At 39.9% G+C, this 131,847-nt stretch overlaps 3 protein-coding genes across 3 annotated transcripts; 2 read left to right on the top strand and 1 right to left on the bottom strand.

The window, feature by feature from the left end:
• Nucleotides 1-13,568: 13,568 nt before the first annotated feature.
• On the top strand, nucleotides 13,569-75,592 carry LOC131978118 (adenylate cyclase type 1-like). Its single transcript, XM_059341637.1, has 20 exons — nucleotides 13,569-14,421; nucleotides 16,274-16,423; nucleotides 21,667-21,785; nucleotides 27,294-27,405; nucleotides 32,118-32,245; nucleotides 35,389-35,547; nucleotides 38,330-38,471; nucleotides 42,324-42,479; nucleotides 48,780-48,974; nucleotides 52,682-52,779; nucleotides 52,956-53,040; nucleotides 54,453-54,542; nucleotides 57,268-57,524; nucleotides 58,940-59,066; nucleotides 60,616-60,732; nucleotides 67,616-67,762; nucleotides 68,230-68,328; nucleotides 68,824-68,938; nucleotides 70,434-70,558; nucleotides 73,014-75,592. The coding sequence occupies exons 1-20, from the start codon at nucleotides 13,807-13,809 to the stop codon at nucleotides 73,341-73,343; spliced, it is 3,366 nt and encodes a 1,121-aa protein (XP_059197620.1). The 5' UTR covers nucleotides 13,569-13,806; the 3' UTR covers nucleotides 73,344-75,592.
• A 15,857-nt stretch (nucleotides 75,593-91,449) lies between these two features.
• igfbp1a (insulin-like growth factor binding protein 1a) lies at nucleotides 91,450-94,053 on the top strand. The gene is made up of 4 exons (XM_059341281.1): nucleotides 91,450-91,989; nucleotides 92,123-92,295; nucleotides 92,582-92,710; nucleotides 92,948-94,053. The coding sequence occupies exons 1-4, from the start codon at nucleotides 91,608-91,610 to the stop codon at nucleotides 93,056-93,058; spliced, it is 795 nt and encodes a 264-aa protein (XP_059197264.1). The 5' UTR covers nucleotides 91,450-91,607; the 3' UTR covers nucleotides 93,059-94,053.
• Nucleotides 94,054-98,629: 4,576 nt separating this feature from the next.
• igfbp3 (insulin-like growth factor binding protein 3) lies at nucleotides 98,630-117,946 on the bottom strand. The gene is made up of 4 exons (XM_059341370.1): nucleotides 117,583-117,946; nucleotides 113,375-113,625; nucleotides 111,171-111,290; nucleotides 98,630-98,755 (listed from the first exon to the last, which is right to left on the bottom strand). Exons 1-4 carry the CDS (start codon nucleotides 117,944-117,946, stop codon nucleotides 98,630-98,632), a joined length of 861 nt encoding a protein of 286 aa, XP_059197353.1.
• Nucleotides 117,947-131,847: the final 13,901 nt, after the last annotated feature.

Below are 131,847 nucleotides of genomic sequence, written 5' to 3'. Positions count from 1 at the left end.
ATACACTTTAATATTTAAATAAGCTACATCTCAAATTAATCTTCAAGTTCCCAGCTTTCAGAGAACCTGGTCTCACAGGAATCCGTGGAATAGCCACGGAATCACTCAAATTTCCGTGAAACTGACACGGATTTCGCTACAATGCAAGTTAATGACAGTCATATCCCGTGACTATTCCATGGATATTTTTTCTATTGGTTTGTTCCAAGTCACGTGACTTTCAAGATCCCAGCGGTCAGAACAAAAAACATGGCGGACAGTTATCTCATTTTTAGTGAAAAAAAACAATATTTTGACCACATTTCTAGCGAGAATTTGAGTTAAGCAAATCCGTGGCTATTTCACGGATTCCTGTGAGACCATGTTGCTTTCAGATGATGTACACCACTTCTATGTGGCATCTACTGTTGACCTGCTGTCTTCTCATGAAGATCCACTGCCCACTGCTTCTATGTACTCTAAGGGGGTTAACCACAATATTTTCCTAAACATAAACCACCAATGAAAAGACAGCTCCTGGGGAAAAAAGGCATCTGCAGCGAAGTTCCTTGAAAAGCCAGTTAGTTAGTTGAGATATAGGCTGAATTTTGTATTAGACTTTTGGCTTGTAAGAGTGGTTCTGAATTGGGTTATTTCATTTGGAAGACAGTGGTGTTTTGTGGAAAAGCTTTGAGGATTTGAAAAAAGAAAGAATTGCAAGCTCTCACAAATATTGCAGGGATGGGTAAATTTGGGTTCATTCTTAGAAAATGTGAAGTAAATCTGATGCTGCTCAGCTTTAAAACACATGAGTTTTCTCGTTGAGTTAATCATCTGAACCTCTGTACAGCAGGAGTGTATCTGCGGCTCCACAGAGCTGCTTATCTATCCATTTAGCCTCCACTCATTAGCTCCTCCTCTGCAAGCTGAGAGCTCTGATCTGCAAACATTGATTCGGATCAATAATTCACACCGCCGCTTTAATATTTCATGTGTGGAGCTATAATCTGTCGCAGGGATAAGTGCTAGTGTTAAGTGTGAAACACACACCAACACCGAGTTCCTGGTGATTTGTGATGATGTCCCTGGCTTTTCGCTCGTCTCTGTCTCGAGTGTGAGCGGTTTCAGAGTGTCACCGAAGCCGCTGCTGAATATTTGATGTGTCAGGTTGATTGTGAAGTCGACCCCAGACCGCGGTCATCGAGGGTTTCTCTGTCTCGCGGCCCGACTCCTGCATTGATCCAGTCTGGCCACCTGCTACTCGCCTCATCTGAAAATAATGAAACTATTGAACCACACTCACAGAACAGGTAGAACAAGAGAAATCGCTTTTAACTCGTGCTAATAACAGGACGTTGAGAGAGGAAAACCTTCATTACAGCCTTCTCTGTTTTATTCATTCCTCTGAGCCTCGTTGCAGAGACACATTTTTGGGGTTATTTTAAAGTTAGAATCAAACTGGCAAATTTATTCTCTCTACACCACGACTCTCGGTCATCCAGGTCAGAGGAGATCTTAAAGTTAAATGTAGAAAGGAGATGCCAAATAATCTCTACTTCACAAATACAGGTATCAAAAAACACAGCAGCTCTTTGGATCCAAGGGCAAATCATAGGACCAAAAAAGGATGATGCACTTTAGTGTCACTAAGTCATAACCAAAATTATACCAAGACACACTGCTTTGGAAAAATAAAAAGCCTTTAAAAATGGGCTTATGTGGGAGCGGGGGGTATATACTCAGGTTGCCTGAGACTTAAAATTCTGACCGGAGTCATTCACTGACAGGACTGGGTCATTTACGGTTAGGAGAGGTCAGAGTTCAGGGAAAGGTATGCATGGGGGAGCACAGGATGTGACACATAAACATAAAGTTTGAAAGATCAGTGAGATGTTCACTCCCCAGATGCTTGGTTAATGGGTGGTAACCAGTGCATATCGTTTCCAAATTGACCAATTGCGTTAAAGAGCCCACCCATTGTCCGGGATTTCGCCAAAATCCAAGAAGCTGTGTGTAACATCAGGGTTTTTGTAATCACTCTGTCCTGTGGTGCCATCGGGGTCACATGGCCGAGTCCAGCGCTGAGCATTGCATTTGGCTATGATTCCTTCAATAAATGGTCGACTTTATTCATTTGTCCTGAGTGTTTTATAAGACCAAGTTTAGGAAAAAGAACCCGGGTGAGAGGTAGAAGCTGGAAAAGCTTTACGCTCTAACACTTAGTTCCTATGCGCTAGGCCCATTTGTTTTTATTACATTAGGGGAACTTGCAAGTTTTTTGGTATTCTAGATGGTCTCTTAACATGGTCTCTGTATCCCAAAGGTTGTGGCATCTTGTCTTTTACTTCTAATTCTAGTTCTGAACATATTAGCCAAAGATTGGAGGGAGAGGTTCTCTGTGTGCAAAACGTTCGACACACTCACTCGTCATGTTTTCATTCAATTGTCAAGCGAAATTTTAAGCAAATGTTTGAAATCTTGCAAAAAATAAATACTAATTTTTTTTCTCCATTCAATAGTTTGAAAAATCTAGGCTTGAGTATAGTCTCATCAAAAGTTGGCGACATAGTCTACGCATGGCTGTAATCAGCTAGTAAAAAGAGTAGAAGAAGCCATTTGTGACCATGTTTGGACATGAGGGTGAAGCTATCAGCCAGTTCTTGTGCTAGCTCGATTAGCAAGGTGAAAAATAGGACAGGTAACTCCTTAGCGTGTCTTTTAGTATAACCAAATACTAAATAATGCAATTTCACGCGACCAAAATGTTCCAATTAACTTTGAATTAAAAACACACTTTGGTGGCGACCTGTCAATCACAAGGTGGCCCCGCCCTAAAGCACCCCATGCATTATCCTCTATTTTACTCTAAATGGGACCATAATTTATATATATATATATATCATGCTGTATTGAAGAAGAAGACTTGAAAGCAATGTTAGAGACCATAAACTTAGGACAATATTTACTGAGAAAATAAATCAGATTTCCTTTTGCAACCAGTGGAGTTGCCTCCTGTTAAGTTAAACTAAATGCATTATTTAATACTTTAGACTGAAATATAGTTTGTGTATTCTGCAACTCAGCACACCTGAAGTACATATTTACCTTCTCAGATAATTAATTTCTGCGAAACCATTTGAAGATTAATTTTATTCTTCCTGTTATCCATCCCAAATGTAAATAATGACAAAAAAGACAGAAACATAAATAATCACAAAAATACCTAAATAAATAATAAAATAAAGGTAACCCCTCCCCCCTCAAATTTCAATGTATTTTCCATTTATTTATACAATTCTATATTTATTTATCTATGTATTTATTCATTCATTCATTCATTTATTTCAACTTGTGTAATTTTTCGTCCTTCATAAAATGTAACAGCCATGACAAGAAAAATGTGCAGGTGCATGAATGGAGGCCTGAAGAGATATTACTTATCTGCATTTGTGCAGAGTTTCTGTCATGTCTGGATAGACAGCAATAGTAATAGAAAGAAAAGTATTTTTCACGCTGAGGGCAGTAAAATAAACCCGTGTGCACCCTGCTGCGTGACGTGTGATTGAGACAATTGTGTTTGTTCACAAGCTTCACTGAGAATAAGAGTGTGAGCAAAATCCATTTACCTTTTTACTTGAAAGAAATCCTGCGCCGTATTCCACCAGGATGACTTTAATCCTACTTTGCAGTCCATGGTGACTTTACACGCTCCTAAAAGCAATGGCATAGAAGAAAGTCATTAGGTCGACGACTGCTGCTCCACAGGGAATTATTATTGTCATTATCTACCTTATGGTGAAGTATTATTCAGTCACTGTGGCTTGAAGGTGTCGGGAGAATTAAAAGCCTCTTTTTTCTTTCAAACACCACAAGTTGTTTATTTCCTCTCATAAGCGGTGAGGAATTATTCTTTTTTTTTTATAAAATCCTTTTGTCACCTTTGTGGGTTTTTTTGTGGCTTGACAGGAAGATTTTATCCTTCATTTGGATTCATCTGGAATTGTATCTGTTCAGGATCACATTCATATTTTAATCGCGTTCATGTAAAATTCCCTCACAAGCACTCCGAGGGAAATTCATAAAAAACGCCGACAATCTGGCAGGCTTTTTTTAACTTTCAAAGACGCAACTGGTGCCATATGAAAGAGTTCTGAAACTGTGTGTGTTTTGCACAAGGGTGTGTGTGTGTGTGTGTGTGCGGCTGTGTGTGTGCAAGCAGACATGTGTGTATGTGTGTGTGTATTTAAATGATAGTTGCATTGGAAATGTTTTTCAGCTTCCCTCCGACATCTCTTGCTGTGGGAGATGAGAGGAGCTGACACACAGAATTAAAAATATCTCTCAATAGCACTCCCACACACACACTGCAACCCAAGAGGCCACACACACACATTTAGACACGCCAACACACACACACACACACACACACACACACACACACAAACAAACACACAGCCTACTGCTGAAGACTCCCTTTTTGTGTCTCTCTCATCTTTCTCCTCTTCTCCTCTTTTGCATATGGATACATACATACAAACTGCTGGCTGCTGTGCCACTTTAAAAATACATTAAAGCAAAATTGTAGGAGTGTCAAACGCAGCCTCATATGTATTTTTTCCCCCGTTCAATTTCCCTTTTGACCTCATGTTTTAGCATTTTTATACATGCAAACATCATGTATCAACGTAAGGTTAAATCTATTTAGTTTTGCACAATGATTATGCAGACAATGCGGATCAGGAGGTCTTTAAGCGGCTGTATGGATAGTGTTTATGCATGAGAGCTGGTTTCTGTGTTCATCTATTCCTGTCTTCCACAGAAGAAGCATGGAGCTAATTGTGTTTGTATGAATGGCAGCAAGCAGGTTTATTCATGAATGCAAACAACACTGCACCAGCAGCAGCAGCAGCAGCAGCAGCAGCGGCAGCAGCAGCTTCCTTAGCCCCGGTGGAGAGCTCCTATTCATGAATGTGCTGAAGATCCCAGTCTGCTAAGGTCCCATTTATCTGTCTCTGTGTTTCCCTGCCAACTGGCTGCCATCTCACACACACACACACACACACACACACATACACACACACACTGAACAGGAAATCACCTGGCTGTGATTACGGAAGCGGGGTGCCTGACAAATCAAAGCTACAATCTTAGGGTCACCTGTTTTGAGGCAGTGCTCGACTTGGTGTGACATTTTCAAAGTTTATTATAAATTTATGGATTTACTCACTGCACACACACACACACATACATGCACGCATGCGCGCACACACACACGTTTTTTTTTTGCATGGTTGGTGGGAAGGTTTTTGTGTTGTTTCGATCACCTCTGAAGCTTTCATCTGCACCACCCTGTCCTTGATGTCAGAGCCTCAATTTGGAGAAATGTCAGCGAGCACAATGAGCCGGCAGGGCAGGGCGCTGTGTCACTGCGGCGCAGACGGATACAAACACCATCAGCTGCACTCATCTCATCTCAAACCACCTGAAAGAAAGAGAGAGAGAGAGAGAGGGAGGGAGAGAGAGAGAGAGAGAGAGAGAGAGGAAGCTGGGGTGTCAGATTGGGAAACACCTCAGCAGCATATCAGTCACAACTGCTAGCCTTACTGCCTCTGTTGCCATGGCAACGGGGGGACTGTCAAGGCATCCTGGAGGGAGGGATGGTCCGAAAAAATCTGCCGTTGTCACTTACTTCAGGAGAGGGAGAAATGGAGCCAGTTGTATTTGTGTTGCTGTATCACCTCACCTCACTTCACTTCACTTCACTTCACTTCACTTCACGGGTAAAAATGCTAAACAGGACAGATGAGACACTTTTATTTGGGCCAGTGAGGAGATAGGGCACCACAGGAATAAATTCTTACACCCGGAAGTAAGTTAGCATTTTATCTCCCTTTTTGCAGGTCTATCCTCTCAAACTCATTGAGGATTTTGAATGGATTGATGGTTAGAAGCGTGAAATAGGGTCTGTGGTTAACACAAGCTGAAGTGTAAATTAGACTACAGTGCACTGCAAAAAAAGAAAAGTTGGGTGAACTCAAAATTTCAAGGCAACAAACTTCGATGACATTTTAAGTTGGACAAGTAAACTAAATATTTTAAGTTTTGTTTTTGAGTTTGCTCAACTCTGAATTTCTCTGGCACGATTGTAACGCCGCTATGAATGTCAGCTAATGTTGTGACCACAATTTTGAGTTAGCTTTGATACGCTAATGGCTACTCTTGTAGCTGTAACAAGCAGAGTCGCTAGCATCAGTTAGCCGCTAGCATCAGTTAGCCGCTAGCTTTCGCTAATGACCAAATTTCATAACAAAGAATTAAGAGTTAGCAGAACTATTGTCCCTTGTTTTGAACCCCAACTTAAAGATATAAGTAACAACAACTCACCAACTTGTTTTTGAGCAGACAACTGGCTTCCTTTGTTGTGCTAACTTACATTATTGCCCTAAATGTCAGTAATTTATATTTCCAAGTTTTACCAAATTAAATAACTGTTTTAGGCCAAAAAATACAAGTTGGCTTTTTTGCAGTGTGGTTGTTCTTAAACATCCATGTCAAGCATGGATAGAAACTCTCTCACTAACCTCTAGTCGTGTTTTTCAGTGTACTTGCAAACTCTTGCAGATTGTAGATTAGGTTAATAAACATTTTATTAGGCTACAGTTTCGCTAAATTGTCAAAACCACTGGTTGGCTTGTTGGAGAGCGTCTGAAGCATAATGGTAGTGAAGTTGAAGTCTGTGGTGTAGTTCTTTATGGCATAATGTTAGCTTTTTAGTTTTGTGGGCTGCATTAACACTTCAAACATCATAAAAGTGGTACAAAACACGTAAGCAAAAGAAACGCGTGTTTGCCACAGAGTTTATTTTCTGCCATGATCCATAATCCAATGCAAAAATCCCATAGACTAATTCTCAATAGACTCCATGGAGATGCTAACCTGTTGTTTACTCTCTATGAGATGGAAAAGTAATGCTGCTTTTGCTGTTTTAAAACAACTTCAAGCTGTTTAAGGGTAATATATTCAACACCAACACACAAGACATGTTTCACATTAAGAGAAAAATTATTACAGAGAGAGGACAAAAGAAAGAAAACTTCTGAAGTAGCTCTGAATTCAAAGCTCTCCCTTGTCCTGATTCCCTCCCACCAGACGAGCAAGGGCTTCACCTTTTTAAAGTGTAGATAAAAAATGCCTTCCTTACCCATTTAGATCATATCCCAGGTCATATTGTGCACCTGTTTAAAAATCTATGCCAAAAGATAGATCAATCATGTTTTCATCCAGTAAAACAAAATATAACAAGTCCTAATGTAAGCCAGCACAAATCCAGTTCAACCAATAGTATTAGAACATCCATCCGACTGGATGTTGTGACTGGACTTCTAGCAGCAGACAGCTACAATTCATAAGTAAACTACTTAGCTTTCCACAGACAGACAAACACCTGGAAAAGTATTCAAAACTGCCTTGAAGTAAACATGGCTGTGGTCCAAGTCACTCAGTGGAAGCTTGAATGGTTTGATTGAAATCTCTCTTTTCTATGTGCAATACTCAATATTTATTGGTCCAACAGCAAAAAGACCAGCTCTGTATCTGTTTGCAGCCGTTGATTTCACAAAAGTCTCAAGATCATGCATTTTTTCATATTCATTTCCTCTTCAAGCCTGTAAAGCCACTTCACAACATGGTCTCACAGGAATCTTTGAAATAGCCACGGATTTGCTTAACTCAAAATCCGTGGAATAGCCACGGAATCACTCAAATTTCCGTGAAACTGACACGGATTTCGCTACAATGCAAGTTAATGACAGTCATATCCCGTGGCTATTCCAACATACAAAGTGATTATGTACATTCACTGAGTGGATATTTAGAAAATAAAACATATATTTCTCAAGTGTGATCAAAATCCATTTTTATGCAGAAACTAAGTCAAAATATTGATTTTTTCACTAAAAATGAGAGAACTGTCCGCCATGTTTTTTGTTCTGACCACCGGGACCTTAAAAGTCACGTGACTTGGAACAAACCAATAGGAAAAAATATCCATGGAATAGCCACGGGATATGACTGTCATTAACTTGCATTGTAGCGAAATCCGTGTCAGTTTCACGGAAATTTTAGTTATTCCGTGGCTATTCCACGGATTTTGAGTTAAGCGAATCCGTGGCTATTTCACGGATTCCTGTGAGACCAGGTTCCACTTCTTGTGGCAGTCAGTTTGCACCTTATGTAGAGGAAAAACAGGCATTTGGGGCACAACATGGGAGAGACATCATTCTCCCTAATACCCGTCAGTATAATAGTAAAATGAGTTTGTAGTTGTCTAATTTACAGGTAAACTTAAAATAACACCCTTGACTTTTACTTTTAAAAGAGGTCAAAGTCCTGTGTTTGTTTGACCAATCAATCGCCGCTGCCACCCATTCTGAACTGCCTTTCTCCTTTCTTCATACTGCTCATTTCATGCTTTTCTCCCATCCTGTCATAACTACTATGGCCACTAGAGGTCGCCATCTAACAACAAAACATCAATATAGGTCGTTTTTAGCTGCACTTTTTGGATATCTATGAATGTCCATTTATGAAAGGTGAAAGTTATGAAAGGTGCATTATTTTTCATAGGTATACCAACAAATAATGAAACCTGAAATGGGTAAAATTTAAGGTAAAATAGGCTGGTAATTTTGCTCTAATTTACAGGTAAACTTAAAATATCCTTGACTTTTACTTTCAAACAAGGTCAAAGTCCTGTTTTTTTTTTTTGACCAATCAATCACCGCTGCCACCTGCTCCAAACGGCCTTTGTTGTTCTTTGTACTGCTCATTACCTACTTTACTCCCGTCCTGTCATAATAACTAACGACACTAGGGGTCCCCATCTCACAATATTAATATAGATCTATGAATAAAAGTACATTCATTTTTTGTAGATATAACAACAAACAGTGAGACCTGAAATAATGGGCCTAAAATTAATTGTTGCCATTAATTAATCTCTATTCCTTACGGATTACATTACATTACATTACGGATAACAGTTTATCTTCCCTGCTTACTGGAATTTTAAACCTTTGTTTTGTTGGCTTTATTGGATAGTGGTAGAGATACAGAGTGAAAGGGGGAGACATGCAGGAAAGGACTGCAAGCCGGATTCAAACCCGATAACGATGAACCACCGGGAAGCCGCAAATTTTAAACCTTTGAAAATGTTTCCAAAGAGCACAAATGAACATTTTCTCACAAATTGTTTCATTCCCATTCTGTTTTGGTACAGTGGGCAGCTGAGGAAGGGCTTAATAATATATTTATAGCCAAGTAAGTCCATCAAAGGATTTACACAAAACTTTGGAGCTTTAAATCTTCAGACTAACTGTAAGACATCACAGGGACTACTAGACAAAATGGTATTAGCGTCCGCGCAGTTGGGGGTCAGATTGTCTTTCTTCTTACTGATGTGATCTCGTCTCTGCAGCCTATTGATCGGAAACACGTTGGACGATAGTGGATATTGACCACATCGTAATTGACTGTGCTCATGGAGAGACTTTTTGTTTGGAGGACTCAAAGTGCTTCTCATTGATGTGAGAGAAAATTCTTCTTCTAACAGAAGTACAGACACGGTGTGATGAATAAAGAATCCTTTAGATGGAGAGAAGACCGCAGCATGGTTGTTCTCTGTTGAACATGGAGTTGTGTCGACTTACATAACATGAGATGCTACCATGAACATGAACAACAGAAGTAAAAACACTTGAGGGCAGTCACAAAACCAAAACTGCTCCAGTCATCTATCTATGAAAGCAAGAAGCGATTTTTTAATTCATTTTTCAAAATATCATCATTATTTAAGTAGGACGTGTTGCGGCATTGCACTGTTTCCGATCGGACGCCTTTTAGGGGAGCTCCGCCCCATTGTGTGATAGGCCTACACCTGGTCAGTAACACAATTCACTCTGGATTTCCACCCTGACTCATCTCATCTGTAAGTCTATTTAGCCTACCTATCTTTTAGAGTTTAAAAGTGCGCTACAAGGTTCGATTTTCCAATATATTCGAATAGTTTCCAGTGAATATCAATGTTCAATGCAGAGCCTAATAAAACTAAAAAAAACTAAAAGGCATAAGCGAACTAAGCGACTGCTTAGGGCCCCGTGGCCACTAGGGGGCGCCCAAGAGCAATTAAAATATTTTGTATTATTCCTCTCAGATTTAGACAGGACTGAGCAGGTGATCAGAGGGCCACTGCCTATTAAAGAGAACTTTTCATTCCCGAAAAGGCATGTCACTATTTCTATAGACAGTTAGTCAGTGGGGCTTATTAAAGGAGTAAAGATGTTATATGATATACATATAGATATTTCTAAGTGATTTTATTTGCTGTTGCACTTTATTGTTGTTCTTGCACTACAATCTATTTTCGCATATTGCTGTTATAGTTTTTCGAAACCAAAGATAATAAACCAGATGCCACTTTTACTAAAAATATACATCATATGGGTTTTTTATATAATGTTTTACCATTTGGAACAATGGGTAAATCAACCCTAGCTCGCTCTTCTAGTTGAATGTGCTACATCTGGTTAAAAACCATATGTGACACCCTGGACATCATTCATTCATTGGTTTTATTTGTATTATTATTGCATTGGTATTATTTATGTTATTAACTGGGCCACCCCCATAAATCTGTAAAAACAGGCTGACAATAGGATAATGTAAACAACACTGCCAGAGCGGCAATGAGTTTATAGCAGGTGTGTGAATGATCAACAATCAATATTATTGGCAGAAATAGAGGGCCCCAAAATTGAATTTTGCTTAGGGCCCCATGGAGGCTTGGGCCGGCTCTGGTTCCATGTGTACTTGCTGGATGGTGTGGTACCTTATGAAAAGTAAGTGTTTTACGGAGTTGCAGACTTTGTAGTGGTCTGCATGTAATGTACAAATTCTGTTATTCGCGATTAGCATGCTAAGTGGAGATTTATCTTTATTCACTTCTTATGTTGCATTACTATGTAATTCAGAGATGACATTCATTTGGCCATAATTGAAAAATCTACTTAATCTCCCACTATATGAATACATACTTCCTACAGGCACTGCACTAGTTCAAATAAATTGACAACTATCAGCTGTTCCTTCACTGACACACAGACATCACAGCCACCTCACCAAAAGCAATACACTCTAGAAGATTTTCCATTTTCTACATTGACTTCTTCATTGATGAGCCGGTCCTTTGACTTCCTCAAAGATCTTAGCGATCAGAGATCACACATGACAACAAAAAGCAAGGTCATCAGTCGGGCCATAGAAACACGTTGTGACATATGTTCAGTAAAGAGGAGCTGTTTTAGATCTTAAAAGCCCGTTATTTATACTGATACAGGATTTTGTTATAATGTGAAGCCTTGATTATTTTTCCCTTTTCACCACAACTGACCGATCTATATATCCTTCCCTTTAACCATCTTTAGAAAACAATATTTACAAATTGAGTAAAGGAGCTCCACTTTTATTGTAGTTTTATCTGGAATATCCAAATATAAACTACAAAAACTCAATAAAAGCTTAGGTTTACTTGTGAATTTTATAGGATCCCTGTTAGCTTAAGCCATAGCAGTTGTTTTCCAGATAAAACATTCATAAAATAATAAAACTAAAAAAGACAAAACCAAAAGTAATAATGGTGGTGAGAGACTGGACAAGCTCCACTTCAGAAGTACAGAAACTTTGCACGATTTCTATTCCGATAACGTCACATGCCTGATCTTTCAATAATAGTGTTATCGTTACCAGTATTTATCAATTAGTATTTTACTCAAAATGCCAATCCCTAGTCAATGGCTATGATCATGGGGAACAAATCGAATTATTTTTTCTCATGAACTGATTGGAAATTGTTCACGGCTCCAGCTGATAATTCATGTTTCCAAATTGTATTAAATGAAAACCCCGGGGCTGTGTGACATTCTAGCAGAGGAATACTGCACATGATCCACAGAGATGAGGAGAAATGAGGGGTTAATGGGGGTCCAGCAATGCCCCGGGCCCCCAAAGAGGTTAATCTGGCTAAGCATATAGTATGATTCACCATGGAGGTATTTTTTTATGTTATTTTTGTTTTTACACACCCTTACTCCATCTGTAGATTTGATATTTAATAACATGAATTTTAAACTTTCTCTTTTCTGCATGGACACTAAACCCTTACGGGGACTGTTGGAATAAAATGCACATGTATGCACGTAAATTTACATTTACATTGACATTAACATTTATCTTTCCATATTGCATGTTTATATTTCTTTCTATGATAATATAAGCTGTATTTTGACTGAATTTTATTCTTACTATTTTTCCTGCAGCTAATTTTCACTTTAGGTAAAAGCTCAAATTTAATACATAGCCTACACAATAGGTATGCAAAAAAGTACTGCACATAAACACGACCTATATTTTGAATGACTCATCTCTTTTTCGATACTAGCACATTTTGGGATATCCTGAATATCTCTGCTCATTATATTGTTATGTAACTTTTTTTCCCCAGCATGTCAATTGCTGCATTTTGCGGCTGCAGCTGCTATTTTGCCTTCCATTTATCCCTCCCTCATTTCAATTCACAGTTCTACTAAATGACCTTAGTTCAAATTGCATATTTTTATGTCCTTATCTGGTTTCATTTTACACAAATGTGCCTTTTTTTCTTCCAGTGTTTGTTTTGCAGCGAGCTGATTTATCCTTCTGGGTGTTTAAGTTTCTAGTTAAAGAAAAACATAAATTAAACTCACATTCAATAACCTGCAGCATAAAACAAAGAAATGCGCAAAATGTGCTTAAATGCATGAACAAAACATGCAAATATGCACAAAACATGCTCTCAACCATAATAATGGTGCATCACATTTTAAGATGCGCGTCATCATTCTTACATTTTCCCTGTTAATTCGGGAGGAGAGAGCTATTTTTAGCCTCCCTGCACGACTATTACCTTCTCCTCTCTAACGTTTCCCCCCCGTTAAATCTCTGCGTGAATTGAGCACTTGATTCTACAACAAAATATATGATAGGAAGAGATGCGGGAAAGACCAAATTGTTGCTATATTGGACCATCCACCGGTGCAGCTGGGCTATTTTTAGCTGGGAACTACATCAGCTCTGACTGCAGACACTGCGAGGGGAAATCACCAGCGCTGTTTTGCTGCTGTCTTCACCCAACCACTGACATTTCACTGAGGCAAATTAAAGCAGGAGGACTCACACTCACACATACACGGGAGGATATAACATTCACTGTGAGTGTGTTTGTGCGTGTTTGTGTGTGTGTGTGTGTGTGTGTGTGTGTCTCAGACGGAGAGACAAAGTCCAGGGGAAATGTTTTGGGTTTTTTTAGGTGACAAGGAGCGATCACTGAGCCTCGTGGTGAACTGTTTTGAGCACCATCGTAGGAAAGCGTGATCCTTCCTCTGAGTCCGGTTGTAGCGTAGGATCACCGGTAACCCTGCGCGAGGAGGCACCGCAGGTGGTCCACGAGAGAGAGAGAGAGAGAGAGAGAGAGAGAGAGAGAGAGAGAGAGAGAGAGAGAGGCGTGCTGCACATTGGTCGGGCTACTTTTCTGACGACACACCAACAATCGCCAACCTGTGGATAGGGCGCGCGCCGTGCTCCGTTGTCTCCACTGCCACCCTCTCCCCTCTTGACACCGAGCCCGACCCCTAGGAAATCCAGGACGCATGAACTGGGAGAGGGTGCCGGTTCGATTCCCGCACGGAGGAGAGGAACCGAAAGAAAGTTGAGGGGGTCGTGCGCCACCTCCGCTTCATGAATGGCCGGAACATGGAGGAGATGCCATTCGAAAGAGTCAAGACCCGGCGGAGGAAGGGTCACTGCCCGGCCGGTGCACCCCTGGGCGCCATCGCCTGCGAGGACGAGTTCAACAGCCAGGAGCTGGAGGCTCTCTTCCAGAACTACAACCTGAAGCTGGAGCAGACCGCCACCCTCAAAGCGCTGGCGGTGCTCATCGTGGCCACGTCGTCGCTGTCCCTGGTGGAGCTGCTGTCCAGCCCGCGTCTCACCTTGTCCAAGGGCTCCTACCCCGTGCACTGCGTGGTGTTCCTGTCGCTGTTCATCGTCACCAACGTCAAATACCTGCAGGTGACGCAGCTGCAGCAGATCGCGAAGCTGGCGCTGCTGTTCAGCTTCACCTTCGCGCTGCTCTGCTGTCCGTTCCCGCTGGCGCTCGGCACGTCGGAGCTGTTGAGCGCCGCTGCCCCTGAGCAAGGCGTGTGGCAGCTCATGCTGGTCACCCTCGTGGCTTACGTGCTGCTGCCGGTGCGGACGCTGCTGGCGGTGCTGTTCGGGGTGATGCTGGCCGCATCCCACTTCATTGTCATAGCGACGTCGTTCCCGGGAAGGAAACAGAAGCTGTGGAGACCGGTAAGTGCTGCACCTGCACCCAGGTCGGCTCTCCAGTCACTCAACCAACTCCACCGCCTTATTTAACAGTTCACTTAAGCCATCATCATATCAAACAGGTAGCGGGGTTGTTTCCCCTTTAAGTCAAAAAGTACAGCCCAAGTACCCTTGAGCATCTGCTCCAGTAGGCGGCTGTACTGGGGATCTCCCAGTGAACTAACTGTATGAGTGTAACGTGGTGCCTGCTTACTCATCCGGCTTTCCCTGGATCACATACGGTTAAAAAAAAAAAAGCACACCCTCAGATATCGATTTTAGCTCCAGGATACTGTAGGTGTGGAGCAGAAAGTTTTAACTTTTCCGCACCTCAGTAATGAAGCAGACGAGGAGCTGTCCAGCTGCCTGGTCCTGAAACAGCATCCTGCAGAGTTCATGTGCTCCAGGTTGTAGGTAGAAGTCATAGTTTTAGTATTCAGGATGTGTTTTTTTTTAAATGGTTTCTGGGTTATGTAACATTTCTATTTCACAATGTTTTTGGCTTGTGATCCCTAAAATGAAGCTTGCAACCCCCAGTTTACAAAATGTCATTGTTCAACCCAAAAACTATTCTTCCTTCTTAAACGGTTTTGTTTGCTTTTTTAATGTCATATAACAATTATAGTTAATATGCTACTACTAATATCTTTGTTTTGATTATTTTCCTTTTTTTTTTGGTCAGTCTAGGAAATATCAAGGAAACTGCTGTTGGGTTGTTTTGATAATATATCTGAAAGTTTTTTCATTTAGCTAAATAATGTATTTTTTTATTGTGCACTCAATGGATATCTATTCAATGGAGCTGGTTTATTATTATTTTTTAAATGGTTTTTATCTGTTTTTGTTTTGTCTTTTGCATCAGAAATATTTTTTTCTGCTTTTCAACTCTGTTTACTCCCAATCCAACTGATTTATCTTGACCCCCAGATGGGGAGCAACTTCTTAAAGACACAAATGTCCCTGTGATTCATTTGAGTTTGACAAACTTACTTAATTGGTAGAAATGTTCCTCAATTAATGGGAAAAAAATGACACCATGATAATTTTCATATACGTCTCAATGATGCAAAAATGATTGTTGCCTTCAAAATCATGCATCATATAACAATTGCAATATCTGTCAAAATAATCAAATTAGATTTATTTTTCCAAATTGTGCAACCCTGGCCAGATGAAACCAGCACAACCAAAGTGTAATCTTTTTCTAGATTTTATAATTGAAGGATTGAGGATGTAATTTACTAGAAAAAGTGCAACAATTAGAGAAAAGTCCAAAATAAACATACTCCTCACGACCCCGCAGGTTTATTTTGTGGTCCCTTTTTGGGGTCCAGACTCCTATATTGAAAACCTCTGCACTACATCCGCTCATTAGTTTGAGTGTGAACTGGTGAAGTCGTATTTTGTTAAGGTTGTGTTTTGCGTCATCCATCTTGCTGTGCTGGATTAGAGTGTTTCCTTGACCTTTCACCTCTGACCTTTATATACGTCAACAGCACAAAGTGACCACTGAGTTCATACTCTAAATGAAGTGTTTGGCACGATCAATAGTCTGTGATCATTAATCCATAATGCACTTTATCCGCCAGCCATTCAACTGTATGTTCTTTCAGTCACACCTACAATACGACACATGCTGTAATCAATGTTCTGACCTGGATGTCTGCTATTTAATCCATCCTATGGATTAATCAAGGATTGTGAAAGTCTAATCCAGCAAGGATGTATGATTGCACACAGAAATGTCCATATGTGCTCCCTGAGGCTCACATGCATGTACAGTATGCAGTTTCTGCCAGCTTTTATTCATGGCATGTCTGTTCTTGTTTGTGTGCAGCTGGTGGCCAACGCCGTGCTCTTCACCAGCGTCAACTTGTCCGGGGTGTTTGTGAGGATTCTCACCGAGCGCACCCAGAGGAAAGTCTTCCTGCAAGCCCGCAACTGCATCGAGGAGCGGCTGAGGCTGGAGGATGAGAACGAGAAGCAGGTGAATTTGCACACACGATAAAATTAAAAAGAGGGCGAGACGATGGCGATGCATCAACACGTTTCACCTCTTTGTATGTTCGTGCAATCTCCACAGTCTCTCGAGAAGTTTTTTTTTTTTTTTAAAGGTTTCAGGTGCCAATGTATTCTAACAACCTGCCCACAGGCACGCAGTAACTATGACAGCAGCTATTTAAGGAAAGAACAATTACTGTGGCACATGCACAAGCGCCACACGTTCCACCCCCTCTGCGCACACCTACATGGAGCGACTTCACAAAGGAACAATCAGGCAACTTTAACACACAGAAACACTTTGTTATGCGCCCTTTGTTAGGCTCCCTTCTGACAGGTAATTACACAAGCAGATTGCTTTCATGGCCTCCCTACTCCAGTAAAGGTCACAGTTTATCTGGGTGGGTGAAACACACACAGACCCCTGATTGTGATCTATCAACAGCCAGCTTGCCAACAGGCTGCTGCTGCTGCTGCTTATGTGCCCACGAACAAACGTCTCAGATTTGAACTTCATCCATCAAACAGGTCTCTGGTTATCACTCGGGGGTTTGCTTGGGTTTGTGCTTTGAGCCGAATCCATAGGCTGATTGATTTCTGAACATATGTCGTCTATGTGTCTTGGGGGTTAAAATTGACTTTTCAGGTCAATAGTAATCTCAGGGCACAGAGGCAATACATAGTCTCCTCTTGACTTGCGTTGAGGAAAACAACAACCCCTGTTCCAAATGTGACATGACTCAAAAGGTGATTTAGTCATCTTAAATTCTCAGACTTAAACAGAACAGGTGGGCCAATATGACGGCAACTAGTCTCAATGTCCTCAGTTCAGTATCCATAGCACTTCCAAAACTCATCTGTATTTTATTTAAATTTCCTTTAAAGTTCCTTCTTGACTTCAGGAAATCGTAGTTTCCACACAAAAAAAGTCCCATCTGAAAGTCCACTGTCTTTAAACCATTTCAGGTCATCTATTGACATGATTGATCAGGGATACAAATACAAGAAGACCCCGGTGACTCTACACTGCAAAAACTGAAATCTGAGTAAGATAAAATATCTTAGATCAAGGGGATATAGGCTTATTTTTTGTTTGATAAGATCGTTCTTCTTAGTAAGCATCTTTTATGTTTTACTGTCTCACTTGTTTTAAGTGTTTTGGTCCTTAATTATCTAGATATGACATTACAGCTTGTTACTGAGATTTTAAGACATAAACTAAGTAAACACATGCTTGAAACTAGAATATCAATAGTTCCAAAGCTGTTTCATCAACACTTACAAGTATAAAACTGCTTTTACAAAGTAATCATTTCTTATTTCAAGCATAACTAACAAAATCATAATTTTATCTCTTCATATACTTAAAACAAGCAGCCAGTTGGAATCAGTTGTTTTATTATCAATTAAACAATAGAAGTATGTATTGTTGTGTAATATGTATGTAATTAACTAGTACATTGGCACAGAGCTGTAAATTGACACTTGATATGTACACATTTAACATGTGACATTTAAAACAATTTGAAATAGTTTGTCATTATACATTCAGAAAATTCCCTGTATTGTATGTTTTCATCTGCTACAGACTTTCCATAATTTGATCAGCTTGTCATATCTTGATCATAAAATGAGTTATTTTGTCACTGTTGTACAATTCTATTACATCCCCAAGATAGTATTTTATCAGTACAAAAGTTTGGCCTTTGCTGCTAGTTATGTAATAAGGGGTAACCTTTACGTACTATAATAAAGTCCACAAACATAGGAGGTCAGTGTGGATGTTTGGGTCAAACAAAATTAAGACTTTTACCCAGGAGGCTGCTGTTTATGCCTCACATGAAACCAAAAGTCATTGTTGGTTTATCTTAACTGAATTATGTCTTATGTCTAAGTTGCTGTACATAACATACTTAATTTACAAGACATTAAATTATGTAGCTTACCCACACCATTAAGAACGACAACAAAAATCAAAGTGAAATACGAAACTGCGACCGTTTCATGTTGGATGTGCATCTTTGGGTCTACTTGTAGGTGCAGCTGACCCTATAAAGCAGTGGTTCCCAACCTTTTTCTTGAGGGACCCACATTTTTACCTTAAACTTTGGCGACCCCCCCATTGTCCCAACTCAGTGTGACTTTCATGGTACCCTCTCTTTTTCTTTTTGAGATATTCAGCATTTTCCCATTTTTCCATTAGCTCTGTGTTTCTGTTGTTAGGCGAGGTTACCGCTAGGTGAGGTTACCTGTGTATACTGCAGGAGGGATGTTACATATGTCCTTATTCTTGCAATATAGCCTTTATTTTTAAACGTTTCTATAGTGATTGTTTTATTTAAATAAATGAATCAATGTTTAATGTAGCCCGAATTTAGTTGTTTTTGTCCCGCTAATGAAATAAATGCTGACTCATCTATATTTAACACATTAGATTTATCACATAGATAACTGATAACAGCCATTAAATGCATTTGCCTTTTTCTTAGTGATATCATTCGTTCCTGGTTTTTAAGAGACCACGGTGCAGTTTTCGGCAATTTTTTGCCAAGAGACTCAACTACACCATCCGACCATTGTTTACTGGGTTCAGTTCAGTGTTTGTTTTAAAGATGCAAAGTTTTTGTGGGATATCCCCTTTCTTGTTAATCCGGACGACAGGGGATCTGAATTTTTAATGTGAGAAAAAGTGAGCCAGCGGTTCATTAATAAACCATATGAGGAGAGCCGTACTCAAACATAGTGAGCTAAGCCGAGGACAGATGGGAGAAATGGAAATATAACACATTCAGGGAGGAGGAGTTGAAGTGCTTAATAAATCAGGTATGAAATATTTTGTGAAAGCAACCACACCTTCACACTTCACACCACACCTTCACACTTCACACACACACACACACGTGTGCTTAAGTGAAAGCACATATGGACAAACACGCTTTCACAAACACAGCCTCTGTCAGTAAGTGTGGTGGCTGTTTTTAAAACGCCGCTCTCCACTTTGGTTTTCATTCACAGGTGAGCAGCAGTTGTGTGAATGGATGTGTAATGTGAAACAGTGTTGGAGGGAGACACAGGAGAGCCCTGGCTTCTTTTATAACCTGCCTCTCAACAGCTATTCAGCACAGCCGCCTGATGATTCATTGAGCATTCACAACCGTTTGACATCCTGCGAGAGTTTCAAGAGTACTTTATGCTGCTGTAACTGAGAGGATTCACACACACAAAAACAAATATGCTGATCTGTGTAGACAGGCTGCTGCTGAATGGATTAGCTGATTAATTGATTTGATTTAAACGCTTTGAGTTATTCTTCAAAGACAGTGCCAAACATTTTCCAGTTTGAGCTCCTCAAATGTGAAGATTCAGTCCAGTATCCCCAAGAATGAAGTCCATGAATCTTTTATGAAGTTGCGTTAGTGGATGGGCATCTAATTTTAATGCACCTGTTAGCTCTTTATTTTCCCAATTTCACTGTAGTCAGACTATTGAATGGGCCTGTCAGCGCTTATCAGCCTATAACTATGAACCATAGACTGTATATAAATAAAGGACGTAGTGACCGTGACGTCACCCATTGGTTTGTGGACTGCCCGTTGGAATCATCGATTTCAGCGTTACACTCGTCGCCATCTCGTTTCCGATACGGGGAGCAGACCATATTTGGACTGTGGAGGAGGAGAGGGATCTGATCACTGACTACAGCCTCTCTACACCTCAACCTGACTGAACGAAGTCGCTGCTAATTCATGTTAGCATTAACTGGAGCATTAACTGGGATGTTAGTTTTGGCTAGCAAAAAACAAAAACAAATTGTATGTTACTGACCTCAGAAAAATGAGAAGCGACTCCTTGGAGTGTCTGTTTGTCCAACCAAACGCTGAACAAGACATTTTTAATTAACAAAACGTCAAAATAAACTGTCATTAAGTGAAAATACAGTGTGAAAGGGTCAAAGTTATGAGACCAAACTGGTAAACGTACTTTTTTTTATCTATATAACGTTATATATAACTTCATTGACACGTTGCCGTGGATACGCATTGTTCTGCTTCTCTCCTGATGACGGCTCGCCTTGTTAGTAACCTGTCAATCAAAGGTAGCCACGCCCCAAATCATACGATTCTTTATCTTCTATTTTCTTCTAAATGGGGCCATTATTTGAACTATTAATATTAAATTGTCTTGAAGAAGATTTTTAACTAGCGATTGAGACCATAGTGTTGTCCTAAAAAAAAATACTGAGGTAGTACTGAAGTTTTCTCATTTTGCATTGAAATGAATGGACAGAAATGTTTTCGCAGCCAAACTTAGCACCCTGCTGGAATTTTCAGTAGAATGCAGCTTAAGGCACTTCCTGGTTTGCCTCCCTGCTCAGACCCGGAAGTTGCCGCCTGCTATGAACAAGTAGAGACCTGCCCCACCTGCTGGGAGGCCAGCAGGTCGTCATCAGCACATAGAATATCCGGCTATATTAGTGTCTGTTGTTTAGCAGCTCTGTAGAAGCTATGAACGAGATCGGCAAGGCGGAAGAACTCATCACGTCATTACCATTGTGAGAGTCTGAGGTCTTCAAATTTATTGTTTTCTTTCCATCAGTATGAAACCTAAAGGCTGTGATAAGTTGAGCACTACAATGAAAAAAATATTCTGTTAATTGAAAATAAAATAAAATAATTTTTTACAATGAAATGTCAAAAAATTCACCCTAAGTGACAAGTTGGCATCTTCAAATTGTTTGTTTTGTCCAGCCAACAGTCAGAAACCTGAAAGATATTCAGTTCACGATAAAGGAAGAACTGCACATCTTCACTATTGAACAGCAGGTAATTATTTAAATTTGAGCTTGAGAAATCATCCAATTGATTACCAATTATCAAAATTTGTTAGGAGATTCATTTTCTGTTGAAGAATGAATCCATTAATCAACTAATCATTTTAACTATAATTCAGTTTACAAACAGTGAATGTTTATAAATGATACACCTTTAAGTATTATTGGTTGCTGATTATTTTTCTAGCTGATTGAACACTTGATTCATTGAAAATGGCAGTGAAGTTACCACTCAAAGGGGTATTTCTTGTGTGTTCCACATTCTGGATGATAATTCCAAAGCAAGTTGTTAATATTTGTCTCTATAAACCTGCATGACTGCAGCACGAACATTTATGTCCTCCCAGTGTGAAGTTCTCACGCTGCCTCTTCTTCTGTTTTAACCCCTCCCTCCTCAGGAGCGTCTGCTAATGAGCCTACTTCCCAGGAATGTTGCCATGGAGATGAAGGAGGACTTCCTGAAGCCGCCTGAGCGGATCTTTCACAAGATCTACATCCAACGTCATGACAATGTCAGGTACGGCGGTGTCATGACAACTGTGCAGTGCAGAGGTGTGCGGAGGGGCTGCAGTGTTTTGATCCAGGTGTCACCTGCTGTGACGTCAGGGTCAAGAATAGATGGAGAGCAATTAAAGGCCGCCATTAACGCAGATGCAATCAAACTACATAAAGGTTAGAAAAGGGACGGAGCACTGTCGCCTCTACTGGGAGATTTAAAAAAATCTCTCCTGCCTCATCAGTTATTGACACATTGTGGAATCTGCACGAGAAATGTGCTAAACAAATAAGCATTACTTATAAATATAACATTTTATTTGAGGCTCTGTTGCACCCAAAATGAGATATTTTCTTAACTCAGAGTTTACTTATCAGCTTTTTCAGGTGCTAAACCCCATAATTAATAAGTTTGGGTTTTGTTTTGTGACAAACTAGCATGATATCTGTATGACTATGAAGCACACTGGTGACATTTTACCACCAAGTGTTACATTTTCGGCAAAATGCTCTGATTGCTCTACCTGCTGGCAGGTTGTGTGGTTGTTATCAGCTGATTCAATGGCTGCTTGCTGAAAACAAAACAATTATGTTTAGTTAAAAGGCTGCAGTTTCCTTGTGATTACGCTACAAACCCACTTCTTTAAGGTCAGGGCAAAAAACCTCCAGGTTAGGCATTATAAAACATAAAAACACAGTATAAAATGTGACATAGAAGCATGTGATTGCTGGAAGTTAAGCTGTTATGAGGACGACGTGAGCACTGAAAGCGACATGGTTTTTTATGCTTTAAACTTTGTTTCCTTAGCTTCCCCTTTTGCACAGTCCGTGATGTCATTTCGAGCTTGGCTTTGTTGCCTATTGCCTGCAGAGTGTGCCTAAACAACACACATATTTCTGCATTGAATGGGTTGATAACAAGCATAGACTGTATATAAATAATGGACGTAGTCACCGTGACGTCACCCATTGGTTTGTGGACTGCCCGTTGGAAGCATCGAGTTCATCGTTACACTCGTCGCCATCTTGTGTCGCCATCTTGTTTCCGATACGGGGAGCAGACCATATCTGGACTGTGGAGGAGGAGAGGGATCTGATCACTGACTACAGCCTCTCTACACCTCAACCTGACTGAGAGAAGCTGCTGCTAATTCATGTTAGCATTAACAGGAGCATTAACTGGGATGTTAATGTTGGCTAGCAAAAAACAAAAACAAAATGTATCTTTCTTACCTCAGAAAAATGAGCAGCAACTCCTTGGAGTGTCTGTTAGTCCAACCAAATGCTGAACAAGACATTTTAAATGAACAAAACGTTCAAATAAACTGAACTTTGTGAACGTTTGTGAAGTGAAAATACAGTGAAAGGGTCAAAGTTATGAGACCAAACCGGTAAACATCCTTTTTCATATGTATATCACGTTATGTATAACTTTATTGACACTTTGCCGTGGATATGCATTGTTCTGCTTCTCTCCTGATGATGGCTCGCTTTGTTAGTGACCTGTCAATCAAAGTTAGCCACGCCCCAAATCATATGATTCTTTATCTTCTATGTTCTTCTAAATGGGGCCATTATTTGAACTATTAACTATTACTATTGTTTTCTATTTTCGGTGGATTGCAGGCTTAAGGCACTTCCTGGTTTGCCTCCCTGCTCAGACCCGGAGGTTGCCGCCTGATAACAACCTACTGGCCTACCAGCAGGTGAAGCAGGCCCCTACTCACCCATACTTATGGGCTGATAACCACTGATAATGCCCACTGTCTGATAATATTTTAATTGGGTGTTGAAGACATTCCTTTCGGTTCTGAGAACTTAGAAGTTATAGATTAATGAAAGAATGAAAGGAATCATTTTTTTGCAGCTATATCCCTGTATCTGATTTTTATTAGCCTTTGCCAGCCTTTGCCACCTCTATTGCACTCGTAATGAAGAAAATATTACAGAGCGTGAGAATCTGGCCCGACTTTGAGCTGATTACATTCCAACGAGGCAGTAAAGAGAAATAGAGAGCCGTATCAGTGCTGCTGAGTGTGGGAGTGGAGGGCTAGGTAGCATGTCAACAGCACTCCTGTCAAGAGACAATCCTCTCCACTCTGTGTCTCTCTCTGTCTGTCTCTCCGCTCGGCTCGCACACTCACTCACAGCTCGGGAACATAGTCACCCGTTTGCCAGCCTCGCTGCTGCTGCACTGGCACTCGGCCAAACATCACGCTGCTGCACCCAGCGAGCTGCTACAAACACACATGCACCCGGAAACACGTTTAAAAAAAAAACTGCTTTATTTTGCTGAGCAGGGGGTGTGACATCTCCCTGATCTGACCCCTCTTTGATGTGGCCCTAAGAACGTTTGATCGCATACCTATTTAGCCCACGCGACGCACTGCTCTCGCTCTCCCCCACCTCCTCTCCCCCGCCCCCACTTTGCCCTCCTCTTGCCTTCTGCTCCTCAGCCACCACAGAACCAGCACGACCTGCAGAACAGCGCCATTCAAAGACAAATCACACAACAGAGCTCTTCTGTCGAGCAGCCAGTCGTGATCCTGGCTTTGCATACATCAGGCTCCTGAGCAGCTATAATGCGCCGCCAGGAAGAGCACAGCAGCCCTGTCACGATGCAGAGTAGGGGTCCTCTTCACTCTGATAAAGCCGGGTGTTAAACTCTGCACTGACTGGGAACAGAGCAAAATGTTTCCTCAACCCCAAGGAACAAAAACATACTTAAAGCATTGAATGTCTGCTCAGACACATTTTGTTTACTTATTCTATGATCATAGAGTTCCTGATTCCAAGCACAGTGTTACCAATTTTATTCTGTTTTATTTAGGAAAAACTTCAGCAACATATTCAGCCAACAAAGTTTTGATAATGTGTCGATAATAACAGTTAGTTCCAACCAAGTACTTTAATTGGACAAGTGGCCACCATGACCGCTGATATACAGTCTCACACCACTGCGACTTTCACTTCATGTATCTCTCTAGTTTTTCTAAACTATTAACAACATTAATTGTTGTTATCTAACGTTATCTGAGATCGTTACACACAACTGCAAAGATGAACTTATTTCTACAAATAACATCTGAGCTAAGTTATGTAAAGTTGTCAGAAGAGAATGAAGGGAAGGAAAGAAGCCTGGATACTTTTGTGTATATACATTTCTCTTGGCTCTGCATCATATATTATGGTGTTCTACCACATTTCAATAAATTAAAAAACGTACCCGAGCCAATCAGGGACTAATAATGACGGTATGAGCGATATTACTAGCCTTAGTACAAAAGAAAGTAGCCATAACAGCAGATATTGCTGAAACTGATGCAATAACAACCATTAAAAAAGAAGAGGAGCATGACCTTACAAAGAGATGTTTTTAACAATTCTACTTACTAGTTTCAACAAGAATTCTGATGCAGCTATGGCTATTGTTACGCCCCAGTCTAGGGGTGCCAAGGACATAACATGAAAGGTCCCCGTCTCCCCCAAATCCCTAGTAGCCACCAATAAAGACTTGTTTCTAAGGTAAAGAAAATATATTTATTGACAATAAGCTAAGGTGAACTTAGGCCAAATTAACAAACAAAGAAATCGGTCTCGAAAATAAAATCTTTGAGGAACAAAACCGGGACGTCCACCCTTACTAATCACAAGGAAAAAATACACATCAGTCTTAAACAATTTTCACAATGCACACTGCAAAAAAAGAAAAGTTGGGTGAACTCAAAATTTCAAGTAAGTAAGTAAGTTTTGTTTTTGAGTTTGCTCAACTCTGAATTCAGATTTATGTCATCTCAACTGTAAGTTGTACTAACTTATAATTTTACATTGTAATAACTTTTAATCCTTACTTCTGCTAACTTCTGCAATGTGCTGAATTGGCACGATTGTAACAACGCTATGAAATGTCAGCTAATGTTGCAACCACAATTTTGAGTTAGCATTGATACGCTAATGGCTACTCTTGTAGCTGTAACAAGCAGCGCCGCTAGCATCAGTTAGCCGCTAGCATCAGTTAGCCGCTAGCGACAGTTAGCCGCTAGCTTTTGCTAATGACGAATTTCACCGCTTTCCCACATTTCACAACAAAGAAATAAGAGTTAGCAGAACTATTGTCCCTTGTTTTGAACCCTTGTTATAAGTAACAACAACTCACAAACTTGTTTTTGAGCATACAACTGGCTTGCTTTGTTGTGCTAACTTACATTATTGCCCTAAATGTCAATCATTTATATTTCCAAGTTTTATCAACTTAAATCACTGTTTTTGGCCAAAAAATACAAGTTGGCTTTTTTGCAGTGCAGACTGTTATGTAGTGCCAACAGAATGGTTGATCTGATGTGATAGGATGGTCTTACAAGCTAGCAAACCTCAGGGTGTGCTAATATGACTGCTGTATGGCAGCTCACCAGGTACAGCAACTAATTATAGACACCGTGAGGCAAACATCATGGGCTCTGCCCTGCATTCAGATATAAACGTCTGCATTTAGCCCAATGACAGCATTGCAGTTATATCTTTATCTTGTAAAACACACAAAGATCTACCTAGGGCGCAGTTACTGAACTTTTCCAGAGCTTTCTACTGAATCTCATGGTCTTTTTAAGAGACAGTTGTATTGTTGTCACTGTTCTAGAAAGAGCTAGCTGCTTTGGGCAAGGCAAGGCAAGGCAAGGCAAGTTTATTTGTATAGCACAATTCAACACAAGGTAATTCAAAGTGCTTTACATGCACATTAAAACAGCAAGACACAATTGAAAACAGTAAAAACAGTCAATTAAAACAGGGAAATAGAAACAAAAATACAAATAAGATAAAATAAGATACAGCAGGATAAGAAAATAGATAAAATAATAAAAAGCACAAGTCAAACATTGCGTAGTTAAAAGGAAAAAATAAACAATGCATTTTATTGGTCAGACTTGTTTTTTTTGCTAAATGAAACAGTTTTCTAGGAAACTTCTCTGAGTAAGACATGAATAACAGCACTGTTCTGGTGTCATATGAGCAGAATATAAAAAAGATTTATTTATGACACCCTGCTCTACACACAGCTCTAGCTCTGATGCCTTTTCTCCACTGGGAGCAGTGATTTTTTTTTTTTGACTGAGAGTCAATAAGATCCATAACACCTTGTTTTGTTGCCATCTGGCCTCGGAGCAAATGAATGAGGGGCTAAGTAGCTTTCAACACCTTCTTCATCCCACTACAGCAGCTAGCCAGCAGCAGGCAATTTAGCTCTGTAATTGATTTAGTGGTCTGCCTGAAAGACGCTTTCACTTATCAGGGATTGGATTATGGTACTCTTGCTTCACTTTTGATCACCATTAGCCAATTTCTCTGCTCTGGAGTGATCTGTGGGTATTTAGTGCCAGAAAGGGGAGAAAAAAATACTTTGTGCAGTCAACATACCTTTTCTGTTTCTGTAGTGTTTCTTCTATGGAGAACATGGAAATCAGCTGTCAGAACAAATTGAGCTCTTCACATCAGATTATAATCCCTCTCTCTCTCTGTCTATCTCTTCTGACAGCATCCTGTTTGCGGACATTGTGGGTTTTACCAGCTTGGCGTCTCAGTGTACTGCCCAGGAACTGGTCAAACTGCTCAACGAACTCTTTGGCAAGTTTGATGAGCTGGCTACAGTAAGTGAATAAAATGATCCTCAATGTCTGATCAATGTGCATCCAAATCTCTGGATATTTCCGTTAAAGTCCTTCCACAGCATGCAAGAACAAATGGCGGCTCTTTTATAATTGGTCATTATTTATTCTATTTATATATGTACAGGTGGTAATGGCGTTTCATGTTATATTTTCAAACTTGGTAAACAGAAACAGACAGTGAGATACAAAGATTTTGTATACTGTCTCGCACAGCTGCACCGTGTGGGTTATTTAACCCTGTATGTATGTGTGTGTGTGTGTGTGTGTGTCTCATGCAGTATTAATATGATAGTAGTCTGGCGGCAGATAACCTATCACTCACCTAATTTTCTTTCCCGGAGAACAACGCTACACTGGCTTACTGACACACAGTGAACAGTGCGTGCTACCACACGCACACACACACTCCTCCACCTCCAGCCCTTATCTCCCCTCTGTCTAAAAAAATCGGTTCACTCATCTCTTCCTTTCTCTTCCAGTTCCTTCTCCTTCTTGACCTTCATCTCCTCCTCCTCCTCCATGTCAGTCAGCCTCTCCAGCTTTACTTTCACTGTTGGATCAATATATGGCCTGGCATAGTAAATGAGCTCTCCAGCACTAACTAACACGTTTCATTTTCTTGGAGGCTCTTTGTGTTGCAGGGGAACAACAGGCTGACCAACTGTTTAGAGCCACTTGCAGCCAGTCTGCCTCCCTCACTCTGATGGCTCAGTGACATATTTTTTTTTAGAACAGAAGCTAAATTCTCCTACTTTCCTTCTAAGTTTCACCATCTTGTGCACTTAACTGGAAACAAGACTGAATACACTAAAGCTCAACAGATTCAGCAGCAGCATATTCACCAGCCACATGCAAAACTATATAATTTTCCCCCCATCATTTTAATAGAGAATTGGGGGTGGTGAACAGTTTTTTTTTAGGGGAAGACAGCTAGTCAACAGTAGATGCCACATAGAAGTTGTGTACAGCAACTAAAAGCTGGGAATCTGATTCATTTGAGATGCAGCTCAGCACTGTCTGTCAAGTTGTTATAGTAAAGTGTTTAAAACATTATGATATGTGAAGTGTGAGTGTATGAAGTCCTTCCCCATGCGTTATTATGTCTCACAATTTTTTTTCCCACTCGAAAATTGATAAAAATGGTCAAAAATCCCTCCAAAATACCACATTTAGACAACAAAACCTTGGGAACATCCATGCTGTCAGATTTCAGTCATACAAACTTTATGAAATGGACTCCAGTATGCAGAAATATTTAAATACAATAAGCAAACAAATAACACATCTATACTGCATGAGAAAAAGAGCATTGGTTTCTGCTGCAAAGTGCACAAGATTAGCATAAAGCGGGCATGTCTGAGACTCATAGAAACCATTTTCAGTTATATACCTTGAGGTCAGAGGTCAAAATGGCCAAGTCAGTCTCTAAAAGAAATGCTAAGGGGTTGAACTAACGGCAGATTTACACTTGAGACTTTTGTTTATTCTTTCTATTAAATTTTAAGTCATTGTGTACTGATAACTATGATAATTCGGTAACACTTCAAGGTCCTTGTAATAACCATTAATTAACAAGTAATAAGGCCCTTTTAAGTCCTTACAAGATGCTTTTTAACATTATTGTGTGTTTATAAGCTTATATAAGTGTTAATAATGGCATCACAAACACCCATGACCCACGTCTTTGCCATGCCTTTATTAATCTTATTTTGTTTGCTTATTGATATTAAAATATACTTTATTGCTCATCTATTATAAGTTAACTATAAGTTAACTATGCTTTTTGCAACTACCGGATCTAAAGCGAGAACAATGCCTTATTACTTGTTAATTAATGGTTATTAAGGACCTTATTATAAAGCGTTACCAATAATTCTTATGTTATAATAATTCCGATGATATATAAAAGTTGTTATGTTGAGGTTACACCGCATTCACACTCAGCATGCCCCTTTTCTGATCTCCTCTTCTACCAGGCCAAGACATCCCCTCAGACAGTTTACTCTGCTTTCTACATGCACACACACACACACACACACACACACAAAAGTCACATGATCAGCAGGATTATCCCTCTTGAGTTCATTCTGCATCTCAGCAATCAGTCATGGCTTAACGCGGGGTGAGAGAGACAGAAGGGAGGGGAGAGAAAGAGCAAGATACAAGGTGATATGTGGCTTGCTATCAGTGCTCCAGCACTCAGAAAGCCATTATATGGAAATCTTGTGATGAGGATATATTGTGTGCAAGTTTGTGTGTGTGCATATGTGTGTGTGGCTGCAGCTGCATCCTAATTGAGATTTATACCCTGTCGTGTTGGCGAGGGAGAAATTCACTTTCAAACCGGCTCCGTCACAACGATTGAGCCTGTCTGACTGCTGTATGCTACACAACAAATTTATTCCCCCGGAGGCGTAACCCAAACTTGACCATAACAGATACATTCCTAACCTTTGCCTAACTATAATGAAATTCATCACGGCAAATTGAGGAGCACCAATTTTACCATCAATTAGACAAACTGTACATAATCAGCTGGTTTAAAATCCCAAATATCTTATCCAAAAAAAAATGCACCTTTTTCCTGAGACTTGGCTTGCTGATCATTTCTCTCTCATTTATGTTCACACACACACACACACACACACACACACACTCCATTTCTCTTCCTAGCGCTGGGATAATCATCCACATTCTGAATTCTCATATCCTCCCACGCCAGAATCTTTCTGCTCCCGTGAGCAGAAAACCAGAGCACCCCGTCTCCTCTCTTCTCATCTCCGCCTCTTACCCTGCAGTTGTCATGAATCCTCTGTATCTGTGTGTGTGTGTGTGTGTGTGTGTGTGTGTGTGTGTTTGTGCATATGTGTGTGTTTGTCACTCAGAGGCTGCCTGCAGGCTAGGCTTTGTAGGGTCTACCATTACAATTTTCTGATGACTGTGAGTGATACCGCGCCAAATGGAAACCCTGTGTGTGCATTTAAACCAAAGTACCTGTAAAGTATGTTTGCATGAAACCATGCTGCTGTTGCTGCTTTGCTGCAAGTGTGTGTGTGTGTTATGTGTTGCAAAAGGTACATGCGTGTGTATTGATGTTTATGTCATCATTGCGGAGTTTGTGCACAATGTGCACTGTGACAAATAGCTGATCTGTCTGTGGGAATGTGTGGGCGGGATTCTACTTCAAGAGCATGTCGGAGCAATTAGAGTTGGCCTCAACTGCAAACATACACATGGTTGCACAGGCGCACACGTCTGATTTTAACATGAGGTGAAGCGTCCATGCAGTTTCTGTACAGTCGGGTCTCATGAAAGTACACTAGTACAGTGTTAGGTGTGGAAATGGTCTCCATCATGATTTCAAACGTTAGCTTCTTTCCCAAGAGAAACCATCTACAGTCATCAAGTTTCATCAGCAGAATACTAGATTTAAAAATAGCAACGGCCCTATCATAATTAGTGTCATGTCAGGGATTAAAACTGTATAAGATCTTTGATTATGTGTTCAAAATGGGCCTAAGCAAGGCTGTATTTAGACGCAGTGCTGCTTTTAGCTTAAAGCTAATGTCATAATGCTAACATGCTTTCGATAGGCACGTATCATTTGTTTTTTTACCATTTGCAACATCTTAGCTTTGCGTGTTAGCATGCTAATTAGAACTAAACACGAAGTGCAGCTGGAAATGTAATTAGATCAGAAGGTATTTATTCATAAACCACAGTATTAGAGAGTTATTAAAACTTTGACCTGATGATGGTGCCTTGAAATGTGGTTTATTTCAAGGCAATCCATCCAAAGGTTGCTGAGATATTTCAGTCTACAAAGGAACGGACTAACAGAACCACACCAGATTTTCACTCAAAACTCGTGAGACAACAACACTTGGCCAGTCCTCCTCGGCATCACATTCGCTTGCTCTAAGTACCCCTTTAGTGTCTTTTTGCATCATGCTTTTTGTCTCCTTGTACTCCCTTTCTGTCTTTTTGCTGATGTTATATAGTTGTTATGTGTCTATTTGTATCTCTTAGCAGATGTTTTGGTTGTTTTTTCCCTTTTTGTTCTCATTGTAAATCTATTTGTGTCTTCTTGTAGCCATGTTGCATCTCTGTGTGGTTGTTTTTCCCCTTTTTGTAGTTGTTGTGAGTCTCTTTGTAGCCATTTAAGTATTAATTTCAGTCTTCTTACGTCATGCTTTTTTGTCTCTTTGTGCTCTCTTTCTGTCTTTTTGCTGATTTTATATTGTAGTTATGTGTCTCTTTGCATCTCTCAGCAGATGTTTTGGTCATTTTGTGTGTCTATGAGGTCAATTTATGTCTCTTTTTGCTCATTTTGAGGATGTGTTGGGGATGGTGTCAGTTTCCTTTTGTTTTTCATGCATAGTGGCTTTTTAAAATAAACTTCTGCGTTCAAACAGTTACGTTTAGGCAAAAAAAAAGAAGCTAAAAAGCTCATTTGATCCATTAACTACTGCTCCCACCCACCCTAAACAGACCATTCTTTATATGACGTACGTTGCTCAGACTGTCTTATAATTATGCAGATGGATTCACATCACCAGTAATTGAGAACAGGCTGTGAAAACACATTTCACTACTATAACAAGTATTAATGTTACTACATTGTCCATCTGGAAGATGACAGTAGGTTGTTTCAGATAATCGTCTGTCTGTCTTTTTGTCTCCGTCTGTAGGAGAATCACTGCAGGCGGATAAAGATCCTGGGGGACTGTTACTATTGTGTGTCTGGACTGACCCAACCCAAGGCAGACCACGCCCACTGCTGTGTGGAGATGGGACTGGACATGATTGACACAATAGCGTGAGTCTTAAACACACACACACACACACACACACACACACACACACCTACAGCTTCTCTTCAGCATGCTGCTGGACAACCGAACATCTGTACAGGTCGACACACAAAGTTGTTTTTTTTATCTGAGTGAACACAGTGAACTAAAAAAGTTTGGTAACACTTTACAATAACCAACTAAGTAATGTTTATAGATGGTTTATAAAGCAATTATTAACAATTTACAAAATGCTATACATATTTAATCGTTAAATGTTTTCAACCAATTTCTTAAAGGTATATGAATCATTTCAAAATCATTTACATAATTAATATGGTGTTAAATACATAATTATATATGAGTGCAACTAAAACTATTAATAAACTGTTCATTACAATTTAATTGTTTGTTAATGGTAAAGTAACTATAAACTTACATTAATATACCATCTATTTGCCATTTATAAATTATGTAGTTAGTTAAACATTAATAAATTATGTATTTACCACTCAAAATGGCCTATATACGGTTTATAAATGATGATTCAACATGAATAAACGATCTGTTTACCATTTATAAATGATGGTTATTGTAAAGTGTTATCAAAAGTTTTTGTTTTATAATTATTGTTAAAGTGGGAGGCCTTGGTTATGCAAAAGCTGCGGTTACCTCCAATAAAACACACATTTACAGTCCAGTATGTTTTTGAAAGTCGTTCTTTCAACTTTAGAATATTCATGAACTTTAAGTCATAATAAGGAAACATCATGGATGCCACAATCTGCATTTTCCCAGTCGAGAGTTAATATTTCAGATTTTTCCTCATGAACGCAGCATCTATTTGTTTATTAGCTTGCAGAATGTGTCATAAACTCACCGGTATTTCTAATCTTGTAATCTGCCATTTTTTTCCTAATCACTGTTAAGGTTCTGATGTCAAGTTAAAAACCGAACAGGAAGTGCTGACTTCTTCTGCAACAGGTTGTGGTGGATGAAGTAAAAGTAGCAATACCACGGTGTAGAAGTATTCTCTTATAAGCAAAAGCTTATTTCAGTAAAATCACCAAAGTTTTGGCATCAAAATGTACTTAAAGCAGCAAAAGTAAAAGCACTCCTCATGCAGAACGGCTCATTCCAGAAGCTGGTGAACGTGGAGCTAATTCCAACTTTATATACTTTATAGCGTTTATCATAATTGATAATATTACATGATAATTTCTTTGTTGATTAGATTTCATATTATTTTGAACCTGTACAGTTATTAAAATGATCAAATAAGTGTATGATATCTGGAGGTAAACAAAAGTAAGGGAAGAGGAAATACACAAGTACAGTAATACGAGTACCTAAAAATAATGGCCCGGTTCTCTCTGCCATAAAGATAAATAAAGTTCATTAAATTAAACATACTCTTTGAGAATTTACAGTAGTTCAATGAGCACAAAACAGTTATTAATTTGCTTTTATTATAATAAAAAGTGCAGCTTTGTTGCATGTATGCTCCCTCTGAGTTCCTTTTTAGTCGTAAAATCAAATATATTCAACTGTCTTTCCATTTTTTAAGAGAAACTGAGCTTTCATCTCCCAGTTTTCTCTCACACACAAAGTAAATTGTTAGAAACTGACGTCTAAAATGTATGAAACACACGTGTAGTGGTCATACATGACGGAGAGGAGGAGTTCAGCAGCAGGAGGTACTTTGTTTTGCTTGGACACAACAAAACAGTGTGGAAAGTCTCAATCATGACAACAGATAGATTCAGCAAAGTGAGACAAATTCATTTGTGACAATTTTGCAATCATAAAGACACACATTCATACCCCCTCCCCCATGTTGACACACACACACACACACACACACAGATGCACAGCGAGCCTTTACCTTGTTTCCTTGTGTGAGCCCTCGCCTGTCATGTTCTTTCCCTGCTGCTCTGTCTGAGAGGATGGATGCTGCTGTAGGAGTCCTTTATCTCAGAAGACAGGTGCTGCCTTACACACTCATCCCTGTGTGTGTGTGTGTGTGTGTGTGTGTGTGTGTGTGTGTGTGTGTGTGAGAGTGTGAGTCTGAGTGTGACAACCCTCCTTCAGCCGGATGGGCAGACCACATTTTCTCTTCCGCCACCCTGTAAACATACACACAAACATTGTCTGAAGTTGCTGACCTTTCACTGGTGACGAGGAGCTTTGTGTAGTAATTTACTGGAGAGGAGAAAGTCCTGCTCTATCTCCTGTGCAGCACAGCAAGGGGAAGTGAAAGTGGTCTGCACATGTACATGCACGCAATGTACACAGGGAACATAAATGCAGGCATCAGAACAAAGTTGCAATGTTTATTCCTACCAAAATAGGTCAGCAGGTCAACGGACGGGGTCATTCCTAACTTTACCTTCTTATGTCTCTTGATATAAACTAACATTGTAGGACATTACTAAGGGCTGGCTTCACAGTTCAACTTACAAGCAAATGAAGGGTTATGGATGCTTTATATACAGTTAGAAAAGTAAAAACAACTGCCTTGCTCACAAGTTTGATGGCAGAGTTTCAAGGAGTTAAGTTAACATCAGTAGGCTATACTGCCCTACAAAGCCTAACTGCTGTAACTATGCAAAGGGTAAAACTGAGAAAATCTACTTTAAAGTTTTTTAAACTTTTTTAACTGGCAAGCCAAATTATTTATAGGTAGGTAAGTGATATAACACTTATTTCTACATGTATTGATGATGTCATTTTTATGCTAAAAAACCATGACGATTTATTTGACCTTTGACCCCCAAAATGTAGTTACTGTACTCTGGTTTTGCTTTGCTGTAAAAGGTTCTAATAGTAATGCAAAACCAGAGTGCAATAACTACAATGTTGTTGTCTTCTTTCAGCTTTTATATTTTGTATTCAGTGAATAAACATTTTCAAATTGATTGGCAGATTTTACTTTTTCCTAGACCAGTCTTGACCGAAAAAACCTACAAAAAGTATTGGGGAAGTTGCTAATCACATATTATAATACTTGTCCATTGGCCAAAATGTTCACCAAGAGCAGATTTCTGGGATAATGCAAATTGACAAATACACAGAAAGGAAAGACTGAATGATAGAGGTTACATATTCTTGGTGTTGTTTCAGCAGTTTTAGAGATTGACCTTCTGCCACCTTCACCTTCTCTCTGCAGGTCGGTAGTGGAGGCGACGGAGGTGGATCTGAACATGCGTGTCGGTCTGCACACAGGGCGGGTGCTGTGTGGCGTGCTGGGCCTCAGGAAATGGCAGTATGACGTCTGGTCAAACGATGTCACACTGGCAAATGTGATGGAGGCTGGAGGCCTGCCTGGGTCAGTGCTGACTTTTACACCAACTCAAACTAAAACTGAGTCTGAGCAGTCACAGCGTGCATACACACACACACACACACACACACACAGACACACACACTCACACACACACACACACACACACACACACACGCACACACGCACACACACATACTAGTTTTCATGTATCATGGGGACTGTTTTTTATTCAGTTTTATTCATCACTTGTGGGGTCCACCCTTTCTAGAGGTTGTAGAGAAATGAAAAAAAAAATAGTAAACTTGCCACAGTTTAGTTAGCCTATACACGCCTTCAAACCTTTGAAATGATGAAGTGATGTTTTAATCAAGCTTTAGCGGGAAATCCGGAAAACCAGTAAACAGGCTTTCAGGGTACATCATTTACATGAATTAGCATATTTCACATAGATTATTTGGTGACTAATGGGGACCTTCTTTTACATAAAACAATGAAAATTAGATACTTTTCTAGCCAATTAGCCAATTCTAATTGGAATTTGCAAAAATAGTAAAACTTTCAATCACACACACACACACACACACACACACACACACACACACACACACACGCACGTTACACATTATCCCAGCGACAGAGATAGAATATAGCCTTATGATGTGTGCATCCAATCACAGTAGTAACAGATGGGAGAATGTATTCTTAAGTCTTTTTCTTGTCAAATATTCACCATAAAAATTAAACCTGACCTTAGTGTATCACTTAATTATGGATATTATTAATTTCTATAATAACTCAGCTGGAAAGACAAAAAACACCTGACAGTATTAACCCAGAACCAGGAATATTTATAAAAAAAACTACAGATCTATGTTGTATTTACCAACAGTTATGAAACTGTATGACGGTGTAGCATCGCCATTGAGATCTTATTATTACAGGATCTCTATCGAAATATAAGATCATTTTTCTTAATGATGTGCTCATTTTTAGATTCAGATAGTGTACTTCCGAAGAGTTGTTTATGAAAGATGCTGCAAGGAATAGTAATTATGCGTTTTTTTATTATGATATGTCTTGTAACCATGAAATCTTTTCATGTTATTAAGAAATATAAAAGTAATTTTGTCTTCCAAGTCTCCCATTTGAAGCACATAAGGAAATTATCTTTTTTTTATGCCTGGTATGAATAAGAAGAATAATTACAGCAAGCACACTGTTTCAATGTTTGTATGGGCATTTGACTGTTAATTAGGGACAGACATGTAACAGCACAGAGGGCATAATATTAGTGAACATTAGCCTCTCAGAGGGAAGAAAAATGACATAAGTTGAAATAAATGAAGAGATTAATTAATAAATAAATGTAGAAATACATGAATATATAAATAAATGCAAATAATAAGTGCAAATTCTACATTTTTAAGTTTATTTGAGTATTTATTTAGGTATTTATTTATTTATTTCCACATTTATTTTTACATTTCCGCTATTATTTTTTTCTTCTTCATTTATGATTTATTCATGTACTTTCACAAATTTCTGCTTATGTCATTTTTCGTCCTTCATAAGCCTCAAGTTCTGAAAAGTGAAGCCAATGTCCAAGTGTCTTAAAACTGCATTATTTCTAACGGCCAGCAGGGGGCGACTGCAGTGGTTGTGAAAAGAAATCAGATTGTTTAGAAGTTTTGAGAAAATAATCATACTTTTCACTTGATTTATTACCTCAATTAGAGATTAAAAAAAAAATGACACAATAGAAAATTTTTGACCGGTTTCACATGTTGGCCTATACTGTATATGCTGTTGGTTAATTGTCCAAATATGGTCACTTCTGGCTCCACGGAACCAACATTTCCAAAATGCAAAACTGAAGCCTAAAAAACAGTAGTGCACAAACCAATGGGTGACATCACTTTGGCTACATCCACATATTTTATACAGTCTATGTGGAAAACCAACACTAAATGTCTTCAAGTTATTTTTGGCTTTCCTATGCTGCAGTTTCTTTTTATATCTGCAATAAGCTAATAATCAAATCGGACTGGATTTAGCAGTTTATTCCTCTCAGCCTGTTGTAGTGCTTCCTGCACTGAGTATTTCAGTATTCCAGACAAGTTTGTCAAATTGTCAAAGATGTATTTAAAAATATGACACTAATCACTAGTGATTGAACTTCACCAGTAATGTGTACACACAGAAACTGTAAAACCCTGCTATGCTAATAGAGGAATATGTTTTTCAAACAGTGCCATCAGTTTTACCTTTGTTTCTAATTGTTTTTGGACCACAATGGATTTTAATAAGCTAAAAGTGGTTACACAGGGAATACTAGTTTGTAGGATTCATTCACTCTTGGTTTTTGATAATATTAAAAGGATAACAAAATCACCTTAACTCATATTTGGTCTTAAAACATTATTGGAATTGAATTATTTCCCTTTGATGCAGTTCCATGAATTTTTAAAAAGACACAGCAGCTAAAAAACAAGGCGGACCAGTAGTATTAAATTAATGCTTCATTCAGGAAAACTCATATACAGTAACAAGCCGATTTGCATTTAAAAAGCAGAAATGAGCAAAGAAATGAGGTCACCTCGTTGGCTCAAATTGGACTTGTTTCAAGTAAAGTAATAAGATTTTAGGAGTCGTTACCAGATTAAATGAGTCGTTAGGATGAACATTTCTTTGCTGTGAAGAATTCTGAGCGAGCCGAGGGGCTATTAGGCCGCTGAAAATAACGAGGGGGATAATGATTTGAGACCTCAGTGTCAAACTTTTATCACTAACTGCCTGGCGTCCTCTGCTCTGCTTGTGCTCTCAGCAAGGTGCACATCACAAGGACCACCCTGGAGTGTCTGAACGGAGACTACGAGGTGGAGCCGGGCTTCGGCCACGAGAGACATGCCTTCCTTCAGAAACATCACATAGAGACATTTTTCATCGTGCCATCACACAGACGCAAAGTATGCCACAATCCTTTCTTCTGTTTTTGCATTTTCTCTCTTGCTCCAGAGGTGACACATCTACAGGAGTTATAACAGTTAATCCTCTGATGCAGAGAGGGAGACGGGCTGTTTTAAGCTGGCGTACACATGACTAGTATCACTATCTGACACTTACTGTACATGTGCACAAGAGCCAAGTGTGTGTGTGTGTCTTCTTATACTGTAGCATTTTAAATCCGGAGCTACAGTGAACACACAAACACACAAATAAACACTTGGTGTATCCTTTTTTTTTCTTATTTCGCATTGCGCACTCAATTTACTAAAAAAGTCCCACTCAGGCCTACTTGATATTCAATTAAAGTGACAATAAGGACATTTTAGTCTGCTTCAAACCAAATTGTTCATGCACTAAAAACTTAATAACAGAAGTGTACTACTTTGAAATCTCTCTTGCATTTCCAAATCAAAATTTCTGCAGAATGCGATCACCAAACAGCTGCGCAGACAGAAGAAAAGAAACCATACTGAAGCTGGGCGATAAATCGTTTTTTATGGTTAATTCAAATTCATGGTTTGGGACAATGTTAAAAAAAAAAAAACTTGGGTAATTATTACAGTATAGAACCACCACTGCTTCCCTAAAGCTCCTGTAGTTCATAGCATTGTTCAGACACAGACAAAATATCAACATGGCAGCATGTTATCCTGTCAAGATAATGCAAAATAGTGTATTTTTAATTAAAATTTAAATTAACTGGATTTTGGTCTGCAAACTGAAACAAACTGAAAGATGGTAGGAAAAAGGAGGTGTGAATGGATGAGTTTAATTTAATGGAAATTGTAGCAAGTTACAAATTGTTGACTGTAGAAATCCTATTTATCTGAACTCAATCTAACTGACAAGCTAATATAGGTTTACCTAAATAAATTAACTCAAGGAGCTGGTCACCACCACCAGGCGGCCCTCTACTGGCTTTATCAATTAAAGTGGACAAAAATAAATAAGGGGGATACCAGAAAACAGTTATAACAAACTTTAATAACAAATAATAGAAACACCATAAACAAATTGATAGGCACAATTATTGACAATGAATAGCCTATATTAAAGCCTCTAATTCCCGAACAAATGGTACCATATCGTTGGAGCTCGTTGACAAGGGAAAGTCCGATTTGCGGGGGCGGAGGGTGCCGATGATGATGTTGCTGCGGCGCAAGTCTGTCAAAGGGAAAGACGGCGATCGCCAAGGTCTGTTCGAGGGCTGTCCGCTGTGACGGCTCCTCGGTTGCACGCATCGACTGTATAAATAATGGATGTAGTCACCGTGACGTTACCCATTGGTTTGTGGCCCGTTGGAAGCATCAAGTTCAATGTTACACTACATCTGGCGTCGCCATCTTGTTTCCAAAACTAAATTTGGACTGTGGAGGAGCGAGAGGGATCTGATCACTGACTACAGCCTCTCTACACCTCAACCTGACTGAGAGAAGCTGCTGCTAATTCATGTTAGCATTAACTGGATCATTAACTGGGATGTTCATTTTGGCTAGCAAAAAAGCATAAACAAAATGTATGTTACTTACCTCAGAAAAATGAACAGCGACTCCTTGGAGCGTCTGTTAGTCCAACCAAATGCTGGATAAGACATTTATGATGAGCAAAATGTCATTAAATGAAAATACAGTGAAAGGGTCAAAGTTATGAAACCAAACCGGTCAACGTCCTTTTTTAAATCTATATCATGTTATATATAACTTTATTGACACGTTGTCATAGATACGGATTGTTCTGCTTCTCTCCTGATGACGGCTCGCCTTGTTAGCGACCTGTCAATCAAAGGTAGCCGAGCCCTACATCATACGATTCTCTTCTATCTTCTATTTTCTTCTAAATGGGGCCATTATTTGAACTATTAACATCAAACTGTCTTAAAGAATATTTTTTACTAGCGATTGAGACCATAGTGTTGTCCTAAAAAAAATTCCGAGGTAATAAATCAAGTGAGAAGTTTTCTCATTTTGCATTGAAATGAATGGACAGAAATCTTTCTGCAGCCAAACTTAGCACCCCCTGCTGGAATTTTTGGTAGAATGCAGCCTTAAGGCACTTCCTGGTTTGCCTCCCTGCTCAGACCCGGAGGTTGCCGCCTGGTTGCATGGCGATGTCCGCGCTCGCCCTCCTCCAGTTCACCAAACTTCACCTGTTCCTGTCAGCAAGTGACTCTCTCTCTAGATTTTGGCTATAATGTTGCTCGATTGCTTACTGTTAATGTCGCTTACTGTTTTTCACACACAACACCCCTCCTCCGCTCCCTCCACTGGCTACCAGTGGCTGCGCGGATACGCTTCAAGACTCTAGCTCTGGCGTACTCTGCTGCTAACGGTTCAGGTCCTACTTACATCCAGGACCTTGTCAAACTCTACACCCCTGCCCGTCCTCTCCGCTCTGCATCAGCCAAACAGCTGGCGACTCCCACCCTGCGTGGGTCAACTCGCCTCAAAACCTCTTCCAGACTTTTCTCTGTCTTGGCTCCCAAATGGTGAAACAAGCTCCCCACCGACATCAGGACCTCAGACAGCCTGGACATCTTCCGCCACAGGCTGAAGACCTATCTCTTCCAACAATACCTCGGTTAAGCCATGGTCACCTAACAGATATATTTAAAAAAAAAAAAAAAACCCTCTTATTCTTTTCTCTTCTTTTCTTCTTTAACATATAGCACTCCTTAGCAATGACAGTTGGCTCTTAAAGCTATGTACTTACTTGATTCCTATGGTCTATGTCTAGTACCATCAGGTTGAATGCACTTATTGTAAGTCGCTTTGGACAAAAGCGTCTGCTAAATGACATGTAATGTAATGTAATGTTAGATGTTAGCTGTTAGCTGCTAAATAAGCAACATCAGGCTATAGTGCCGCTCACTAGGCAGGGCGTCTCTGAGAGTCCAACGGAAAGAGAACGATGCCGCACTTAACACAAACAACCGAACAAAAACTGCTGTTGCATAATGAGTGACGTAAACATATAACAACCAATGAAACAATAGAAGATAAACCAATACAAAAAAGTGGGGTGGGAGTTCATAAAACCAGAACTGCATTTGAATAGGATCTATGCTGGGGCAGTGGGAGGGACTGATGCACTTACTTATGATTTTACATTTATTTTTACATTGTCCTATTATCTGAACCTTCATAACAGAAATTAATACAAAACAGTCTGCAAAACAATAACAGGTGGACAAACACCTGTTTCCATTTGTTACATATACATTTTCTGACTAGGTTAAACTACCTCAGTTACAATATGATGCTAAAAGCAGCACAGGTTCGGCATTAAAGGACTTTCAACTGGGGGACCACTGTGGTGAAAGTTTAGTCAGGAAATGTTTTCTTTTCTTTTAAGCTTGAACATGTTTTTGTCACATGTCACATCTATTCTAGCAAATGGGTTGTTTTTCACTATAGTTGAGAACTTGCCTCACACACTGAAAACTGTACCCTGCATAGTGTTGTGTTCTGCTATTTCAACCAGAGGGAAAAACATAGGGAGGTTACGAGTGGGTCAGAATATAAATGTTTGTTTTTTTAAGACTGAGAGCTTTCCACAAACATAAATTAGAACGTTATAGGTAAAAATAAAATTGGAAAGTTTAATTTTTGGAGTCTAAACGTTTTCAAGAAGAATCTAAACTTGTAGAACCACAGCCTGGTTGTAGTTTTCAGTCTTGAATGAAGAACTCATTACAGTGTGTTAGAAGATAATGTTACCAGGAGAAAAATCAAACCTTCAGGTGTTCTGTGTACCTCTCAGAAGCCTCTTTCTTACTTTCCAGTTCATCTCATTATATTTGTCCTCATTTCCAGATCTTTCCAGGTCTCATTCTGTCAGACATCAAACCAGCCAAGAGGATGAAGTTCAAGACGGTGTGCTACCTGCTGGTGCAGCTGATGCACTGTCGGAAGATGTTCAAGGCCGAGATCCCCTTCTCCAACGTCATGACCTGCGAGGATGACGACAAGGTATTTCACTTTTTAAACTTTATATAGCTATATATAACTATAACTACAACTATATATATATTAGGGTGCATCAAATTTGAATGGGAAATTTTAATTTCAAAATATCAATTTGGCTGGCATTGCATTTTGTTCCACTTAACATAAAAAGGACTTTTGCAACAGATCTCCATGGCGACCATTGAGCACTGTTAACCACTTTATCCAACAAAAACAGATGTGCAGTGGCACCCCTAAATCATCCTGTACTGGGACAATATTTTGCATGTGTTGTTTCTACATATAATGGAACATTATTAGCACCCAGCCATATCAAAATTCAAGAATTGTGTTTTTTGATGCACCCTAATATATATATATATATATATATATATATATATATATATATAGTTAAGTTACAGTATAGTATATATATTTGCATGCACGTTTGTTTCATCGCTGCATTGAGCAGGCAGGGATATTTGTGGGTTACGTGGTAAGAGAAATCCTTTTAATGGGTTTGTATGTCCACTTGTGATGGGAGTGAAATCCTGCTTGGATTCCTAATCTGCTCTACACACACACACACACACACACACACACACACACACACACACAAACACACGCTGTAGCACTGTAATCTGGATTTCTAGATTTCGCAGCATCATAAGTCCTACAGTATGCCTGCATTACTACTACTACTACTACTACTACTTGTTGAAAGTAAACCAGTGGCAAAGATATTATGAGCTTTTAATGTAAACTCACTGCTCTTAAGCTTGCCCGTATGTATAAGTGATATTTGCATGTGAATAAGAGCTTTCATTTGAGCTCGCTCACATGTTTCCTTTATCTCTGAGGGTGTATTTGCTTTAACGCAGCAGTGAGTCAGTCACAGGTTCGTTGCTCGGTCAGTCGCCGTTTGGTGTTGATGATTGGTTTTGTGGCCACACGCCGCCGACCTGTCAGAAATAGCCTGCTAGCCATAATCCGGTCGACTGTGTGAGCTCGGCCAGGCATTAGTACTTCATGATTCTGATGAGGTTGCATTATGACTGCTGGTAATCACCCACAGCCTGGTATCATCTCCTCTAATAGCATTAGCCACATTGTTACATGATTATCCAAGTAGACAAAATCCTGCATTGTAACGGAGGAATTTTATATGGATCTATGACACTGCAAATTATTTGGGCAAAAATTATTTAATAATAGATGATGGATTAATGACCTTAAATAAATGCAATGGTGCATTCCAACAAGTATTTATCCCTCAGAGCTGCCACTTTCTAGTGAATGAAGGTAGTCATGGTGTAGTTGTGGAAATTATTCTGTTTCCATTTCACTGTGCAGCTGTGTTAGGTACAACATGCAGTGTAATTTGTGGTGTAAATTTACCACCCCTCTGAGTGAGAAGAGTGGATTAAAAACCAAGTCAAACTTTTAGTTTTTTTTTATTATCAATCAATCAATCAATCAATGAGAACACTGCCTAAATACAGCGGAGACAGAACTTTGTCAATTTGAGTCTGCTGAATGAAAGGTGTCCCAAGTCCAATGGAGCCCTCAGTTCGTCTGGCTCTCTGTCTCTGTGTAAAATAACTTAATTCAAATGTTACAGCCCATGCATGTGTACGTTTTCCCGGGCACGAGCCTACTTTTTAACCTTAAAAGGATACAACCTATACTTGTTTATATTCTAGTTCCAATGCCTTTTTCTGTCTGACAATTCCCAGATATAAATGGTCATTATACTGGTTGGAACCAGTTTTTACCTGAAGACTCCGGCTGTTCTGAACAAAGGTTCATACTGACGCCTTTTAACAAAGCAGAACTTTTAGTATAAGAGTAATAGAGTAATCTGTAGCAGAAAATACACTACATATCCAATCTGAAATAAATTGTCTGTCCACATTCTGCCAGGTACTGTGGATGTATCGGATTAAACTGGAAGGAAGCTCTGCCAGTCTCTGTTTTTTCTCGTCCACTGATCACCTTCACACTTGGCAAGTGTATCATTGTATGCCCAAGGAAGTGCAAGCTCTTAAGTCGACAGGTCACTTATTAGTAGTCCATTATGTACACAAGAGACGCTCTCCATCACTCTCTGCAGTATGTTCAAGAGCAAATCTTTGCTAGTTTATGACTATATGAGTTTATTTAGAGTAATGGCACCTTTTTATTCTGATATCAGTAGGACTGCACTGAGACAAATGTCCATTAACCCATTAAAACCGGGAAAGCGGATATGTCGTTTTGTAGTATTTGTAATTTTTTTCCACCTATTTTCAGTCTCTTTGCCAATGAAATGCATCAGAATACATGTGGGAGTGTCGCAATGCTACACGATGATTTAAAAAAAAAAAAAAAAAAAACTTTATTGATGGTTTGGACAAATAAACTCAACTAAACTCAAAAGCCACATGTATAATCTCTCAAATATAGGTTTTCCAGGCATTTTTTCCAGGCGTTTTAGGCCTAAATTGGTTGATAAGTCCTGTAGTCTTTTTCAGTCAAGTGTTTTTTAAATAAAAAAATAGCCCAAAACTTCAAAGGTCTCTAGATTCTACAAAATACCTTGAAGAAAGGGAAACTGTAGCAGGAACAGGGGTTTTTTTTATTTTTTTATTTTTTTTACAAGAAACACCTTCAGACTTCAAGGATTAAAGTGAGACTGAATTACTTGTTAAGATGGATGCAGAATCTGTGGGAACAGAAAAGTAATTATATTATGACCTTAGTATCACATGCAGTGAGGCTGGATGATTGAGTAAGTCTGCCGCTGTTTTTAATTTTATTTTGTCGGAGAAGAAGGTGTAAATTTGAAGAATACCTCACATTCTATTTATGATACTGAGATAAACTGACTGACGACCCTTCTAATAATAGCTGGTACCTCTAATATGCTACTGTGTTCAGTGTGTTGCACAAATATTTTCAGCTTGGGTCTTATTTTATTAGTCTATGGCTTTATGAAGAAAATCTCCACAGGATGCTTCCACAGGACTTATGTTAATCATCCATCAAACCCAAAAGCCAATTACAGTAAAATGCACAATAATAGTCACACCACAGTGGAATGTCAGCATGGCAGAAGTGTTAAATTAACTAGCAGCTGGCAAAAGGTTGGAAACTTTATAACATCAGATTTAAATAATATCACACCGTGCTGTTGTAGAGTAGAACAGCAGGACCCTTAACCCTTTATCGGGCGAAGAACTATATTTGGTAACTTCAGTGGGTATCAAAATGGGGTCCCCATGTCTCTCTGTTTGGTCGTAGAACCACATGAACTTGTATGAGGAGAACTCGACTATGACGGCATATTAAGGCCAAGTATGAATAAAAATAGAAATACAAACCGGGGGGAGAGTGTTGCAAATTTACTATATTAAAGGGCCAAATCTACAAGAAAAAAAATGTGCTGATTTATGAGATTTAAAGTGGCAAATCTGCTCGAAAAAAGTTGTAGATTTACGAGACAAAAGTGGGGAAAAAAGCAACTTTTTTCTCGCAGATTCGCCACTTTAAATCTCTTAAATCAGCACATTTTTTCTCGTAGATTCGACACCTTAATCGTTAACTTTTTTTCTCAAAGTATTACCCCCCTCCCCCGGGTCCGTATGTGTTTTTTACACACTCTGGCCGTATGTAATATCTTCCAATATTGTCTAGGTTTGAAATTTGCAAGTATTTCAATGAGTGCCCTATTAAGGGTTAAGAGTAAGTTGCATTGGCTCAAATCAAAGTGTGACTGAGTGCTCATACAGCGGTGTATTTAAATCAGAACTGCTCTCTTGTTCAGTTTAACGGTCCCGGGGCTCTGGTCCTGTGCATTCTGGCTGCTTACTGGAGCACTGAAATGGAACAGAGCCATCATTCATGTAATTAATTACACTGGAGCTTTTGCAGTCAGGAGCCTGAGTTGGAGATGTCCTAAATGACTGCTGTAAAGACTATAAATTGCAGTAGGCAAACTAGAATGTATCCCTTTCTAACTAGAGGAAACTTTGGTAACACTTTACAATAACCAACTAAATAATGTTTATAGATGGTTTATAAACCAATTATTAACCATTTTCAAAGTGCTATACATATTTAATCTTTAAATGTTTTCAACCAATTTCTTAAAGGTAAACTAATCATTTCAAAATCATTAACATACTTAAAAATGTATGTGTTGGTGTTAAAAATGTTAAAATGAGTGCAACTAAAACTATTAATAAACTTAAAATATTAATTATAATTCAATTGTTTGTTAATGGTAAAGTAGCTATAACCTTACATTAATAAACCATCTATTAGCCATTTATAAATTATTTAGTTAGTTTAAGATTAATAAATTATGTATTTACCATTCTAAATGGTGTATATACGGTTTATGAATTATGATTAAACATTAATAAACTATCTGTTTACCATTTATAAATGATGATTATTGTAAAGTGTTACCGAACTTTACACTCACTAATATCCTAACTTGATAACAGAAATGTACTCAGACTACATTAGATGTAAAATATTAAATACTAAAACAGCCGTGCAGACAAAAGACACCATTCACACATTCTAATCTCCTCAAAGTGACTCCTTTTCTACTAAAAATCTAATTCAAAATCGTATTAGTTGTTATGGCTTCTTCGATCATTCAAAAAAAGCGTGTTGACAGCCGGATACCACAGCTTCTTCTGAAGTGCTTTTTCGATTGCACCTGGAAATATTTTCCTGAAAGCATCAGATTGGCTGAGCCTGTAAAATGTATTCTTATATTCATGCTTTGAAATGATTTGGTCTCTTTTATTCAGCTTTCTCTTACTTGTGGTGTAACTGCAGGCTTGTTCAGTGGTGTACCTGACTGTAGTCAATAAGTAATGAGCCTAGATTGTAATATTTACACTTTTTCTTACTATTACTGAAAATATCTTCAGTAAAAGGCTTTTTATGTTGTCTGTGTATAAATATGCACATTTTAAACACTGTGTGGATCAATTCAACCTTAATTTAGCTGACACTAGGGCTAAAAAATATCTTATTATGATTATTTTGACAGATATTATGATTAAGATATGATTATGGTATTAAAGGGAATTATCATTTTCATCCATCATTTTCATTTTCATCGAAAAAATAATAATTATGGTGGGATTTTTTGTAAGGATCTCTTTATAGACTACCAGTGCAATGCCCGTAGGAAGTATGTATTCGTTAGCATGCTAATCGTGAGATAGCACATTACTATGGAAGTAAATCTGTGTCATCGGAGTTTGAAATAAAAAAGACGTTGAATTTCTAGCACTGAATATTTATGCATTGAAATTATGTATCTGAATGTTTTTCAACGTTCGAAATTCAACCGGAAAAAATTCAATGTCTTTTTTATTTCAAGCTCAGATGACACAGATTTACTTCCATACATTACGCAGTAAGCTGCATTAAAGTACATTAACATGAACCCAATTAGCTGATATGCTATATTACATGCAAGTATCTCATATCAAATGATTATGGGCATTATGCTAAGCAACATGAATATCATCCCTGAATTACATAGTAATGCAACGTAAGAAGTAAATAAAGCTAAATCTCCGCTTAGCATGCTAATCGCGAATAACAGAATTTGCACATTACATGCAGACCACTACAACGTCTGCAACTCCATAAAACATTTACTTTTCATAAAGAAACTATTCGAATATTATTGGAAAATCTAACCTTGTAGCGCACTTTAAAACTCTGAAAGATAGGTAGGCTAAATAGACTTACAGATGAGATGAGTCCAGAGTGAATTGTGTTACTGACCAGGTGTAGGCCTATCACACAATGGGGCGGAGCTCCCCTAAAAGGTGTCCGATCGTTAACAGTGCAATGCCGCAACACGTCCTACTTAAATAATAATGATATTTTGAAAACAATTATTAAAAATCTTCAAAATCGAGGATGCACACCTTCATGCCATGAGCAAGCCACATACGAAATCTGAGGTCAGTCTGACTATTGGTCCGCGAGATATGCCCTAGACACACACACACACACACACACACACACACACACACACACACACACACACACACACACAGACGCTTCTTGCTTTTATAGATAGATGTTTTGTAGACCAGGTCATATTGCAGCACCACAATACCTCATCTCGTTTCTACTGATTTTCAAAAAGTTATAACAAAACATTACAGTGGCAAAAATGCTGACGTCACAAAACTTTGCAACGGTATGCCACACCACACCAGCTGACAACCAGTCGCCATGGACACATCAGACAGGCCCGGCCTCTGCAGAGACTGATTGTGTTGTCTTCTCCGTGTCTGACAGCGGCGAGCCCTGAGGACTGCGTCAGAGAAGCTGAGGAGTCGGACGTCCTTCTCGGGCGCCGCCGTGCAACACTCGCCGGGAACACGAGTCAACCGCTACATTGGGCGGCTCATCGAGGCGCGGCAGACCGAGTCCGAGACAACAGACCTCAACTTCATCACCCTGTTCTACAGGAGCAGAGACAGGGAGCGCAGGGTGAGGATGCACTCACTGAACATCTAAACTTAGATTTATATTTAAAATACATAATAAATATAAAAATATGTACTTTCCTCTTCACACAAGGTAACATGCTTCGTGACTGCACCCCCTCCCCTCCTATTCACTCACATACACACCCTACACAGTCTCTAATTCTTTCTCCCCTTTCTCCCTCTCTCCCACGCCTATTGTCTATGATGTCTGTGTGTGTGCGTGTGTGTGTGTGTGTGTGTGTGTGTGTGTGTGTGTGTCTATGAGGAATCCACCCACCCTCTCAGGAGGGGGTGCAGATAATGATTTGGGAACGTCTGAGCGGCACACGTGATATCTTTCTCCTGTGTGTGCGTGGGTTGAGCCATAAAGGAGACACAGAACAGGGACGAGTTTGTGTGTGTGTGTGTGTGTGTGTGTGTGTGTGTGTGTTTGTGTGTGTGTGTGTGTGTGTGTCAGTATCTATGTCTGTGCCTTTGTCTGTGTGTAATCTAGATATTTAAACTGGTAGCAGAAGAATTAAATCCCTCTACATGGTAAAAACTCATTTTTAACAGATCTCAATCTCATGCTCCAGGAGAAAAAGCCACCAGCACAAACAAATTAAGACTCAAATTAGTGTTTATTTTACTCCCACACAACTACAGTTAAAAGATTTATTTTATAGGGTGCTGCTAGAGTTCACGACATATCGTCTAACAGCATAGAGACATGTGACTCAAGTCATAGGTTATGTTAAGTCAAATCGAGTTAGGCCACTTCTCAAGTTTAACTGACGAGATCAAATCTTTCTCACATTTAGATCTGATAAACCAGACCCCATGTCTATGTGGCCAGGCTTGTATTGAGTTCCCATTGAGTTTTGGAATCCTGGTTGAACTATACAACTGTAGAATTGGAGAAAACACAATAACTAATTATTTTGAACACACGTCAATACTCAAATGTGTGCATTTGTACTAATTGGTGTGTGTGATTACTGTTATTAGCTAAGAAAAATTCCAAATACTACATTGGTGAATGTCAAAATAATTGTACAAACTGCGTAAGTGGGTTTTGAGAAGAAATTTTGTCTTTGAGCCAACATGACACAGGGTTTCTTATTTTTAAGTTGTATACTTTCATATTGGTTCCCATTGGTTTGTGGACTGCCCGTTTGAGGCATCGAGTCCCCCTGTTGTAACATCTCACTGGCTGTTTTTTGCTTGTCGTCTTCCTCTTGCATCATTAAGAAGATTGTTTTTTACTTAAAAAATAGCTTAATAAGCACAACACACGCTTGTGGCTCTGTCGTCTGACACCACTCTGTGTGCAAACTAAACGTGACAGTTTCGGTAGATAGGAGGGTTTATATCAGATCACTATCTGGTCAGGGAGGGTGCATTGAACTGTCAAGAGTATGTGGACACAGCTATGTTCAGCCTGTTCTCCTGTTAAGAACATTATTATAGGTTGTGTGTACAGGCAGCGTAAAACGGGCTATGTGTCCATATTTCACAGTCCGCTATAATGCGCCCGCCGCCATCTTGCTGACGTAGTTGTGAATGACAGCCAAGTGAGGTTTAAAAGGGCGTGTAGAACCTGGTAATGTAATAAATTCCCGATAATGTAATAACCCCGATAATGTAATAAAGTATAACATTAATGGGAGGTTATTACATTTTCAGGTTAGCCTTCATTTCGTAAGTCCTGATAATGTAATAATTCCCCAATATTGTAATAATTTAACAGCAGACCACCCATTACTTGGGTTCAAGTGGTGATACTGGGCAACTCTGGCTCAAGAGCTCTAGCGCCACCAACAGGTCAAAGTTGAATGTTTATTCACTTTTGACCCGTTCATCCGTTTTTCACAAACGAGGTATCCATGACGACACACGAATGCATTCAACAGCTTCTTGAAATCTAAAGGTGCTTGGTGTTATACTTTATTACATTATTGGGAAAAAGTGTATTACATTATTGGGAAATGCACTTTATTACATTATGGGGAAGTTATTACATTATCAGGTTTTATTACATTTTCAATGGACTCAAGTGCAGATTTTTATTACATTATCGGGAATTTATTACATTATCAGGTTCTACAGGGCGGATTCCCGCAGTCTGTTGGAGGTTGGGCTGGTGGATGGGTCGAACAAGCAGTGGACTATCACCCAGGAAAGCAGAGTTTGTGTCCCGTGTGAAATCAAAAGTAAATCATTTTTAACTTAAGTGACGTGCATCAAGTTTTTGAATGTAACTTACGTTTTTTACGTAACTTGCAGTAGTCAAGTGACACTTGTAACTACTTAATTTCCGACATTTAGGTACATTTATTTACTGTTTAAACTGTCTTATATAACGCCTTACCAGACGTGTTTGCCCTAAACCTAAGGTCAGTGGTTTTACAACATAAATCCACAGAAACTCCAGCCTTTTTTTTTTTACAACCACGGACCATACGTGTCTGCTATTTCAAGAACGCGCTGCGATACCTACATATGTGCCGTGAAACGCGCGCTGCAATCAGGCGGCAACCTCCGGGTCTGAGCAAGGAGGCAAACCAGGAAGTGCCTTAAACCTGCATTCTACCAAAAATTCCAGCAAGGGGGTGCTGCAAGTTTGGCTGCAAAAACATGAGACATGAGAAAACTTCTCACTTGATTTATTACCTCAGAATTATTTTTTTCAGGACAACACTATGGTCTCAATCACTAGTAAAAAATCTTCTTCAAGACAATTTGATGTTAATAGCATTTGCTGGTTTGTAGCAGATAGCTCCGGTCAGGTTCAGTTTGTAGGGAAAGCTTAATAATATTTAATTGTACTAATAGTATATCTGGCCCCGTTTAAAGGAAATAGAAGATGAAGAATCGTATGATTTGGGGCGTGGCTACCTTTGATTGACAGGTCACTAACAAGGTGAGCCATCATCAGGAGACTTATATAACATTATATAGATATAAAAAAAAGGATGTTTACCGGTTTGGTCTCATAACTTTGACCCTTTCCCACTGTATTTTCACTTAATTGAACGTTTTGTTTAGTAAAAATGTCTTGTTCAGCGTTTGGTTGGACTACCAGACACTCCAAGTTGCTGTTCATTTTTCTGAGGTAGGTAACGTACATTTTTTTTTTGTTTTTGCTAGCCAAAACTAACATCCCAGTTAATGCTAACATGAATAAGCAGCAGTTTCTCTCAGTCAGGTTGAGGTGTAGAGAGGCTGTAGTCAGTGATCAGATCCCTCTCCTCCTCCACAGTCCATATATGGTCTGCTCTCCGTATCGGAAACAAGATGGCGACACAAGATGACCACGAGTATAACGCTGAACTTGATGCTTCCAACGGGCAGTCCACAAACCAATGGGTGGGGTCACGGTCAATAGGTCAATTATTTATATACGCAATACGTGCCTATTTGCCGTAATTTGTGTCACTGACACATGACATCTGCTGCCGTTTCTGTTGGAGAACGTGTTGCTATGTTTACATCAAGAGACACATATGCCCTGATAACATAGGAACCTGGGAACAGATGGATGAACCCCAAAAGGGAAAATCCACGCTCTACATTGAAAATAATGGTCTTGCACAATGTCACACTTCATGTCAAAGCAGGATATGGATTGCTCATGGAAAAGGATATTTAAACTGCTCTTGCTTGACTCATATAGATGGATAAATGCTTCTTATGTTGACATTTTCTCTCCGTTTTGTCCTTTCTTAGTATCATCAGGTGTATGACGACCATTTCATCAGTGCGGTGGTTCTCTCTCTGATCCTTGCTGCCCTGTTTGGCCTTATCTATTTGCTAATGATCCCGCAGTAAGTACACACTCTCGCTCACACACACATTTCCACATTTGTCCATTCGTGTGGTATAATTGGATTGATCTTGCTCTGGTGTAGTGAAACAATTAAAAAGGAAGGTGTGTTTTCAGTGCAGTCAGTGGAAAAGTTGGAAAGCCCTTCTCACTGTGGTCTCTGCTCTCCTCTCTCAGGGGGATGCTGGTGCTGCTGCTGCTGGTGCTGTGTGTGTGTTTCCATGTGGCCTGTGTCATGTATCTGCATCTCACCAGTGTTCAGGTACGACTTCCGGACCTCCTCCTCTTCTGGCGGGATGCTGCTCGTAAACTTGACTCCCAGTTGCCAGTTTTTCACACATATCAAAACGGAGCATCAGGTGTTCTGAATGACTAGAGCTGCCATCCTGGAAAGAAAAAAAATCCATACTTTCATAACGACAAAATGAAATGTTGAAATGTGCCAAAAAGTTTCAATTTGCTAAGACATAAATGAGTATTATAGCTCGGTCAGGAAGATAACATTACACAACTTTCTTTATTGATTAATGTGTCTATAATTTTTCACCAGATTAAAAGCAACAGATCCTCACATTTAAGAATATGTAAATGCATCAATAATTATAATCAAATCCTATAATATACATTGTTCTGAAATTAGCCATTTTGAACAATAAGTACTTTTGTTTTTGATATGTAAATAAATAAATGAATATATAAATAAATAAATAAATAGATAGATAGATAGATAGATAGATAGATAGATAGATAGATAGATAGATAGATAGATAGATAGATAGATAGATTTAAAATGTTTTGGTTTTTTTTTTTAAAAAAAAAAGGATAACCAAAATGAAGGCAATCTGTGTTATTTATGGAACCTGGTCTCACAGGAATCCGTGAAATAGCCATTGATTCGCTTAACTCAAAATCCGTGGAATAGCCACGGAATCACTCAAATTTCCGTGAAACTGACTCGGATTTCGCTAAAATGCAAGTTAATGACAGTCATATCCCGTGGCTATTCCATGGATATTTTTTCCTATTGGTTTGTTCCAAGTCACGTGACTTTCAAGGTCCCAGCGGTCAGAACAAAAAACATGGCGGACAGTTCTCTCATTTTTTGTGAAAAAATCAATATTTTGACTTAGTTTCTGCATAAAAATGGATTTTGATCACATTTCTAGTGAGAAATATATGTTTTATTTTCTAAATATTCACTCAGTGAATGTACATAATCGCTTTGTATGTTGGAACAGCCACGGGATATGACTGTCATTAACTTGCATTGTAGTGAAATCCGTGTCAGTTTCACGGAAATTTGAGTGATTCTGTGGCTATTCCACGGATTTTGAGTTAAGCAAATCTGTGGCTATTTCACGGATTTCTGTGAGACCATGTTGGAACTATGCCTGGGACAACATCCCAGCTTTTTTTGGAGTTAGGGTTGTATACGTTCGTACCCTCCCGTCTTTATGACTCTGTGATAACATGCTACATTGAACTGTCATCATATCCTTTAAGTGTCTCCTCTAATAGGCCTGCATTTAATGAGCCACACCACAAAATGCACTCATTTCATTTCCACTCCTGGCTAATGATGTGTCCAAAATGCTATTGAGGTAGATAAACAGGTGCTTCATTCACTGACTCACTCGGTTTTCCCACCTCCCCTTCTCGTCCCTCTGGTTTTAGTGCCAACCGGGTTGCCTCACTATCCAGATCCGAACAGTGCTGTGTGTCTTCCTCGTTCTGCTAACCTACTCTGTTACACAGGCCTGTGTGGTAAGTGTGTATCTACACACACACACACACACACACACACACACACACACACACACACACACCTCCAAAAATTAGAATAGCATGAAAAAGTTCAATATTTTTTGTCAATTATTTCAGAAAGTGAAACTTGTATATTATATAGATTAAAACATTATTAAAAAGCTATTTAGGTAACACTTTACAATAACCATCATTTATAAATGGTAAACAGATTATTTTATATATTTTTTTATTATTGTTTATTAATGTTTAATCATCATTTATAAACTGTTTATAGGCCATTTAGAATGGTAATTACATAATTTATTGCTGTTAAACTAACTACATTATTCATAAATGACAAATAGATGGTATATTAATGTACGTTTATAATTAATTTACCATTAACAAACAATTAAATTATAGTTAATAGTTTATTAATAGTTTTAGTTTCACTCATTATTACATTTTTAACACCATATTTATATATATATTATATTTAGTATGTTAATGATTTTGAAATGATTCATATAAGAAATTGGTTGAAACCATTTAAAGATTAAATATGTATTGCACTTTGTAAATGGTTAATAGTTGGTTTATAAACCATTACTTAGAAGGTTATTGTAAAGAGTTACCGCTATTTATTCTCCTGGGCCTTCAGTCCCAGCTAGGCAAGAATCCTTGGATTTCTTTTACTTTATACTCCTACTTTACCCTTTTATTTTTATTTTCTATCTCTAACTCTGTTTTTGGATTGAGTTTTTATTACTATTTTATTGTTTTACTGTTTTTAGTATTTTATTGTTTTCATTGTTTTTATCTATAACTATTTGTCTATGATTTTATTCTATTTTAATAACTGTACAGCACTTTGGTCAACTGAGGTTGTTTTTAATTACACATAAAGCAAAATATTTTAAGCCTGTTTTTCTTGTATGTATAATATAAGGTAGGGCTCAGTATAACTACTTAATATACTGTCGGCCTGAGAAGTAACTAAAGCTGGCAGCTAAATGTAGTGGAGCAAAAACGTAAAATATTTGTCTTTAAAATGTAGTGGAGTAGAAGTATACATCTACTTAAATTGAAATACTCAAGAAAAATACAAGTACTTCAAAACTGCCTAAGTGCAGTACTTGAGTAAATGTACTTAGTAACATTCCCTCCCTGAATATACAGGGACATGAATAACCAGGTTGGATGTAAATATTATGCCCTAAATATGATCTGAACCATAAAACACTAAAGCCGGATCAGCGTTCATGTTAAAATGTGCCTTTTAAATGCTAAATGAAGGGTTTAAATGTGAAATATAGACATGATCATGCAGTGGCCTGTAAATAATTATAAAACTGTAGTACATAAAGCAGAACAAAGAATCTGAGTTAGAAACGGTGTCATAATTTCGTTCTTGTATCAAGTCTCTGCAGTATGAGTTGGCAGAGTCACAGCCGAGCAGATGGTGCCGAGTCTTAGAAGAATAAAACATTTATTGTTCAAGTGTAAAATGCTCATGAAAATATTTTAAACGCAAATTGGTTGGTGTCACAATGGCCCAAGAACTTAGTCAGGCTCTGATGTGTGTGTGCTTGTGTGTAAGTTTCAATATTTGTTTATCTAACCATTGTTTGTTATTTGTTTTCAATATATCAAGTCTACAAAATATGTCAAATGAACCAGAGCCTACAGACATGTCTTAAAACGGATTGTTTTTTTTTTTAAAGAAACTCAAAAAACCCAAGTTTATTTTGAAAGAATTCATGCCATGCCAGCACCTCAGTGATGCTAAATGAGTAACTGGTGATTATATACGATAGTGCACACGAAAAGCACTGGTGTGCAAAAACATCTTTCTAAGTCAGCTATTCTCAACCTTGGGGACCCGCCCCCAATTGGGGTCGCGAGATGATTTCTGGGGGTCGCCAAATCATTTTGGAAGTCAGTGTTCATGTGTTAATGTGTGTTAGTCTTTTTTGGTCATTTCATGTCTTTTTTGGGTTGTTTTGTGTTTTATTTTTTAGTAATTTTGTGTCTTTTTTGGTCATTTTGTGTCTTTTTTGATAATTTTGTGGTCAATTTGTGTCTTTTTTGGTCATTTTGTTTCCTTTTTTTTTGTCATTTTATGTCTTTTTTTGTCATTTTGTGTCTTTTTTGGTTAATTTTGTTTCCTTTTTTTGGTCATTTTATGTCTTTTTTTGTCATTTTGTGTCTTTTTTGGTTCATTTTGTGTCTTTTTTGGTCACTTTTTGTGGTCATTTTTTCTCATTTTGTGGTCAATTTGAGTCCTTTTTTGGTCATTTTGGTCAGAGAGATGTTTTGTTGTTGTCTGCTTCATTATTTGTCCAAAATTTGTCGTATGAACTGAGTTTGTATGATCTGAACTGTGAATGTGAGATTCTGTTGAGTGAGCGGGGGTTGCGGACAACATGCATGTTAAATTGGGGGTCGCGACTCAAAAAGGTTGAGAACTACTGATCTAAGTAACAAAGCAGCGGATGGTCATGGCGAGCTGTCATACTCCACAAATCAATAAAAAATGAACTAAACAAAAGAGGGATCCATCACTCTAAGGAAGCGACTTTGCCTTAAACTGATGCAAAAAATTGTTATACCGTTTTGAAGTCATACCGATCTTATACGTTTATTGCATCATTGTAAATAGCGCCTTGTGATAAAGATTGACCTATTTTAGTGCTTGATTGTTTATAGTTTTATGTAACCCACCCCCTCTCCTCTCCTCCAGGTCGGCTGTGTTCCTTGGGGGATATTTGGGACAAACTCCAGCCTCTCAGTGGAGGACGTCCCTGCAGACGACAACAGCACGGTATCGGACAGAGCTTGTACCAACATGGCGTACGCGCTGCTATCCTGCGTAGCCGGCACCCTCACTCTTGTCCCCTACCTCCGGGTCTCCTCGCTCCCCAAGATCCTACTGCTCCTCCTCCTCTCTGTCACCTACACGGTCGTAATGGAGACCAGTGGCTATCGCCAAGCTGTGGGGTAAGACAGGGATGCATGTGATCTGTTGTTTGATATGAAAAAGATGTGTGTAATTATTTCCATCCATCCATTTTCCTCCACTTATCCGGGGCCGGGTCGCGGGGGCTGCAGGATAAGCAGGGCATTACAGACGTCCCTCTCCTCAGCCACAACGTCCAGCTCCTCCTGGGGGACCCCGAGGCGTTCCCAGGCCAGGAGAGAGATATAATCCCTCCACCGTGTTCTGGGTCTTCCCCGGGGCATCCTACCAGTTGGACGTGCCCGGAACACCTCTAACGGGAGGCGCCTTCCTTACCAGATGCCCAAACCACCTCAGCTGGCTCCTTTCGACACGATGGACCGGTAAATCGAGAGCTTTGCCTTCAGGCTCAGCTCCTTCTTCACCACAACCAACATGGTCTCACAGGAATCCGTGAAATAGCCACGGATTTGCTTAACTCTAAATCCGTGGAATAGCCACGGAATCACTCAAATTTCCGTGAAACTGACACGGATTTCGCTACAATGCAAGTTAATGACAGTCATATCCCGTGGCTATTCCAACATACAAAGTGATTATGTACATTCACTGAGTGAATATTTGGAAAATAAAACATATATTTCTCGCTTCTCAAAATACTGATTTTTTTCATTAAAAATGAGAGTCCGCCATGTTTTTTGTTCTGACCGCCGGGACCTTAAAAGTCACGGGACTTGGAACAAACCAATAGGAAAAAATATCCATGGAATAGCCACGGGACATGACTGTCATTAACTTGCATTGTAGCGAAATACGTGTCAGTTTCACGGAAATTTGAGTTATTCCGTGGCTATTCCACGGATTTTGAGTTGAGCGAATCCGTGGCTATTTCACAGATTCCTGTGAGACCAGGTTCCCACAACGGTCCAGTACAACGCCTGCGTAACTGCTGACGCTGCACCAAACTGCCTGTTCATCTCACGTTCCACTCTACCGTCACTTGTGAACAAGACCCCAAGATACTTGAACTCCTTCCTTTTTCCAGCAGAGAACCATGGCCTGAGACTTGAAGGTGCTGACTCTCATCCCAACCGATTTGCACTCGGCTGCAAACCGCCCCAATGAGTGCTGGAGGTCCCGGTCTGATGAAGCCAAAAGAACCACATCATCTGCAAAAAGCAGAGATGCAATTCTACTGTCACCAAACCGGATCCCTTCCTCCCACCAGCTGGGGGATAATCAGAGACAATTATTATATAATTATAATATATATAAAATGTTATATATATATATATATATATATATATATATATATATATATATATATATATAATATTATATTATATATTTTATATATTATAATATATAATTTATTATATGTAATTATTTGTATATGCTTAAAAGTGAATTTAAAGAAGCAAACAACTAATTTTGTTTGTGTGTGTTTGTCTTTTAGAGGAGGGTTTTTACACACACGCGGGTATGATCCTGTGCTGGCTGCCTTGCTGTTTTCTGGAGCTCTGGCTCTGCATTCAAGACAGCTGGACTTAAAGCTGCGGCTCGACTATCTCTGGGCTACTCAGGTATGTCGGTTTGTACATTCATCACGCTCGTAACTGCCTCTGTATGTATTCGTCTTTGTTGTATTTGTACATGCAGTTGCTCTAGTGCACTGCAAAAAAAAAAAAAGCTTAATGAGTCGTAAAATAATATTTACAGTGGCTCAGGTGGGAGATTGCCTGTTATTATAGAGTTGTTGGTTTTAAGCTTCCTTGAGCAAGAAACTGAAATTGCTTCTGTTGTTTTTAGGGAAAATTGTACATTGTGTATTTAGTTAAAAACATATGTGCAAAATACTGTGATGTTTTCTTTGCCAATGTAGTAAGAATATTTCGACCTGTTTCAAATGCATATGTTGTTTTTTGTTTAGTTTCTCATGCAATGCTGCACTTCTTTTAAAATGCTGTGTTTACTGGACTACTTTACTTGATTTTATGCATTCTATAATGCATAAAACTTTATTTTTATTATTAAATTATTACTGCCCCCCCCCCCCCCCCCCCCATCTTATGTCATGCATTTTTATGTATTCCATTGCCCTTATTTTTAGTATTTCCATCAAGTCTTGTGTAAATTTTATATTGTATTTTCTATTTTATTTTGCATTAATTATGGCATGCATTTAAGTGTGCATGTAATTTCCTTATTGTAAAGCACGTTGACCTGCATTCATTAAAAAGGTGCTATACAAATAAAGGTATTTTAATTATTTTTTCAAGAAATCAGCATTTTTTCTTTGTTCTACTGCTGCAGTCACACTCACAAGTGGTTGAGAGATAGAAAAAAATCATGAGCAAACATTATTGATTTCAGCCTTAAATCCTGTAACAGTTAAGCTGTATTATAACAATATTATAATATGAATAATAAACTGATATTATATGTTATAGACGGTGAAACCTGGACAATTAAACTTGTATTTCCCTTGTTTAGATTCTTTGGTCAACCAGTCATTACGACATTATTTAAGACGTTTTTATGTACGTATGTGTACACACAAGTATAAAGTTGATGATCAGATTATTACTAATGTTACGTAGCATAGCATTAAATCACAGATGCTCCTCATTGGATGACAATCTTAAATACTTCAGAACTGAAAAAGTCAAATTCTGCAATTATTTTTTGTGTGCATTAATCTAGCTCTATTTTAATGAGTAAAAGAAAAAATATGATTCACAAAAGATAAGGAAACAAAGTAATTTCAGATGTAAACAGATTGAAATATTCTCACTGGACTGTCAGATTTTTATAACAAAATATTCATAATTCAGTTTTAGGTAGAAATGGCTTTATATGATGCATTTGTGTGTTTGCATGTAGTCTTGTGTGGATCATGACAGTGTGTACTGTATGTTTCTATTTTAGGAATGACAGTGAACGTTTGTCTTGTTTGCAAATCATTATCTCCCTCTAGTGATAAGGACAAGCAATTACATCCTCCTCTGAGCTTTGAGCTACAATAAAGCTTCATTGTATTTAGACAATAGAGCATCAGTTGCACTTTGGATCTACATCCTGTAGGGACTCACCTCTTCTTCTCCACTTGTGTTCACTGCTGATGGTGTCTAGGCAGAGGAGGAGAGAGGGGACATGGAGAAGGTGAAGCTGGACAACAAGAGGATCCTGTTCAACCTGCTGCCAGCCCATGTGGCTCAGCACTTCCTCATGTCAAACCCCAGGAACATGGTGAGCATCCGCAGACATGTCCAGGCTTGCCCACCGGGGATCATCAGCCTAAAGGGAGTTAAACGGTTAGAGTTTCCTGACACACCCAGGAGGTGCTGGTTGGTGGTTTTCAGGTCAAAATACACTGAAACATCTGGGTTAAAGTGGGCCAAATTGGATTGAAAAGTGAATTTTCTTTAGATGTCAATGTCTGTGACTCGTAAACTGTTTTGCTTGTGCATGTTGTCCGCGACCCCCGCTCACTGAACACAATCTCACACGCACAGTTCAGATCATACAAACTCAGTTGATACAATGAATTTTGGACAAATAATGAAGCAGACAACAACTTAAACATCTCTGACCAAAATGACCAAAAATTACATTAAAAAAGGGCAAAAAAGGGTTCAAATATACCACAAAATGACAACAAATGACCACAAAAAGACACAAATTGACCAAAAAACATCTACACATTTCTTCTCTTACATTAATGTATATATTATTGAAATTGTCTTTTAGCTATGCAAAATAGATCCAAAAAGCAGGAACTTTTATTTGCGTTATTGTTATATTTTGTGTAGTGCAAAGTATTCTGTGCATATTTCTTGTAAACAGAAGAGAACTACAATCAGGAAACACCTTTGATGTTGCAAGCCAGAGTTTAGCCTGTTTAGCATATTAGAAAGCTCAAAATGTTCTCCTCATGGTTAAAAGTCATGTTTTTCACACACCCAGTTTAAAAAATTTGACTCGTAAACTGTTTTGCTTGTGACCCCTCAAAACAGGGAACATGTTTGTCCGAGCAGTTTGAGCAAAGCAACAATTTTTTTGAAAGGGTGTGCATAAGACTGTTTATCACTGTTTCATTTGTTCAATTATGTAATTTTAATGGGGTAAGGGTTATTTTACTGAATGGCATAAATATATTTCTGGGGCGGCTGTGGCTCAGTTGGTAGAGCGTTCGTCCAGTAACCGGAAGGTAAAACATCACATAGTTATATTTCTAAAAATCAGCTTTGCATCTTACACTGGTGCTCATCTCATGATCCCTTAAACTCATCCTATGACCCATTAGGGGATCCTGACCCCACGTTGGAAACACTGGTCTAGATCAGTAGTTCTCAACCTTTTTGAGTCGCGACCCCCAATTTAACATGCATGTTGTCCGCGACCTCCGCTCACTGAACAGAATCTCACACGCACAGTTCAGATCATACAAACTCAGTTGATACAGGGAATTTTGGACAAATAATGAAGCAGACAATAACTAAAACATCTCTCTGACGAAAATGACCAAAAAATTACATAAAATTAAGCAAAAAAGCGCTCAAATTGACCACAAAATGACAACAAACGACCATAAAAAAGACACAAAATGACCAAAAAAGACACAAAATGACCAAAAAAAAGACACAAAATGACCAAAAAAAGACACAAATTGACCACAAAATTATCATAAAAAGACAAAATGACCAAAAAAGAAAAAAAAAATCCAAAAAAAGACACACTTTGACCAAAAAAAGACACAAAATGACTAAAAAAAACACAAAATGACCAAAAAAATACATTAAATGACCAAAAAGACTAAAACACATTAACACATGAACACTTTAACACAGTGGAGACAGAGCTGACTTCTAAAATGATTTGGCGACCCCCAGAAATCATTTTGCGACCCCAATTGGGGTCGGTACCCCAAGGTTGAGAATAGCTGGTCTAGATAACCTACAGTATAGCCATTGTTTTAACAGCAATTAAATAGTGGTATTTCATTTTGAAACAAGCCTCAACAACACATGGAAACATTCAAACTACTGCTGTTGTTTCAACTGTTATATATACATCAGTCTCTGCCTGATATAAGAGAAACCTGTTGATGTCTGTTACAGGGACAGAATGGAATGCATGCAGGTCCTAATTTTTTAATTAGTCCCACTTTTTCAGGCTCATTACTGCTGGCTTAACACGTTATGTCACGGCCCTCTGCATCTGATACCAACGCACATGAAACCCTTTGCTTCAGTTTGTGCCAGGGACACTTTCCACTAGTCATATGCATTTTTCAAGCTTTTCAAAATAAACTTCCATGTTTAAGGTAGAAGAACCCTGGTTACTTGTCATGATCACTAGTCTCCTGGGTCAGAGATTGGGGTTTTGTGCACTTATACAGGTGCATCTCAAAAAATTAGAATATCGTGGTAAAGTCCATTTCCAGTAGTATAAATCAAATAGCCCCAACTATGTATTGAGTGCATATGGATGGAAATACTTTTCAGAGGCCAAGATATTGAACATACTTTTTTAAATTGGTCTTTTGTAATATTAATTTTTTTTTAAGATAGTGAATTTTAGGTCTTCATTAAATGTAAGCCATAATCATTATAATTAGAAGAAATTAAATAAGTTAAGACATGAAATGTTTCATTCTGAGTGTAATGGATCTATATAATGAGTTATTTCCACTTTTTGAATTGAATTGCTGCCGTAAATAAACTTTTCTATGATATTCTAATTTATTGAGATGCACCTGTATTACATAATTTACCCAAGGCATGTAATACTGATGCAGATGGGTTAACATAACAGTCAATGAAAAGCCCAGTGTGTCTAAGCACACACTATAGGATGTCTTCCACATCTGTATCACACCGATATGACAAAATGTCGGTTTGTGGCTAGTTGTTTAAAAATGTGTCACTTTTTTGATAAATAAATCAATATGTATTTTAAACCATAAATCACCAAATTAGTCCTTATTGGCTAGTGGGAAATCTAACTTTCCCGTTTTATGAACTTCTTTTTAAGCTGTTTATCCTGTCTTTTCATTAATGCTGAAGAAGATTTTGCTGATTAAAACTGGAACAGGTTAGAGGCATATTGCAAAGAAATGCTCTGATGTCCACAAAGTATTGGGGTCTTAACCCTTTATCGGGCGAAGAACCGAATTTGGTAACTTCAGTGGATATCCAAAATAAAAAAATAAAATATTTCGAGAAAAAAGTTGCAAATTTACTTGATTAAAGTGGCAAATCTACAAGAAAAAAGAAGCAGATTTACAAGATTTAAAGTGGCAAATCTTCGTGGAAAAAAGTAGCAGATTTACAAGATTTAAAGTGGCAAATCTTCGTGGAAAAAAGTCACAGATTTACGAGAAAAAAGTGGGGAAAAAAGCATTTTCTTGCAGATTCACCACTTTAAATCTCATAAATCTGCGCATTTCTGTCTCTCATAGATTTGCCACTTTAATCTCGTAAACTTTTTTTCTCAAAATATTACCCCCCTCCCCCTGGTCTGGCAGTATGTAATATCTTCCAATATTCTCTAGGGTTGAAATCTGGAATTTGCAAGTATTTCAATGAGCCCTATTAAGGGTTAATGTGGGAATATATCTCAGCTGAACTTGTTTCGGTGTTAATGTGGAAGTGTGAGCTGACAGCCCTGTGTGTCTGTATCCACTGATTGATGAACATCCCCTCCACTGATCTCTGCTCCATCCTCGGCCCCCTCTCTCCTTTCTCAGGAAGTGATGAAAACATACATCCTTTCAGGAAATTCATAGCCCCTCAAGAGGCCACGATTGTTTTGTAAACACTAACGCTGTGTCCACATTCTATATGCTGCATACTTATTCAATGGACATTTTTATTGGTTGGAAGTCAGGCGACATTGTCAAATTAATATAAAGGACAATGACGAAGCATAGTTACACATAAAAAGTCGCAGATTTATGAGAAAAAAGTGTGAAAAAAGCAACTTTTTTCTCCCAGATTCACCACTTAATAGGGCACTCTTTGAAATACTTGCAAATTCCAAATTTCAACCCTAGAGAATATTGGAGGATATTACATACTGCCAGAATGTGTAAAAAAAACATACAAAATAATATTTTGAGAAAAAAGTTTAAGAGATTAAAGTGGCAAATCTCTGCGAAAAAAATGTGTAGATTTATGAGATTTAAAGTGGTGAATCTGGGAGAAAAAAGTTGTTTTTTTCCCACTTTTTTCTCTTAAATCTGCAACCTTTTTTGCGCAGATTTTAAATCTCTTAAATCCACTTTAAATCTCTTAAATCTGCAACTTTTTTTCTCGTAGATTTGCCACTTTAATCTAGTAAATTTGCAACTTTTTTCTCGAAATATTACCTGAAGTTACCAAATATAGTTCTTTGCCTGATAAAGGGTTAACTTTTTAGCTGTTAACATTTAAATGTAACTATGCTTCTTCATATATTCCATTAAACAGCATTTAAAGCAGGAAAATCTTGCAAAACACAATTCTCCAGAATATCTACATATTTCTTCTCCTACATTAATGTATATATTATTAAAATTGGCTTTTAGCTATGCAAAATAGATCCAAAAAGCAGGATCTTTTATTTGCATGGCGATTGTGTAATTGTTATATTTTGTGTAGTGCAAAGTATTCTGTGCATATTTCTTGTAAACAGAAGAGAACTACAATAAGGAAACACCTTTGATGTTGCAAGCCAGAGTTTAGCCTGTTTAGCATATTAGAAAGCTCAAAAACTACAAGAACACTGACCAAGGGATGTCCTTCTTATAAAACCCACTTTAAAAAATCTGAACTATCCCTTTAAGCCAGCAATTTATTATAATACACATTAAAGAGAAAATTGGGAGTTGGAAGGGACGAAGCAAAGGGGGCTCAAAATAGATGCAGAACAGGCTGACATTTCAAATGATATGATATGGGTCAAGCTTTAAAAACACAGGGTCCTACATTTCCCAAGATGCACGTAGGCAGCTTCATGTTCTCCTCATGGTTAAAAGTCATGTCTTTCACACACCCAGTTTAAAATTTAGTCCTTAAAGTACTTAATCCCAAGATAAAATAAACCAGATGACATCACAGTGACATCACCCAGAGTTTTTATTTTTTCTCACAAGCTCTTGCAGAGCCACAGGAGGCTGAGCCTAGTAAACACTGGGGGCAGGAAGTCAGGAACTATGTTTCCGGCACATTGGTGACCGCTTGCAGCTACAGTGTATAGAAACGCTTCCTCTCTTTCCTCTGGGCTAAAGTTCACCCGTACACTGTATTCATAACACAGCAGCGCAGTGGGACTCTGCTGCCCAATTCAAAGTTTCAGTAATTCACCAGAATGATTGAAAAATATTTTTTGTTTCATTGGGGACTACAGTGGCCACATGCAAGTACACTGGGGTTTTGCTTGCCCTTTAAACACCAGTATATCCTGAGATCAGTGCTGCGGCCTCAGTTAGGACATAAATTACACCCATAAAGTTCTCTTTGGTTGTTTTATATGCTAAGTTTACATTTCTGAATGACCTGAACCATAATACAGCTGCAATTTTGCTGTCAGGGTCTGAACAATCAGCTGCAGAGCATCTGGCTTTAATGTTCTCTAACATGTCTTCTTCTGCATCAAAATGCATGTAAATTTGTAAGGAGAAAAGAGTGCAAGTGTGCAAGTAATTATTTATGAAAAAAATATGAAATATAATGCAGTTAGGCTTTGAATGTTAATTACTTTACATTATTAATTGGCCTTAACAGAAATCACTCTTTATACTTTCAAAATGCTGTGATTTGGTATCAAAAACTTCATACATTTTGGAGATTGAATGGATGGCGAGCACTTCTGTTCTGTAAACTGCTGAGAAACCCCCTTATTGTCAGTATACCTAGGGAAGCAGTCTATCCTGTGAATACTCTAGGTCTCTAGTTTGTGGTTGTAAAGTTTCATGTGGCTGTGGTTATCCTAGAGATCACAACAGTTCATGTTATACAGTGAGGTCAAGTTCCAAGAAATGCTCTCACTGCAATGAAACGCTACTAAAGTGGAACCCGTATGCAAAAATATTCAAAGAAGCTGATAATAAAACATTTTTCTGCATGTTTTCTGTCCCAAACTGCATGGGATTAACTTGTAGGTACCATAGAACTAATTTAGCATGACATGATTGGAACCAGTCATCAATCATTCAGTCTTCTAGTTTCACATGATGTTTAAACCTCTGAAGTCCAGAAGATTTTGGTTCAAATTTTTCAACTTCCTATGCATTGACCCTTTGGAGTTTGGGGCTATTTTGTTGGTTTTTGACTCTTTTTCATTCTGCCTGTATACGCAACTTAAATAATGATCACCATGCCATGCTGGTATCATCGTTTTCAGCACAACCTCATCTGATTATTATTTTGTCATTTTGACATTTTGAAACACAAAATTCACATAAAAACACAGACAAAAAATAATACAAAAAAGACGTTAAAAAAACAAAAAACGCACACAAAATTACAAAAAACACAAATAAAAAACACACATCTTTTTAACAAAAAACACACAAGAAACACACAAAAGCACAACAAAAAAATGTACCAAAAAAAACATAAAACCACAAAAAACACACAAAATGGAAAAAAAACACAGATAAAAACACACAAAAAATTACAAAAAACACACAAAATGGAAAAAACAGATAAAACACCAAAAAAATTACAAAAAACACACAAAAAATTACAAAAAAACACACAAAAAACACAAAAAATTACAAAAACACACAAAAAACAGCCCAAAACCACACAAAAAACAGTAAACAAAAAAAAGATTGCATAAAAAATGTTGAAACGCACACTGCAAAATCTGCAAAATCTCTGCAAAAAAAGTAAAATCATTTGACCTTTTCTGAAAAAGAGTTGATGCATTAAATTGGACATGGAAACTTGGAAAAGCCGTGCTCCGGCGCTTTCATGGACTCCAGAGGGTTAAGAGGATAACGAACACTTCACTCTCATACTGGGGTGACGTTAGACATCTCAGAACTAAAACAGACACTTTATTGGTTTGCGTTTTCTCTTTCCCACAGTAGTACAGCACAGCCAGGTCAGACTAGTTTTGACTCATCTTTTCTCCTCTCCAGGATCTCTACTACCAGTCCTACGCTCAGGTCGGGGTGTTGTTCGCATCAATCGCCAACTTCAACGACTTCTACATTGAGCTGGACGGGAACAACATGGGCGTCGAGTGTCTCAGGCTGCTCAATGAGATCATCGCTGACTTTGATGAGGCGAGTAAATGCTTTGTTGCATCGTAAATCTGCTCTTTACATATGGATTTTCCTGCAGTTTTAGTGTCTGTCTGCTGTGCCTTTGGAGACATTGGGGGGGAAAGCTCTGGTGCAATATGACTTCCATAATGTTAGTTTCACAGATGACGTTGTGGCCATGACTGAGGGTTCAAAAAATACTGTGTTTATTGATGCAATATAATAAGCAATGGTTGCGGTTGGGAAAGTTCTTCAAAAATAAGGAATTACTTACAGATGACTTTTGGCCTACTTGAATCTATAATCAACATCATAAAGCATTAATTTACTCAAACACGCTAAAAGAGCATTTGGATTTGTTTGCCAACACAACCTATAATATATATGAACTCAAACTGACAATTTAGTTCAATTCGATTTGAAATTTCTAATGGTAGTAATGCTTTCCCCTTGTGTTTGTCCCCATTTTCTTCTTTCTTTCCTTCCAGCTGATGGACAGAGAGTGCTACAGGGATATTGAGAAAATCAAGACTATTGGCAGTACATACATGGCTGCAGTAGGGCTGGTTCCTACAACTGCCTCCAAGGTACACATACAGTAGCTATATTTAGACCCCGCATGAGTTTTTTGTGTGTTTGCAGGGTATTAGCGCATTTTTGAAACTGTTCCGAATGCACACGGCAGTTTTGAGAGGCCTAGTATTTGTAGGTAGCTGTTTTCTGAGTGTTGATATTTAGAACTCTGTCACGTTTCACTCCACAAATCCTCTGTGAGGGATTACCGGCCTCTGTGGCATCAGCATATTCTGCATTCATAAAGTTTTTTTTTAAATCCTGCAAAGCTGACAAACAAAAGAGCCCTTTCTGCAACTTCTGCAAAAACTTTACTCAAACTTAACAGTCAGTCACAAAGGTGGTTTGACTTTAGGGAAAACCCTGGTGCATGCTCTTGAAGCAGTCATGGATATTACTGTATATACTCATAAAACTAAGGGGCAACCTCACTTCCTAACTGGACATTAGCATGCTTGTTTGTGTAGAAATCTGTATTTTCCTGATATTGGTGTTTTTCTGATTTGCAGGTAAAAAAGTCCATCACCTCACATTTATGCACAGTGTCAGATTTTGCCATCGATATGTTTGACGTCCTGGATGCCATCAACTACCAGTCTTACAATGACTTTGTCCTCAGAGTAGGTGGGTGAAAAGAAACACACATGAACATAAATACACACACACACGCATGCATGCATGCACGCACGCACAGACACACACACACACACACACACACACACACATACACACACTGGTCTATGTAAACATTGACGTTGGAGCTTCTGACCTATTGCACTGGACACCACCAATGCTCAATGCCGGTAAGTTTTGAAGGAAATGCATCACAGAAAAGAGCGTTCTCTCCAGGAAGCTCGTCACAGCGAGACCTGAAGTTCTGGGTTCCATTGTGTTGGGTATCCTGTGGGGAGCCTGCAACAGTAGCCCTTGTTTAATCCCAGTGTAGCCTGGTGTATACAGTGCCATCCTGTCTGCAGACTGTGGGGCTCCATGCATAAAAACGTTATGTGTTTGTGTGCTTGGCTGAACCCCCTTTGCAAAAATGTAACTTCTGGCGTTTTGCGTAATGCTTGATTTCCAGAAAGTGCAGAAAAACAATGTTTTTCCTGGCTCCTCTTGGTCTGCACGTGTCATGTTGCTGTCTAACCTTTAAAATCTGCAAACTGTCACTGTAAAGATTAAGAAATACCATTGATTTGACATGTTGCAACAGTGGTGTAACTAATGTGTATTTTACAATGCTAAAGACAGCAGCAGCCATAGGGATTGGGTGGATTTGTGCACATGTAAACAGTGCTACTAATGCTAAATCTTGTTTTGAGTATTGATACTAGCATCACTCAGACAGATAGTAGCATCAACAGGATTGCTACCAAGAAGAAAAAACAATCAGTCTCACACTGGATCATTTTCGGGTTGTGCAGCGATCATCTTTTTTACACAATAAACATAGTTGTAATTTAAGATCAAAATAGGTACTTTGCATGTGGTTTAGTAATACACAGACATGATATAGATAAATGGCAATTTTTTAGGAAATTATTTGATAGTAATAAAAAGGTAATTTATATTAAACTTTGTGGAAGGGTGTAGCATAGCCCAAAGAAGGACACATACAATTTTGGAGCAGATCAGAATCAAAGGGCATCTACAAAATTATTTTTCACTTTTCTTAACACTGCAAGATAGGGCATTTGTGCTGCCTTCATGCGGCGTTGGAATAATTGAAAGGAAAATTAGTTCAGACTAGAAACATTCATGTGAAGCCCCCCCAGGAAATGGCATGTGCTAAACTCCTCATGCAAGGCCTTGAAGTTACACCAAGTACAAGGCTCAATATGTTTGTTAATAATATTGTTGCGAAACTTAAAATTCAGTCTTGAGTCTTCACTGAAAGGCTTAGCAACACATTAAAATATGCCTTTCTTAGTTGTTTACAACACCACTGACAGCTCTGAGAGGAAAGTGTTCAAATACCATGTCATTTTAACTGTCAGAATTCAGAGATATGCCTGAAAACCCCCAGTAAAATTCAGTTTAAACCTGTGCTCATGATTTTTTTAATTTAAAAAAAAGGTCTGCATGTGTCTTAGTCACCTTGTTTTGTTCATGTGTCCAGGTATCAATGTAGGACCAGTGGTGGCTGGAGTGATTGGAGCCAGAAGACCTCAGTATGACATCTGGGGAAACACAGTGAATGTAGCTAGCAGAATGGACAGCACTGGAGTACAAGGAAAGATACAGGTACTTGAGTCTACTGTATCCGCCAAGAGTTTTGAGTAACAGTTTAAACAAAGGATAATATTAAAAATCAATAGGGAAATACAAGTTATGGGAGTTGAGGTGAAATTTACATTTTAGCTGTGTCTGTTTGTGTCTCTGTGAGCGCCGTCTAGCAGTTGGTCGTAAGAGATACAAACATAACAGGAAAAGGAGGATGCAACCATAGACTGTATATAAATAATGGACATAGTCACCATGACGTCACCCATTGGTTTGTGGCCCGTTGGAAGCATCGAGTTCAGTGTTACACTCATCGCCATCTTGCATCGTGTTTATGATGTGGGGAGCAGTCCATATTTGGACTGTGGAGGAGCGAGAGGGATCTGACGACACTGACTATACGCCTCTCTACACCGGTAAACAGACTGAGTGAAGTCGCTGCTGTTACTTTCCTTCAGAAAACTGAACAGTGACTCCTTGGAGTGTCTGTTAGTCCAACCAAACGCTGAACAAGACATTTTTAATGAACAAAACGTTCAATAAACTGTCATTAAGTGAAAATACAGTGTGAAAGGGTCAAAGTTATGAGACCAAACGTCCTTTTTTATATCTATGTAACGTTATATATAACTTTATTGACACGTTGCCATGGATACGCATTTGTTCTGCTTCTCTCCTGGTGACGGCTCGCCTTGTTAGTGACCTGTCAATCAAAGGTAGCCACGCCCCAAATCATACCATTCTTTAGCTTCTATTTTATTCTAAATGGGGCCATTATTAGAACTATTAACATCAAATTGTCTTGAAGATTTTTTACTAGCGATTGAGACCATAGTGTTGTCCTAAAAAAAAATTGAGGTAATAAATCAAGTGAGTTTTCTCATTTTTCTCAAAGTTTTCTCATTTTGCATTGAAATGAATGGACAGAAATCTTTCTGCAGCCAAACTTGCCGCCCCCTGCTGGAATTTTTTGTAGAATGCAGCTTAAGGCACTTCCTGGTTTGCCTCCCTGCTCAGACCCGGAGGTTGGCACCTGGTTGCAACATACAGGAGTGTCTGTAGTAATGACCTACATGAACATGAATTCGGTATATTTTATGAACCTGAAACTATAACGTTATCCTCTACCGCCGCCAACCTCTGTGCTGCTGACATCGACGCCTATGCCAGGTATCTGCGGTGCACAGAGCTTAGAGATCCGGGGAGGCGTGCAGGAGGGTAGGTCACACTGTCAGATCGGTGCAGAGCACCAGAACAAAAGCACCAACATCGACAGCAGTATCCCAAGTGTGATGTAAAAAATTTTCCACAACAGTGTGTGCAATGTCTCAACCCTCATTTTCACGGCGGTCCAAAAAACGGTTTTAATCTCCTGCTTGCCATGCACAAAAGGAGACACACACAAGTCCACAGCAATCTAACAGCACCATAAATTACCACAATAACAAAAATTCTATTCATGAAAAAAGCTGAATAAAAAAAATTAAAAAGAGAAAAAGAGGAAAGGATTTTCTATTTAGGGTGGCGAAGTAATAAAATGTGATAACAGGCATTGAAAGCTTCATTCGAAAAATGATACTTGGCACAGCCCTAGTATTAAAGAGCTTTTTTTTGCTGAATTCTCTCTTCATATAAAATAACTATAAAGATTCATGAACAGTTTCTATCCCATAGCAGCACTAATCAGGGACATTCACACCTAACACAATGCTCTGCACTTTATATATTTATATATTTACACTATTGTTTTAATGCATACAATGGCACTAAGTTGATGGTACAGTGAATGAATGACATGGATATACTAAGTGCTGAGATGATTAGAATGTATCTTTTCTATTTACTATTTATTGAGATGAGACGATGACAATGTATCTTGTTATTTACTATTTATTATGCTTTTTGGTAACACTTTACAATAACCATCATTTATAAATGGTAAACAGATAGTTTATTAATGTTTAATCATCATTTATAAGCCGTATATAGGCCATTTAGAATGGTAAATAGAAAATGTATTAATGTTTATAAATGCCAAATAGAAGGTATATTAATGTAAGTTGATAGTTACTTTACCATAAACAATTACATTATAATTATTAGTTCATTAATAGTTTTGCACTCATTATAACATTTTTAACACCATATTAAGTATGTAAATGATTACAAAATGATTCTTATACCTTTAAGAAATTGTTTGAAAAAACATTTAAAGATTAAATATGTACAGAATTTTGTAAATGGTTAATAATTGGTTTATAAACCATCTATAAACATCACTTAGATGGTTATTGTAAAGTGTTACCTGCTTTTTTTATGAGTCCAGTACGTGCGTTGAATTTCGTTGGATTTCAGTGCAATGACAAATAAATCTAATCTAATCTAATCTAATCTTATCTAAAGCAAATGCTTTATGAAAATCCATAAAACTTCATGAGAAACACTGACAAATCTCATCCGTCTGTTTACTTTCCAGGTGACAGAAGACGTTCATCGTCTCATCACAGACTACTACAACTTTGTCTGCCGGGGCCAGGTCAGCGTGAAGGGCAAAGGTCAGATGCTCACATACTTTCTGGAAGGGCGCAGGCAGGGCAGCAAGCCGTCTCACATCCAACAGCAGCCCGGGAACCCTGACCGGCGCTCCAGTGCGTTCACCCAGGGCAGCGTGTGCACCAGGCTGAGCCCCGCCCCCACGGTGACCACATACGCTACCAGTAGGACCCCGAGCCCGAGCACGGCCAAGCCGACCACCTCCACCAGCATCACCAGGTACCTGCCCGCTGTCCCCACAGCAACAGTGTGACAGATGTTGTCTTCATGGTGATCATGGAAAACAAGAAAAATGAGAGTGGAGGTGGGGGAATAACAGGGATGGCAACAAGATAAACAGCAGGAAAGAGAGTTTATTAAAAGAGGAAATGCCAACCTCCACTCTTCAACTACTGTCTGTAGCAGGCAGCTGATCGTCCAATGGGAGGCCTGGATTCAGGCCTGGACTTGGTTTAGGGCTGGAGTCTAAGGCGACCTCGATAGGACTCCACACTTGAGCCCTGTTTGTTGTTTCACGCCGCGGGGTGTCATGAACAGGATGCTCTAGCCACGTTGCTCTGTAACCAATCAAAGGCCAAGGGTGTCTCCACAAAACTGTTTCCACAAACTAAATCAGCATCGAATTAAAAACAATTGCACAATTGATAGTGTAGCACGCAAGCCTCTTGCAACAACAATCACATCCAGAAATTCCTTTAACAACTTTAGCTGACCCTTTTCTCTCAGTATAAAACCAAATCAGTGCTGTTGCCTTATAGCGACCACTCCTCACAATGAGTTTCTTGCCATCTTTTTGTTGCCTTTTAGATCCTTTATTGATTTACTGGACACCAGTTCATTGAATTGATTACAAGGGGCATTGGTGTCCAAGAGATTTTTGTTTTTAAAGTGGATGAAGCCAAATGTATAATTGTAAATGACGGTATAAACTTGCCAAAATACGACAGGGCATTGCCTTCAATCATTTCCTGGATGTTTATGCCCCTTCACTTTAACGGCACATGAGGTAAACTCTTGATTCCCTGAGCCGAGCCGCTCAGTGTCTTTAAGTGCATGATGCCACTGCTGCATTTCAGTCATGTTTGCTGTCTGTTTCCCTGTGATGCTTGACTTCCAGATTCTTCCTCGTCAAAGTGTAGCAATAATGTCTCCTATCTCAGCCCCTTTGCATGCTGTAGCCAGCTGGAATCCTTTTTTGACCTGATAGTGTATGTAGCCAATAGAGTGTGCATAGCTAGCCACACCAGTCTGTACCCCCGTGGAGTTGAAGCATGACTTAGAAAACTTATTTTCTGTATTGTGCGAGTGTGATTCCTTCCTCATGGAATTTAAAAAAGAAAAACTTTTTTTCCTTCTTCTTTATTAAGAAATATTTTCTATTGTTAAAATATTCCGTTCTACTATTTTTATGAACTAAAAGCTGCTTTGGTCAAGATAAGAAAACTGCTGTTTATGAGGAGACACCCAAACCTCCGTGTCTGACTTCCTCATACAAATCCAGATGATTTATTTTATGGTATAGCATGCTACTCACAGTATGGCTTACCACAGCCATTAACTCTCCTCTAATCTGTTCTAGCATGCACTGCCTGCAAGCCTGTGGCTCTTACATGCATGCTTTGATGAAACATTCATACAGGCCGAGCAGCGGACACACGGTGACTCTGTTTTTAATGTAGTCCTCATGCATGCGCTAAAGGTAGCGGTCCTCTTGAATGTAAGGTGCTTTTTTGACCCGTGTCTTCTTCATGAGCTTGGTGTGCGAACTTTTTCGAGGACATTTTTCAGGATGGTTTGACTTTGGGGCCGGGGGGCCCTCCTCCTCCTCCTGCTGTAGTCAACAGGTAGCTGGTTTTCAAATGTGCCAACCTATTTTCATAAACATATCAAACTTTTTGGTGTTGAGCTGTAGCACAACTGAATGTGTGGCTACGGTTATTGTGGATTTTCCTTTTGTTGAATGCCTGTCTTTTTACTGTTTTGTAACTCAATGATGAAATGATGGCAAGTGTTGATTTTTGGAGAGATTTATTTGGACACCACAACCTGACTGAAACAATGTTGTCATTCTTCTCATATTTAAAATAGATTTAAAGTCTATATAGTAGCTTGAATGCTTACTTTGAGTTTCTAATAGATTTAAAAAATGAGGATTTTTATACACTTGCTTTAAACAGTTGATGGAAAGTTGATGGAAAGAAGTAATGTACAATATTTTTCCTGTAAATTGGATATTTTCATACTGTATGATACGGGTTTCAATTGTTATATGTAGGTATTACTTGCTATTATTGTACATTGTAGAGTCTTTTTCAGAGATATATAATATGAATGATCCAATATTTGTCAAGTTCTTTTGTTGAAGATGTATTTATTGAGATGTTTTATGTGAATGTAAATTTTGTTAAAGATGATATTTTATACTAAGTGTTTGCACTGCGATGATATGGACGTATTATCATTATAAAAATAAAGCCAGCGGAGACGTGTCTCCTGGGGTTAGGAATCGCTCTTCCTGTGGTCATTTTCAACAACGCACACGGTGCACATGGAGAGGCCATCAAACTCAGTTATAAAGTTATGTAACAGTAGAACAACAGAGGAGCTGATGTAAGTTTGGAGTAACATTGGGGTCAATGTCAGCCTGTTGTTGAGAAGGACCACACGCTGATGTTATGAACGTCTGCTACCAGAAAACATGACGGCAGAGTTTGTGGGTGTGTGTGTAGAAAGCAGATATTGCACAATATGTGCAGAAAACACAAGTAATAACCTCCCATGTTTGGTTATCAGGTCACTCAAATCAGTTCCTCAAATAGTTTAACAAGACTATAAGAAAGCAGAAACACTAAGTTTGCACTAAGTTGTATATAGTATATTATTATTATTATTATTATTATTATTTTGTATATTGTTAAATGTCTTTTCTTAGATTGTTTTTTATCTTATCTTAAAATTGTGTGATTTTTCTGCGGCTGTAACAAAGAAATTTCCCCGCTGTGGGATTAATAAAGTCAAATCTAATCTAATCTAATCTAACAGACAAGCACTGTGTCCGAAATCACATACTATGTACTACATGTGTACTATCATTCAACAAACTTTTTAGTATTTAAACAGTAGTATATTTCTTTTCGGACACACTTAAAGGAAATTTCCCTGTCACTTCCTGAGAGCCTCCTTGTTGGCTGGAGACACATAACCATGGTATGGTATGGAAAAAAAAAAAAAGTACTACCTTTATTTCAAACTGTCAACAAACATTCATAGTATCAAAATAAACATCAAAGTCACACACACACACACACACACACACACACACACACACACATTCTTGTATTTCTATCTTTGTGAGGGCCCTCATTGGAATAGTGAAGTCGTTAGTTTTAATTAGTTTTTAGAGTGAGTTTCCTAGTTTTAGTTTAGTATTTTTTTTTTAATGCTTTAGTTTTAGTTTAGTTTTTTTTAGTTTTAGTTTTTTGTAATGGGGTATTTGTTGGGTGGGAGATTAAAAGAGGTCACAGTAAATTTTGCCTTTATTTCCTTTGTATTATCCATCTTCATTACGTACGAAAAAAGTTGACAAAGACGAAAATGAAGGACATTTTCACTATAATTTTAGTTAGTTTTGTAACAATCATTATCATGTAACCTTTAACCCTTAAAACAAAGTCTGAAATCTCAAAAAAGCCTTTAAAGTAGTGAGGACCGGCCGAAATGTCCTCACTTTGCAAAAATGTCCTCACTCTGTTGGTTAAAAGTGTGTTTCGGTCCTCACTATGTAGGAAGTACAGGAACACACACACACACACACACACACAGATGAAGCATTGAGAAACAAAACAATAAGTGTCAGTGTCAAACTGAAAAACAAAACAAATCTACACTTAAAATAAAGAAATATGCATTGATCGCTGTTCACTATTATCTGTTATGAACTTTATCGTCAACACCACTGTGCATTGTGGGACATTTATACCAGCATAGTGTCCAGTGTTTGCATTCGCAATTTTCATACTATTACTATTTGTTTCATATTTATATGTTTCATACTATTACATATTTGTTTTCATACTACTACTACTTCTACTTCTACTACTACATACTATTTTTTTCTACTTTTATATGGACAAAAAGTATGGACCGATGGCACATAAAGCATTTATAGTCTGAACTAGTTCTTTTATACACTGACACAAAACCTAACAAGAAAAAACATACAAACCACAAACAGCGATACAATAAAATGACCATAAAAATTGAGATATTAAGATAAGGGTCACAAAGTGAACTCTGCAGCAAAACAACAGATTTTTAAATTTTCTGATGGGGAAGAGGTTAAGTATGAGGTCTTTGTGTATAGGACACTGCCAGAATGTGAGAAAGGTGTCAGGACCTCATGTTTCTGTCTCTCTCCTGACCCACCCACCTTTGTGCCCCCCAGCAGAGGAATCTAACAACGAACGGGTCGTGGTGGCGGTGGCGGTGGCGGTGGCGGTGGCGGTGGCTTAAAGGGAAAAGAAAGCAAAACAAACGCTGGGCCTTATCATTGTGTCTGTTTGTGTGTCAAGCTGAGTGCGAGGGGATGTTTCAAGTCCTGTCGCAGGAAAAACGACTTCCAAACATTCATCAGTGATGTGAAAATGTGTGTGTGTGTGTGTGTGTGTGTGTTTGCTGCTGTGTGTAGAGTAAGCAGCTGGAAGTGCTGTGGCATGTGGAGCATCCTGAGTGACAGGTTGTCATGGCAACACAACACGATCGTGCCCTGACACGAAATCCATCGGGGTTGTGTTTTTCAACAAGTAAATGAAAAAGCAGCCGAGCGCCCTTCTTCTTCTTCTTCTTCTTCTTCTTCTTCTTCTTCTTCTTCTTCTTCTTCTTCTTCTTCTAATAGCTTTGTGACTCATGTTGATTGTGTGCAATCACGGCGCAGGACATCAATACTCCTCTGTATGTTGATAACCCCAGGAATTTACTGCTGTGTGTGTGTGTGTGGGTGTGTGTTTGTGTGTGTGTGTGTGTGTGTTTACCACCTGCTGGACTCTCTGATATGATCAAACACACCCGGCTCAGAAGTGCCAACGTAAACACTCACACACTCGGAGATAAGCGAGCAGAAATGGGCCTTTTCAGGCCTCGTTTACAGCTGCGGTGTCTATCGGCAGCCTGAGTCAGAAGCCGACAAGTGGAGATTGAGGTAGTGACGCATCCGACCGGGACTCTCTACAGGGTTAACGATAGTTTTACTGCCCCTGCCCCTCCCTCGCAGTGCTTACCCAATGACCCTGTGTGTCATAACATCCCTTACTGTAAACCCTACTGGAATTTGGACACTAGAGCGTGGGAGGAAAAACACATCTTTGTAGCGGTTCATTTTTCATGCATGTTTGTGTATCTCTGTTTGTGTATATCCTTGTTTAAGTGAGTGCATTTTTGTGTGTGAGTGAGGAGTTGAACTTGCAGCTCAACATCAAACATGTGTTACGTCTGCAGCATGTACCTGAGGACTTTCTCGCCATGAAAATAAAGAACCTCTGGTCTCCTGGATCAGTGGTGAGGTGATCAACAAGATGGGAAAGAGAGGAAAAAGACATTTTTTCCTCTCTGACACTCAGTATGACTAGCTTGTTGGTAATTGAATAATTGTTGAATAATTTCCTTCGAAATATGACTCACCTCCTGGTTGAAAACTGAGGTTAGTTTAACCCTCTGGGACCACTATGGACATTTTCAGCCATATTTGTCATTTTTCACTTTTGTTTTGGCAATAATTATGGCTGTGATACGGCAAATGGCATGATTTTTGGAAGAAGGATTTTTTTTCTTAAAATATATTTTGCAATTCAAATTTCTATTTTTCTAATGGGTCTATAATACACTGTGTACAAATTGACTACCTTTCCTTTATTTTTTTTCTACTTTTTTTCTGCATAAACCTCTTAAACAACTTCCGCCCTGCTCAAAACTACCAAATATTCAATGGTTTTGAGGATTTTAACCCTTTAAATGCCAGTTTGATTGCACAATGTCACGGATGTTTTTTATGAAAGAAAAAAAAACACAAAAATGTAGTTATTTTCCATATAATAAATATTTTTTGGCTGGGGCATTGGTTTTTATCACAGCCTTGGATATGTCGAAGATTAGCGACAAAATTGATTTTGATGCATTTTTAGTTTTTGACCCTCCAGGCTGAAAATGTCCACTTCCAAAAGAAAAAATGCGATAAAAACTTTACAGATTCATATTTTTTTCTACTTTTTTTCTGCTTTTTTTTTTCTTCTTACTTTTTTTTGGACTTTTCCTAAGAAAACATACAAAGTGATTATGAGAACAGCCAGCCTTTAAGAATTGAAGTTGAATTAATGGCTTTATTCGTGGTTAACAATGGATTGGTCATTCATTTTGGTCATCTAGCATCATCTACAAGCTTCTATTCAATCATGCAAAATAATGAAACAATCAACCTGTAGTTATATATTATAATAGCATAGATAAAGGTATGTTTTTGCTTAGTATCTAATCGTTAGATACTTGATCTTTTAAACATAATTTGGCATTTAAATGTATATAATTGTCAAACTAAACTAAATCAAGTTTGACTAGCCAGCTATCCATAAATCCATCACTTAGTTTGTAGGACAATCCTTCCAAAGCACATATAACAACCGGAGAGTTTCATACTAATGATTTACTACACCAGAGTACACCATTAATGCTTATGTAACGTTTCGGCTAGCTAGACTTTAGTTGTTTGCAGTTCACACAGATATACTGTATCTGGCACTGTACAATCAAAAGAAGAAGAAGAAGATTATTTATTATTTATACTTTATTAATCCCACAATGGGGAAATTCAACCTCTGCATTTAACCCATCCTTTTTTACACACAAGTGAACACACCATGCAAGGAGCAGTGGGCAGCACATTACTGCGCCCGGGGAGCTGTGCAGGGGGGTTAGGTGCCTTGCTCAAGGGCACTTCAGTCCTAGACCTGTCAGTACCGGGATTCGCACCTGCGACTCTCCAGTTAGCCCAATACCTAACCTCTAGGACACGGACTGCCCAATCATCAATGTAAACAGGAACTCAACATATCATCACAAGTTGTAGCATAACCTCTCAAATTATCCATTTTAGGGAAACAACCACAATATTCTTCACTTTTTATCAACTCTTTGCTTGTTTTGTATAAGATTTGTAAGGTTTCCAAGCACAAAAGGCTGGGGACCATCCAACAACAGCAACAGGTTCATGTGTACAGACTGTTTGCTCCACTTTCAGTCTCCCAAGGCCTTCCCACTGACAGGCCCGCGGCATGGTTTCGGGTTAAAGCACATGATTCATACTGAAGGATTTTGGATTTGATTAAATCCATATGCAAGGATTAAGCGCTCAGATGTTTTCAGTGTGCAAAACGTCCAAGAAATTCTGTGTCACAACAGAGTTTCTACGAAAGGAACAAAATACCTCCTAGAGGTCTCCGGCAAAAGCCAAAAACAAAAAACTGCTCTTTTCTGATTAGCTGAGAAAAAACATCCTTCCACAAGATTGTTTCTCATCAAGGATTTCCCCACTGCGAGAGTGTTATTCTCCGTCTTGTGCGTTGTGTTTTCCCTGCAAGCTCATCAGCTCAAATACACACAGGTTCAATGACCTCCATGTTGTGTAAGAACAGCAGTGAACCTTACTAACCTTGTGCTACAGCTCCTGCATGTTTGGTCTCTTCTGAACGTCGACGCAGATGGAATGTGACGTGCTGAGAAAAAAACACCTAAAACACGCAAAAAATGTCATAATAACCTCCAAAACAGAGTGGATTGCTGTGACCTGAAGTACACTGATAAATGATGTGAAAAACAGATCAGAACAACACTTTGACCTACAGACTTAAATCTGTAGACAAATACAGGACGTCCCATCACTACCATTATATAAAAACATATTTTTCCTCTGAGCCTGCTGGAATCTTGCCACACAGACTTTTGAATCTAATTTTGAGACATCTGCCAGCATCCTAATACAATGGAGGAAAGTAGAATTTCACGGTAACGCTTTATATTAAGGTCCTTGTAATAACCTTTATTAACAAGTAATAAGGCCCTTGTAAGTCCTTACAAGATGCTTATTAACATTATTGTGTGTTTATAAGCTTATATAAGTGTTAATAATGGCATTACAAACACCCATGACCCACCTATTATGTCTTTGCCATGCCTTTATTAATCTTATTGTTTGCTTATTGATATTAACATATACTTTATTGCTCATCTATTATAAGTGAACTATAAGTTAACTATGCTTTTTGCAACTACCGGATCTAAAGCGAGAACAATGCCTTATTACTTGTTAATTAATGGTTATTAAGGACCTTATTATAAAGCGTTACCAATTTCACAAGTGGTCTATAATGTATCAAAAAAAGAACATGCCATCTTATTTTGACAAAATTGTAATGCTCTGGAGTGCACACACAAGATTATGATATTCATCTCTTTCTCTCTAAGATGCACTTCATAAACTGCAGTGTAATATTCATATTTCATATTTTGCAGTCTCAGCTGACTGCACTTAAGCTTGTGTTGAATGCAGACAAAACAGAGATGATGTGGTTTTCTCATGCAAGGAGGTCTACAGACATGGTTGGTATTCTTACAACTAAGTTGAAGACAGACTTTTTTTTTTTTTACCTGTTTTATAATATGTCACATTTTGGCATTTAAATAATAAAGATTTGACATGTATTAACCCTTTATCGGGCGAAAAACTATATTTGGCAACTTCAGTGGATATCAAAATGGGGTCCCCATGTCTCTCTGTTTGGTCGTAAAACCACATGGATTTGTAATATTTTGAGAAAAAAGTTGCAAATTTACTAGATTAAAGTGGCAAATCTGCACGAAAAGTCGCAGATTTACAAGAAAAAAGTGGAAAAAAGCTACTTTTTTTCTTGCCGATTCACCACTTTAAATCTCATAAATCTCAAAATATTACCCCCCTCCCCCGGGTCCGTATGTTTTTGTTTTTTTTACACATTCTGGCAGTATGTAATATCCTATTTGCAAGTATTTCAATGAGTGCCCTATTAAGGGTTTAACATTTTTTTGAATTGTGTATTTACATTATTCCAATTGTTTCCAACAATTTTCAAACCCCAAAATGCTGTAACCATATCCCCTTTGTGCATGTGTCATCAGTTTTTAAATGTACTCTTTAAAAAAAAAATCAATTTTCATGCCATATTTTGATGATATACACTTTTTAGATCTTGATTGTTTATAACTGAGGAAGGATATTATTCATCGGATGTCTAGATCATAAATGATCAGAGGAATCAGGCCAGATTTGGCTGCTGATCTCATATCTCACAAGTCAAGTTGTTGGTGTATTTATGGCTTTATTCATAAAGATATTCTATGCAAATTTCCATTGTGTGCGCAAACCTACTTCATCCTACAATCATCATCTCAGATCACAAGATGCAAACATAATGTCTGTCCCGAATGAATGGAAACAATAGTCTGCACAAATAATTGAAATTAGTGACACAGATATGTCTGGCAGAATTAAAGATTAATAAGGTAAATGACTTATTTCTTCATTGTTTAGGTTCTACTTTTATTTAAGCAGCCTTCATATTGTAGTCTGATTTTATTATCGTTGTATTGGTTGCTGGATTTTCTTTTTATTATTTTGTCTGCAACATTCTATGATGCTGCCTCTCTTGCTTGGATTTGACATAATGATAAAATATTTAGGAAGACATGAGAAGTCTCAAACTTCAGCACATAAAACGGAAACACAGCCAGACACCATAAGATGTGAGGAAAATAACTCTTTTTGTAGTTCGAGTGAACTTGCTGAACTTTAGAACATACTTTGTTTTTTTTTTGTTGTTGTTTTTTTTTTACCTTTGTGGTGGCTTAAACAGTTCATCTGAAGCTCATTATGTGCTTGTTATGATGAAAAAAAATGTACAGCACAAAAATACACTCCCCATGCATGTACTATAATTCCATGCTGCCCAATTATCTGCCCCTCTTGGGGCCAATGAAGTTGAAAGTGAAGTGAAGTGGAGCCACAGCGAGTCAATCCAGTCAACATTACAAAGTTGAAAGAGTGGCGACTGTAGCACTCCCTGTCTGTAAATGATCTCTCAGTCTTTATTTACTGCAGAGGATTCTTTGATGTGGATGTTCTGGACAGGCTGTTCTGTTGTAAATGAAGAAAGGATCTTCAGACACACATCTGATGCAAAGGGGAGGAGGAGGAGGAAGAGTAAAGTAACATTGAGTTCGGACGGAATACTTTAATTTTCCTGCACGGGGACATAAGAAAAGGTACATCCTACCAACACAGCTCCCTGACCCATTCATGAGATTGTTTCCAGTTAACTTTGCCAAGTGCAATCCGCTGGCTCGGACTTCCTCCTACTTCTCATTAGAGACACAACGAGAGAGGGAAGCACTGCAGCTAAACACACACACACACACACACACACACTCAGAGAGAGAGGAGGAAACTAAACACAATGGATGCTGGCGCATGGGAGCCTGGATTTCCTGGGTTTCCCACACACAAGTGTACAATCACAAGCTCACAAACATATACACTTATTCGAAAATACACAAACACACACACACACACACATATGTGAACTATCATACAACATGCCAAGACGCTGCGGTCTAACGAATAAATCCATTTCCCCATTCACCATATTAAAGCAGCGAGAGTGTCCCGGGACTCCTCTGCAATGAATGACCCCAGCTCTGTGTCAGTGTTTTTCTCCCAGACCTCGATCTATGATCTGCGTTGCCTGTTTAATAAGACATGGATTATCCGATTAAGGAAATCTTGTGAGAAGGAGAGGAGAAGAAAAAGAACAACTTTGCTGGGGATTAGCGTCATTGTGCCCACTCACATCACATTCCTGGCTGCTGATTCTCAGCCCTGGGAGAGGACACTGGATAACCAGACCAGTACGCCCTGGGACCAGAGACGACACTGGTTCACTCACAGAGACCAGAGCTCCACCACCACATCAGCTGTAATACGCATCTGACTCATCTACATGGTGTTTTTAATGTAAATTAAATTCTAAAACATTACATGTTGTGGGCCAAGTTCTTCAGCCAATCTTTATTTTATTAAGTGAGTCCAATGTGAGAAATCCGTGAAATAGCCCCGGATTTGCTTAACTCAAAATCCGTGGAATAGCCACGGAATCACTCAAATTTCCGTGAAACTGACACGGATTTCGCTACAATGCAAGTTAATGGCAGTCATATCCCGTGGCTATTCCAACATACAAAGTGATTATGTACATTCATTGAGTGAATATTTAGAAAATAAAACATATATTTGTCGCTAGAAATGTGATCAAAATCCATTTTTTTGCAGAAACTAGGAAGTCAAAATATTGATTTTTTTTCACTAAAAATGAGAGAACTGATGAAAACATGGCGGACAGTTCTCTCATTTTTAGTGAAAAAAATCCATATTTTGACTTTGTTTCTGCATAAAAATGGATTTTGATTACATTTCTAGCGAGAAATATATGTTTTATTTTCTAAATATTCACTCAGTGAATGTACATAATCACTTTGTGGCGAAGATCTCGCCAGAAAAAGACGATCCAATGTGTTTTATTGTGAAATCTCCCTGATCCTCTGTGTATTTAACGGATCAAACCTTCACCCATTACATGCCTTGTGTCTGAGGTTGATTTGCTGATCAACATTTTATTCTGTTGCAGCGGGAGACACTAATGTTAACAAAGTGACGACTTACGATCTACGAGTTACGATCTACATTTGTCCGCTGTTTTAGAGTTAGAGTCATAAGAGTGACTATTATAGGTTTTATTTCTTTCATGGTCATCTCCTCAATTGTAGTAGTTGACAACTATACAAAATGATTGTCTTAATTATTTTCAACAACCAAAAACTTCTCAAATAAAATTCCCCAAAGCAAAATATAAACAAATGGTTGTCTGTGACCTTATGTGAGTCAATTTAGGGAGAAGTGGGGGAAAGGTTCACACTGACCACTCACAGCACTTGCATCCTATTGGACTCAAACTTGACCCATGGCACTTGTGGTGTCTTGACTACATCTTAGCTTGTGTTCTACTAACTCTCAAATTTACGTTGCTTTGGATAAAATTTTCTGCTAAATGACATTGTAGGAATGTAGAATTGTAGAATCCTTGACACTGCCCTGATCCATAACCTGTACTATCCACGGTTTTTATTCCCTAATACATTTTGTGATTCCAACCTTGGTACTTCTTTTGAAAAATTTAGACAAAAAAGTATTTTTTTAATGCTTTACGTCACTGTCAAACTTTACTTTGTCTTACAGCTCTTTACTTCATCAGTGACAACACTTTAATACACTTTAATACAATATGTATATTAAGTCCATATATATATATATGGACTTAATATAAGAGACAGGCACACTTTGCAAACAAAGTTAATTCTATCCTGATTTGTTCATATGAAAAATGCCATTTTTGTGTCAGAATGTTCAGAAGTCATGTGGTTTGTAAAAAAAAATGGGTCCAATATACTTTGGTAACTCTGGGATAAAAAACTCTGTCATAATCTGAGCTCACTTCTCATTTTTCCCATTGAAATCAATGGACTCAGACCTGTAACTAAACTAATGGACACAGATACAGCAACAACTGAACCGTCTCACTTCTAAAGGTATTTCCTCTCCTTGTTGAGCAGGAGCTTTAAGCAAAAGGATTTAAAGGTCCATCCCATATTTATATTTTATGCCTGTTGATCTCAAGCAAATTTTTGCGATAATTTACAAATTGAATATCATGCTGTATTAAAGAGGACTTGAAATTCACGATGAGACTATATACTAATTTGAAAAATGTCTACTACGGAAATAAATCAGTTGGAAGTGGGTGTGTTTCTAATACACTTCTATACAGTCCCCCCACCCCCACTGGCCATTGGAAAGAATGCAGGGATCTGGCACTTCCACATTGGCTACTTCTTTTATAGGGTTTTTCCAGTTTTCTGGCCAGTGCTTGTGTGGTTTGCAGTTAGTTCAACTTGCGAACCAGCTCCCAGTGATGCCAACTCAGTAACTTTGTCACCAGATTTAGCGACTTTTCAGACCCTCCTATCGATTTTTTTATTTTACAAAAAAGAGACTAGTGACAAATCTAGCGACTTTTTCTGGTGTTAATGGAGACTTTTGGAGACTCATTCTTACTCTTCTTAACAAGCCACGGGGGCTGCCGGCGGACCCTCCTTCGCTCCAAAGCACTCACAAGCGGCACAGTCCTCCCGCAGCAGTCTCTCTCAGCTGCAGTCACAAAGCCGGAGAGGATGTTAACTCCTTAGCGTCCAGTCTGTGCAAAGTCGCTACTGGCTGGTTTACAGTCAGTGTCTCTTTTGGGTCACTTTTTTTGCCGGTTCCGTTGCCAGATAAAGGAGGAGGGTTGGGATTGTGACAGAAGACAGTGCACTTGAAATTCTAAATATACTTAGGGTGTTTTTTACTCATTTCTTTGTCTTTTCCACAACGTTATTCATCTCTCCTACAGCGTAGGATAACAACAACGGCAGACTACATGTCTCAACAACACATCTGTGTGCTGCTCGATCTGCTTGATCACCATGGATGCCAAATACATTCTTATTAACACTGAACGTAAGATGTTAATCTTGGACTTTGTTCTAAGCTAATGCTATCGATCTAGCGCTGGCCCGATAGCCTGCTAGCACTAGCCTGTATCAATAACATAGCAGTTAAACAAATCAAATCAATGAATGATTCACATTTTAGTTGGTCTCTCACAACAGCACCAAGTTGTTCTTGGTCTTGCTAGCCCGCTAACGCTAGCACGATATGATCAGCTGCTAACATTAGCACACTATCGATAGCCGTTAATGTTGCGACGCTAGCGCTAGCCCGTATCAATCAGATTGCAGTTAAACAAATCAAATAAATGAATGATACACGTTTTAGTTTGTCTCTTTCAACAGCACTGAGCTGGTCTTGTTGATAGCCCCGCCCCCAGCCCCTGACTTAGCGGTTCGCTGTTAAAGACCAGCAATGAGTTGGTGCCGCTGTGGAACCCGTTTTCTCGGCCGGGAGCCGGCTCTTCGGTGGTGGAAAACGAGAAAAACATTTGCAATTGGGCACAACTGGGAACCGCATCCAGTGGAAAAACCCTTTTATACACTCTATGGACCTGAACCTGAACCTGAAATCTTGACCCCGGGGCCTGTAGCGGCCTGCCAATGAGCTTCCGTATTAGTGGTGTGACACTAGAAGTCAAACCCCTCCCCATAAGTGACGCAGGTACATAATATACGTTAACCTCAGAGAACCTTCCGGGCTTCGGCCTGTGTAGTATTCACACAGGTGTGCATTCTTTCTATGGGTGTGATTTCAAACAAGCCTGTTTTTCAGAGCTCATCTGTCGTGGATACCCCCCTTCTGACGCCCTCCAAAGGGCAAGGTTTAAATCACCATAAATGGAACCTGGAGGGTGTGTTTTTGCTGTATGTATGTGTCTGTGTGTGTGTGTGTGTGTGTGTGTGTGTGAGAGAGAGAGAGAGAGAGAGCAACTCCTGAGACAACAAGACTGTTTTTCCCAGTGCTCTTGTCAAAGGTAAACATTCCAGTCTTGGGACGTTCAATGCCAAGCACTGTTTGATCTCCATCATGTGACATCTGAAAGAGATGGAAAACCCCACCCCCCCACCCCCCAACCCCCTTATCAACGCTGTCCAAAACACAAACTTCGTGGCTTTGTGGTTTTCCTGTCGAGGTCTCTGGGCTCTGATGAATCCCACTGTGTACATGTGTTTTCAAAAAAAGTAGGTCTGTCCCTGACCTGAGATAACTCTGTTCTGTTTGACCATGCTACCTCTCTGATCTGCACAAAGAAAAACCTGTCAGCTACCACACGTGGCTGTTTCACGAGAATACCTCACAAGTTTTAATCCCTCATGTCTCTCCGTCTTTACATCAACCTGCTAATTCCACAGGCCATCGCATGCTGTGCAGTCGGTCAGCCATAAGAGAACATACGTATCATAAGATATCACAGACAGACAGGCTTTACACAGGAGTGGAGGCCTTCACAAAAATAGTTTGGGAGTTAAGGACAGCAGTCTATAAAAAGTACAGCTGAGCATTTTTATGTGAAATGAAAATAAATGTCCTGTCACACAGTGTCCAATCCACGTTTCTGCTCCCAGCAGCCCAGCAGTCCACATTCCCTCACAGGGAAGCATCCTCAAACCACAGTTCAGCTGAGGACAGACGAGGACGAGTGTACTTGTCAGTGTCGTTAAATTCAAACTCTTTTTCAAACACTTAGCAGGAGTGGAGCAGACTTAAGAAAAGTAGCCGTAGTGCAATGTTAAAAGGCTCAAACATCCTGCAAACAATGTTTTAACTTGAATATAAGTGGGAAGTATTGACAGCATTATACACTTCACTGTTATGTGTGAAGTAAAGGTATGCAGACGAACCCCTTAAAGAGCCCAGTGGTGGAAAGTTACCTTTACTTAAGTACTGTTCCTAAGTAGGAATTAAAAGTATGGGCTTTTCTATACATGTACATATGAATAAAACATATTAATAAAGAAACCACTTGTGATTTAGCTGTAAATAAATAAATAGCACGACACTAATTTAAAAAAAAATCCACATGGACAATCAATCACATGTACTTATCATATCTGAGTTAGGTTGCTATAAATATCAGCATGAAATTCAGAGTATTTCCATTTTATGGCCATTTTAAAAGTCTACTTCTCCGTGTGTAAGAGGAGAAATAATATACTTTTTACATAATTTATCTACAGGGGTGGAAGAAGTATTGAGATCTTTTACAAGTAAAAGTACTCTGTAACAAGTAAAAGTCCCTTGTGGAAAATGTAACTTCACTAAAAGTACAAATCTGAATGTGCAAAGCAACTAATGCTGTCAAGAGATACATGTAGTGGAGTAAAAAGTATAATATTTGCTTCTGAAATGTAATTGAGTAGATGTACAAAGTAGCAGGAAATAGAAATATTGAAGTGCTGAGGTACAGATACTTGAATAAATGTAATTAGTTACTCTTCACCATTGTTTACCGGACAGCTGAAATAACTATTTAACCGAACAATCATACTATAAAGTTATGCACATTCATGTACCAGTAATAATAATCTGTATAAAAAACACAATTTATGTATATTGTAACACTCACATGGGCTACAAGTACATTTACTTTGGAATTTATTACCTTTTGCTGATAATACTTTTACTTATGGAATATGTTTTAATGTAATGATTTTAAATGATACTACAATGCAGTTAAGTGCAATGTATTGGGGTAAAATGTACAATATTCTCACCTTTTTTGAAATGTTATGGGGCATTTAATTCAAACACAAGTTCTTCTTCCTCCCACTGTAAACTAATGTGTTCTTGATGAAAATGAGGCTGTTGAGTTGTGCATTAAAGGACTTCCTGTTCAGTGAGAGTGAGAATAAACAAACATTTGGACATCCGCTAGGACATGCTGTATTGACCGCACATGTATCACATGATTTATTAAAAGAATGGACTAAATAAAACCCATGGAACAATCCCTACACACTTTGTTAAACCCCCACACAACTTTATTCTACGTTTGATTTTTTCAAAACACAAACCAACACTATAGGCAAAAACCTAACCCCTGAATTTAGTATTTCTGACACAGAGGAATATTACTTTCTTAAAATGTGCAACATTATTTTCTGGCCATCATGTGTAATATTACTTTCTACGCATAATGTGCAATACTACCTTTCAATATTGTGCATTACCTTTCAATATCATGTGCAATGTTACTTTCTCAGCATAATGTGCAATATTACATTTCAATATTGTGCAGTATTAGTTTTTGATATTGTGCAATTTTGCCTTTTAATGTCATCATTACTTAACATGTGCAACGTTATTTTCCAGTGAAAAGCATAATCTGCAAAACCAGATAAACGTGAATCCCTCTGAAATGTAGCCAAAGTACATAGTGGCAGAAAAATGGGAATACTTCAGTAACTAAATACACTACTTGAGTTAATGTAATTAATTACTCTCAATTACTGTTAGTAACCTGCACATCCTGCACTATTGGTGTGTAGTTGGACTGAATTCACCTGAACACATAGATGAGGCTAGAAAACGCTCTCACACCACATCAGATTACACTATAAGCTTTATTTAGCCCGGGGCTTTGAGGAATACAAATCTGGGCGTCACGTGAGAGTGACTGTTAACACCAGTTGACAGATGATGCAACACAATAAAGCAATTGCATGGGGTCGATCACACTGTTGCATCAGAAATAAAGTCGAGGTGATTAGTGTGGAGATGAAGATGCGGAACATTATGGCGTCAGTCTGGGGTCAGCGGTGGCAGCACACCAAATGCCTCCACAGCAAGCCGTGAAAACGTGCATTTTATCCAGTCCGTGGGACCATCAAAGTCCCCAGAGAGTGGCGAGGCAGAGGGACGTGTCTGTGGCCATGTCGGCCGCAGCCCCCATTCAAAGCTTTGGTCTATTATTATCCCAGGAAAAGGGGGTAATTGACATCTCCTGGACAGAGCCCAAAGCCGGCTTCAGTGCGCGCGCGAGCAGGGACACAGAGGACTCACATACCATGAGAGTCCCGAGCTCCTGACTAACTGGCGTAAACGGACTTCATTTGGCTATTTACTAAAAAAAAAAGTTAGTTCAATTATCCCTCTGCGGTGCACGGATGCTTTCTCATGTCAGATCAGAGCTGCTGCTTCTCTGTCAGCGGGCCCACGCTCTCTGCGCGCAGCGTGGGCGTGCGTAATTTGCGCTCATTATTAGTTTCCCCCCAAAGTTGTGTAAGAAGTTTGGGGGGTGGGGGGCAATAAATGGCGAATGAATAGACAACGTTGTTTGTAGCGAGAGGAGCTCTTTTGGGTCGAGTTTCACCCCTGAAATGAATTAAATAAACTCACTGATTCTCATTTCAACTCATGAAAACAAACAGAAAGAAAGTCCCTCTCGCTCTGGCACTGTGGGGCAAAGTAGTTTAGTGTAGCACCCGGGTGAGAAAAAGGGGGGTGGGTGGGGGTGGGGGGGTCCTTGATTGCAACATCAAACACTGGTGTCGTCACTCGGCGGTAATACGTGCAAGCACTGCCTGTTCCAAAATAAATATTGACGTGTGTTGTATGTTGTATTCAAATGAGCTGACCGACCGGACATAGGCGGGCCAATCAGAGCCCATCGTATCATCACACCTTCTTTTCAGAAATCATTCATAACGCCGATGCGTCAAACATTCACAGAGGACCCGGCTATAAATACGGCTGCGCGCAACGCACAGTTAGACATTTTCCCAAAATCAAACGAAAGACACAACTGAGCAAGAACCGTGGGAATCCGACCGGCTTCTACCTTTTTTGATTCAACCTTGCTCCACATTTTTATATTCTATATTTAGTATCTAGCTTACTATGTTGGCCATGGGTGGATTATATTTGAAGCACGTCGTGGTGGCAGCGCTGTGCTCCGTGCTGGCCATAGGGACGCTGGGGTCCCCGGTGCTGGGGCCAGAGCCGATCCGATGCGCCCAGTGCACTCCGGAAAAGCTGAGCCAGTGTCCAGCGGTGGCGCCCGGATGCGCCGAGGTGTTGCGGGAGCCCGGCTGTGGATGCTGCCCCGCCTGCGCCCTGAAGGCTGAGGAGCAGTGCGGGATCTACACGGCGCCGTGCGGCTCCGGACTGAGGTGCACCCCGAGACCCGGCGACCCCCGGCCGCTGCACTCCCTCACCCGGGGACTAGCCGTGTGCACACAGAGCACAGAGCCCGAAGCGACCCCCGAGCCACAGACACAAGGTAGGCCTCCACATTTCTACATCTGTGCTCCACCACATCCAGCAAATCATCATTCTTACAACCCCCAAAACACTAACTACACTCACATCCAGCCGGTCCTGCCTCACATTAATTCATTGTTTTCGTCCTCCAGATCAGGGAGACTCAGAGCCTGAGGTGGAGAACACAGCCACCATCGTCTCGGACCCCGGCTCCAGCAACTACCTCCCCGGCCACAGTAAGCCCTTCGACCCGAGGGCTGCCGCAGACGCTCAGGAGAGCATGAAAGCCAAACTCGTCGCCATCCGCAGGAAAATGGTGGAACAGGTGAGACCCAACCTGCTGCACGGACATCATTGTGTGAATACTGTGGATAATACGTTGATAAAAGTTTTTGGGGAGGTTTGGGGGGGCGGGGGGGACCCGTGCACCACAAGGGGGAGCTCGTGTGCTGCATGAGGAGATTATGCAGTGAGAGAATGGGGATGCTTGTTATTACAAGTTTTATATTGCTGTCAGCCCACGTGCTTCCTGATAATAAAGCATTATTATTTATGTGTGTTGGCACCTTGCAGAGTTTTAATCCTTCCCTCTCCTTGTTTCCTCTCCACAGGGGCCCTGTCATGTTGAGCTGCAGAGAGCTATGGACAAGATTGCCAAATCCCAGCAGAAATTAGGAGACAAATTAACCAGATTCTACCTCCCCAACTGTGACAAACACGGGCTCTACAAACCCAAACAGGTTGGTGTCTGCAGTGTGAAGTGCTCTGATTATGTGTGTTGGATTCATGACTTCATTCAGCATGAAAGTTGAGTGTATGTGAGCCAAATTATGTGAACCACAGCTTTAAAATGATTGCGTGGATGTTTCAGGCAGGGATCTTAGTCACATATGTGTGCTGGGTGACAGTACATTTGTGTATGACATATGGGCTGAAAATGAAAGTTAAATAAAAAAGATTTTCTCTTTCTCTTGCAGTGTGAATCCTCTCTTGACGGACAGAGGGGTCGATGCTGGTGTGTGACCTCCTGGAACGGAAAGAAGATTTTAGGTTCGACCGACCTGCCTGCAGACTCTGAGTGCCCTTAAAGAGAACCACTGATGCAGATCTCACACACAAAAAAGCCACTGATTTTTCCTTTTTGATAACTGTTTATTTATTGATCTTGTCCATGGTGGTGTTTAATTCAGGTACACTGTCAGCCACCCTGAACCCCTCCCTCCCTCCTCTTCAAACACCCGTCCCAAAGAGAAAAAAATCTATTTTTGTTTTTCTGAAAAAGATTTTAATATTGATGCATTTACTTCTACTTTTCAGCCTTATTTATTTCAACTTTATTTCATTTGATTTGTAATTATTTTATGAGTATTTATATCATTTTTTTGCCTTATTGTTATTATTATATTATTATTTTTATTGGTGTATAAAGTGTATATATGTATCATGGCCCTGAGTAACTCCACTGCTGAGTTGAGCTTGCTCTACCCTTAAGGAGCTGTCTGGAGGTTTGGTTTGTGACAAACCAAGCAGGAACAAAAGCACTGAGTGACCAAATGTCATTTAGAAGTATTTCTAAATGTTGTTTTTATGATTCATTTTCACATTGTTGCCATTTTTATGTCTTTTTATTTTGTTATTGTCTTTTTTTCTGATGTGACACGTGATCAGCTCTTGTCAGTGAATGCAAAACTCTCAGTCGGGAATCCTTAAACAGTTCTCAGAAAACATTTCCCATGGTTCCATGGGGTTGCAGATAGCATGACAGGCGTCGCCTCCCCGTGCCGCCTCTCAGACGGGTATTTCTACATTTACCTACCTCCAATATTTATGTGTCTGCTGTCAGTTGTGTTGATGTATCTGTCAAAAGAAAAACAAACGTGCTATTTTACTTTATATGTTGCTGTTCTCTCTGACCAAGAACACATGACCACAAAGAGCGGGTCCCACAGTGAACCACGCTCCACTCTATCTACATGCTGCTGTTGGAGAGAGAATTATTGTTTATGTGAGTCTATTCCAAAGTGACTAACTGCTCACATGTGTGTATGTACACTTTTGTAATTGAGATGTAATGCAAGAAGAAAAAAAAGGTGATATATTTAATAAAAACATTAACCTCAGCTATGCGGCTCCTGGCCTCTCTTTCACCTCAGGCAGGTTTATTTCGTGCACAAACATCCATAGGTGGCAAAACATAAGAATCATAACAGCCTCATCAGGATTATGAAAGTAGATGCACCACATTTTCTATATTTGGTGTGTTTGTGTGCAGTGTTATCAAGGTGGATCTAAAGTGGAGGTCCTTGTCTAACTTTAGACAGTTCGTGGGGACATACAGCTCCGCGCTGCCTTTTGACCCGCTCTGTTTGCCTTGGTCGGGCACAGGAATTCGCTTCAACCTCTCGTGCCCACTGCCAGCCTGCCTGGCACCACCAGATTTATTTTTATTCTTTACAAATTGAACCTTTGCTTTATCCTTATTGACACATTCCAAGACTGAGGGGAGCCTGATTGCATTCAAGGACTTCAACAGGAGCAAATTTGTGTCCTGATTGCCTGCAGAAAAAAAAAAAAAAAATCTGCTGATGATGACAACACAACCCAGAAGGAAAACATCAGAGACCTTAAAATGTGTTCACTTTTTTTATTTAAAAAAAAGACATTAAATACAAATTATATTTTGAATCAAAATCATTTCCTTTCTCAGAGAAAATAATAGCTGTGTGATTTCTAGTTTAGTATCATGACAAGCTTGAATCAAAAAAACTCTTTGAAGGATAAAATGAAAAACAAAAAAAACAAAAAACATTTACCCGTGAACAGAGAGATTCTTAACGTGACCAGCAGGGAAAAAAATAATGGTAAAAAATAAAAAGTGACGTTACAGAAGTGTGACCCTGGCTCTGCACTATCAGACTTGAGGTGGGATGGCTGGGTGTGCATGGAGAGAAGTGACTTACTGAGAGGTGAGAGGTTCACTGGCCTTAACAAGCAGTGAACTAAGATGACCAGAGACCTGAGTGTCTGACTGACACAGATTTTCTGCCACGAGGCTAAAACTCGCCTGCTGGGCACAGAGCTTACAAATGACCCTGCTGAGCAACAGAAGGCTAAGGTTCAGTTAAAAAATAAAACATTCATTAGTGATTATATTCCCCAAAATACACTGAATCAAATAGACTTTGCTGTGCAATCGGTGAGTCACTGAATTGTTCATAAGAAAACCTAGTTTGGATCAGCTTATAATTCTTTGTTAGATAAATAATTTTTTATTTTTAAGTGCTGTACATGATGTCTAGTCAGACACATAGCTGGCCAGGAAATAATAATAATAATAATAATAATAATAATATAATATATATATAAAAAGACACACTTACAAATATTAGGGAGGGAATAGCTTAAACATATTTGTATGTATGTTCCTCCCCGTACATCAAGTCTTTGAATAGATGGGATATAGCACCAACAGGTTGGTTGTGAGTTGCTGCTCTCTATTAAAGGAAGTGTACAGCCGATTTCATGCTACCAAGCTACTGGGCAAGCATTCTTTGTCGGCACTCTCTCCACTTTTCAAGTCTTTACACAGGATGTGGGAGAGCATCGGGCAGGAAGCTCCTCGGGGAGGACCCTGCCTCCTCCCTCCTCCCTCAGACCCCCTACCACTTGTGTGAATGCATATTTGGTGCTGTGTCCACCTTGTGGAGATTTGTTGGCATACGATCATACAAGCATTTTTCAAAGAAACAAAAACAACAACAACAAAAAAGAAAAAATAGTTGCATTGAATGGAAAATTTCTGAGGGGTGTTTTTTTTTTCCGCTAAGTTTACTGTCAGAAGTCCTGGTGTAGCTTTTTTTTTTTTCTTTTTTCCCTCCTCCCTGGGTTATTATTGTTTTCTTACAGTATCACACTGTTTCATCTTACATTACCTTGAAGGAAAGGTATGCAGATACAGATAGGTCCAATTGTCTTTAACTGCATGCATTGACGAGTAGCGGCGCAGCTAAAGTGCTTTAAGTGCTTGTGCTTGGGCTTGAAGCATAGGGGCAGCTGGCACCTGCGGCGTTCAAACAAGCCTACACCAGGTTGCACCACTGACATGAAGAGGACCGGAGGTGGGGCAGGGTGCTGTGGAGTGGGGACTAACAGCTCGGGTTAGTGGGTTGGAGACGGGGACGGTTCAGGCACACAGACGAGGACAACACTTAAGACAGGGGGGGGTAAAGACAAGTAGGGTTGGAGGACTTTAGCAACGGAGCTGCATGAGTGACACGAGTCAAGTTTGGAGCCACAGTGGGACAGGAACAGGAGGTTGGGGGAAAGAGACAGGAGACAGTCACTAAACAGATCCCTAAGACTGCGGGGGCGGCATGTGAACACCTCGTTATAATACTCCACAAACAATCTTTGAGTTTTAAATACTCCTGTCACCTTGCTCTTTCTCTGAGAATGGCAGCGTTAGTTGGATTCACAGCAGTTACAGTAGATTCCTTTGGCAACCGAGAGAAACGCAAAAGCATCGAAATGTCCTTGGAAACTTCTCAAATCACTGCAGCAACAAGATCCACCTCTCCACTGTCTGTTTGTATGATTTTTAATGTTTCTTTACATCGATGTTGTTGCCAAATTATCGCTAAATACACATTAGCGTTTTAGCTGTCAGTGCAAGTACAGGCTGTAGGCTGTTGGTAAAAGCCCGCCATTGGGAGCCTATTGCAGACATTCTCCTCCTCTTCTGCTATGTATTCTGCGGCAGAATCCTAGGTTTATCGCAACCCAACATGATTGTGATTGGTATAAAGAAATACAAACAAGTTGAAGGGTTTTCCCTCCCTTGTCCCAGAATGAAGATAGGAGCAGCCAGACCTTCCTCTAGTGATGACACAGCATTGTGGAGATAAGTCTGGCTATATGTGGGACTAACAGCTGACCACGACAATAAAAGCTGTGTCTTCCGCCATATTTTGGTGGCCTGATAGTCAAACTGAAGTTCATGTTCATTCGGGTAGTAACTTCACGTGAGCACATGGACACCTGGCCAATCCTGGCGCTTGAAGGCCACACAGGACGGGCCTTGGGATCCACCGTAATACGTATACGTCCCACCAGCATCTTTCATGTTGTTGACATGAAAGCTGTGAAAGCGGATGCTAGGAAAGTCATGCAATGTGTATTTGAAAAATTGACTAAAGGGTTGTTATCATAGCCATAAAAATATCAGACCGCAGCAATTCAGAGGTCTTTTGCAGTTTAGGAATGTAACTGAGTACTGTACTTTATAAATTTAACTTTATACTTCTACTCCACTCAATTTTGAGGCAAATATTGTACTTTTTACTCCACTACATTTAACGTTACTTTTACTTTTGATACTTTAAGAACATTTTGATGCTGAAACTTTTGTACTTTTACTTTACTTAAGTTTAGAATGCAGGACTTTTACTTGTAGTGGAGTAATTGTAGTGTGGTATTAGTACTTAAGTCAAGGATCTGAATACTTCTTCAACCACTGATATTTTGGTACATTTTGCATTTTAATTAACTTCCACAGGTGAGGAGTTTCTATGGATTGTTTTTTTAATCTGTTTTTGCAAGATTACACCTCAAATCTGTTACAGCTGCTGTGAATTTAACCTACTCCCACTGCTTGTTAGCTAACATATTTCATAGCCGCATTTCACTCCAAGCAGTATTTAATGCTCAAAGGGTAGATTTTCAGTGAAGTATTCCTTTAATCGAGGGCCACGGGGTTGAAGGGGAGGAGAGGAATGGAAAGATCTGTTGTTTAAGGCACTGTAACGGCATGGTTTGCCTCTGTTCCCTTCCCAATATCAGGACAAGGGACAAGCCAGAGGCAGCAAGGAGGGCCCATATTGCTGGAAGCCAAAGCCCTGCCATCCCATAACCTTCACTTCAAAATGGATCCTGAGCCAGAGAGTGTTTTATTATTTTTTTTCTGCATTGTTTAATGGGGCAGGGGGCTGGGGTCGGGCAGTCTCTAAACTGAGCTTAGTGACATACAGTATTTACACAAATAAACACTTTTTGGGAAAGCGCACACTCACACACCATTTTGCACAGACATGCAGCTGTGCACATGTATGTTATGCAGGTGCTCACACATTAAGACGCACACACAAACTTGCGGTTACACACTCACAGACAGACACACACAATAGAAACGGTGGTGGTGCGTTTTTTTTCGGGTCACAGTCACAAACAAGTCCTCTTTAAAGTGAGTGGAAAAGTCCCTCCTTCCTCTCTCTCTAAAAGAATAGTGCAGATGGTAGGATTCTCTCTTTCTTCCCCTTCTCTCTCAGCTTTCAGCTTAATTGTTTGTTTGTTTGTTGTTTAAGAAAGGATAAAGGTTCCCTAAGCACAGGACAGATAGCTGTGATGGACAGGAGGCTTGGCCGGTTGCTGAGGCTGTGCTCCACCCCTTCCCCCTCCCCTCCCCCTTTTCCTCTCCCCAACTCTCAGACAGATATGGGACCTGTAATCAAAAAAGGTCTAGAGCCCCTTCAAATGTTTACATAAAACTACGTGCAAGAGCAAAGTGGGCTCTTTCTCTTTCTCTCCGTCTTTCTCCCCGCTCCCCACCCCTCTTATTTTCTGTCTTCCTCTCTCGCCGTCCACTCATCGTCCCCTTCGTCCTCTCATTTGCTCTCCAGGTTGTAGCATTGCGTCTCGCCCCGCTCCCTGCCGTCGTAGCCGGGCAGAGGCTGCCCGTATTTGTCCACACACCAGCAGTAGCCCCGCCTCCTGCCTTTGGATGGACGGCACTGCAAAAATAAAGAGGTAGAGAAGAAGTTTAAGTACTTGTGTGCTTACACTGTGCAAAGATGAACATGTGCAATGTTCTGCACAGACAGGTGGCACCAACCAAACATCACTCAACCAGCTCTGACTTTCATCTTTAGTCGCGACACCGCAGGAAGACTGGAAAGCAACAGAGGACTTATCACTTTGACACACATTGTGAAAACAGATTAGTGTTTCCAAGGTGAGGAATTACCCTGACAGAGCTTTATCAACACCACCTTCAATGTGCATGCATGTGTTACAGTAAGACTCTATCTCTCCCTGTTGGCTTTTAGATTTTGGATGTTTGTCAGGAGGCCACGTCATGCCTCAGCAGAACTCTCTAATAAGACAAACATCTCATCGATCATGGAGAGGAATGCCCTGCTGTCTGGAGCTGTGTTCCAGCTTTTATGTGCAGAAACTACCAGAGATAAACACTGCAGATGATGCAGCTGCTCGCCTCGTGAAAGACAATAATAAATGTATCAAGATCAGAGTGGGAGAGCCTCGCTCGGGCGTCCATGTGCAGCCAGCATGCTGTTGAGTTTGTCCCTTCTATGAGCTGTTTACTTATCAGGCTTCTGTGCCACCGACCAATGGGGGTAAACGATGAAAAAGCAGATTATTTTCGATAGAGAGGGGCAGGGAATGAGGAACGCACTGAGTGAGTGAGAGTGAAGGAGTGTGAAGGTAAACATGGAGTTGCTAAAATATTTGCCAAGGCCAGTTGGAGGGCTGCAAGGAAACCAGCGTTGCTATTCTGGGAAACTGGCAGACACTCAAAATCATCTGGAGCTGATTATGGTCCGCACGTGCACGAGCCCAAGCCCGAGTGCATGTGTGCACATAAACACACATCAACAAACATGTAGGCGCACACAAACAAGAGTTGCATCTACTGTACGTATCCATACCCCCCACCTGCTTGCACACACACATGCAGTACTATCGGGTGTTCTGCAGGGGATAGTTGCCTTGTATAGTGGCAACTTTATGAGCTACATTTGGGGTTCACGTGAAACGGCACAATCAGTCGGGCCAGGCTGAACTCTAGCTCTAAATACTCCTCCTCTTTACCGTCGTCTTCCCTCGGGGCGAGTTGTGACAGAGCAGCGAGGTGACCAGCCGGCACAGAGACACTGTCTGCCTCTCTGCACAGTGCATACGGTAAAGCTAGACCATGGGTAAATATACAGCGTTTGGTTCTGCACACGAGAACACTGGATTTCAATTGAAACACTGGATTTAAAGACCAAATCTGTAGTTTTGCCTCACCAGCAAGCCATCAGTCGCCATTATTTTCTATAAAATATGAAAAACAATTTGTTTTTTAAATCTTAAACGTGCCGACATGCCGTGGTGGCCACAGAAACTGACTTTCTGCTTCAATAAATAAATAAAAACTAAACATTCAGTCACAGAAGTCCTTTCACAATAAGACTTTCTTTAGTGTTTGAAATCTGTAGTGAGACATGAACAGAATCAGAAATAATCCATCACACAGGAAGTTATTAAAAAACTGCATTCAGACTTAAATAGTGTTTGTTGTTCTCGTTTGAATTAGAAGACTCTTGAAACTCGGAGAGTTTTAAGTTACTTAATTGAGTTAGTTGATTAATATGTCAGTTATTTTCACGATTAATCTATTAGTTGTTGTCAGAAAATGGTTGAAAATGTAGATGATGATGCCCTGAAATGTCTCGTCTTGTCCACAACTCAAAGATATTTAATTTACTGTCATAAAAGAGTAAAGAAAACAGAAAATAATCACTTCAACTTCTCGCCCAAACAAGACCACAAAAAAACAAGATGACAAGAAGAATGGCAAATTCCAAACTTAAGGCTCAAGAACTGTGGCAACAACAGTTTATGACTAGACCTTAACCACGAAGGTGGGTTTTCACAAAATGCTAATATAACTGAAAACAGGCATATGTGTTGCTGCTAAACTGCGTATGTTGCTGTCGAGGAGTGACGGCGAACAGTGCAGGTTTTGTAGCACTTTACCCCAGAAGGCTGCAGAAAAAGGACTGTACTGCAAAGTTCTGCAAAGCTTATCAGATGTGGATGTAAACACCCTGAAATTAGACCTGAAAATTATTCAGTGTCATGAATATTGGGGGAGGGGGGGAATGGGTCTCTACATGTTATACAAATTGAACTATTTGCATTTTTACAACTGCATCTTACAGCCTCTCCTCTCATCTCAGCAGAATCAATCATGGAGTCACAGTGTCGCTGAGGAGCGCAGAATTTAATGTTTTTAACAGGATTTGGTTATCATTATTAACGGTTTGGTGACGAGAAGAATAACAATAAAGTAATTTTGAAAGAAAATAACACAATCTTAAGCATCCTTTTGGTTACTATTGCTAATGGAAACGTTCGTAACCGATGGCTGATTCAAGGACTGTCTGAGTTTTTACAGTTTCTTTCTACAATAAAAGGGGAATTTTTGGCATTTTTTTTAAAGGGATTCAGAGGGTTAATCTCAAAGTAATTTATTTTTCATTTAAAACCCAGGGGAGCAGAGCCAAAACTAACCTTTCCTCTAATACTAACAGACTGCACTGTAGGCAGCTGTGCAGCGACACAGGGGCAGACAGACAGACAGGTTTTAGAGTGTGACCAGGTGTCTGTTTCCGGCGTAGTCGACATCCACGTGCAGCCTGAGTGCATGATCAAAGGCAGCTTTATAGAGACAGAGGCCTATTAAAATACCTCGCCAACAACTACTGCAGCAGTCTGGGGACAAGTACGCAGCCCAACACGCCCCATTCTCACACACGAGGGATTCTTTTTGGTTTTCCTCCTGCCTCTCTTCCTCTTCCTCCTCCTTCTCCTCTTCTTCCTCTTCTGACTCTGTTTTCTCTCTCTCTTCTCTTCCCTCCATTCCCCCTCACAGTGCCATCGTCTGAGTCTGCGGCCAGCTTCTATTTTAGCCCTGACCCAGTGGACGAGACTGCGGAGAGGAGCTTAACATTGTGTTCCTCTGCTCTGGTTAATGATGATGGAGTCCTGTATGTGCCTGTGTGTGTGTGTGTGTGTGTGTGTGTGTGTGTGTGTGTGTGTGTGTGTGTGTGTGTATGGGAGGGTTGAAAAGCCAAAGGAGAGGCGGAAGGGAGAGGAAGAGCAAAATGTGCATGTGTGCATTCCCCTGTTGCTTGGCTACCTTTGAATTTTCGCTCAGTCTCTCTTTCATCTGTGAACTATTAGCAGTCATCTCAAGCAATCCTTTCTTTACTGCTTCAATCTACACACACACATGCACACACACACTGTAGGAGAAAGCCAAAGACAGCCAAACATCCGTTGAGGATTGGATGTCACTTTCAACAACCTAACGCAGATTTAGCGTCTGCTAAATGACATGTAATGTAATGTAATGAAGGTTTTCAACTTTTTGTTCAAAACATCATTTTTTGCATTAAACTCATTTATTTAAACAAACAGATCCTGGCATCTTAAAAGGATAATCCACCATTAATCTATCTACAAATGTGGCTGTTATTAGTTTGCAGCTTGTTTTGACAATAGATTCTGGTAGTGATCTATTTTGCAGAATAAATGCATCAGAAGAAACTTATTAAACCGTTAGTGCAGCATATTAAACTTTTCCTCAGTCATTTTGTTTATCTTTGTCCCAACTACATTCATGATTTCGCAAAAAACGTCTCTTGAACCTACACTTAATAGCTGACCATCGTATTTTCATAAAAATGTCCAAATATGGGTATAGCATGGTTAGCTGTTCATTATTGAGTGTGCTTGAAAGAGCACACTATATACTATTCACCGGGCTAAATCCTAGATTTTATTTTTCCATTTCTTCCGTGTTTTTTCCAGTCGACTCCTCCCGGAGTTTTGGTCGCACATACACATACACTCTGCTCTGATTGGTGGCCGCCAACTGGCCATAGGTGAGAGTCACGGGCCAGAGTCAAGCACACTCAAAATTTCTTTAGAAATGTTCTAGTTATTATTATTATTATTATTATTATTTTTATTATTATTCGTCATTAGTGTCAGCAAACATAGTCACGAGTGACAGATGTAAACCGATAGATGGAATGGAAACTGTTACTGTTACTGTGTTTCTATTTGCATGCTTCTTTACTTAAGTTTCCAAATGTTGCACTTCATTCATTTCCTTCATTCATTCATTCATTATTCTTAACTGCTTATTCACATTTGGGTTGCGGGGGGCTGGAGCCTTTCCATTTATTTGTTTGAAAGCTGCTGCTGTTTGTGAGTAAAACGGCAAACAATTGAAGTAAAATGTAATTTTTTAATATTCACCAATAGACTGCAGTCTGATAAAAGCCATTAATAGGCTCATTTATCAGTCTGATTTGAAAACTTGCTGATATGGCGCGACGTCGGCAACTGTCTATCAGATCTATCTGATCTACAGAGCTAAGTGGTAAGTGCATAGCAACACTTTACTGTCAAAATGTAAACACACATACAATGCATTAACACATGTTTACTTATGTGACGTCCTTAATTTGTGAGCAAGCTATTTAGTGAGTGAGACATCTAAATAAAGGGTTACTTCAGACATATCCGTACTACAATTTCCTGACAATTTATTGGTCAGGCTCAATCTGAAACACAAGCATACAAACAGACAGAGGTGAAATGAATTATGCCGCAGTAACATTTATATTTTTACAAGTTTCTGTGGAGATTTTGATCCTTTTTGTGCCATGAAATGTATGTGATGCTTTAGGAATCTGCTGTATCGATACTAAATCCAAGCTGTTTTTCACCTTTTAAGCAAAGAGAGGTGAGTAGTTGATGGTTTTTTGGAGGGGTACTCCCTTAACCTGAGTCTGAAGCTCAGCTCAGGGGTCAGCTCAGACCTCCTGCCCCATATTCTCAGCCTTACAGCCTCGACGCTGGCCCTGCGTGGTCCACATGGCCGTCACTAAAAAAGCCCATTTCATCCACCCCGCACATTCATAATGCTACCTTTATGGGGTGTGTATGCGTGTGTGTTGTGCGTATGAATGCGTGCTCTTGTGATGCCGGTCTTTATAGCTAATAGCAGCGCCGCTGGGCTTCACGGACATTAAAAAGAGCCTGGTCAGACCACAGGATAAACACAAGCTCGTAAAATGCAATGTGTGTGTGTATAGGGGCGCACGTATATATACTCGTGTGAAAGAGGGTGCATCTGTGTGTGAGTGTTTGTAAGTGCATTGGGAGTAGCTGCAGGATATTGCTTTTTCGAAAAATAAAAAATAAAAAAAAAGTTTAATGAGAGTCCCAGTGAACAGAAAAAGTCCCCAGAATAATTTGTGTTTGTTTAAAAAGAATGGAGCCACACAAACTTTAAAATAAGAGCCTAAAGAATCAATGTGATCTGAGACTGAAGGTGGTGGAAGACTTTCAGGGGAAGAAGAGGACACTTTTTTACTGGGGACATCATTTGTCAATTATCAATCAACAGAAAATTAATCAATAGCAAATCCAATAACGACCAGTCTGCAATCTTTTTGCATTTTGGACTGTACGCTCAAGATCCTGCCACAGTTGCAGTGATTCACAATTTTTTTATAAACCTGTTTTAGTGACTTTTTTATGCTTTTTAAACTGAATGCTAAATCACTCCTGTTAACAACTACTTCAGTTACATTTCAAAGGCTTTTCCAGCAATTAGCTAAGCTAAAAACTCTAAACAACACTGCCATCAAATGGGGCCAAAATAACCACTATTGGTGATTTGGACATGTTGTGAAAGTCCAAAATTGGAAAACCATTCGCTATGATGAATATTATCATCCAAAGGTGCACACAGCTCAGTAAATTTCATAGCCATCTCCAGGAACTGCATCTTCATGACTGCCAGTATGTTGCTTCTATAGTGGCATGAACCAAAAAAAAACGGATTTTACCGCGATGTAACTGCAATAAATTAATTAAAAGAATGCAGAAATAACTACAACATGATGCTGATGTGTAAAAAGTCTGAATTCAAGCTTCATCAGATTTGTCTTCAAGATAACAAGCAAAAAACTTTTCAGGTAGTGTGTGTCAGAGCTAAGCTATGCAGGAGATTCTCAAAGCCAGGTGGAGATCTGCACTCTGCTGGGTGCACTTTGGTTGTTTTAAATTGAATTGAATATGTTTGGGTTCCTAAAGGGAGGACACACAAAAAAAACAGTGCATATGTGCATACACTTGCATGTTCACCAAGTTCCCGTGTATAGTGCAAACCCCTGCCGACATTGTTAGATTATAAAATTTGCATTGCAGTAAATGAACCCTGAGCATTATATCATGAAGGGGTAGCATACCTCAGTACTTCTGAATATGCATAATCAACTATCGAACAGTATCGGAAGCTGTGGCTAAATGATTGGGCAGATTTCTGGAAACTTATTCTTTGATGAGATATTTTCTGATCTAAATCATAACATAAAACTTTAAAATCTTTGCACAGGTGCTTGTGTTACAGTATTATACACTTATGCATTTAAATTAGCATAATGAAAGGGGATTAGTCGAAAACATGTCATACTCTCAAAGTACGGCATTGACAAAGTACAGAAACACCAACATGATCTCACAGAAATCCGTGAAATAGCCACGGATTCGCTCAAATTTCCGTGAAACTGACACGGATTTCGCTACAATGCAAGTTAATGACAGTCATATCCCGTGGCTATTCCAACATACAAAGTGATTATGTACATTCACTGAGTGAATATTTAGAAAATAAAACATATATTTCTCGCTACAAATGTGATCAAAATCCATTTTTATGCAGAAACTAAGTCAAAATATTGATTTTTCACTAAAAATTAGAGAACTGTCCGCCATGTTTTTTGTTCTGACCGCTGGGACCTTGAAAGTCACGTGACTTGGAACAAACCAATAGCCACGGGATATGACTGTCATTAACTTGCATTGTAGCGAAATCCGTGTCAGTTTCACGGAAATTTGAGTGATTCCGTGGCTATTCCACGGATTTTGAGTTAAGCGAAATCCGTGGCTATTTCACGGATTTCTGTGAGACCAGGTTGGAAACACCCATGTTGTACTGGTAGTGGTATTGAAAAGTATCACTCCATATATTATGCAACAGCCATGGCAAAATTAAAGACTCCATATCCCCAAGTGAGAAGGAAGGCGAGGTGGATTAGAAATCCAGGAAGGGAACAGAACGAGGGAGAGAGACAGAGTGAAAATAGCTGTCTGGGTCCCCAAAGGTTGGCCAGTTATTATAAAGCCATTGTGGTCAGTGTGTACGTTTCCACAGATCCTTCTGAGTCACGCTCAATAAGTCAGTCCTTATGGGCCTGGCACTGTCAGGACCCAGTGAGGGAGGAGGGATAAGGGATACGCAGGCACCTGGCCTTAACCCACTGCCTCTTCATCCTCCTCCTCTTCCTCTCAACACACATACTAAACTCTGAAAGAGTACACAGAGAGACGCAGACACTGTCGTCCCATTCACAACCCTCTGCTGGGTGATTCCTGGCCAAACAAGGAAGGAAAAGCCAGGTGGGCGGAAGGGCACGATGGACAGAATGATGGAGCGGGCAGGCAGAACAAAAGACGGGTAGATGACTGTAGGCAGGGCACAATGGGGGTAATGATGGGTGGGTGAAATGATGAATAAGAGAGACAGAGAGAGAGAGAGAGAGAGAGAGAGAGAGGAAAAGTGAGAGTGAGACTTTGAGGGGTGTAATGAGTGGGTCAGTGTTGGGCATGCATGGCCTGAACTGGGATACTGGGCCAATTCATATAACTGTTGCTAAAAATAGGTTTCTCTGTAGCCGAGGTACACTCACTCAACCTTCTCCTACAGTGCTGGGGCACTCATATTACCAGCAACATGTACACTGAAAGCAACACATACACACACACATGCATGTGACTTTTTTCTACGTGATAGTTGAACCCTTAAAACAATATTCTACCACTTATCAATCCTTCTGGTATCAAAACTCACCTAATGCAGTCTTAAAAAGTGTTTGTTTAAAGTTTTATCCATTACAATGGATTCTTCCAATGATGAAAAGTATTCTAAGTGGAAAATAAATAAAGCTCTTCCAACAACCGAGTAAAGTACTTTGCTGATTTTCAACCAGCTCTGCGTTAGGGGTGGGCAGTATGGCCAAAATCATGATATATGTATATAAGCTTGCATCAGTGTAACGGTGTATATGACGATACAGTCACTGTCCTGCAAACTCAATAAACAAATGTTTTAAAATCAATTTGAAAAGAGTCTAAAGGGGAACACTAAAATACTTTCAAAATGGAAGTTTTAAGATTCTTGACAACCATAATTTCAAGTGTTACAAGTTTTGTTGTTAAGAGAATAACTCCTCCTACTTCACTTTCCTCCTCCTTGGCAAAATCAAGATATTTGCAGCAGCTGGATTCACAAGATCACAAGATAATAATGAGATGAGAATCACAAAATAACACAAGAATAACTCCTGGGTGAAAACAGTACTACCAAAGTTTTTCTGGTGGATACATTCTACTGTCACTATTCAGTCAAATATTCGATACTCGATACCATTTTCGATACCACAAGGATAAAAACAAAGACCCCAAAATTTAACAGAAATATTTTTATTAACCCTTTACCAGGCTAAGAACTTTGGTAACTTCAGCGGGTATCTAAAATGAGTAATAAATGAGTAATAAATAAAATAATATTTTGAGAAAAAAGTTGCAAATTTACTAGACTAAAGTGGCAAATCTGCACAAAAAAGTTGCAGATTCACAAGAAAAAAGATTCACAGATTCACCACCTTAATCTCATGAACTTTTTTCTCAAAATATTACCCCCCTCCCCCGGGTCTGTATGTTTTTTTTACACATTCTGACAGTATGTAATATCCTCCAATATTTTCTAGGGTTGAAATTTGGAATTTGCAAGTATTTCAATGTGTGCCCTATTAAGGGTTAACAAGAAAAATGCAACATGTAAAAATTAACAGAACCACAGGTTAAATATTTATAATAAAAAACAGTTGTGCAAAAAGAAACTGCAACTATGATAACAAGCTTCAGATACTCGATACTTTTGAAAATGAGTATTGTATCCGGATACAACGTTTTAGTATCGATACTTTTTTGAGTATCGATACTTTTGACAACCCTAGTGACAAGACAGATCGGTAAGGTATCCCTTTTCGTTAAGCAAGTCATTCTGAGTGGAAAAGTATGAGACAATTTCTATAACTTTGTAAAAAACTGCCAATCAACTTGGCCTCACATGGCAATTGATCAGGAGTGTAGTTGGGGAAGACTGCAGGATTTCACAGCACGCTTTTCAGCTCATCTTTGTGTGTGGGCGCTCTGAACAGCTATAAACACTATAAAATCCCTTCAGATCTGGTCAGATGAAACATTGTACAAACTATTTTGTTTTAAGCGCAGCTCAGTCTTCATCAGCTACTCTGCAATTGAAAACATGGCTGAATGAAGCGCGCACAGTGAGCAGCTGAACAACCCACCAGGCCAACTTAGTCACAAGTGACAAATGTGAGGATCTACAAATGGCAGCAGTGTGTGTACCGCCATATTTTGGCAGAACACAGTATGTCTACAACATACCAAATAAGCTAATTATACTTCTGTAGTAGTTTCACAACTTCAATCATGTTGATCCTTTCACGCTGTGAAAACCACTCGAATCAATCTTAATCAACATGAATCTAATTCAACCACAGGTGCTTTTCTTTTCCAGGAATCCACAAACATTTTTTCTCTTACTGCATTTTGACCCAACGAACCTGTTTCCAGTGTTGGACCCAGCCCATCAAGTCTCCGGAGTAACTACTTTCTGGTAGCTCTGCAGCTATTTGATCAGAGACCAGTACGTGACATTAAGTCTGCAGTACTTAATATCACGTACTGGCTGCTGCTAATATTACCATGTCGAGTACAAATTGGGTTAAAACAATAGCAGTGGGACTGAGACTCCTCACAAGTCTCCACGATTCTGTTACTGTTTCTTTGTGTGTAAAACTATTGCACAAAAAGGCCTTGGGTATAATTCTTATTATACCTACTATAAGAGCCCGACGAAAATATTGGTCAGGTAATTTATCAGCTGACACTGGTCTTTCACAGATGTATTGGTATTGGCATGTAATGCCCGGTGTAAATCGGCATAAAAGTTTGTTGTAAATCGGCATAAATGTCTGATATGTACTAAAGTTGGATCAATTTCCAATTCTGGAGGTCTGGTCCAGTTGCTAAACTGGTATTTGTTATTACATTCTCGCAAATTAAAAAGAACGCCCCAACCCCCCAACCTGTGCTGAAAAGGTATCACCAAAGTATATTTGATGACCCTTTTTAGCATTTTAGGTTGTTTTTTTTAATCTGTCCTGGAGAATGACACCATCGGGCATTGATTTGGTAACCTCGCTGGATGCAGACATGTGGCAGATCAGTATGGTAGAGGTTGGTAAGGAGGAAGATGTGTTTTTTGAGGTGACGAGACAAAAGGGCAAAGAAGAATTAGTCTAAAAAAAAAAAAAAAACTAAACCTGCTCCAACCAGTATACCAGTCTGGCTCAGTGTTAATGTCAAACCGGTTTGAAAAATCGGTTTCAAATCGGCCCAACCTATTATGCTCCCATATGAAAACTTTTTTTTACAGAACATACTGCAAAAAGATGTTTGGGTACTTTAGAAGTGGCGTCATCATATAGTTTTTCCAACAGAGCGCACTCCGACTTACAATCCGTTGACAAGCAGGTAACGGAAATGTTATACTATTTCGGCCAACATGTTTACTTCCTAATAACATTATCAGCATCAACGCCAAATATCCAGCATCACTCAGGTTCTTCTTTCTCAGATCCTTTCTTCCTGGAACTACTTGGTTGAAAAGGTGTGTTAGCTGCCAGTTAATTCCGTGTATGACTTGGTGGAAGGGAAATAAATGAAAGATGAAACCAATAGCTTTTATCTGCCACCTTTCAACACTTCATGAGTATATGACATTAAAAGATTTCAGGTGCGGGAACACTTTAAGATGCTAAGACAGCTTGAGTATCATGTGTATGGTTATGCCCCTTTTTCCTCTGCTCAGTCGTTTAACCATCAACCCCCTCAGCCCTTCCTCCCTCCCATCTCCTTCTCCCCCCCCCACCCCCCCTTTTGCTCCCTTCTTTTCACAGTATTGTCACCCTAGACGGTTCACACGGTCTCCTCTTCGCTGTGTTTCCGGTCATAAATCTCTGCAACACACCGTGAAGGCACATCCCCTCGGATGGATTTAACACAACACCCTGCACCCCACGGGCCCTCTGAGAAAAGGGCGACAAGGGCTGGCACACTGCAGCAAACACACACACACACACACACACACTTAGACCACTGACACTTTACCGGTAGTTATTTGTTGATAAAATCCAGGAAAAGAACAAGGAAGAGCCTGATTTTAATAAAAGTAACAACCGAAACCACACTTTGGGGAAAGAGTGAGGTAAGAATTTGAGAGAATGATTTTTTTTCTTTGTGTGTGTGTGTCAGCCTGTGTGTGTGTCTGTTATGGCTCGAGTTGGTCTCTGACTCATGGTGCTTGTGGGGGGGTTTTTTGTGACTCATGCGTTTCTCAGAACGGGCTCTCACTCTGTGGAATCCCTCCGATAAGGCTCCCAAATTCAGGAAATGGGTATTAATTTGTCACGCTGTATGTCCCAGCAATGCCCCACCACACCTCCCATCCATCCTGCAACCCCGCCTCACCCCTCCTCCCCTACGGTCAGCACATCACCCACTGAACAACTCCAAATTAATTTTAGCTTCCTCGTTTTTCCCCCCCGTCTTACAAATGAGCAGGCCATGGGTGGCCCAAGTCTGCTGTACCACGGAGAAGAAAAACTAAACCAGTGACAGCCTGTTTGTTTTTTTTACCTCACCAACAGCACCCCACACCTACACACCCTCACCAACACTACCGCCATCAAACAAGTGCCATACATACACTCCCCTGCCGCCACATCTACCGTGCCACACACACTCCCAGACCACATTCTTACATCCCTACCCCCCACACTCTCCCACACCACACACCCACAAACACACCTGACCGACTTCATTTCCTGTGAAGCATGAGTCAGACGGCTGCAGTGCATTTACCGGAGTAATACATGCTTATTAGCCATTCTGATAATATAGTGTTGATGTGGCTGTCAAGGCAACCCGAGCTGCAAAAAAAAAGAAGAAGGGGGATTGTGCTTGTGTGGGTGGGGATGGGGGTGTGTGGGTGGGGGATGAGTCGGTGAGGTTTCTTTAGAAGTGTTCAGGCATGCGGTGGGTCTATGTGCATGTCCACACGTGTGTGTGTGTGTGTGTGTGTGTGTGTGTAGGAAAAAGAGAGATGAAACAGCAGAGAGAGCCATTCACCTGTTTTTTCTTGTAGAAGCCCTTTCTGTCACAGTTGGGTATGCGGAAGCCTCTCGGGTTGAGCACGTTGCTGATTTTAAGACTGCTCAGGATGCTCTCCATCTCCCGCCGACATGGCCCCTAGCAACACGGCAAACACACCCCGCCGGTGTTACACACTCATCCTTACACAATCACAAACATGAAGAACATGCAATTATAGAAGTTCGTGGTGAACATCACAGCCTATAAAACTTAACCTCCTGAACCCTGAATGTCCTGTAAAAGTTCGAAAAACAATTTTCCCACGCTGTTTGATAGCATTTTTTTTGGTATCTGCTTGATCAAACAAATCCTTATGAGCTATATGATGCTTATACGCTAAAACTAAGGATGGCATAGTTTCATGCTGCAACTTCACATCAAAATAAAATCATATTTAATGCAATAATCCCCAAGATTGAGTATTTCAGGTCTGAAAATCAAGTTGCAGCGTCAACTTCAATGTTAGGTCAGGGTTGAAGCGGTTAAATCCTTGAAATAAGATGTCAACTTTCTGGCAAAAGCAGTTTTTGGCAGCATGCAACCAACATTAAGCTGTTTAAATTACAGTTGATAACTTTAAGGTACCCTGTGGAGTGTTTGACCACAAATTGCTCTGCAGAGAAATGTTTTGCTGAGTGATTCCAGATACTGTTTGTATCTTGTGTTTTTCCTCAACATGCACGAGGCTGCAAACGCACCACCTACCACAGGATGACAGTAATATGCAATCTTGCCAACTGCATCCACGTGCCATGGAATGCCAGCAATCTCTTTGACATGTTATTGCAGGTTAAACACAGGTGAAATGAATAACATTTATATCTATGTTCCATTTCCATGGGCCAGGTCACCAGTACTGTGCACACGGGCTCACTGTAATGGCTGTAACACACTAATAAGATGATCATAATTAATTTCATAAATTACACCCGTGTTTACCCGGCTTTGACAAGTTAAAATGCAGTGAAAACTGCCTATTGAGGCAAATTAACTCAGCCAAAACACTGGCATCAAATATAAAATACTGCATATTGCTGTCCCTGCAGTCTTTTATGGTGATGATTGACTGATGTTGGTTAAATTTTGAAAAAAAGAGATAATGAGGACACCCAATGAACTTAAGTGCCTTTACAATTACAACACCACGGGTACCTTTAAGTAGCTGTTTGAAATATGATACCACTAGCAACACTAGACTGAATTAACAGAGGGTCATAAAGAACGTTTAATCCAAAGAACTGTCAAAGTATCCTGTCAAGACACAAATAAACAAAGCTGGTCTGAACAGCTAACAGTTGTGAAAGTAGCTGCCAACATAGATAACGTTAGCTTAGCGTTGCACAAAGTCACACAAGACTGTCAATCCCATTTAGGAATGTGCTAGCTAATTAATTTCCGTAACGCTTAATGTGACTGTTATCAGCGTGAACATCTAATCTTAGCGACAGAAAATATAAATAAATTACTTCCAAACGAGTGTCATGAGAGTCGACTTCAGAATATAAAAATTCAGACCCCTGACGTTGACGTGAACGCATCATATCAACCTAGTAATAAACCATAAATATGGCTGGTAGCGTATGTAATAGCCCCTTTTAATAGAATTTTTGTTTATATTTTTTCATAAGGGACATTTTATATAGCCTATAGTGTTACCATTTAATGTTATACATTATATCAGGGATGGGCAACTTAAATGCCAGAGGGGGCCACAATTTTTCATGGACACTACCACAGGGCCACATATAGGACCGTGCACTTCACCAGATATGATGAAACTGCAATTTTAAATATGTTTACAGTGCAGTGACTTAAAATATTTCATGCTCAAATGCATGTATAACAGTATAAATAGGAATACAAAAGGTTTGAAGCAAATAAACACTTACTGTGATTTCTTTTTCATCAGTGCAAGAACAGCAGACCAACATTAATTGCAAGAAGTAATTTTGTGCATTTTTACACTGCATTTTTAAGATTTCATGCTCAAATGCATGTAGTTGTACTGTGGGCCACTTCAAGTGAGTGTGCGGGCCGCATACGGCCCGCACACTACTTTTTCGATAGCAGTCATATTGGGGTCACCATCAGCAGCGTTCTTTATGATCCTCTGATTTTACAGTTTTCCCAAAAGTATTACATGTTTAACATAAATCTCATGGCCTCTGGGTGTGACTTACATACTCGGTCTCCCTCTTGTTCTCCAGGGAGAAGTTGTGCACGTCCATGTTAGCTCCTCCGGACACCGACTCCACCTTGTAGCTCTGAGTCTTCTTGTTCTGATCCTTCTGGATCAGCTTGTTGTGCAGTGGAGGCCTGGTGTCCATCGACCCGCGACTGTGCCCACCTTTCACGGTCGCCACGCCGGGCAACACTGTCATCGTCGCGGTCACGTTGGCACAGCCTTCTTCTACCTGATTTCCAGCGTTTTCTGAAGGGGGGTAAAGGTATGTCATCAGTTTTCAGATGCTACAGAAGTAATGAATGATGCTAGGTCTAGAAAAAACACTATACTTCAAATTGTCAAAATCAGCACTAGATAATACAACACAGACTGCTTAATTACTCTAACATCTCTTGTGTGATCCGGATGCAGGAATAAAAGGTTTGACCTATCTGAAATAAAGGGGACATATATTTTCAAGGGGACACATCATAGAAAACTAACTTTTTCAGTGCTTGTGCATAGGCCTGTCACAATCGTAAACAAAACATTTTGTTGGACAGTATATTGTTCCATAAATAATTGATAAACAACATATTGTTATTTTAAGACAATTAAAGCCATAAAGATAATATAATAGCAAAGTAATACAAGGACACCCTTTCATAGAGCAACTGACTATTCAGACATTGGAATTTGAATGTGAAAAAAATACTAATTAGATAACAAGAGCCACTCTCAGGCTCTGTTAACAAAAACTTCACTGAAATATTAAACATTTGCCCAACAATTTAAAGCAATCTGTCCGTTAACAGGCAATATACTGCCAATCCAGCTCTGAAAAAAACGCTGAGGCACTATGTTTTGTCTTGTGAAGCTCAGGAAAACCTGCTGTTTATTCTGGTTAAATGAGGGTGACATTGTTTTGTAAATAAACATGCATGTAAACACTTTGGGCAATATATGGACATGGCTTTGATCATTTTTGCAGAGCTCAATAAGTTGATATTGTAATTATTGTGACAGGCCTACTTGTGCACATATATTTGGGTAGCTGGAGTCACTCCCAATCCACAAACTGTGAAATAAGAAAACCTGGTTAGTTTTCTGTTGGCGCAACCCAATCTGGGTATCTCCACCCACTGCTTGAGAATTACCTTTGCAAAGGTGCACACATTTTTCTTGCAAGCCAATCAGAGCAGACTGGGCTTTTCCTGGAGGAGGACATAAAGTTCTATGTGTAGAGACCCAAAACACCAACATGAACCTCAAAATGCATATGTTACCTTTAACAGTGTTGGGAGTTGACTTGATAATCTAGTTCAGGTTTGATGAATGTAAATAATGGGTTTTTAAGTTAGACTTATTGTCATTTGGTCTTGATGCAGAAAAGGCAGTGGAATCACCCTCCTCTTGTTTGCACAGATAAAATAAAGGCTTTCATTATGATGTCTTATGATAAAACTCAGGGTAATAACTTCCTGAATATAGTCAATACCTTTTCTCTTAACTTACTTTTTAACCTCAGAATCTTAAGCTACGTTTCGACTTTACTGTTCTGATCAAACATTAGAGTTCAAAATGATAAATGCCTGCTTCGTCCTAATACACCAGAGAAGTCTCGACTGCCTCAGAGAGGCCTGTTTAAAAGGGACAAAATAAAGTTAGCTCATTGCCTTGTGGGCTGTTTGGAGCCAGAGCTGAAGCCAAGTAATAAACAGAAACATGACGATTTCATATCCACAAATTTCCACAGCATGCAGACCCAGAGATAGAGTCACAGAGAGGAACTGAGTGTAAACAAGACTTTTTAAGGACGCCATGAAGAAGAAAATGTTGTGTATGTGTTTATATGTGTAGGTTGGGGGGATAGGGGCTAAAAGAGGAGGAGGTTAGGGCAGTAAGAGGTAAAGTGGGAGATGAGGGAGCAGATATATTAATAGCCTGTGGCGCTGGCAAAGATTCCTGTCAAATCGTTAAAGACAGAGTGGGGACCATCTGACCGAGAGGAAGAGAGGAGGGGGCTCCAAACACTTCTCCCTAATATAGGAGAGGACCAAACTACCCGCCATGTGCCACCCGGTCAGCCACACCACCACAAGGCCACAGTCGAGAGCTTGGAGACGTCCCGAAGAGCTAGAGGGACGATGGGAACACACATGCAGCAGCTCACACACACCCAAACACAGTTTTAAACCGTTAACTCGAAGCAGATTTTGTGTTCGAGAGCTGCGGTGAGGGCGGCGGACGGGCATGTTGGGGTGTAGCTCGTGTGGGCAGGCAGGCTGGCAGCCCACCCTTTCTCCGTGACCACCTGATCAATTAGTGACGTGGTGGGGCTCCACAGTCTCCCAGGCTCCCCAGAACTTAGAATAACAACATGGATGTCAACAACAGCATCGACTAGAACGAGACGGCCTTAGAAACAAAACAGATGCTGTTTAACCCAGTTTTTTTTCTGCAAAAATGTACATAAATGTCCATAACCGAGGACAAAAATATTGAGTCCTTTTTTAAGATCCCTGCAAGCATTAATTTTTTATTGTCAATATAAACTTTTACATAACCTCCCTAGGAAGTCTGGGGTGTTTTAGATAAACACATTACGCAATTTGTTTGTATAATGGTACAGGGGTAAACAGCACAAACTGCGGTGAGGAGAGCTTGTTAATGTCTGGGAGGAAAGGCTGCTCTGGAGCTGTGGACTGATGGTGGTGGAAACCACTGAGCTGCATTTACACACTCAGGCCGAGAGGGGCGCCTGGGATCATTTCCCACATTTTCCCCCCACATCTCCAGTAGTGGAGATAGTGTAAATAATCATACATTGATAGCTGTTTCACTGCTGTTATCTATTGTGTTCTACTTTACAAGTCTGAGAAGAACTATAAGGTGGACATAATATTAGTTTCATTTAAATCAGAGGCTGAATATAGAGATACACACATGTAAAAAGACCACATAAGTGACAGGAACACCTCGAGTTTGTGTGTGCACGCTGATGGATGCATAAGCATGTGTGTAAGTGTGTGTATGACAATGTGACCCCTGAGTTCTTGCACACCACACATTACTGTGGCCAAACCAAATAACCAGGAAGAAGAAAACACACACAGAGGCTCCTGGAGGCCTGACGTCAGCAGTGCCTAAACACACAACAGTGTGTATTCACATGTAGGTGGCATGTGTGCCGTTTCACCAGTGTGAGCAGCATGCATCCATTCACACAAAACACCATGCAGGTATAACATCTCTGGGTATTAGCAGAGACATTAATGTGCAGTGAGGAAATATACAGCTAGGGGTTATTAATAATGACTTTCGGGGTGTATTTGAGTGTGTTGGTTGCTTATAGAGAAGGAGGAATTGATCCCCTTCTTTGCCACACACCCGAGATGTTTTGGCCCACATCCTGGACCAGGAAAGCAGCAGCACATATTTTCATGCTGTGTACAAAAATCCATGAGCTTTTACTTGAAGGAAAATAAGGACATTACAGAAGACAAGGACATGGTCTGCGCTCAGCCTCAGCTAAATACTGTATACTTACAGTATGTATGTGGCATTCCTTAACTATTGGTTTGAGGGAGCCAGGCTGTGTGTGAGTGTGTGCTTGTGGGTGTGTGTATGTTAGGGAGGAAGAGAGAAGGAGCAGTGTTGTCCTCAAAAAAAAAAAAAAAAAAGAAACAATCTGCAAACCCCCAAACGACAATCTTGTAATTCCTTAATTTTGATTTTGCATTTTACGCATGCTGTTCCAAAGCTGTGCGCACATGGAAAATCAGTGGCTGCCTGGTGGGAGAGCAACGATTAATTGCTGCGTAAACCTCCAACCCATGGCTGGTGTTATCCACTCAACTTTCAGGAGCCTATGGGATCTGTTTAACCAAGGCGAGCACATCACTGTGCAATGTCAAGCCTCCCCTCTAAATCCCCACGACTCGGAATTGTGTTGTGCAAACAGCACACAGAATACATTTTGCGCATGTTTATTTGTGCCTTGTGTCTTCAGTAGATTCCGCTAAGCATCTCTACCTCATCCAAGACCATTACTGCGCACTTAACCGTTTTTTCCATGAGCAGGGAACTCCCCAGACCTGGTCAGCACAGAGCAACCTCATGGAGAGATCCCTGTCAAAGCAACTAAATAACTCACCCACAAAAAAAGCAACAAGATGATCTACAGAACATTAAAAAAGCGCAGTTAAAAATACCGCGTCTTACCTTGTTTTTGCGTCGGTATGAGAATGCTGTTGACTTTTTTGGACGCAGCGCTGGAGCACACTCCCCGTCCCTCCAGCAGAGCTTGCAGGGGTCGACTCTCCCCCGGCTGGTGTTGGCAGGTCAAGCCGGAGCCACAGCGCGCCGTGTACACTCCACACGCCTGTCCCTCACCGAGGGCGCAAGTAATGCAGCAGCCGCAGCCGGGCTCCCTCACCCGCTCCGTGCAGTCCTTCGGCAACGGCTTGCACTGCAGGAGCGCCCCGGCGTCGCACGGCTCGCATCTGACCACCGGCCCCACGGTGCCGGCGAGCCGGGTGAACGCAGCCAGCGCGGCGGCGAGACAAAGCACGCAGAGACCGGGCATTCTGCCGATTAAGCTGGTCACAAAGGGACAGTATGTGAGTTGTCGCGTAGGCTTAAGGGGACTCTCTGTGACACAGCGAGCCGGCTAGCCTTCTCCATCTGTATTTTCTTTTACGCGAACTTCTCGTTTTATACAGGCGGAAAAAAGAGCCAACAAGTCACACCCTCCTCCGTATGAATAATGTAAACGGAGAGCCCCGATATGAGGGACCGCTACATCCAGCCAGTCTGCAGAGAGAGCTGCTCAAACTCTTTTAATCCCTTATAATAATTGACTGAGAACTGTCCATCTCTCATGCTCACCCTGTTCTGACAATAAAAGGTGCTTGTTTCTATCTGGAAATTTGGCCTCATGTCAAAAGACAGGCAGGAAAGTGAGCAGCAGATGGCATGTTGCATGAATGTGGTGGTTACATTACTCCTTACTTTTAACAATGTGGATATTTTTTTTATTTTACAGATAAGATGCACGCATGCAGATTTCCACCAGAAGAGAAATGTGCTGCAGCAGGGAAGATTTCTTCTGTGTTGACTGTTCCCAATCCTGTGGAGGTTTCCACACCACTGGCCACATCCCCTGCTGGCATCAAAGGTATGTGAGTGAATACCATTGGTGGTACCCCCCACATGCAATACTGATAAAACATTCCTCTGGGCAGGTGTGTAGGTGGCCGCTACATTAACCCACTAGAACAATAATTTCTTTGCATATAACTTGTGTGTGTGACCACATGCTCTGTGGTGGGTGCAGCCAAAGCAATATTCGCTTTACTGTTCTGGCTTTTAGAAGCTGCAATGTTCGGATGCACGTCAGTCTGAACACCAACCACCACACACACGTGCAGGCCAGAATGCATACCTGACCCTTTCGCCCAAGTAGTTTGAGAAGTGGCACTCACCTTTCACATACCCTGAGCAGACCTGGTGATCTGGCACTTTGCCTCGGCCCCTCGCTCCCCTCCTACAAGTCCCACCGGCAAGCATCCAGACCCCCTGCACCTTCCCTCCTCTGTATGCCCCCCCTCGACCCCACAGGATTTGAAATTATTAGAAAGAAAATGTTCAGATTCTGCAGGCTCAGCATCGCCCCCCTGTCCGGCATATCCTCCTGTTCTGCAATAACAAACGCGAGAGGGGGGTACACACTGAGAAAATAAAGCAATCAGTATCAGCCATTGTGTGATTTCCACCACAGAAGCAGAAAAAGTGTTGAGACTGCATTATGAAAAACAAGCAGAGGGTAAGGAAACACCACCGGAATAGCAAGAAAATGTCTCTCTCTAAGATTAGTTTTCTTATTGCTTGACTTTTTTTTCTCTTTCTGCATTTTTTCATGTCTGAAATATTCCGCGTCTGACCTTTGGCTTGCTTATTGTCTGCCTGTGCGTCCAGGGTGTGATTTACCTAAAGCGCCCTTACCGTTTAAACTAATTCAGCAAAAAGACACCGGGAAACTGTGCCCCCTTTGTGCGAATACAGTAGGATCACAGTTTATTTTGTCATACTGTAAAGTTGACAGGGTCTATCCTGATGTTTTTGTTTCCCTGGCTGAAGGTAGCTGCTAAACCGGTCTTCAGACAATATATAAACAGCCTTAAATTGGTATGACAATCTCAAGTTTTATGACATTTTTTGCCCGATCAGATAACATGCAATGCAGAAGACATAGCATGGGCTAAAAGTCAGAACAGAGTGTGTTGCAATTTGCCTTGGGACAGGTAAAATTAAATCAGACAACTGCTGGCACAAACCTGCATGGCTCATTTCCCAAACCACATGTTAAACTTGTCTGTGTTGCAGCTTCTGTGAACTACAATAAGAGATACTTAATTGACTTCTTTAACTAGCTTGACATCCTCTTTCACCTTTGTCTTCTCCCCCTCAGGGAAACAGATATTCTCTAGTTATTAATCTCTCCTTTGTTATAGCGTCTCTCTCCCAGTCAACATTCCTCTGTGTTTCATTCCCACAATGCAGTGCATTTCAGGCCGTAAATCATTAATTGGAAACCCAAAGTCGATGACTGTCCTCAGTAACACTGGCACAATGCACTTTATAATTTGAGGTTTTGTGGCAATGAAAGGATCTGGACAGACTTATTTGTTTCCTTCCTCCACAAGTGATTTGAGCAGAAAATGTTCTTGCTGTCAACATACGCTGTATTCATATGTGAGCCATACCATCAGCATGCGCCAAGCTCACTAACCACGATATGGCTTACATATCCTTTCATACAAAAAAACAACAAGAAAACGGCATTTTACATGCTAAGCATCATGTCCACAACACTGTTATTTAGTGTTTTGTCAGTCGGACGTCTTTTAAGTTCACCACAATGCTCTGTTGGTCTACAGTGGGATTAAAGTAGATCTTGTTTTGGTGTTTTTTAAGAGTAACAGTAAGTCATCCTGAGGACCGACATTCTTGGACGGTCAAAAATAAACCCTCATTGTCCATTTTTTCAATGTTGTCGATTTTTTTTTTTTTTTTTTAAATTCAGTTTTACTTTCAGGAGTGTGTTTCCTAGTTTCAATATCTGTTTGTAATTTAAAATGTTTAGTTTGAGTTTAGTTTTTATTAGTTTCAGTATTTCATTATGATGTGTAGACATCTCACTGTCAATAAACATATGCATTAACACCTCCTCATGCTTATTGCATTGACACATTTCAACACCAAATAGTTTTGTTTTAATTAGTTTTGCAAACACAGAATACTGTTTTGTTTTTTGTTTTTTTAATCTAGTTTTTATTTTTATTTCAGTGCAATAAAAAACCACATGGTTTTAGTTTAGTTTTAGTAAACTGTAATAACTTTGGTGCACAACTACTGTAGAATTAGACTTAGAATTAGATGAAGCAGGAAGAGGCTCTGACAACTTTGATGGATGTTTAGAATAAAAACAATTTTTAAAATATTTGTTAAAATATTTGTTGATTGCTTCCTCATGTGTTTTCTTTTAACAGTATTTCCCTTTACGATATGGCACATTCCAACAAGCTGACAAATTTGAAATTAATTCAACATTCCTTTCAGCAGCCAACTCCACAGTAAAAGAACGAAGGCCTTTCTTATCAACAGAATCCATTTCAACTTGGTAAACATGCTCTTAATGCAGCACAAATGTTTCATGATAGTCTGCTTTGTGTCTCACAGCTTTTATTGTTCACAGTTGGGTAGCTTTTCCTATCAGGAGAATGATTAAAATGTAATTTTGTTGAATGATGTTGACTGTGGCTTACGAGGGGAAAAACATAAATAATGTGCACTGGCAGCCTCGTGTTGAGGAAAATCATTTGGTGCTCCTTAACTCAGCCGTGGTGCTGACAGCGGGGACAGGCGTCGTCTGTCACGGGGGAACATGAAGATCGACTAATGAAGCTGGTTCCTTTCTGGAAAGCTGATAATTGCATCTGGGATGTTTTGGGGCTTTTAACCGTCAAGACTGTACAGCGTGTTGTAAAAACTGGTCTAATATTCAACTATAGGGGTGATGGAAATCTGCTACTCCCATCAGAGTCCGAATTGACATCTAGCATTACCACCTAATGCTTTAAACTGCTTTTTTTTTTTACTTTAGTATAGAAAAGAAGATAAGACATAACTGGATGCTGGATGCCAACTTGGGTGGTAGACATCTGCCTTGTTAACCGCCATCCTCAGACCCCATTAATTTGGCTGTTTTGAGGTTAGGACTGACAGTTGAATCATTTTCCAGAAAGTTCAAGGCCTGTAGTTGTTGCTGTAACTGGGTCTGAACTGGTTAGAATTGCCCTTGCAGGTAAACAACTGTGTCAATACAGTCCTGTTTAGATTTTATGTGTTTTCCATCTTGGATAAACCAGAAACCACATTTTCCACGACCCCCATACTGACTAGGTATGTACTTTCTTGGAAAGCACAGGACTGACTTTTCAGTAAATGTTCCAGATATTATAAGTGTTCTCATTTTAACATTTGAGACATCTACAGTACACGTTGTGTCCCCCTTTCTAGAGATAATGGTGCAGCTTTTATTGGAATCTATTAAATGCCATGCATGCTTTTAAAACCAGCCGTTGTTTATTGATTAGTGTAATGGGGGCTGCTCTATGGGAATGAATTCTTCCTGTTGTATCTGCTTTTAATAAATTGATGGAATTAGCATGGCCTGACCACTCTCTGTCACTGTCTGCATGACATGGTTAGAGAAACATCTGGAGGCAAGCAGAGGAAGACATGAAGAGGAATGTGCAGAAAGGTGAAGAGAGAGAGAGAGAGAAAAAAAAGTTAACTAGCTGTAGGTTTTTAATCAAGACAGCTGCATGTGGAAGCAAAGAGAAGCAAAGAGGTGAGGGTTCAAGCATGTGTTATGATGTGTTTGTGGTAAAGCCTGTGCCGTTTGTTTGGGCTGCAGTTAGATATGCCTGGCAGCTCTCGGCAGGAGGTCTGAGTCCTGCCCAGCAGAGGCTCACTCTAATTGGTCAAAGAGGCAGTGTGGCACCTTGGATTGAACTCATGCCTGGAGGCCAGGTACGGCATACTTAGCAGCATATTGAGGAAAGATCACAGTCATGTGCTTGCAGTCCCTGACTGTCTTTAGGTCTTTAGCAGTCCTCCCACGGCTGGCCCGGGCGTCAGCGGAGGCTGCTCTGGGAAGGAGATACAAGGCTAGACAATCTCGCCTGGCACTCTCAGGTTGACCAACTCAAGTGACACTTTCCTGAGAGAGGGCCAATTCCAGGCTGCTAAGAGGATCAGTTTCCCCTTCCTGTCCTGACATACATACCCAGCTAGCGCCACTCAGAAGTCTTCAGGCTCATTGCTCACCAGGCGCAGCCGCTTCAGACACTATTCCACGCTTTCTAAAACCTATGTGGCCCTGCAGCGTGGACGGGCTCAGAGTGTGTTTCTCTGCAAAGACAAAGTCCTCACTAAGAGGATTGAGATCTTAAACCATACTCTCACAAACTCTAACTGTAACTGCAGGTAGGCAGCAGGAAAAGGCAAGCAGTGTCATTCTTCACTTGCGGCGGTTGTTTGAGTGGAGTTGTATTGAAATAATTTTTGAGGGAATGCATTGGGATTGAGGCAAAAGAGACTAAAGGAAGAAAAGCAGAGAGAAAAAAAGCAGGACACAGTGGGGGAGGGAGATATAGAGCAGGCTGGTCTCATGAACAGTTCATAGTGATTCCTACAAAAAGTAATGCAAAGGAATTTGCAGGTATCACACTACATTTTGTCCGTCGATGAAGCAACATCATTTTCAAAACCATGCAGGTATTCTGCAGGTTGCATACTCCTGTATGGCCCATATGAATCCAGGACTTTTAACCAGCAGACTGGTGTTCCAGTTCACTGTTGGAAGTTTTTTCCCAATTTAAGATACTTATCATCACGTGTTGATGATTGAGATTTTAATGTTGATGAAACTTGGTAAACAACAGTACTGATCACCCATCTTGTTTAGGATATCTTAGAAATTTGCATTGCAGAAGTTTTGCTTAGAAATCATACACATTCATTCATGAGACATGTTGCACAGGGAGGAATACATCTCACATTGCTCTTGAACCATTTCTGTTCAGAATTCTTGGAACCTATTATCTGTCTGTCGAGCCAGCTCGCTTCCACCAGTTTTGAGCAGAAACAATGTAAACAAAGATGAGTCACAAATGGAGGGCACTGCACAATGCATAATGGAAGTAAACAGTCGTATTACCTGCAAGCTTTTGATCAGTTATTAAGATTGGACCAACTATCAAAAATAAGAAGACATTTAAGACAATATTCTGTCTTTTCAACCTGACACTTTTTTTTACACTTCAGATCAAGGAAAACCTGCTATTTTTTGGTTACAGCCGGGAACCAACTTTTTAGGTTCGGAACCAATTTGTTTTTCTTTTTGGGTATCAGACAATCCAATACTTAGACTTGAGTCAGATTTATTGCTGATGAACAATATTTTTATATTGATTAGAGCCTTAGTGTTCTGGTCACTTTACTTTTACTTGCCCAGCATAAAATGGCAAACGGACAAAGTTAACAACTAGCTGGTGAACATAGTGGAGCATTTAGTAGCTTAGGAACCATATATTTCCCTCAGGAGTTTGCAGAGACCAAAACAGGGATACAAGCAGAATGATTATTGATTTAGATTTATTTGGTGACCAAATTAATGCTAAAGTTGCTCCTAGATTGGTAACTGTTTGCTAACACACGCACCATAACAAACAATAGGTGGTAATATGTCATTGTTTTGTTTACAGCCCCCAAAGAGGCAAAAGTTGAAGTTGCATGATTCCTGCAATTTTGGGTTGTGTTCACACTTCTCAATGCACTTATTGTAAGTCCCTTTGGATAAAAGCGTCAGTTAAATAAACGGTATGTACTGTTCCGTTTCTCACTCAGAAGGCAGCTCAGGTCCTTGTCCATGCCTGGACTACTGCAACTCCCTCATGGCAGGTCTGCCTGCCAAAGCCATCCGACCAAGACTCTAGCTCTGGCCTACTCTGCTGCTAATGGTTTAGGTCCTGCTTACATCCAGGATCTTGTCAAACTCTACACTCCTGCCCGTCCTCTCCGCTCTGCATCAGCCAAACAGCTGGCGAATCCCACCCTGCGTGGGTCAACTCGCCTCAAAACCTCCTCCAGACTTTTCTCTGTCTTGGCACCCAAATGGTGGAACGAGCTCCCCACCGACATCAGGACCTCAGACAGCCTGGACATCTTCCGCCGCAGGCTGAAGACCTACCTCTTCCAACAATACCTCGGTTAAGTTATGGTCACCTAAAAAACCTTAAAAAAATAACATAAAGCACTCTGTAGGGATTACAGATGGCTCTTAAAGTTATGTACTTACTTGATTCCTGTGGTCTAAAGCCTGATTTCCACCGGGCGCGTTACAGCAGCATCACTTCAGCGCCACGTTTGACGTTGCAAATAGGTAACACTCTAATCAATGAGAGCATTTCCACCGGGCGCGCTGCGTAACGTCTCAGCAGCGTCTCTATGCGAACATTAGGTAGGACTTTTATTTCTCCACTAGACGCTGCCAAACCGCGTCAATCTCAACAGAGCAGATCGCACCAGACAGGAAGTCAGACTCAGAATCAACGTAAAACACTTCCGCCCCCTTTCAAAATAAAACACAATACGCAGTTCATGCAGCCTAAAACTACTTCACATCAACATTATGTTATGACCGGGGCACCAGATCAGCAATCAATCAATCAAAGGGTCTCAGAGGATCGGCGACACGGACGACAAGAGACTGATTGTTGAAGTGGAACATCATACAATAATTTATGACATAAGATATTGTTTTTATAAGGATAGATGGTCAGATCAACAGATCTTTCACGTCAGAGAAGCAAAATAAGCTGTCGGTTGTTGTTGTTGTTGTTTACTGTATACACACAGTTTATCCATAGACTGTATTTAGAGTTTAGAGTATGGTCAGGATTATCGCGTGAACTCGTGATCTCGCGTGTATACGACCGCGAATGCACTTAAGTCGCTTTGGACAAAAGCGTCAGCTAAATGACATGTTATGTAATGTAATGTAAAAAAATATTTATGTTACAGGGAGATGATGAAAAGCAAAGAAAGCTTATAGATTTGAAATCAAAAGATAAGTCTGAAAAAACCTCCCTCTCTCTCTTTCTCCCTGATACAGGGACAGGTGTTGGAGTTGCAGAGAGTGCTGCCAAAAAGGCCAGAGTACAGCCCATTATGTATGAATGTAACCCCTGTATATTTTGACACATGTTGGAGCCTGACCTGACACTGAGCAGGTGTGTGCCAGAATGGGCTAAAAGGCAGCATGTCCTGCACACCAGCTGCAGAGTGGCTCTGGCTGAACCCTGCCGCCTGCTAAACCTGCGCGCCTGACGTGCTGTTTGGATTGTCGGTGACTGATTAGGTCGTGATGTGGAGCCCTTCAACCACAACGTGTCTTAGCTGCTGCACTCAGGCAACTAACAGCTGCTCTGAGCAGTACCTAGCTGCGGCCTAATGGATGGCTTCTGTGCCATACGTGTGAAGAGTCTGACAGGGTGTATAGGAAAATTTAGGTGTGGCCGCAAAGTTCGACGTTTAAAATAATGTATGGAGCTACCTTTTAGCCCTCTAATTTATCAGATCCTGCAATAAAAGCAGCACGAACAGGGCTACAGCCGACATTTTTCAGATTTCTTTTTCAGATTTATTGATCTACAAATCGTCAGTGGTGGATGTCCATAACAAGTTGCAAGAGAATAAGATTGCTTGTTTTACCCAACTAAAGGACAAAACTTGAAGAATATTTGGGAGTAAGGCCAATATAGAAGTGCAAAAAAAAAACTGCAATCCTTCCAATGGCCACTTGAGGCTGGTTCTAACATTGGACCCCCGTGTTAAAATGACCAACTTTAAAGCATAAATAAACATGTTTAAAAAAAAAAAAGCTCTTATTCTTTTCTCTTCTTTTCTTCTTTAACATATAGCAGTCCTTTAGCAATGACAGACCATATGTACATAACTTTAAGAGCTAACTATGTCTAGTACCATCAGGTTGAATGCACTTATTGTAAGTCGCTTTGGACAAAAGCGTCTGCTAAATTACATGTAATGTAATGTAATGTAATGTTTACAGCCTGGTATGAAGATGGTTTTGGTCTCTATAGCTAATGACAAATGTGAGGTGGTGAATTTTTAAACATCTCATCCACATCCATGTTTTATACAGTTTTATATGCTTTAATTTGGCAGTAAAGCAGGTTGGTAAAGTAAATACACAGTGCTCCCCTTCAGCAGTGGAAAAAGAGAGAAGAATGAAAATGTAATCTCACTCCAGCTTTTAAATCTGTCTCCCCTGCAAGACCTTGAGAACAACACGATTCCCATCAAACTGCAGATTAATCTTGTGTAACTCATGCATGGTCACATCCCGGTCCTTGCGCAGTGCCGGGAAATGCTGTGTGGGAGTCAGAGGGATGACAGGGGGAGATGGGAGGAAGGGCTCAGTGCGTGCATCATATCATCTGATTTGTGGGGAGAGTGGCGGAGGGAGGCGGGGAGGGGGGGAGCAATAACAAAGATGCCGGGAGTGAAAGCAATATCAATGTCTGGGCCAACATCTCTCTGAAGAGCTGCCTCCTATAGGTCGTGTTTCCTTTTCGTACCACCTGCTCTGCATTATGAGGCTGCAGAGCTGCAAGGAAGTCTGTCGGCCAGTGTTCACGCAAACCCCGCGGAAACTGAAGCTGGAGACAGCAGTGCATACAGAGCAATAAACAAACTGCTTTACATCAGTGTGACATTTCAATCCCCTCAAATCAGCAAGTGGGAGAAGATATTTTATCTTACTACATAAAAACATACACATTATCCTGTCTGTAATTGCCATAACTGATCATTTTGTTTTTCACACTTGGTTTAGCTTTTCGTTAAAATGAATCTGATGTCACATTTATGTCGTCCAATTTGTGGTCTGCCTTCTGAGCTGTTGAGAGCGAGCTATAACAGACAGTTTTATGCTCACTCGTGCTGACACTACCAAGATCACAGTATACTGTCAACATCTAGTATCAGTAACAAAACATCACGCTCACCAGTCCACTTGACAGGGCATCTATCTATAAAAGCAAGAAGCGTCTGTGTGTGTGTGTGTGTGTGTGTGTGTGTGTGTGTGTGTGTGTGCGTGTGTGCGTGCGTGTGTGTCTAGGGCAGGGCTGGGCAACTTAAATGCTGGAGGGGGCCACAATTTTTCATCGACACTACCACAGGGCCACATGTAGGACCGTTTTTACAGTGCAGTAACTTAACATATTTCATGCTCAAATGCATGTATAACAGTATAAATAGGAATACAAAAGGTTTGAAGCAAATTAAAAAATAACCACTTACTGTGATTTTTTTTTTTTCATGTGCAAGAACAGCAGACCAACATTCATTGTAATTTGTGCATTTTTACACTGCAGTTTTAAGATTTCATGCTCAAATGCATGTAGTTGTACTGAGGGCCACTTCAAGTGAGGGTGCGGGCCGTATGCGGCCCCCGGGCCTCCAGTTGCCCATCCCTGTTCTAGGGCATATCTCGCTGACCGTTAGTCAGACTAACCTCAGATTTCGTATGTGGCTTGCGAATAACACGAAGGTGTGCATCCTCGATTTTGAAGATTTTTTAATTAATTTTTCAAAATATCATTATTTACGTAGGATGTGTTGCGGCATTGCACTGTTTCCGATCGGACGCCTTTTAGGGGAGCTCCGCCCCATTGTGTGATAGGCCTACACCTGGTCAGTAACACAATTCACTCTGGATTTCCACACCTGACTCATCTCATCTGTGAGTCTATTTAGCCTACCTATCTTTAGGAGTTTTAAAGAAATTTAAAGAATGTTGAAAAGTATAGTAAAAGTTACAATCCTCAGGGCTCAGTATGCTTCACACTAACTAAATCTTGCACCGTGTGCAACATTCACAAATATCATACACTTAAAATTAGGTGTTTTTTTGCATGTCTTTGTGATCTAAAATTGGTGGAAATGTAGCATTCTTTGAGAAGTCTCTCCTTGAAGGACTTCATGGTGTTCCCCTCGGATGTAGATACAAATGTGACTGGAGTAGGGTGAAGAATGAGTATGGGAGCTGGAGGATAAAAAATTGCAGAAAGGAGCACAACATCCATTTTCAGCCTGTTCAAAAAGGTTTTTTAAACACTATTGGATGATTCAACAAGCACAACACGTCCCTGTTTACAGGTCCCAGTTAAAATTGATAGTCAATATAATGGCCACTGGGGGTAGTGAACACACTCTGAGCCGCTACTCTGTTAGAAACGCTACAGAATGAACTTGAGTTGTTTTACACAGCATGTTCAAGGCGGGAATAGTGAGCCTTTATTCTGCCTCACTGTCTGCAACAGAGACGAGCCCCGTCTGTGTAAAAGAGAAAGCCAGACTACATGCAATATATATTCCCCTCCTCTGAGATTGCTACTATAATGCATACAGCTGTCAGTTTGCTGGTTGGGTCAGGTTTAGATGGATGATTAGCGTGAAATGTGCATATGATCGTCCAGCTTCACATCCAAAATATGCATGGATTACATTTTAAACGATTTCCAGTTGATTAGAGTTGACTTGAAAGATCTTAAAAACTAAGAAAGTAAAGTCCAAGTAAAAAAAAAAGTACTTTTGCATTAAAAAATTGCTAAATAAAATTAAATTAATAGTAATCCACTTGCGGATGAGCTCACATAAAGATAACTACTTTGCAGTTAGAAAAGCTGAGTGCTTCTTTTCGTGCTGAACAACTGGTACATGTCAGATTCATATTTCCTGACCATATAGTCTAATGTATTTTTGCCACGACTACCTGTGAAATTCCTCATGTGAACTTTATTTCTGACACAAAATATTTGGGAGCTACTTGACATAATGAAGAAGAGAAAGTGAGTGAGAGAGAGAGAAAAAAAAACTCACTGTCATGCACGCTTTTACACACACACACACACACACACACACATATACACACACACACACACACACACACACACATATCCTTTCTTGGAAAGCCACAAGTTTCTAATTATATCCTGGGTTTCAAATAAAAAGCGTTTACAGCCAATTCGTTTGCGTAAATGCCATTCCTGTCTGTGTGGAGAGATGTAACCATTTCTACCCCCGAGACAATAAATAGTTTATTGCTTTTATTTGTCATGGCTTTATGTTGTATTGCCAAGCCCTCAAAAGAATAGAAAAAAAGCATATTTTCCCACTAATGACTGTGTGTGATTTATAGAGTCTGCCTTTGACATGGGGGTGTCTGTGCTTTCAAACTGAGCTTAATTAGACCTCTGGAGCTGCATGCAGCACAAACACATTGGACAGAAACGTTGAGAGTCTCTGCAGTGTGGTTCGAGTATGATGCTGAACAGTCGGTGCATGAGAAAAAAACGCCTGGAGGTTTCCCTTCCAAACGCACGCACGGATACACGCACGCGCACAGAGGTCAATGATATCTGAAACAAACATAATGATTGGCTTTGACACACTTTCAGAATCAGATACAAGGGGAGAAGAAAGAGCATATAGATTGGCTCAGTGGGGATCCAAAGAGTTGGTCAAGCATGAGCTGTTCCCTGCCGAGTGAAGAAAGAACGGATTCCCCTCCCTCCTTCGTCCTCACTGACCCTGAATGCTCACTGAGTGATTTTAACAGGTCACAAAGGAGCAGGAGTTCACACTTTTTTTGACACCCCTCACCCCCTCTCACTCCTCCTTCTCCTCCTCTTCTCTCCTTCTTCCTGTGCCTTTGTCTGCCCCTCTTTCCCTCTCTGCGTGGATGAAAAAAGAGTAACAAGACGTTTCTGTTTTGGGTGTCCCCGTCAAGTGATTTCTAATGACACACTGCTCCCGTCCCCACAACATGTATTTTAGAGTAAATGAATCAGGCAGTACATGGCCTCATTAAGTTGAAAGTGCCGCTCTCTGCCACAAAAGTACATGGTGCTTTGGAGCCGGGCCGTTCACACCAAGAGGCAGAGCTGCAACGTCAACAGAACACACGTTCAAATAGAAATTGTCCGTGTGTGTGTGTGTGTTTGGTGGTGTACTTACTGGCGAGGCTGTTAGTGTGTGTGTGAGTATTGGGCAATAGGGTAAATCAACCAACGAGTAAATTCAGATTTCCACATTTGTTTATGAGTTGCATTTAAAAGCTGAAACCGTTTAGCTTAAAGCCACTTGATTTGAGCCCTGCACACCGAATCGACGCGTATAGCCGTTTAGGGTCTGTGGCCGGCGATCGTCACTAGAAGTTCTTGTGGCGTCTCTGACGACTTTGGCAGTAGCCGGCCTTCACCACTTGCTGATTTATTCACTTTGTGTGGTTTCTATTTTGTTCCTTTGATGTTTCCTTTATTTTTCTGCCAGCAAAATGACCTAAAGAGTAAAAATAATATACATGTATATATATATATATATATATATAGTATCTGTTGCAAGTTTTTTTTTTTTTTTATCAAACACTAATTCAAAGGTTTGAAAAAGTTTCATAATGTTTCTTTGATTGCAGAGATAAAGAGATCAGCATAGGATGTCTGGATGTTTCAGCAGTCAGCTGGTTATTGGCTGTGATCTTAACAACCCAGCCGCCAGAAAAAATGTTGGAGTTGTACATTGATACAAACCAAACATAACTTTGAATCCCTAAATTTTTTAACCACAAATATGTTGAATATGAGCATTTCTGAACAGCTTCTACTTAAACTGTGTGTGCGTGTGTGTGTCAGTGCAGAAGGCCATAAACAATGCATTAGGTCTGACTAACACAGATGTCTAAATGCGATAAAGCTTCGTCTACGCTGTGCAAAAAACCACAAATTTGCAGAATCAGAATGTGATAAAAGACATTTAACATAATTCAGAATCGCACACACACACGCACACACACACACACACACACACACACACAGACACAAATTCATACGCATACCCCAAGTTGGAGAAGGCACTGAGTTCATTTCCTGTCAAGTTGTGTCAAAACAACATTATTTACAAGGTTCTTTTGCTTCACTAACCTTAATTTTGCTGACAAAAAGACAAGATAGAGGAGAAAGGACGTCACATGATGACGTTTTTGAGCCAGATTGAAACTAGAGACGTCACAAACCATGCAGTTTGTGCCTCAGCAGCATTGTAATAGTCACATCTGCCCAATAATGATTCAGTGTTTATGAGGCCAAGAGTTAAAGTGAGAACACAAACCATTTGTAACAGCTCATAACCCATTCGATCCCCAAACTGCCTCATGATAAATCTAAACGGCAATAAACCACAAACAAGCAACAGGAGGTGAAATTAGGCTTTTTTTTCCTAAAGGAGAGAAAAAGGAACAATTTATTGCATTGATACATTTCAACTCCCCATTAGCGG

This window comes from Centropristis striata, chromosome 9 (genome assembly GCF_030273125.1).
Source record: "Centropristis striata isolate RG_2023a ecotype Rhode Island chromosome 9, C.striata_1.0, whole genome shotgun sequence".
Classification (NCBI taxonomy): Eukaryota; Metazoa; Chordata; class Actinopteri; order Perciformes; family Serranidae; genus Centropristis; species Centropristis striata.
The sequence above is the reverse complement of the archived record's forward strand: the minus strand, read 5'-3'. Positions and strand labels throughout refer to the sequence as shown.

Coding starts and splice junctions, on each gene's coding strand:
- igfbp1a (XM_059341281.1), top strand. CDS start 91,608: ATGTTGGCCATGGGTGGATTATATTTGAAGCACGTCGTGGTGGCAGCG. Junction 91,990..92,122: donor CCCCGAGCCACAGACACAAG/GTAGGCCTCCAC, acceptor TTCGTCCTCCAG/ATCAGGGAGACTCAGAGCCT. Junction 92,296..92,581: donor GCAGGAAAATGGTGGAACAG/GTGAGACCCAAC, acceptor TCCTCTCCACAG/GGGCCCTGTCATGTTGAGCT.
- igfbp3 (XM_059341370.1), bottom strand. CDS start 117,946: ATGCCCGGTCTCTGCGTGCTTTGTCTCGCCGCCGCGCTGGCTGCGTTC. Junction 113,626..117,582: donor CATACCGACGCAAAAACAAG/GTAAGACGCGGT, acceptor ACCCCCCTTCAG/AAAACGCTGGAAATCAGGTA. Junction 98,756..111,170: donor GCTTCTACAAGAAAAAACAG/GTGAATGGCTCT, acceptor TTATTTTTGCAG/TGCCGTCCATCCAAAGGCAG.
- LOC131978118 (XM_059341637.1), top strand. CDS start 13,807: ATGAATGGCCGGAACATGGAGGAGATGCCATTCGAAAGAGTCAAGACC. Junction 35,548..38,329: donor GAGGCTGGAGGCCTGCCTGG/GTCAGTGCTGAC, acceptor TTGTGCTCTCAG/CAAGGTGCACATCACAAGGA. Junction 53,041..54,452: donor TGCATCTCACCAGTGTTCAG/GTACGACTTCCG, acceptor CTCTGGTTTTAG/TGCCAACCGGGTTGCCTCAC.